The following is a 144,179-nucleotide window of genomic DNA, read 5'->3' on the forward strand; positions in this document are numbered from 1 at the left end:
TGACCACAGAAACAATACCAGGAGCAAGATGAATCCTCCAGGGCTTAGAGAAGCTCATGGCATGGGCACGCATGAGTTTTAAACCCGCTAAGTCACGGTCCTTGGTTCTAAAAAGGGGGAAGGTCACTGACAAGTTCCGCTTCAACTCGGAAAAGGAACAGATCCAGTCTGTCACAGAGAAACCTGTGACCATTGCATCTATGAAGTCCCCATGGCAGCTGTGGAGGGCTTTGAGCGAAAAGGAGAGCAGCTATCTTCGCAAATGGCTGGGCTTACTATGCAGCCTGAGCAGCATTGGGCTGTATGGGAACAGCAATAAGTTCAGGCTTCACGAGAACACATGCAGTACACCGGATCAAGGGACACAAAGGTGTCCGGCACAGGGATTGTGGTGAAAACAGGGAGGAATTAGAGGGCAGCTGATGCTGTCATGCAGGCAGAAACTCGGCTAAAGCACAAGGCACTTCTGGGGAGTGTGGCACAGGGCAGGGCTGGACTCGGGAGAAAGGCATTACCCCAGTACGACACGGCAAGCGGGAAGGAGAGGCAGATCTTGGTGCAGAAAGAGGTGCGCGCTTCAGTGGAGGAAAAGTAGCAATGAGAAAGCAGGGTGCCTGCATGAAGTGGGAACAGGCTATGGAGCGGAATGTCAACTGACAGGACATCTGGAGATGGAATCCGCAAAGGATTAAGTTCTAGATTCAGGGGGTCTACGATGTCCTCCCCAGTCCATCCAACCTGTTCATTTGGGGCAAAGTAGAAACACCCGCATGCCCCCTTTGCTCCAAGACGGGGTCCCTTGAACACATCCTCAGAAGTTGTCAAAAAGCAGTAGGTGGGGGGCGCTTTCGCTGGAGACATGACCAAGTCCATTGCTGAGGCAATCCACAAAGGGATTAACGACTGCAGAAATGCTAACAAAGCGGCTAGGACGATAGTGTTTGTGAAGGGGCGAGAGCGGCCAAGGAAACTTAAGAGCTGCTCTGTTGGTTTGCTTGCCACGGCACGAGACTGGGTGATGACTGTTGACCTGGAGAGGCAGCTAAGAATTCCACCACATATTGCAGAGTCAACGTTGAGACCTGACATCATCTTGGTCTGTGAGGCCACATGACAGCTCTTCTTACTGGAGCTGACTGTGCCCTGGGAGGAGAGGATGGAGGAGGCACTAGAGAGGAAGAGTGCCAAGTAGCAGGCGCTGGTGGAGGACTGCCACAGGAATGGGTGGAGGACCAGGTGTATGCCAGTGGAGGTGGGCAGCCGGGGGTTTGCAGGTCATTCCCTCAGAAAGGCCTACGGAACCCTGGGCATTACAGGAGCACGGAGAAGGAGAGCCATTAAAAACAACATAGAGGTGGCGGAGAGAGCATCCAGATGGCTCTGGCTGAAAAGGGGTGACAAGTGGGGCCAGTAGAATGCCACTCGGACACAGGCCGAGGTCTGATCAACCTCGGTCAGGTCGCCTGGATGAGGGTGTCTGTTGCAAGACTCGAAACACCCAATGACTCCAACACTGATGATGTGTCTGAGTGTTTGCATCGAGAGATGTGTGATAAACTAGTATTTTATGTTTTAACATTTATTAATTGTAATTTCCGCTAATTTAAGTATCTTTTTTACCTGTTCACATATCCTTTATTAGTTTTAAAATACCAGAGCAAAAATAAAGTTGCAGTTTGAAATGCTGTGCTGGCATTCATTCAGTTGCAGCTGACAGTGTGTACATTGTGACTTCTTTCAGCTCTGCCCCCTGCCTAGAGGATAAGAGTAAATACGAACTTTATTGAAAGGCGAGGAATCACTCTGACTTCAGTAATCTCAGTCTTTTCATCCTCACAACTAACTAATATTAACTCTCATTTTGAAAGGGCTCAAAATAATTGCTTGAAGAGTCTGAACTTCCTTCGCCTTAGTGTACAGGCTAAAATCTGCTGGTTATAAGTCCTCTACTGAGTAAAGGATGCCCCCTATCAGCTTCAATAGATTATTCAGATCAAGTTGAAAGTGTGTAATGTATGAAGACGGATCTTATGACCTCAGCATTTTTAGCTGACAAAAACCTCTAGGCCTTTCACACCACACCCTTGACAGTACTGCAGAATTGTATAAGATTGTACAGTAGCTGGAGTAGTGCCTTACACCAAATAATAATACTGGCATTACTATACATTTTTTATTGTTTTTATTAGATATTTATTATAACAAATGCCATGAAAAAAACAAAACTAATTTTGAGTTCTATTTCTTTCCACCTGATGGTAGTAAGTCCAATATTTACTCACCTTTTCTGTTTTGGTCTCCACCAATATCTTGATGCTAAATTCTCCACTGTTTCTGTCTGACATTTTGTGCTAGGCAGGTGGTGAACAGTGGGATTTTACAGCTTTTTAGCTTTGTGCAGCTGGAAATGACAATGATGAGAAAGTCAACAAAAAAAGAAAATAATGAGCTGAAGAAGCTCTGCTGTGAAGAGAGAGGAATTGCAGAGTTGGGTGATTGTTTTCTGTTGGTTTTTTTATTGTATGCACTCAAGAAACTATAATTTCATGTCATGTTCACAGAAGTTATGGATCTTGTCTGCACAATATATGTTGTATGCACAAGTTATTATCTTATGATAGTTAATATCCTCAGTTATTTGTTAATAATTGTGGTTTGTGTCTTTTTGCTTACCTGAAAGCTAAAGGTGATCATACCATTTTCTGTTGTTCTTCCTCCTACTCTGGAAAAGCCTCCTGCAAAGTTTAAGCCAAAATGTGTTAAAATGTATATGTTTTCGGTAGCTTTCTCTTGATTTTATACATTGTTATTTTGTGGATTGTTCACTTAAGTCAGCTTGATTTTATATATCGTCTTCTCTGTCTCTTTTATATCCCGCTTTATCCTCTTGTTCTTCCTGTAAAGCATGTTTCAACTTCTGTTTCAAAGGTTGCTGCATAAATAACGTCTGCTTGCAGTTTGGAACAGCCAGCTCCCCCCCTGTGCTGCAGTCCTTGTTGTTAATAACTTCCACTGTCCTGAGAGGAGTGCAGATGGAGGGAGGCAGACCAACCATGTGCTGCAACAAGGACATGATCCCTTGATGTGGCCAAACCAGAAGCTCCACTGCAGAGGATTGAATTCCGAACCCTTAAACTATCAGTAACTATCTATAACCTTCATCATAGATCAATATCATGGTCTGTTATAAGGCACATCAGTAAAAAAACAAATTTGTCCTGAAAAATGTTTTCCCTCAGGGAGTGGCAGTGATGTTCATTGTGTGAGAGGTAACCAGGAGGCCAAATCAAACCAACCCCCTGCCAACATGTGTCAGGATCATATAATGCATATTGTTATATGAAATCCATGTCTTACATTGTATCAAATTGACAAGGTCTTTACAAAAGTAAGACTTAAGTTACTTCCTGTCTTTCAAAGGCCCTGCGAGCAGGAAGCGCGTGGCACCATCGTGCCGTAGGCAGATCGCTGTACGATATGTTTGTTAGCGTGTTAGCATTCTGATTAAGGGCCAGTTGGTGCCCTGCTTCGAAGGTCTAATCTGGCCTCACGCCTCACTGCACATGCTCAATAGAGTCCGCACCCTGCATCATGACATCATGTCTTTGTGTGAAATCCCGGTGCCATTCACGGGCCCACCGTGGGGCTTAGCATGCAAGCGTCCACTATACCAACACACAACTCTTTAAAGGGAGTCCCCTGGTCCCCCGGCTCAGTGGATACACCCTGATGCCTCCACAGAGTTCTGAACATGGCTTCTATCCTCCGAATCAACAGGCTGGGTCCATGTGCCATCCCATGGGTCGATGGGAGCGAGTATTTGGGTTTTTTGTTGGGGACATTTTTAAGTGAGAAGGTATCACTGCTCCTGGATATATGGAGACTAGTTCTAGCTATCCAATCAGCTAACATACACACTGACGTTCCTGGACGCCATGTCATTCAGAGAAAAACTGTAGCAAATGATTTGGGAACATTTAACACGGCAAGATAGTGCCTCACACTGGTTTTTGCTCTTAGATTACATCATCTATTTGTGAAAAGCTGTGGGATCAGTGAAGCTCAGTGTGGAGGCCAAATCTGCCACTAACCAACAGATCAGAGAGCAGACATCAGAGGTGGACTTTCTAGTTCACCAGGACAGTGATGTCGCCTACGAAAAAGAACACTATTGGTTGAGAGACAGCGAGGGTGGGCTGTAATAAGATGGGCAGACATATCCACAAAAGGAGTGATGACTTCTATTCTATTCAATGATTGTTGAATTTGACCACTGATATATGTTACCCGTGGCCTGTAGTTTGAGGTCACCTCCATTGTCCATCTGAGAAGTTAAATTATACTGAAAAAATGATTACCCTTTGTATCAATACATTTAAAAATGTATTTTTTTCTGTTGTTTAATTATTCCTTTAAAGACTATAATTAATCACACAGATTTCTTAAAACTCAGTGGATGCAGCGGATCATACTGCCTGAATATGGAGCAAATAAAATAAAAAATAGTTCAATTTCTGTCTCTGGAAAGAGAGCTGACATCATGTCCCAAGTTTTCCATTCAGACTAAACAAAAATTCTGAATAAGAACACGATACTTGATAGCACAATTTTACATTTTTATTAAAAGTTCAGACATAAATATGTTCAGACTTCAAACTTATAATAGTTCAAACTTTTTTGATTTGGTCCTGAGGATATGAAACAATCGTGGAACCTGGAAATTAGTTTGTGCAAAGGGAAATGAGTTGTGTATGTGTAAGCAAACTGTCTGTTCCAGACTGCCATGTAATTGTTTTGTTCCTTCCTTTAATTTGATGCATCAGTGGTTTACCGGGAGAACAAGTTTTCAACAGTTTGGATAACAGACAAATAAAAGCATTCTTCAAATAAACTTTTCCAAAAGTCCGAGAGTGGCTTATAATCTAAGAATTAAATGTTAGCACAAAGAAATCACATTGTTGACATACAGCAGGTCTTAGATTGTCACAATCACAAGGTTCTGCATGTCAACACTATGTCGTATTCTAATGTAAGTATCAACATCCCGTTCCCCATTTGCAGAGAGGCTGATGGACCCATATAAAAACATATGAACATTTTTAAAGCCCCTGTCTTCATGTTAAAGCTATCATCAACATTAACTTAAAAATGTGACTGAGCAGAAAGTTTTCAGTCCTATTTTCACAGTTTAACGAACAATCCACGACAACCAGTAATTATATGAAGGTAGAACCTGTTAACCTCCAAAACTCAAACATCTGTCTGATGTATTTTCAGTAGTGGTTTGTTTTCAGTTATGTTGTTGAACAGGTGCACTGCAAGATCTGGAAGCTTAATTTTGACATTTTTTGTAACTTACATGTATATTTACCCATTTAAAGATTTAAAAAAGTTATTTAAAGTATAGTTATTCTTTTTCTTAAATTAAACATACAGAAAACTAAATACAATAAATTACAATTTGAAAAACATTAAGTCATTAAGTAAAATTAAAGTTCCAGAGGTACAAACATAAAACACAAGCAATTGTTTAATGCAACTTTAAAATCTTACTAAAACAACTTATTGAAATTTTCATTGTAATATTCTTTAAATAAATATTTTGTTTAAATTAATACTTTTTATATTGTATATATACATTGATTATATTAGAATAGTTAGTCAATCAATTATAATTGTAATCCCCTGAAAATGGAGTACTACATAATCATCACTGTGCATATGAATAATATTGCTGTGTTTGTGTGTTTCCATATCTTTACACACAAAAAACTATGTATTTAAACTATATATTTAAATGTCAGGTCAAACATGCTGGTGTGACACATCATGGAGCTCCGGCTGTCAGAAATCAGAGGAGAGAGGCTTATTAAGTTATTGATTGAATTTGTGCAGATCTGGAGGATATTTCATAATATGAATTCAAAATATTTAGACAGTGGAAACAATCCTCTTTGAGCTCTGCAGTAGCATTTCCCCTGTTCAAACATCTGTCGAGTGATTCAAAGATCAAAGACTGCCGCTGAATGTTTTTCTCCCCTGAGCCGCAAAAGTTTAACTAACCTCCCTAATAGATATTTCAGCGTGTCCTTTCATTCAGTGGTTCAAATTCTTCACATTCCAGCTAAGGGACACATGATGATACACAATTGCACACACAGAGGTGGACTCAGTTATCAACTACGTAAAAACACATTTGATAACAGCGACCCTAACTGCATTACTTTGGAAAGCATTTATCAGTGAAAAATCACAATAACAAAATGCACAAATAAGCACATACAAACAAAATATATAAATACTATTTTCATATGGAAAAAAAACAAAACAAAATTAAATAAAAGTTAGGGCCTGAATCATACTGTACGTTAAATCTCACCTAATGTTATGCAAGTCTTCCTTTGGCTATTGAGGTTTGTAGATTTAAAATTATTCATGAGGAAAACAGACTATGTGAGCTGTGCATTTTGGGACAAGTGGAGAGTGAGTCCCATTTTCTTCTGTACTGCGCATACTCTAAGGAATGAAAATTTAGCCTGAAATTTCTCAACAAACGCCTGACATTTTCTGATGTCATTGTTGTTTCATTTTCATGTGCTTAAATTTGTTAACTTTGTCTTAAGGGTCTGGACAAGAAGGCGAGATGGACTATTTTATTAGTATTTACTCTGATTTCCCCAGTATTCAGTAAATGTTTTTGTTAGAGATGGGTTTTTTTGTGTGACTTTTTTGTAGTAATGTTTGAAAATGAATGCATGACATTCTGGATCTGGCTTATATGAATCTGTGTTGTCTTGTAAAGCCTGTGCAAAACTGTATGCATGTCACAGTAATAAAACTTAATTTATTACTTAAATAAAATGAAAAAGAACCAACATGAGAGCATTTACCTTATTTAAACCTTTACACATAGTTGAAATTAACCTCCTGCTGCCTGCACTGAATAGCAACAATGTCCAGTGTTAATGCTTGAGGACATAAACTCTCCTTTATCCCTGCCTGAGCTGATAGTTTGTCACTGACCTGCCTTTCTGCTCCAATGTTCAGCATGGCAGTACAGCTGGAGGCACATAAGCTGTTGTTGTTTCATCTACTGTATTTGTGCTTCTACATACAGTATATATGTGTGAGGAAATTGCATGCATGGAGCTGAACTGCTGTTCTGTGGACTCGGTGCCCTGGCTGTACAGTGTCCATGTTGGTGTGGGAGCCTGAGGCCTGCTCCCATACATCCCCGCTCTGGCTCTGTTGATCCTATTGTCTCCTGCGTCACCACACGTCGCCCGGCAAATAAAGGCCGTCTGGCTCCAAGCTTAAATATTGCAGCAAACTAAAAACCAACCATCAGAGCCGATTCATTCACATCTGCTCAGTGGGGCGACAAGGACGGGGCTTTAGGTGGGAAAGAGGGCAGAAAAAAGTTCACTTTTCCCTGCCGGGTGCCAAGAGAACGGGACAGGACTCAACTTTGCCGGAGCCGCAGCTGTGGCAAGTTGCCCATTTGATTACATTTAACCTATATCATACCTTATAGAAAATCAAACTATTTGTTACTTATTGATCTCACTTTATTGATTTTTACACGGGAATTATTGTGTGGAATTTTTTTAAAGAGATGGAGATTTTTTGGTTTGCACCACTGTTAATGTTCAACATAGTTAATTGTGTTTATATTGAGAACAAGCAGCCTTCTAACCGGAAAAATCAATACTTTGCTAAAAGTTTTAATTGAATATTCGACTCATATTGTTTTTTATCTAATTGTAATGAGAATAGAACAGACTCTCAGAAGTTTCAAATTCTTCAAGTTTTTTAATAGAATCATGTGTGGTAGCATGTATTACAGCTTAGGTGTTATTTTTGATCAGTTGGAGTTTTTCTCTTTTACATTTCTTACTTTTGGCACTCTCTATTCCCCTCCCCCTGTCTGTCCTGCCTACCCCACCCTCTCTGTCTGTCTGCACCCTCTGTGTCCCCTTCTACCCCACCCTTCATTCTGCAGTGCTACGGACCGATCATGGGTGACTGGAGCTTTCTGGGTAATATTTTAGAGGAAGTTAACGAGCACTCTACGGTGATCGGCCGGGTGTGGCTCACGGTGCTCTTCATCTTCCGTATCCTCATCCTGGGCACGGCGGCGGAGTTCGTGTGGGGCGATGAGCAGTCTGACTATGTCTGCAATACACAGCAGCCCGGATGTGAGAACGTGTGCTACGACGAGGCCTTCCCCATCTCCCACATCCGCCTGTGGGTGCTGCAGATCATCTTTGTGTCCACACCGTCTCTGGTGTACGTGGGTCACGCTGTGCACCATGTCCACATGGAGGAGAAACGCAAGGAGCGCGAGGAGGCAGAACTTAGCCGACAGCAGGAGCTGAGTGAGGAGCGTCTCCCTCTGGCACCTGACCAGGGAAGTGTCCGCACCACTAAGGAGACCAGCACAAAGGGAAGCAAGAAGTTCAGGCTGGAGGGCACCCTGCTGAGGACCTACATCTGCCACATCATTTTCAAGACACTGTTTGAGGTGGGCTTCGTGGTGGGCCAGTACTTCCTGTATGGCTTCCGCATCCTGCCCCTGTACAAATGCAGCCGATGGCCCTGCCCCAACACGGTGGACTGCTTTGTGTCTCGCCCCACGGAGAAGACCGTCTTCATCATCTTCATGTTGGCTGTGGCCTGTGTCTCACTCTTCCTCAACTTTGTGGAGATCAGTCACCTAGGCCTGAAGAAGATTCGCTTTGTCTTTCGGAAGCCAGCCCCGGCCCCAGCCCAGGGTGAGGGCTCGGCCCCCCTGCCGCTGCAAGGGAAGAGCCTGCCCCCCCTGGCTGTGCCCTCCCTGCAGAGAGTGAAAGGTTACAGGCTGCTGGAGGAGGAGAAAGCTCCCCCCATGACTCACCTCTACCCGCTGGCTGAGGTGGGCATGGAGGCTGGCAGAGGGACCCCACCCTTCCAGGGGCTGGAGGAGAAAGTGGAGGAGCCCATGCTGCCCATGGAGGACATCTCTAAGGTGTATGATGAGACTCTGCCCTCCTATGCCCAAACCACTGAGACAGGGGGGGTGACATTACATGAGGAGGAGCCCGAGGAGGTGCAGCCGGCGGAGGCGGAAGCCGAGAGGGTGGAGGAGGTTGTGGATGAGGATGTGGAGGTAGAGGAGGCGGTGAACGGGGAGGGGGTAACTCCATCAGAGGCAGGGATGGAGGCCACGGATACGATAGAAGACACCAGACCGCTGAGCCGACTGAGCAAAGCCAGCAGCAGGGCCAGGTCAGACGATCTCACTGTATGAACCTGTGAGAGAGAACACATGTACACCTGCACACACCAAATGTTCAACATAAGAGAGAGCACACACACACCTAGCTCAAGACAATGCATACTCTTGAACAGGCAGGTCAAAAACCAATGGATGAAAAACAAATAACAGGGATAGATTAAAACCTTTAAGACACAGGCAATAATTCTATAAGTGACAAAAAATCTGCGTGTTTGTGATAAAAAAAATGAAATATAAAAAGTAGAGGTTAAAGAGGGGAGGAGTAGGTTTTTTATTAAGCGTGTTCTTGTATTTAAATAAAATGTGGAAAGGACACATGCAGGGGGGAAATGTTTTTACTTGATGAAAATCCATGTTCAATTTTCAGAAACATCTTTTTCTATTGAAAGAGTTTTAATCATATACAATGGAGGATTAGACATTTTTACATGGGGTTTGAGTAGATAGGGGAAGGAGAGTTATAATATACTTGTGTGTCTGCAAATCAATAATTTCGCTGTAGTTAGGCACTGACTTTCATTCCCATTCAGACAATGACATACTGCAAATGCAGCATGTTGCTGCACACGGCGCGGGTGAGAGGGCTCTCGCACACACAAACACACACGATGAAGTGCCGGTACATTTACAGGTATACAGCTCTTTGAGAAGAAGAAAAGTCCATTTTCAGGTTGAGAAGAGCATACCTTTTTTTTTGCACATTCAGAGATTTAGACTCTGTGCAAGGCCTTTAACCCTCATAACACCTCATCTATGCATCCATTTACACAGGATTCTTTCAAGTGAAGAGAGATGTGCATCAATTTCAGAGCATTTCTCTCCTTTTCATGTTTATATATCATGTAGCACAGCCAGAGCTGAGTTAGTGAGGAAAAACAACAACAAAAAAAGACCACATGTTGAATGTCTTTTTCAATGTGATTTTGCATCTCTTCATTTTAGATTTGCTTATGTTTTTGTAGCCTTTTAAGTAGATCTGTGTAGTGTGATATCAGTTGTCCATGGAAGAGAGCGGGGCTCATTTTGCCTTATCAGAGAATGAACTATAGTAGCGACCTCAGGCCAAATCCTCTCTTTTCGTGCTGTACAAACAGGCGTCCGGGCGATAAAGATCATGCACCATCAGCACAAAGTATTGTTGGAGGCGAGACAATAAAAGAAACGGCGCTCATCAATGAAAACAAGCATCCTTGACCTGGCTGTGAAAAAATCTCTCTACCTGATTTTATGTGACCACATTAGGTCTTTTCTCCACAAGAAAACAACACAATACCCATGGCATGCTTTCAAACTCGGAGAGAAACAAACACCTAGGGGCAACTCACACTGTACATAATGCCCTAACTCTGTCTGATAATGTACATAATGTGCAGAAAAGCTGTTTTTAGTTATTTCTCTGTCTAGAGGAATCACACAAGTTATCATTGTGATTACAATATTGATTTAATCCCACACACCTACTAGAATAAAGAGAAAATGCCCATGCTGTGGTATCGTACATCAATCTGAGTAAAGATTTCTTTATTAGCAATTACTTTAACACAAAGCGTGTTAAGCCTTAAAGTAAGCCTTAGGTTAATCATAAATCTTCCACTCCCATTCTCTGGCATTGTTTATTCAAACATCTACCACTGTATGACTTCATGTGCCCTATCTGTAAATGTAAATTCACAAATGTTGTAAGATTGTAGCAAGTGCTTATATTGCTCTGGGACCTATGTGAACTCAATGTTTTATTTGCTTTTTCCCCCCTCTTATATTTTAGTTTAATTTCTGTATGCAACCCCTCAACACACACACACACACACACACACACAAACACACGCGTAAAAACATCCTTTATTATGCGTCTTTATTATGCAGCTCAGATAGTTAAAAAACAAGTATTTAACGTATCGACATGATAATTGAATGATGTTAGGAAGATATCGAGGCATAAATTGAGGCATTTTTGCATACATGAATGCACCCACATGTGCCTTTGTGTGCACTCACACACACGCACGCACATTCACACAGACTCCTCACAGCGTTGTTTTTGGGGGTATGATCAAATGGCTCTAGAGAAACTCAGAGAGAAGGCAGCTTTGACCCCTTTGTGACCCCCAGCCATCCCGTCGCCTCCCATAATCCAATGCTGTGGAATCTGAATCAAAGAGAGCCTTCAATGAATCACCAAGTTGTTGAATTTAAGCATTTAACAGTGTTACAGTCAAAAGCATGATGCTGGTACTTGTATACATCGATACAACTGGTAATGTATGATTTTTTGTATTCTGAGACTGTTGCATTGGCCTGTATGTTTGTAAGAAGACGTGATTAATATTTGGAAAGAAAGAAAAAAAATCATTTTTACTAACTTGTAGTCTTCTTTGCTGATAGATGTGTGACAGTATCTTCTTTTGGAATGTGAAGCAACGCAATAAAAAGTCACACGTGGTCAAGAAGTGTTGTGTCAGTGTGTCTCTGAAAAAACGCATGCACGCACGCACAAAACAAGAAGCAAAACTAGCACTGTACTTTATTACACAAGGTAAAAAATGTCATTAAGGTTCGGTTGTATGTTTAGATAACAGACTGACTCTTGAACAGTGACTAAACCTGTGGTGGTAGTAGTATGGAGAAACACTTTCATTTATGCATTTACATACAACTCTGTGGCATTTGATTCAACACACACTTTTGTTTTTTTACACGCACGCACGCACGCACGCACGCACGCCTATTCATAATATCACATATTTATCCACATCAGTAGAAGGTAATGTCTCTGGAAGGTAAAGCTTGCAAATGTACTTTACTAAAGTGTTTTACACTATACACTAACAGAAAACTCGGATCTAAATAAAAGTAGCAAAAACACAGTTTAGAAATACTATGTTACAAGGAACGAAAATTAAAAGAACTCAATATGCAGAAAAATTTATATTATATTACAGGATTTTACTTAGTGATGCATTAAAGTGTAAATAACTTTAATGTTGCAGCTGGTAACGGTGAGGTTTATCTTAACTACTTAGTACTTTTGGATAACTTGTAAATGTACACAGAAGAATCAAAAAAGTCTTAAATGATAATACTATCTATTTGTTGATTATATTTTGTATTATTAATCTGAATCTGCAAAGTAAGAATTAATATTAAATAAATGTAGTGGAGTAGAGAGTACAATATTTCACTATGAAATGTGGAGAAGTACACGTATAAAGTATCAGAAAATGGAAATACTCAAGTAAAGTACAAGCACCTTAAAATTGTACTAAGTATAGTACTTGAATAAATGTATCGGCCATCATGGATTCTACTCAACTAGATTTAAGTTCTCCAAAGATATTGCTATTGGGAGACTTACTTGTGAATATATCGCCACTAAGGGGCAGTATTGTAAAAGGTATTTTCAAAAGGGCTAAGTAAGAGCTAAGCTTCTATTTATTTTAATGGCTGGATCAGTTTGGTATTACTTTACATTTGGAAATTTGGAGAGTATTTCAGCATTCATAAATATTTACAGAAACACTCCAACTTAAAAACCTCTTATTTATAGAAACTTTATAATACTTTACTTGAGTATTTCAAATGAATGCTACTTTATTACTTCTACCAGAGGTGGACAAGTACTCAGACCTAAAGTAAATGTGGCAATTTCACAAGGAAAAGTAATGTATTAAAACTTTTAATTAAGTAAAGGTACAAAAGAATTAGCATAAAAACATACATCAAGTACCAAAAGTCAAAGTAGTCATTATTCATAATGGCCCACTTCAGAATTTTATATATATAACATTACAGGATGGTAATGCATATATCACTTTAATGTAGCAGCTGGCAAAGGAAGGGTTTATCTTATCTACTTTATATACAGCAACAATAACATCCCATCAGAATTTTGTTTCTGGTCATGTGACAAAAGTAAATCCATTAGTCACTGTCCTTTCATCTCAAGTGCAGCTCTTTGCTTATTTAATGTTTAATCAAAATGTAAGTTACAGCAAAACTAATTCTTTGCTGTAATGTGACATCTAATCTCTTGAGTTAAAGGAACTTCATACAGGACCAGTCAAGTTCTGGGTATTGTGAAAGTAAAATAAAAATTGAAACATTTTAAAAATAACCTATTCTGCAAAACTCACAGCACTATCACAGCACCATCTATGGTCTGTTATGTGAGGCCTTTTAGATGCAATGAAGTTTTGGAATTTTAGAGTCACTGCATCTAAAAAGCTAAATTTAGACCATGATGACATCCGTGCCAGAAACTGTTTTGCACACATGCTTGTGATAAAGGGTGGAGCTTTGGTTAGTTTCCTTGATAAAGATACTAATACTTTAACTTGACTGTCATTTTTCCCCCAATTGATGCTCAATTCCATCTTACTTTTGGGAGAATTTTACCTTAACCCCCATGTGTGTCAGATGCAAGTGGACTAACAGCTGATATTATTCGATTGCAGCTAGTTGAAGACAGATTCTGTGGATTCAATCACACTCACCCTTTTATTTCATTTCATTCATTCATTTAGCTGATGCAAAGCAACTTACAATTGCTATATATGTCAGAGGTTGCACGCCGCTGGAGTAACTAGGGGTTAAGTGTCCTGCTCAGGGACACATTGGTGGATGGGTTACTGTGGGGAATTGAACCTGGTATGTAGCTTATCCACCATCCCGCTTTTACTGCTGAATAGGACAGTGTGAGAGCCCCATTAGTGGCAGATGAATCTGAATGGAGACCACCAATTGGTCCAGAGATGATGAGAATGAAATCTGCTCCGACTGAGAAAACTGTGCCAGTGCAGGAATATTGCGATGGCAACAGACAGAGTACAGCCAGTGTTTCTTTTATCTACTCTGAAACACATGTGAAATAGATGAACATGCTAAACATAAACAGGGTTGTGGAAAACAAGGAGTGCTGAGTTTAAAGTACATACACAGTACCCACAACAATTATGTGTGGTTATTGTGTAATTGGGTGTGTCCGCTTGTCCATGTTGTGACTCCAAACACAGCTGTACTGATTCTGTTTAGACTCTGTGTCTGACCGTTTTTCCTATGCCTGCTTAAATATGTGGCAGGCAATTCTAATCAAACACACGTCTTTTTGTCAAATTCAGCAAATATCTCCTCATGATCTGCTAGCTGTCCGTTCAGTGTGTGCGCTGGCTCTGTAAATGTGAAACAATCAGACTGACTCTGACTGAGCCAATAACATTTCCAGTGGCAAAAAAATGATGCAATTCTCAAACTTTTCTTTTTGGTCTCAATTAGCATATGCATAAGGTTTTAACAAAAATCTAAAATTGTAAGAAGATTGTAAGAATGCTGATCTAAGTGAAAATGCAAACTGCCATTTCCATTTCATTATCATATGAGCTGACATATCTCAAAAAAAAAATGCAAAAGCCTCAGTTTGCATTTTCATTGTCAACTGTAACTGTACGAAGATGTGCGGCCCATTTTATATTCACTATCAGGATTATACTTCATAGCACAGTGAAAATGATGTGTCAGTGGATTATTTTGTGCGTTTTCAAACATGAAAATGAAAACACGTAATGTGATCTAAGGCCCCTCACACTCAGCAGGTCATATGGATAAGACAGTACAGGGTCAGCTAAGTTTCTGCAATCCAATGTCTGAGTAAAGGCTCACAACATGCGCTGCAAACTCAAAGTCTCTCTCAAACACACATTAAAGCACTGTACTTATATGGCTACAGACCACAAAAGTCATCTTAACATTCACTTCCTGTATAGCATTTCTGGTGTGTGTGGGGGGCCTAAGAAGGTTTAATCACTTCACATGCATCAGCTACAGTGTCACACACGGAAATCAAGAGTCAATTGTCCTTATATATATATTTTCTCCTTTTTGTTGCCTTAGTAACATTAAATCAAAGTTGCAGTTTAGAGTTGAGGAACTTAGAAGGAGACATAACAGCAGATGCAGATACTCACTACCGGTAAGTACGTGGAGTTACTATATTTATGACACAGTGTTTGGGTTGGGAAAGAATGTGATCTTGTTTATGATTCTCGTTAGCGGTCAAATGTATTATTTTACAGTCACTTGTTTGTTCAACTCGGATCTAGTGAGTGATTCTGTGACAGGAACAATTGTAATCTCAGTGAGGCTTTGTTATTTGGGCAAAATGTCATTACCAATACCCTCTTAACATGCAAACTCTGTTAACCACATTGTATACCCACATACACATCATTTCAGTATCTAGGTGCGATGGAGGATTTTTCTAAACATTCAGGCATCAAAAGGACCTTTTCTCTGATATGCTACATGTTCTGGATTCTCTCACCAGCAGGTAAAAATTTGACAATAAGTATGAGCTAGAGGAATAGTTTGACGCTGTTTATTCGCATTTTGGTCGAGAGTTAGATGAGAAGATCAATGCCACTTGCATCTGTATAGTACATGTGAAGGTGAACTTCAGCTGCATAGTGACATTTTTACAGTTTGGTTGTTGATTAAATAAGCAATATATAAAGGTGTTCATTTGTGATCTTAAGAAGCGTGCGTTGGTGGATTTTGTTACCATCAGATAGAGCCAGATGAGCAGTTTTCTCTCTTTTCCAGTCTTTGTGGTAAGCCAAACTAACTGGCTGCTGGCCGTAGCTTACTATTTAACAGACATGATATGAGAGTGGCATTGAGTTCAACATATACCCAAGCTACTGCTTTAACTGTAGTGTAGTGTTCATTGTGACGATATGGTGAAAATATAATCTAAAATCTTAAATCTATGTTTCCCTCACAGAAGGAAACACCATCTCTAAGTTGGTTGGCAGAAGAGTGACCCTGCACTGTAAGAACACATCAATTAGTACGCTCAGTCAGCTGACATGGAAAATGAACGGGAATCTACTCTTCAGTTTCAGACCAAACTTCACCTTACACACCAGTAATACATCTTCCAAACTGAGCATAAACATGTCTCTGTCAGAGAGCCAACTGTACGCACTGGTCATAGAGAGAGTCCAGAAGTCTCACACAGGAAACTACACCTGTGAGACCAACACTCTGACAGGACTTTGGGAAGAGAAGTGGGAGCTGATAATTACAGGTGTGTTCATCAGTCCTAAACTATAAGATTAGATGAAACATAAGTAATCCCAGTGGCAAAGGCAAAGAAGTTAGAATGCGAAAGATCAGAGTGAATATGGCGTAATTAAAGGTAACAGAGCCAACAATTACTATGATACTGTTGATGCACAGTAGATGCATGAGCAAACAATGGATAATTAATAGAGCAAACACAGCTAAAGCTCACATATATCATCTCATATCCTCTGGACAGACACACAGAGCCCTGGTACTGACTACATACCTGGGAACTGTATATTATAATAATTATAATTTTGGTGTACCAAATAGCTTCTTAAATTTAGAGCTTGGCTATTGAAGTAAAACTGCATGATGCCACACAGTGTCAGTGCTTTGGTTATTTTGAGAGACAACAGGACATGCGAGCACAACCTGGGCTTCCTTTATGAAACAAGACCTTGAGCTCAAAGATGGCGTACGATATTCTGGAGAAATTCATAACCATGACAAATACCCTGATACAGACTTTGAGCAAGTGGATACCCCACCTTTAAGGTAACTGCACATTAGACTTATATCGAGTTTAATTGTACAATTTGTTTTCCACTAGAGGGCGAGGAAGCTGAACATCGAAAAATTATACAGTTTGCTGTGGTAATTGGTGTTCCCTGCGTGAGTTGCCTAATCTTAATAATTGCTGTGATTGTTCTGCGAAGAGTCTACAAACAGCGTGCAGAGTAAGTTGCATTTGCCTCCATTCTTTAACACATGATTATATGTTCATATAAAATGTATGGCTAATGGAATTACACTGCCAGAATATAAACAAAATGTACCTCTCTTTTACAGAAATAACGATCATTCTCCCACTGCAGACATGGTAAATATAAGCTTGTTTTTTGAGTTACAATACAATTAACAACAAAGTGAAGACAATTTCTTGTAGAATATGTTTTGCAAAGAGCTGCAGTGACTGTAATTAAATTTTTATTAAAAGTTCTTTCATTTTCCAGCAGCAGGAGGAGCCAGCTGAAGTTATTTATGATAACTGCCTGAACAATCTTCAACATCCTTGCTACAATCAATCTTACCATTACAAACCCAGGGCTCACTGATATGAAGGGCAGTCCAACAATCTAAAAGGGGAATACCAAAAGGAAGCGAGTACTGGAAGTTGGCAACAATCCATGTTTCTGGAGTAGAAACACATTGTAAACACCTTCTGTAGCAGTGAAGTATTTTTTTTTAAACTTTTTAAAAACTTCTTTCTTAAGTAATGTACTGTATGTAATAAAGAGCATAATATTTGCTCAAAGCTGCAATATTATTATGTTTTTTTTCTCCTTTCTGTGCCTGAGTGCAATATCTGGCTCTTTAGCAGCTAAATGCTACACTACGTTCACCAGCTATTTGCTTACTTGTCTGTGTGGTGTTTGGTGCCGAGCTGGTAGTTTACAGATGGTTTTTAGGGCAAAAATAGGGCAAAATGCTCTGTAGAGCTGAGAGGAAGTGCAGAATCAGGTTATAGTTTTCTGTGTCTGATACACTGTCAGCAGCTAGGGAAAAAATACTGCATGGGTCAATGGAAAGTAGATGTCAATCATTTGTGGTTAGACATGTTAAATGTCGTAGATGCTTGATATTAAAAATATATAAACTAAAACTAACCACATCCCACTCAGGAAAACCACATTTTCATTTAATGAGTAATGTATCTTTTATTAGGTCCCTCCCTAACTCCTGAACGCCCATTTCTTTCAAACACCACAACTCCAGGCTTTTAATAAAAAAAAAATACAGGTACTCTGTGGAGTGGCAGCCATAGTAGCACTATGAGGCAATGATCTTCTGGGTCCACGTTTTGTTTATATTGTACACGTGGGCGATGCAATGCATTTCCTGCCATTGGTTTCCAATATTCTGTTGATAGGCAGCTGGTGGCAGTAATGTGCCATTGAATAAGACTTCTAACAAGTAGGATGGATGCAAACAAAATTTTTAAAAATGAAGAAAGAAATTGGCTTTACAAATGTTTTACGAGGAAGGAAAAGCATTCAATTTGTTAGGCCTCACAGATAAACACAATGCTGAGTAACACTGAATGTAAACATATCTTTTGTTTCTTTATAAAAAAATCAACAAGACTAAGCCAAATATTTTTTAAACTTCTGAAAGGTCTACTGAAGTCAGTGTGCCAATGTTTCGACAGGCTGAGGTCAGTGTACTCCTCGTGATGAGTAAACTGTGCTTCATGTGTTAATTTGGTGGAGTGCCCCTTAAAAGAACAAGTTCAGACTTTTTGTATGCGTTTTGGGAGAGTTATGGGTTGTAATCATTCATCCTGGACATACCTACGTACAGTGGGCTACATACCTCTTTCGGTACAAGGGAGACTTGAAAAAAATCTGAACCTGTTCTTTAAAAGCATGTGTCATGAATGATGTGACACATTCAGCAGCGTGGTGATCAAAAACATGTCTCTAATCACAAGACTTACAGCCAAGCGATAGGATACAGGATATTTTGTTTCCAAGGGTCTGGCCTGTGGCAGCTGCCATTTCCTGCTTTGGTCTGTTCATCAACTTTGTGGATGTATGTTTGTTGAGTCAATAAAAAAGTACGCTGTAGGGCAAGACAATTCTGAATCCCTGAAATGCTGTGTTAGATCCATGGCAAAACTCTTCTGCCACTGTTTAAAACTGGGATAGGCAATTTATTTCAAGAGCATTTTTCTTATATATGTGGAAACTGTTTTTACAGCAATCAATAAACCAAATGCTCTGACACAAAAAAAAAAAAGAAAAAAAAGATCTGGTATCTGTAATAAGCCAATTATTTCATTCCGCTGGCCTACCAGCCTGTCTACCTGCATGCACTCTGCCCGTGCACTCAATGCGCATGAAAATGTGTTCTGGAGGAAGCCTGAAGGGAGGAGGTGACCATTTTTGGATTAGATACTTTCATAAAATTAGCTGTCTCTTGCTAGTTTCTCCAATGTTTTCTACCAAAGCTTCAACTAACCAAAACTGCAGTTTAGTTTAAGTATCAAGGATGGTATGTGTATTGTGGATATTTAGAAATACTTGAGGCATTTTTAATGTTTATCCAGCTTTAATTACAATACAGAAGTCCAAAAACATTTAAAACAAAATATCAAATATTATAGCATAATAAAGCAAACACTCAATGAAATGTGCATGTCAAAAAAGCTAAAACAGTTACTAGTTATAGTTACTCTACTTATTAGTGCACACTACCAAATACATAATACAAAAGATTTCAGAAAATAAAAAAGCTGCCTTTCTGAAACAAAATCAAGAAAATGCCAAACAACAAAGGGCTGCAGATCAGATGCAAACCCAGGGTGCTGCAGTAAGGACTGTTGTGAAGTGTATTGTTTATTTGTTGTTTGTAATGTACGCACGTGATGTGGAGCTTAAACATACTGTACCGAAAAGAAATTCCATCGGCATTGTCGTATGGCTAATAAAACAACCTAATCTAATCACAGCCTTGTACATGCGGCACTCTCTCTAACAGGTGAACTAAACAGTAAGTAAGTAACTTTTTTCTACTATATATATAAAGTATTTAGAGTTCTTTAAGTCATGAAATGTACAACCTAGTTCTAGTGAACAGTCCACATTTGGTCCTAGTTCATCACTCCTAAATATTCTCTAAAATCACATAACGTTACAGCAGCTAATGCTGCCCTTTGCTAAATTAGCCACAAAGCTAATGCCGTGTCTATCAGTGGAGGAGCGCTAACGTTGATGAGCCGCTAAATTATAGTTTCTGACGTATACTAAATATATCTGTGAGCCGCCTGTCTGCAGTTATAGTCTGCGTGTCTGAAATGATGCGGACATGTAAATAAACGTGAGCTGAACAAGAATCTAACACTTCCTGTAGCTCCTCTTTTTGTGATGTTGTAGATGTGAAATGCTGTAACGGCTCTGGTCGTAGTTATAACGTTAGTTAAATGAAATCTCAAAGTTGCAGGTCCTCGTTGTAGAGAGTCATGTATTAGATGCATTCAACAGCAGCTCACTGCATCATAAACAGTGTGATTTATTATTTATATATTTTAGATTATAAGAAATGGTTTCTCGTAGCTTTGGTTAGAATTAAAGAGTGCTGGTAAAGGGATGAACTAGATGTGATATGCGACATTGAAATTATGGCAGATTAGGTGTAAAGTGAATTACACATGCTTATTCTCTCTCACTATCTCTGTTTACAGATGACTGAAAAAGTTGCACATTCCAGCAACAAATATTTAATAATGTGCAACTGTCTACATGTTCACTTTTTGAGACTAATCTATTTTAATAACATAATCCATTTAGTAAAACGTTTTATAGCCCACATACATAGTAGCTTTCAATATCGGCCTGTTCTAAGTGTAGTTTATACATTAAAGGGGTCTGCCATCCAAATAATTCTCAAAATCTAAATATTGTCTCATAAATCGTCTCTTTTTCACTTTAATATCGGCATCGGCCTCCAAAAACCTATATCGGTCGGGCTCTACACAAGTCTCGCTTATGTCCGCCTGAGATTGTACGTCGGCGTTATATTTATAGCTCGGAAACAGCTGCCAACGTGCAGCTAGTCCAGCGGTGTGTTTACAGCTAACAGCTGATGGAGTTAAGCTAATACTGGGTCCTGAGTTGTAGTTTTAAGTTTTCATCAGTCAGGAGGTTTCTACAAGGAGCTGAAATAGGTCTCCTCTTCTCCAAAACACAGTCCAACCGATTACAACAGGTTATAAAGCACGTTAAAAATCACGTTCCTCCAACACTCACACAGACATGAGTGGTGCCAACGGATCTGTATCTCTTGTCGGCTGGAAAAGTTGCTGTCCTTGCTTTGTATGGCGTATGTTAAGGCCTTAGGACGCTGCCTGGAGAGGCACCACAAATAGACTGGACTTAACTCCATTTTACTACATACACAGATGTACTAAAAAACTGATATTGTGCTAATATCATCAGGACAGGTGAAGGGAATACCAGAACTCTCTTCTCCACGGTAAGAAGACTACTCAAACCACCGGAAACTAATATGAACCTTTGAAATGAACAGTGCTCTGCTTTTTTGACATTCAGTCAGTGCAATTCCTGGGGATCTTGCCTCTGTAAACATCATGCAGACCAACCTACAAGTTCATTGTCACTGCCTCCATCCACTATCTTCTGTGACTTCAGCCTTCAAACTGAAAGTCACATTTCTGAAATTATTACCAATTCCACTAACCCCACATCTCATCTATATCCAATCCCCACAACCCTTGTAAAAGCATGCTTTTTAATTATATAATTTCCCTAGTAACATCCATCATCAACTCCCGTCTGTCCATTGGGCCGGTTCCACCATCTCTGAAAGTCCAGTGGTCAAACTTGCGTGAGTAAAGCGAGGCCAATATTAAATTTGCTTTCAGTGTGAACACACGTTTAGACTGCAATGCCAAAAGTTCCGAAACTGGGTCAAGGGTGATGAACAGACAAACGTGGAATTTGCCCGCGAGTTGACCTCTCATATTCAGCGTTGGTGTGCAGCGGAGAAGGTTATTAATTTTGATGATCTTTGTGAAATGATTATATTAGAGCAGTTTAAAAATACTCTCCCACAACGGAGTGCCTTATATATAAGTGTGCAGAGACCATCCACAGCGGTTAAAGCAGCTGAATTGGCTGATGCATAAAGGGAATAGTTCGAATGTTCGTTCTGGAGGGGGGTGGAAAGGTGTACACAACAGCCCTGCTAATGCTCACACGGGGGTAAGTACTAACTCGATTCCGTCCCATAAGCCTGCTAGTGCAGGACGTGCTGGGTTGTGTCATTACTGCCATGATGAAGGACATTGGAAGGACCAATGTCCTTTAAGATCAACAGAGAAACGCAGTTTTCCCCTTCATGCTCCAGTCATGTGCTGTTCTGCTGTTGCCAGGGATATACTGTCAAGTGGGGACCCAGGGGTTGCGCCATGCAGGGGAGTCTGTGTTACCCCAAATAGTAGTTCTGGTTTTGAACAATTCATCTCTGATGCTATGGTATCATTAGTGGGCAGTGACAAGCGTGTTCCAATTAAGGTGTTGCGCGATACAGCGGCTCATTTATTGTTGAGTCCGTACTGCCTTTTTCAGCAGAGACAGACACTGGGGAACTTGTTCTGATGACAGGAATGGAAATGGGGTTGATTCCGTTGCCGCGTCTCAAATTAGAACTGGACTGTGATCTGGTGCAGGTAGTTGTGACTATTGGGGTATGTCCCGCGGTGCCAATTGATGAGGTTCATATGATTTTGGGCAACGACCTAGCTGGTGGTGTCGTATGGGCAAGTGTCCCTTCACCCGTAGTTGTTTCCCAGCCAGTAGGATGTGAGGGGCTGGATGAAAGTGGTTTAATGTTTCCTGATGTTTTTCCAGTTTGCGCGGTGACACGCGCACAGTGTCGTGGGTCGATATAGGTGAATAGCTGGTCCCATTGCCTGATCTCCCTTTTTCTGTCTCAAGGGAGGACTGGGTGAGAAGCCAGAAGGCTGACTCATCTCTGTCTGCGCTATGGGATGAGGTCTTGTCCACTGACGTTGTTAGGGATGTAGCCATGGGGTATTTTGTTCAGGAGGACTTGCTGGTGCGTAAGTGGGTTCCCTGTCTTGGTGACTCTGTGGGGGAGGCAATTTTTCAAGTAGTGGTGCCCAGCTGTTTTCGGGATTATGTATTGAAAATTGCGCATGATAATTGTGGACATCTGGGGATAGGTAAAACCTATGACCGTGTCCTACATTATTTTTTTTGGCCTCGGTTGAAACGTGATGTGGCAAGGTATGTAAAATCATGCCACATGTCTCAACTCACTGGCAAACCTAATCAGGTGATCCAGCCTGCTCCTCTGAGTCCCATCCCGGCTGTTAGCCAGCCATTCCAGCATCTAATTATAGATTGTGTGGGACCCTTGCCTCCATCCAAGTCCGGTTGTGCATATATGTTAACGATATATGTGCATATATGTCCTTCTGTCTCACCGCTCACCTTTTCTGTTGTATTAAATTGCACACTTTTTGCGTTTATGTAACTGCACATGACGACATTGCGTTCGTGATTGCGATTAGATTAATTGTGCAGCCCTATAGGACATCCATTTTCACTGTTATGCTGATGATACACAAGTGTTATGCGTCCACAAACCCCAGCTCCACACTCCCCTCCAGTACACTCACTGCCTGTCTACATGACATACAGACATGGATGACAACTAATTACAAACAGTAGTAAGACTGAGCTACAGCTCACTGGTTCAAAATCTACTCTGCCAAAAACCAACATCAACTCACTCCCCATTAATGGAGCCATCATACTCCACGCAGGTTAAGAGCCTTGGTGTCATACTGGACAGTACCCTCTCTCACTAGAGCCATATCAATAATGTATATCGGTGTGATGGAGAGGCAAGAGCAGTCAACCCACCTGGATTCAAACCTGGATCTACAGGGTACCAAACATGAAACTTGACCGACTTTGGCTCTAGCAAAGAGCCAGGCTCGTTGTAGTCACAGTGCATACTCAACTGTAGTGACTCCCGCCAACCGTACTTCTCCCATCTCAGGGTGCCCCCACCCACTAGTGTTTCACCAATCTGTGCTTCACATACGAGGGACCCCTCTGACAATCTCACGGCAAGCCATCCCACCACTGCCACCCGGATCTGAACCCGGGTCTACAGTTGCAACTTGACCGCAACACCAAAGAGCGTGGTCCGTCACACCCGGACTGCCTTATTCCATCTGTGAAACATCTCCGGACTATGCCTGCTCAAACCTGAACACTCAACTGAAGTTCTAGTAAATGCTTTGGTCACATCACACATGGATTACTGCAATGCAGTCCACAGAACATGTCACTCCTCTGTTGATACAACTACACTGGCTCTCTGTATCAGAAAGGATTAACTTTAAAATATTACTATTAACATTCAAAGCCCTCCACAATCTGTCTCTTACTTACCTCACTAACCTCATTCAGACTTACACTCCATCCTGTTCCCTGCGGTCTTCCACAATAAATCTTTTGGCACTCCCACCCATCAACCTCAATACAATGGGTGCTAGGGCCTTCTCCTACACAGCACCCAAATTCTGGGTGCAGCATGGTTTTAGTAACATATGTCAGCTGGTTAGTTTGCCTAATCTTCGCAGGTCTTCAGACTTCAGTGGAAATGCACACAACTATGGCCTGAGGGAACCTTTTAGTTCCTTGATACGCAATCCTGGGAATAAAAGTCCTGGGTACTTTTGGTGGAAATGCAGCTTATGTGTAAAAGTGAGTGTAAATGAATCTGTGAGAAAGAGAGAGGGGGAGATAAGGCACATTTAATACAGTGTTAATCTTACTTACAGTCCCCTCCAAAAGTACTGGAACGGTAAGGCAAATTCCTTTGTTTTTGTTGTTCACTGAAGACATTTGGGTTTAAGATCAAAAGATGAGTATGAGACAAGAGTTCAGAATTTCAGCTTTTATTTCCTGGTATTCACATCTCTCATATCACCATTTTTATTAGACCACAACATTCTTAGGTGAGCAAGTAATGGAACAAATAATCTTAAAGTAAATAATGTAGCATGGCTAAAACTTAGCTATGAATTTTAATACATTTATGAGAATACCCAATTATGAATTTTAATATTCATAAAAGCTCTCGTTAAAAAGGGCACCACCGGAGTTGTTATTATCCTAGAGTCTCCGGATCTCTAGGTAGCTAATTAATAATTATACAATTATTACAAGTGATCAGATAGTTAATAATCGCTAAATTATCTTAAATCAGTCAGTCAGTCTCATATCTAAAGGGTCAATTCTCTTGGCAGGGACGTGGAGATAGTCAACACACAGTTCCTTGATTACAGTGAATTTATTAACTAACTAAAGCGATATAAAAGGGTGGTTAAATATATCAGGGCAATAAACAATGGCTGAACAATGAGAAATGGAGGTTCGATTGTGGGAAGCATTTGACTCGGCAGAGGAGAACTAATGAAAGTAAGCTATGAGTTTAGGAGTTAAAAGAAAATATTGTGGGACATCCCTGACCACAGAATGTTTTGTTGGTTCTTACTGCTTGCCGACGGCCTGCTTTGGCCTGTTGCACGGGTCCCACGCTAGCTGCCCGATCCTGGCTTTTTTGCTAGGGATTCTCCGGGGTTCTCCGTGTCTGACGAAAACCTCAAGGGTCGGCCGTCCTCCGTCGGCAATTCGGCTGTTTTCAGGTTTCCTTCATTGCCGCTGGTGAGACCACGTGGCTTGGTCTGACCTCGGGGAAGTTGGCTCGACGAAAAAGCTTAAAAGGGAACTTGGTCGTTCCTGAATTAGTCCAGTGTAACTTAACGGACTTAACGGACCACCTTCACCACCAGCCATACCAATGAAACATTTGTGACCTGTGCGCCCTACCCCCACGCTGGGGAACTGCACCCAAAAATCCACTCCACTGCCTCCTTCCTCATCTTCTACATCATACCACTCTTTATTAACGGACTGAAAGAAAGAAAATAAAACAAACTGAGGGGCAGATCGATGTCGCGGCACTTCGCGTGTGTAGCTTCAAGCGAACAAAGGCCTCGTTGCGCTGGTCGAACTCTTAGGGCGTTGCCTGGAAAGGGTGTCGCGCTTTTGTTGTCTGGGGCGTGGTTCCCCAGAGGGCGTTTCAGGGTTCCTGAGGGACTGCCTTTCTAAACTTTAATGTCTAAAAGAAAAGAAATCTATTTGCGCGTATTATAATCAAATATTTTCCACAATCAAACCTCAGTGGTCAAACAGTTGTACCGTTCTAAGTTAAGCATTTGGTAACAGGAAACAATTGTCACATGTAATACTTATTTCGTCCACTTGGGGGAGCTCAGGTTACATGAGGAAAGCTTAGATTAACCCAAAACAATTTTTCTTTAGGAACTGGGGAATTCAGCCTTAAATTCATGCTGGATAATTCATAGAGTTTAGGAATTGTGTGAGAAAGTATTGTGAACAATCATTGGTTACACATAAGATGACGGAGTGTCCTTAATCTTGCTGAAAATAAAAACACTGCAAAAGTAATTTATTTAGATTCTTTTCAGCACTAATATCAACAACAGATAGCAGTTAATGCATTGGGTCTTTGGAGACTGCAGTCTTTGTTTATTTATAGTTTGGCTGTCCTGGATTATGTAACACTTAGGCATAAAAAGGGGGTATCCCTTTGATGGGGTAATGAAACACAGAGCAAGGTCAGTTGCCACGGTTACGCGTGTGTGTGTGGGAGGGGGGGCCGTTTTGATGTTCAGGGAAATGCTAATCGCTGGTTAGTGTCCCTTTTGTCAGTTTAACAGTCAGGCACCGCGTTATCAGCTTCGGAATCAAAAAGGTGCCAGTATTATGATCAGGCTGCTCAGGAATAGCACTTAGAGAAAGCAACCTTTCCCCTTCCATTGGGGTCTCTTCAGCAGTCTGTTGAAAGTTGATCTTAAACCCTCCCTGCTCCTCTCTGGGAGAGGAAAAGAGGAATTTGGAGTAGCTAATATAAAATGCACAAATCCACACTGTTGTCCTACTACAATAACATTTACTATTTGGTGGCATAACCCTTGCTTGCAGTAACTGCCTCAAGCCTGCGACCCATCGACATCACCAAACTGTTGCATTCCTTCTTTCAGTTGGTTTGTTTCGGGTGTTTCTCCCTTCAGTCTCCTCTTAGAGCCCCCCTCCAGTGTATTTTGACATTTCTATGATATTTCATATGAGTAATTTCCTTACAATGTTGATTACCCACATAGTTCACCAAATATTTTTTGACAAATAGCTTAATTTTGTGCTCAAAGTTGCAAAAGTTGCTTAGTTGTTAAAACGGTGTGGTGACGTATGACTATAGTAATTCCATAAGTCATACGTCATTCTCCAAACTGTCATGCATCATTAAAAAACTGTCACACCGTCACGCCTCGTTAAGTCAGAGCATCAAACTGATAAACATCAATGTGAGCTAGCTAACCAATTTATCATGTAAGTTACTTACAATAGGTATGTCTCTCTGTGTCTGATGGTCGGTTTGTCTTTGTAGTTTAGTTAACGTTAGCTAAGTTAACTAAGTTTTAATTAGTCAGGTGTAGTTAGCTAGCATAGTTATTGTAGAAAATTAGCTAACAGAGGGTCTTTTATTTTTTTATTTCCTCCTCTTGGTTTAGTGTGCTGTTTATTTTCATTATGGCATTTGTGCGTGTGGTGTTGGAGGACAGATGACCTGCCACGGTCTTATATACAGTCTGCAACATGTATTTTACTGACGGCCGTTTTACCAATGCTTCGGTGGAGGCAATGGTACCAGAAGACTTTACATACAGTTAAGTTCAATTTTAATCCACACTTTTACGTTACATTTTTTATATCCTTTTATTTCACTTAAGTTTTTAACCAAAGTTTTATGTGAGTAAAGGATTTTAGTCATCCGACAGGGATTTTAAGCTAGATGACCGTAAAAACGCTATCAATGCTACTGATCACAACAAAGCTCCGGCGACTATCATTATACTAGCCGCAGTGTTGAAGCAGATTCTGCTCAGTCCTGCTCTGGAACCCCACAACCGGCATCTCCTCGTCCTCTTTTCTCCCCAACCACACTAATAATTGGTGACTCCATAACCAGAAACCTCCGTTTCTTTAATGCTACCACTCACTGCTTCCCCGGTGCCACCACAGCTGACATTTAAAAAACACTCCAGGACCTAATGCCATCGCTCCCGTCCTCCATCACAAGAGTGATAGTCCATGTGGGAACAAATGACACAGCTCTTCAGCAGTCTGAGCTGAAATCAGCAAGCAAAATCAGATTTTAACCGTCTTTTTAACTTTTTAAAGCAGTGTGGTCTGTTTTTATCTCTGGTCCCATTCCCACAGTTGGTCGCGGTGCTGGCCACTTCAGCAGACTCCTTGGCCTCCATGAATGGCTCCAGTCCGCCTGCAGGGCTCACCGTGTGTGTTATGTTGATAACTTTAATATTTTTCTTTTTTAAGACAGACGGACTTCACCCAAACAAACGGGGCTCAGAAATGTTAGCTGCTCACATACAGCATGTGGTGCAGTCCTCCACACATGACTTATGTGAATGACTAATCATTCATGCAGCACACCTGGACACACCACCGCTCACTGAAAGATCTCTGCCTCACTGCCACAAACAACTGTCTCCACCTGCTGGCATGTAAAGTCGTCTGCTCCCAGCGCTGTTCCAAAGACTTCTATTCCTGTCATCACATATAGACCAGTAAACCAAAATGTGCACATCCCACACAGAAATAATAGTAATCTCTTAAGGATTAGGACAACTATACCAACTCCAGCACCCAGAACAAACTCATTTAAAATGGCTCTCTTCAATGTGAGATCACTTTCAAGTAAGACTTTTATCTTAAATGATTTTATCTTGTCTGCAAATCTAGATTTTATGTTTTTAACTGAATCATGGTTGCAAATGAATGACTATAGCCAGCTAGCTGAACTGTGTCCGCCTCAATATGATTGTTTGAGTCAACCGAGGGTCAGTGGTCGTGGTGGTGGGCTAGTAAGCGTGTATAGGAAAAATTTAAAATGTCATCAAGTACGCTGTGATGAATTTAACTCCTTTGAAGTTCTCACTCTTAAACTTGGAGGGCTGCAACCTATCGTATTTGTTAGAATTTATCGCCCCCCAAAACCGCCTGGAGGATTTTTATCAGAACTTCCTGAATTTTTATCTACTCTGGTTTTAAATTATGACAGAATTGTTCTTTGTGGTGATTTTATTATTCATGTTGATGACCCCACCAATGTTAATGCAACTGACTTTTTAAATATGGCCACTTCTTTTACCTTCAAACAACATGTCAAAGGGCAAACCCATAACCGTGGTCATACACTGGACTTGGTTTTTACCCTGGGTGTCAGCATTTCCTCTGTGGAATTAGTGGACATGACCATATCTGACCACAGATGTATTGTTTTTAACTGCGATTCGCCTGTTACTCATGCCGCCTCACCAAGCTCCGTGTGTTCTCGCATTTTTAATGAACAAAGCGTTTCAAAGTTTTGCACATTCTTTCAGAGCCAAAGCCAACACATGTCTGATTCCAACACCAACAATCTGGTTGATCACTTCAATCATATCTGCTTGTTGTCACTAAATATTACTGCTCCTCTAAAGGTTAGGCCTACGTCTAAAGCTAGTAAGCAACCCTGGATAAATGACAGCATTCGCAGCCTAAAAAGGGAATGCAGGAAAGCAGAGCGCAGATGGGAAAGAAATCCATTCTCCAAGTCCATTACCTCAGTCTGATGGATTTATTAACTAACTACAACAACATGGTTAAGGATGCGAGAACACACTATTTTTCTGAACTTACTACACATAAACACAATCCCAGGTTTCTGTTTAAGACTGTGGATCAGCTGGTAAACCCAACCCCTCCTTGTGCCTCAGCTGGAAGTAATGATGACTATGAATTGGTTTTATCTTATTTTACCAATAAGGTGGTGTCAATCAGAGCCTCTATGACCCCCATGGCCTCTCACTCAGAGGTCCCTCACCAGCAGCAAGAGAGTTTTAACCAGTTTTATCCCATCGACTTGTCTGAGCTTTTAAAAACAGTATCACAAATGATTGTCCTCCAGCCCACTTGATGTAATACCTACAAAGTTTTTACTGAAAGTAATGGATTCTGTTGGGCCCCATTTAATCTCTGTTTTCAACAGCTCCCTATCAACTGGTTGTGTCCCTGATTATTTAAAAAACGGCTTGCGTGAACCCACTTTTAAAGAAACCTGGTTTAGATCCCTCCCTCCCACAAAATTTTTGACCAATTTCAAAACTGCCTTTTATTGCAAAGATTCTAGAAAGAATTGTGTCCAAACAATTGCTCAGTATTGGAAAATAACAAAATATTTGAAAAGTTTCAATCTGGTTTCAGGAAGTACCACAGCACTGAGATTGCCCTTCTTAAAGTCACCAATGACCTTTTAATGTCTGCTGATGAAGGTATGTGCTCAGTCCTGGTACTCCTGGATCTTAGCGCTGCTTTTGACACCACTGATCACAACATCATGTTAGACAGACTGAGGCACTGGGTGGGGATCTCTGGTACTGCCCTAGAATGGTTTTCATCCTACCTGTCAAATAGGAAGTTTTGCGTGTCTGTAAACAACTATGTCTCCTCGTTCTGTCCAGTTAAATACGGTGTGCCTCAGGGGTCGGTCTTAGGACCCATTTTGTTTTCCTTGTATCCCCTTGGACATATTATCCATAAACATGGTATTTCTTTTCATATTTATGCTGAAGACACACAAATGTACTTGCCCGTCAGATCCACAGACCCTGGAATGCTGAGTTCACTTAACAACTACCTTTGTGATGTTAAACATTAGATGTCAAATTATTTCTCCAGCTGAACTCTGACAAAACAGAAATCCTGGTCATTGGGTCCCAGCAGATGGCAAAACAAATACTGCCATCTGCTGGTTCCCTAGTAAATCACATTAAGCCTGTGGCAAAGAACCTTGGTGTTTGGTTTGATAGTAATTAAAATTTTGAGCAGCACACCACAAAGCTTGTTCAATCATGTTTTTATCAACTTAGAAATATAGCAAAAATTCGATCTATGTTAACTTTTAAGGACACCGAGACCATTTTACACGCCTTCATCTCATCACGCCTGGATTATTGCAACAGCCTTTTCACTTGTTTAACCGAAAAATCTACTGATCGACTCCAGACTGTCCAGAACTCAGCTGCCAGGCTTTTAACCAGAACAGAGAAATATGACCACTGTTTTAGCTTCATTACATTGGCTCCCAGTATGCTTTAGAATTGACTAACATTTTATTGATCACTTTTAAAGCTCTTCATGGCCTCTCGCCTTGTTATATTTTCGACCTTTTAGTCCCATACACACCAGCACATACCTTGAGATCCTCGGGCAGAGGTCTGCTGTCTGTTCCAGAGTCTCGACTGAAAGGGGACAGAGCGTTTGCAGTCAGGGCCCCGAGGCTCTGGAACAGCCTGCCCGAGGAAATCAGGTCGGTTGAGTCAGTGAACTCTTTTAAGTCCCTTCTTAAAACATACTTTTATAGGAGAGCCTTTCCCGATCTTTTTTGACTTTATTTTATCCCTGTTTATTTTTATTCTATTTTACTTATTTTATATTTATCTTAAACGTGTATTTTAGTCTTTTCAATGTTTTCTTGCTTTTATCTTGTATTGTTTTTGTATTATTGTCTTTACACTTGTTAAAGCACTTTGTAACTTGTTTTTGAAAAGTGCTCTACAAATAAAGATTATTATTATTAGTTTCTATCATGGGTAAGTAATAGCTACTCCTGCCAGACAGTAAAATGTACTAAACTTTACAGTGTAGTGATGTTAACACAGCATATCGTTAGTGAACACTCCAGCCGGTCAGTTTTTGGTTGTCATGGTAATGTATTATGTCCGACTATTAACCACACTCCCATTCTCTGTTTGAGAAAGAACGTTAACCAAAAACGGCAGTTAAAACTGGCTGGAGGGGGGCTTTAAGGAGGTGAAATGCATGCTCTGTTGGGTTAAGGTCGGGTGATTGACTTGGCCAGTCTAAAACTTTCCACTTTTTTCAACTGATGAAGTCCTTTATTTTGTTGGCAGTGTGCTTTGGGTCATTGTCCTGCTGCATGATAATCTTCCTACCGACTAGTTTCAACACATTTCTCCGTAGATTGGCAGACAAAATGTTTCTGTCCACTTCTGAATTCATTCTGCTGCTACCATCAACAGTTACATCATCAATAAATATTAATGAGCCTGTTCCAGAAGCAGCCATGCACACCCAAGCCATGACATTACCTCCACCATGCTTCACAGATGGGCTTGTATGGTTCGGATCATAAGCAGTTCCTTTCTTTCTCCACACTTTGGCCTTTCCATCACTTTGGTAGAGATTAATCTTGGTCTCATCAGTCCATAAGATTGTGGTCCAGAACCTTTGCGGCTCATCTCTGTAGTTCTTTGCAAATTTACTTACTCAGCTTACTGCTGATGAGTGGTTTGCATCTTGTGGTGTGGCCTCTATATTTCTGCTCTCTGAGTCTTCTTCAAACAGTGGATTCTGATACCTTCACCCCTGCACTGGGGAGGTCGTTGGTGATGTCACTTACTGATGTTTTCTTCACAACTCTCACGATATTTCTGTCATCAACTACTGTTGTTTTCCTTGGCGTCTGTTGCTCAGTACACCAGTAGTTTCTTTCTTTTTCAGGACAACCCAAATTGTTGTGCTTGCTATGCCCAATGTTTGTCCAATGGCTCTGGTCGATTTTCCGTCTTTTCTCAGCTTGACAATGGCATGCGTTTCTCCCATAAACAGCTCTCTGGTCTTCATGTTGGTTTATCCTCTTTAACAGGAAATGCAGTCTTTATAGGTTTGAACCAAGGATGAAAACTTAGACTAGTCATGCAGAGCTATTTAATGTTTGGACAATCAACCTAAAAGGCAACTTCTGGGCAACAAGAAACATCTGTCAGCCACATGTTCCAATAGTTCTCCTCACTTGAAAAATGGGTGGGTTCAAACAAAGGCTGGTATTTCCTGACATCTAGATGTGAATACCACAAAATGAAAGCTGGAATTCTGAACTCTTGTCTCATACTCATCTTTTGATCTTAAACCCAAATGTCTTCAGTGAACAACAAAAACAAAGGAATTTGCCTTACCGTTCCAATACTTTTGGAGGGGACTGTATATGTGCGGTAGGATTTAAAATTTTGACCAGAAGAAGTGCTACGGTGCTGTGTTTTGATACATTTTATTAGGAAAATTGGGAAAAGGGATTTCATATCTACTACCTGCTTTAGTTTTATGGGTACAGTTGTGAGTATAACAGTTACAACTGAAACATAGGAGTATGATGAAGCGAACCTGAGAGACTGAGTTTGTTGCTTTTAAGTTTGACTTAACTGTCTTTAAATACGATTATTTCAGGAGTATCAGTAATTTACTTGTTACCAATAACCTGAAGTGGAAGGGAGAGCACTATACAAAGATTTGTGGTTTACAGTTGCAAACACACATCTATATACAAATGTAATTAAGGCTATGAAAGATTAATTTGACTAAATCGGACTAAAACTGGACTTTTAAACTCAGGACTAAGATTAAATCTAAAAACAGATCTTGGAAAATTGGATTAATTTGTCCACCACTTGGTGGTTGGATTGCCATGAAATTTTGTACACACATTCCTGTTCCCCAGGGGATGAACGCCAGTGATCCTTGGATTTTCCTCGAGCTCCCACATTTCTAGTTTTGTGTGGAATGTCTCAACAACTATTCATAGTTCTCACGTGATGTCACATTCCAAGAAAAACACTCCCTTGGAGGGTAAAAAGACGTTATTTTCCGCTGTCTGCCAGTCAGGAAGCAAGTGATACACTGTTACGTTGAGTTTATTACTTTTTGCGATTTGATTTTTAAAATTTGACTGCTTTTGCCACGTCTCTACGGAGGAGTTGCGGTGTGAGCCGCTATGTTGGTCTGTTGTTTTGCCCTCCAGATCACCGCACATGTCACGAGACTGAAAACTTAGATGGATTGCAATAAAAATCATTCAAGGTCCCCACAGGATGAGTCCTAATAACTTTTCATTTTTTGCAGCCAGCAAGTCTCGAGTTTCAACAGTGCAGTGAAATATAATTACATCTGCTGCAAGGATCAACATATATTTTGGTGTATTCATTTACATTCCCCAGATGATGTATCTTACTAACATTAAAGAGGTCAAATTATGCTCTTTTTCAGGTTCATAAATATATTTAGGGGCTGTTCCAGAATAAGTTTACGTGGTTTCATTTTCAAAAAACACCATATTTACATAGTAGCTAGGTAAGGACTACTAGCCAATCAGAAGCAGCGTTGATTCCATATTTTTATTAAAATATTTTGTACAGCGTAAATAACATACACTTGTACTGTGCATGTCGCCGTATTTACAACTTCCAGTCTGTTTTCCGCTGCCACAGCCTCTTTAAACTCCTGCGTTACTTTCAGCAACAGTCCCAGCTCGTTATTGGTCCATGCAAAAAAAAAAAAAAAAAAAAAAATCTGGTTTGGTTCTTTGTCTGCAATCCTTTATTCTTTCGCCAAATCTTCTGTAACTACAGAATACATCATCTGTTTCACGTTTACACCGGTGCGCATGCCCAGTGTACGTGAACAGCCACTAGATGTGTGTTTTCAGTTGGTATAGTATAGACAGAGATCAACTCTGATACGCAGCTAAAACACTGGTGTGGACAGAGATCATATTCGCATTAAAACTCTGTTTTTAAACAAAATCGGAGTAGTGTGGACGGGGTTCTGTATCTAATCTAAGAATGAGCCAAAGTAACCATAAGCAACTTTTTACATTAGAGTAAACTTTTTCTGAAGTTTTTGTAACATAGAACTTCATTTTTGACCTTAATTTCACAAACTTCATCAAATCCTATTTTAGCTCATTTTAGAGTTCAGTCTGTCTTCAGCAGTTTACCCATTACTGAAGAGCTCAAAACACTGATGTTGGAGAAATAAAAGCCTTTGCACTTTACTGATACTGTTATTTCAAGACATAACAACTAAAACAAGAAACCATATGTGACAAGTGATTAAGCACATTCACTGCTGTGGAAAGAATTTCTTTTTTGACTTCCGACATTAAGTTTTAGGCATTTCTGGCTTAATATGATAGGATGCCGAAGATAGCAGCAGGAGAATTGAGCAAAGAGATTGTGCACAGTATTCAGCACAGTGAAATAAACTTGAATAAATAAAGACATAAGAAAAGTGCTGTTGACATTTAATTTGGGGGCATCTGTTGTAGCCTCTCAACTGTGACATCATTATCATCGTTGTGAAATTTTGCATGGTACTTTCTTTCTGTTTTAGCTATTTTGATTTTGTTTTCTGTATTTGCAGAAACGTGACATTGTATTGCCGAATATGTTTCTTAATTTATACGTTTTGTCTATTGGCATGTGTTCTTTTTTAGGTGCACTGTGATGAGCCTCCGCCACCACAAGCTTCTCAAGTTTTCATTCCATACTCTCAAGTTTTCCAGTCAAACTCTCATGAATCATTTCTTGGCCACCAGTTTGTTGACATGCACTTAGGTAATCAAGTTACAGTCAGTTTTCTGCAGTAATCTGATAAGGTCATGATAAGTTTAAAGTCTAAATAAAAGGGAAACAATTTGAAAAATTCTGACACATTGTAAGGAAGTCCAAATTCTCTGATAACACACAAAACATAAGGCAGCATTTTGCATCACTTATACACTTATGAGGTTAAGAAACATGGGGAAGGGAAGAAACTTAATTACTAACCTGTTGCTTGTATATGCTGATTGGAACTACATTACTACAGCACAAAACGTGTTGACTGACCTGTTTTCTCAGACGAACCTGTTCTTTTGTGTCCATGTAAAATGCTACATAATCATCTGCTATTGTTAGCAGTTAATGCTGTTGTTGTGAATACATGTGCAGAACTATATTATCATGACAGTTAGAGCCTATGCTGATAAAGCCCAGTAGGCAGTTAAAACCACACAATAACAGTTAGCTGTGGCAGTCAGTTAAACAGACTTTCCCTTTGAATACAAATTCTTTTCTGCTTCCGTTGGTGCTTGAAAGCTCCTCATATAGTTTGCACTCTTCATTCCTGGTCTGTTGGATATTTGGTATATTACTGCACTGCTGCATCTGTTCACTAACCAGTCATGTTAGGGGCCGAGTCTGTAAACTGCCTGCAGTCCAACTACGATCTTGTTGCTTCCACAGGTTCCTAAGGCAGACAATATAAAACATTTTATTTATTTTGGAACGAACATTTAAGACACTAAACATAAGTAAACAAACATTGTAGGAAACTAGATCTACCGCTCCCCGTGGTTGTATGCCTCCAGCAAGCAGTTAAACTGTTGTTTACATCCGTCCAGACTACATATATTATTGTATGTAGTGAATACTTGGAAGGAACTGAATAAAAGGTATAAAGTGTTTTTTGGCTAGATAAAAGTTGTCACTAAATTGATGGTGGATATGTTTGATTTCAGTGAATATACATTGCTGAACTGATTAATGAAGAATTATCAAAGATGTATTGGCTACACAGGTACACATGTACCTGATAACTATGTAAAGATGGATTCTTATGTGAGTACAGCACAAAACACAAAATGTGCTGCTTTTGTTTTCTTCTGCCATTTTTAGATGCAGAGCCTCTCTATGAGCTGCAGGTGAAACTCACTCACAGGATCATCATTACAAAGTGAAAGACAGAATGGACAACATGGAGGAAAGCCTTTACTGTGCTAGTTATTGTATTGTGTCAACATGTGAAATCTGAGATTGCCCACTTCATTCTTAAATTGTGGTTAAAAACTTAACACGAGGTCACAATGACCTCAAAAGTGTAACCTGACCAACTGTGAAATATGGTCACAATCTCCCCTTCTGTTCCTGAGTTATGGTGTTGAATAATGGCCAAAAAGTGTTTTTTCCCCCACGACATTATGATGTCACAGTGAAGTTAACCTTTGACCTTTTGGGTTAAAAAAGATTTGGCTCCATTCTTGAGCCAAGGATGGATCTGTTTAGCATAGGACCTCCTTCAGCACAGTAGATGGCCCTGCCCATTAAACATGTACACTGAACATCCTGCTCTATGTCTATGTAGTGCATTACTTGTGGCTAAAGCTACAGTAACCACTAGAGCTTATGCTTACTGATCTTTACACATCTGTGTGATATAAATTAATGATCTTAGTTGAATTGTCCAGTTGTTTCCAGGAAAACACATTATGTGTACTACTACACTGTATGTTGTACTACTACATAACTAAAGCGCAAAATACAGTATATCTTTGATAACTGCTAACATAGTAATTGTGCTTTATATTAAGTCACTGATGGAAACATTTGAGGGTCACAGTTTTAACTTTGAGGAAAATAAGAAATAGCCACTACGGGCTGTAACAAATAAAATATTATACATTACCTCTTCCTCTGCATGTGTTCTCATTTCTGCTAGTGCTGCGGCTTCCACTCCTCCTGCTCCTTCTCTCGCTGAAGTGACAGGTGACTCTGTTGTTGGGACACGTTGCCCCCTCTCTCTCCTGGATAATGGACCACCAATTAATATACATCAAAATATTTACATAGTACATACAGTATATGCTTATATACTTAGCAGTTGTACATTCCACTTAAGTGTATGCAGTACAAGTGTACTTGACACCTTGAAAATACCTGAATTTATAGAAATACAACACTGCAGCAGCAGCTACAATCAGGATAAGTATAAGAACAAATAAGGTCCAACAAGTAGGGCAGGCTGCTGTAGAGACAAAAGAAAGGAGGATACAGTTAAAGGAAACACTGATACAGTATATTACAGACATTTTGCTTTCCATTAACAAATGTGTAATAATTTAAATTACATTTCTTTGGGGTGTTTTTTTCACTTAACTACAGCTTTTCAGTTTTAATGTCATTAGTTATACATTTCCTGCTCTGTCATGCTGTAAAAAACATGCAATTTAATTTTCTTTCTGAAAGCAGGTTCTCTGCGTTTGTGTTTTCCTTCTTTTGTCTATACTGTAAGATGTTGTGCCAACATGCACAGGTGTTTCTTGTATTTCATGTTTAATGCATTTAGGTTTATATTACGCACATTACTTTAAGTTGACTAACGTTACAGTCAAACACCATGCAGCTAACACTGGCTAAAGGGTTTTTTTTTTACTGACAAGCCTTCTTCTCCTGGTAGGTCCTGTGTCAGAAAAAAGCAACTGCGACATGAAATTCCCATGATCAGGATACAGAACATTTTACAAGACAGGAAATGCTTGAACTTTTATGTAGTTGTACAAATTAGATTCACTCTTTCCACTTCCAAGGGAATAAATAACTATCAATTGTGTTTTGACTCTGAACGGCTTTTCCATTCACTTGGACATGACTGGGATACATCCACAATGAAGAGTTGAGGAGGAGACCTGATCAAATACATGCAGTGATTCTACTCCAAATCTAGATTTCCGTACTTTTCATCATGTCCATAGGTATAACTTACAGAAATTCATTCTTTTTCTCTTTATTTTAAATTAAGAGACACCAAAAGTGAATAAAGAGTCACGCATCATCCACAACAGACTCAAACACACAGAGCAGGAAAAAAATGCAACAAACACCAACGCATTTGAACGCCCCACCCCCACCCTCACCTGAAGGCACATCAGATACATAGAGGTAACCATGTCTTCTTCCATAAGGGTTAGATGCTTCACACTGGTAGAGGCCATTCACCTCAGAGCTCACGCTCAGAAACTGTAGAGTTGCACCCACAACTCTGACAGCCGATGGAAGCAGTGACTGGTCAGATCTGAAACACACAAAAGGTTCAGCGTGCAATGTACAGCAAATTACAGACTTACAGCAATAGGACAGAAAAATGATGCAAATAGTAGAGTTGTGCCAAAAGTTAAATGAATTTCAAGTATTAGTTCTTAATTCATATTAAAGGATAGGTTTGCTGGTTTTCCTGCCTCAGACCTCATCAAATGTTGCTTCCCTTAAAAGGTGACAAAATACACGTACCAGCACCTCTAAAGCTCACTTATTAGCACGTTAAATCTCGATTGTTTAATCCACATAATAACTGAAGTGTAACAATGATGATTTGCTCTTTAACAGGGAGTTATGTGCTGGACTATTTCTTGGTTTTGAGCAGAGTCAATCTAACTGTTTCTCTGTCTCCTGTCTTTAAACTAAGCTAACTGGCTGCTGGCTGTAGCTTCGTATTTAACAGACAGATTCGGAGGCAGTATCGGTCTTCTCTTATTTCACAAAACAATTTCAGCAATTGAGATTTTGTTTTCCAACCTTAAAAGTAGCATTAGTAGTAGGTTTCAGTGCAAAGAACCGACACAAACTGCAGCAGAAACCAAAATCTGACTCACAAAACACTAGTGATGTGTCGGTCGTGAATGAGTCAGGTCTATGAGCCGACTCAGTTAAGTGAATAATGGGAGTCGGCTTTTGCGCCATTATCTGTCTTCGTTTCTCAGGAAATCACCACTGGGAGAGTAAATTGTTATTTTGGCCAGGATGTATCATTACTGAGGGAGTTATTTTTCCCATCAAAGTCACAATTTTACATATACACATTTTTTGCTTCTTTTGATAATTCAGTGTGTTGTCTTTAGTCTTTGTTGTTCCATTGTTTTATTACACATATACACATACATATATACACGTATACACACATATACATACATACATACACACACATTATGTAGGAGCCATTTCAATGTTTATGTCCAGGTTTGGCCATTAGGTGGCACTAGGGTTATGGCATAGTGATTGGGGCTTATCTACTTAGGCTAGCTGTAATCAAGGACAGGTGTTGCTAGAGGGAAAAGGGCAAACTAGTTTTTGACCGCCACGCCACGCGACGGAGGCTGTGGTTGAATGCATGTTAAGTGACTGTTGGTGAAGATGGAATATTGTTCTGTTATGGAAAAGGAAATCCTTGTGTAAATCCAATAAACATCTCTCACAACAGAGAAGAAAAGATAACTTTAAGCTTTGTTGTATCATTGCTCAATCAAGCCAAAGCGACCACGGTAAGCGCGTCAACTATAGCCCACTTTAACCCTCGGCATAACCCTCGGCTGTTTTAAGCTTAGCGGTTACACATTATATATATATATTACACACACACACACACACACACATACACACCCGTTCAAAAGTTTGGGGTCACCAAGACAATTTCATGTTTTCCATGAAAACTCACTTTTATTCATCAAATGAGTTGCAAAATTAATATAAAATATAGTGAAGACATTGAAAAATAGATCCAAAGAATCCTCCATTTTCAGCAATTACAGCTTTGCAGACCAGGCGATCTAGCTGTCAATTTGTTGAGGTAATCTGAAGAAATTTCACCCTACGCTTCCTGAAGCACCTCCCACAAGTTGGATTGGCTTGATGGGCACTTCTTACGTACCATACGGTCAAGCTGCTCACACAACAGGTCAGTAGGGTTGAGATCTGGTGACTGTGCTGGCCACTCCATTACAGACAGAATACCAGCTGACTGCTTCTTCCCTAAATAGTTCATGCATAGTTTGGAGGTTCGGGTCATTGTCCTGTTGTAGGAGGAAATTGGCTCCAATGAAGTGCTGGCCACAGGGCATGGCATGGTGTTGCAAAATGGAGTGATAGCCTTCCTTATTCAAAATCCCTTTTACCTTGTACAAATCTCCCACTTTAACAGCACCAAAGCAGCCCCAGACCATCACATTACCTCCACCATGCTTGACAGATGGCATCAGGCATTCCTCCAGCATCTGTTCACTTGTTCTGCATTTCACAAATGTTCTTCTGTGTGATCCAAACACCTCAAACTTAGATTCATCTGTCCATAACACTTTTTTCCCCATCTTCCTCTGTCCAACGTCTGTAATCTTTTGCCCATCTTAATCTTTTCCTTTTATTGGCCAGTCTCAGATATGGCTTTTTCTTTGCCATTCTGCCTAGAAAGCCAGCATCCCGGAGTCGCCTCTTCACTGTGGACGTCGGGACTGGCGTTTTGCAGGTACCATTTAATGAAGCTGCCCGTTGAGGACCGGTGAGGCGTCTATTTCTCAAACTAGAGACTCTAATGTACTTGTCCTCTTGCTTAGTTGTGCACCCGGGCCTACCACTTTTTGTGCTGTTCTCTGAAGGGAGTAGTACACACCGTTGTAGGAAATCTCCAGTGTCTTGGCAATTTCTTGCATGGAATATCCTTCATTTCTCAGAACAAGAACAGACTGTCCAGTTTCAGAAGAAATTTCTCTTTCTGGCCATTTTGAGAGTATAATCGAACCCACAAATGCTGATGCTCCAGATACTCAACTAGCAAAATAAGGCCAGTTTTATAGCTTCTCTAATCAGCACAACAGTTTTCAGCTGTGCTAACATAATTGCACAATGGTTTTGTAATCAACACAATTAGCTAACACAACATACCATTAGAACACAGGAGTGATGGTTGCTGGAAATGGGCCTCTGTACACCTATGTAGATATTCCATTAAAAATCAGCCGTTTCCAGCTAGAATAGTCATTTATAACAATGTCAAGACTGTATTTCTGATTAATTTAATGTTAATTTCATTGAAGAAAACAGTGCTTTCCTTTCAAAAATAAGTAATAATAATTTCTAAGTGACCCCAAACGGAAGTGGAAACAAGTGTATAAAATATACTGGATTTGTTATGTCTGAGATTGATGATACCCCGCTCTATATTAAGATTAGGACTACTATATATATTTTTTTCACATAGACATATGAACATATTTGTGTCATATTTAACTGATATCCTATGAAACTTTCATTGTCGTATTCGTAAAGTCACAATTTATTAGCACTAATAATAACAAAAAATATATATGATTATCAGACAGGTTGTCAAAATGTTCAAAAATAAAAAGAAGGTTGCAGTCCATGCTTCCTGTTTTGGTTGTATACATATCGTTGGTGTTAGTAACATCTGCACTGTAAGTGAATTAGTAAAACCTCATCAGAGGCAGGGTGACATTCTTTTATTGGTAGACCACATGGTGCATGTCTGACTACACTGTGAGCCTACCTTTTTTATTTTTTTTTTAACACTACAGCACTATTGTCTCTTTGCAGACAAGGCTTTTGATGAAGAAATGATTGCATTAGTTATAAACTACTGAAAACATTTTATTAGAATTTTACACATTTTATTTGTAACGGACCTTATCCAATATTCAACATAAATGTCACCTTTGATGTATTGCACCTGTGTTAGCTTACAGCAACTTTTCATTTTCAGCCCCTGGGCAGGTCACAATTAAAACATCCACACAGTGATAGAACAGCACTAAAGAAACTAAACAAGACACACAATGCAAAGTTACACACAGTAGTACATCTCACACACACCAGCAGTTGTATGTCAGACAAATTAAAAGCAAGGAATCAAAAGCAGAGTCAGTGGTTTCAGAGTTTAGTAGCTTTAGCAGTCGTTTTCAATTTGACTTTAAGGATACTGATGTTGTCTGGTAGGGCGTTCCACTTTGTTTAGTGTAGTTTTCACAGAGAAAGCTGAATGCCAAATACAGTGTGATGAAAGTTGTAAAGCGTGGACTGGATATTTACAAAAACCTGAACATGTACGTTCAGACATTCGCCCAAGTTGCCCAGCCAGCTAATGATTAAATACTGACTTCTTCTGGTTGATGACTGTCCAGTGGGCTGCTAATGGGCTAAGTTATCACACTAAGCTTAATAATTATGAGTTTCAAAATTTCATCAGAGTAACATCAGATCACTTACGGTGGTTTATTGCAGCTACAACTATAATCCAAAATAAAATTTCAGAACATACAATTTAAATCATTCAGTTTAACTTGGCTAATGACCCAACTCTTCACCATAGTACAAAGCTTGTGAGGACGACAAACCAAACAACGCTTCAAGGTAAAAAATTAATATAGGTTTAGTTTGGATTAGAATTTCATTTTAAATACTGTACCTGCTCCAGGTAATGTTTGCATTTGGGTTGGCTTCAGTCACACATTCAAACAAGCCTTTGGATCTTTCAATAATATTCACTTCGATGGGTGGAACTGCAAGAAACAGGGAAAGTATGAGCTGTAACTGAGAAAATAACAATTACATAATCATAGTGAACACCAACGTTTTGTCCACATCATCCCATTTGTCCCGAAACAGGGTTATCTTGCTTTCCAAGACACTTTAAGGACTTTTGGATTACAGAACTTGATTTGAAAAACTGCATCTAGACACTGCTCAGTATTGGACATTACTGAGGTTTTATTTGTTACTCCTGGTCTTGTTAAAACATGATAAACTCAGATTTCTTAACCGTAATGCATTTGGATGCTTCTAAAAAACTATAGACTGTACATCCACAATCCATTCATTTAAAAAGGAAAAACTTTTAAAAGCATTCACTTCTCAAATATCACAATTCACACAGATCTTAACATTACAGCTGGCAAAAGCTGAACGTATTGACACACAGCAAGGTTACAATAGCTGACAGATAGTTGAAATAGTATCTGGGATTCTTTCACTTCAGACAATAATGTCATTGAATCAGCTTCATGTTAAGTCTCACAGAAAAGTTGGGTGGAACAATGGATGACTGGTGTATAGAGTGAGCTGCTGGGGGAGCACAAACAACAGTTCATGATCTACTTGTACATAATCAATCTACTTGTACATAATCAATCTATAGCACAAAACTAAGGCTCCATTCTGAAAATGGTGTGCTCTTTTGCTATGGTTTCAGGGCTGAACATGTTTCCTCAAAACAGTGAGCAACAGGCTCAAAATGATTAGCTCATACAGATCGTAACACAGCGTTGATGGTAAGAAGTGGAGTCCTTCTCCTGAAATGATGTCATTCTAAAATGCAAGACAAATATTTGTCCACTGTAATTAGAAACCAGTTTCCATATACCACTCCCTCGATTGGAATGTTCTGCTATTGTGGAGGGCAGAGGAAGTGACTCTTAACACGGAGCATATTTTCTAGTATTAAACGCGTAGCCTTTTTAAACCAAATTCATCAGGCTCCAAAAAATCTTCAAAAAAGAAAGCAAAGAATGGCCTTCTCAGCTGGGTGTTCAAGGCACCACCATTTCTGTTATAAATAAATGTTTTGTTTGTTTTTGTTGGGCTGAACTCACTAATGTTCCCACGTCTCTCATCAGCCCTGCAGTCACGTGACCTTCTGCTCATTCACATCATCTGTTCTCACTGTGTCATTCGCTACACAACACTAGATCCTTTGTTACCTTACCGTTTGTCCTAGTTGCCATGTTCCTGTCTGACCTTGTGTTTTTGCTTTCAAGCTTCTGTCACCCAAATCCAGACTTTAACTTTATCCTGGACTTGCCTGTACAGGTAGGCACCTAAGCACTATTTTTGGTAACTGAACCATGAAAGTCATCCTGCTGCCTCCTCTGTCTGCATTTGGGTCGTTCCCATATTGCCAACTCTTCTGCACCCTATGCCACACTCCCAGGCATGGTTTATCAACATTTATATAATTAAAGACTGTTGCAATTGTGATTTAGATTGCGTACTGGGCAAAAAGACAAAAAAGACAAAGAAGTAGTAGAAGAAACACAACATCTGGACTCAAGGATATAAAGTGGCTCCTGGCTCAACATGCCAAAAGACACAGAAAAACTAACAATCACGCCCCTTGAACAAAGTCTGCTACTGTGTATGAAAGGAATGTCTCCCCATCTGGCAGGCAAGAGAATTTGCCCTTGAGGAAACAAAGCCTGCTTGAGGAAACATGAAGCTACAGTGAGCGAACGAGACGAGAGGGCATAAAAGCAGGGATAATTTCAAAACCTGTTGACAAAGGAAATCCACAACTACAGTTGTTAAGTAGCCTTAATAGCAGTCAAAAGCAAAGCAAGTGATGATTTTGCAATGTCAGAAGCACATCACATGTTATCAAGATCACATGCAAATCTATGGGGAAAGGCAGTCAGAGTTCACAGACTCCCCCACATCACACAAATCTCTGACCTGATGAAGACTCAGTTGAAATTAAAACCATTGGAAGAACATTTTCGAATTCTTCTCTCAACTCTCTTAACCTCCCTTAATTTTTTCTTTGAGGCTTGCTCGTACAAGTTTTCTAAGTAGGATTCTGTCTTACACAAACTAGGTGCCACCTGTTCATGAGATCAGATTACTGTAAAGACCACAGCAGCACAAAGTGGAACAGAATGAGATTGTATGCGTGTCACAGTGATACATTTTGTGCATCAATCATCATCTCATATGCAATAACAAGGAAACCTGTGAAAGAGTCAATTTTTACTGTTGAGATGAGATAGTCTATAAAAACCTTTTTGCCTCACATCTGGAGGTAAAAAGGTGTCCATCAGAGCAATACTGATCAAAATGAGAATCCTAACTTCAAATCTTTTCAGTTCTCTCTCTCCTAGGTCTCTAGTGGATTCACTATGATATGCTAGACAATCATCACTCTCCTGATGACAGTCATTCTTTAAGGCCTTACCTGCAAAAAGGGAGGAACTGATGAAGAACTTGTATACTCACAGTAGACCTGTATTGTGAAGGGCAGGATTTCCTCTTTGGACAGGGCTGAGCTGCTGACGACACACTGGACAATTTGTTGATTGAGTTCTCTGGTAGGTACTCCAAACAGTGAGCTGACTGTGGTCGTTGTATCGTTGGCATGCTTGATGGAGTTGGTTATGACCCTCACTTTTTCTACCAGAGTGCCAGTGACCCACTTCACCTCTGCAGGAGGCTTGGAAGCAGCAGCCGTACAGGTAACGAGGGAAACTCGTTCATTACCCAAAGTAGGGAGATCATCAGTCAGGTTTATGACTGGAGGCACTAGGAGAGTTACAGCACACACAAAACGTCAACATGCAAGCAAAAGGGTAAAACTGTAAATCAATCTCTCCACCACTTTCTCTCTTTCTTTCTCTCTCTCTCTCTCTCTCACACACACACTCCAAAGCGTTTTAAATACAAGCCATTATACCAAGCAAGGTCAGAGGTATTTCCGTCTTGTGATTTCCGCTGGGGAACAAAGTGAAGATGCACGTGTAGGTTCCTTCATCGATCAATGTGACCCTCGATAACTGGAGAGATCCGTTGTTGTTTTTAACGTCCCCAATAAATTTAAATCGATCATCCTGTCCATTGACAAACTGTGGTCCATTTGAATACACGATTGTGAAGAAATTGTCATTCTGAGGTTTTCCTCTGGTCTTCCTCTGCCATGAAATCTGCGTGAGAAGCTCCGTGGTGTCAATGAGAGTACACGGTAAGATTGCAGTCCCACCTTGCACCACGGTCGCGCTTCCTCCAATCACCTGCAGAGCTGTAAAGTGCATAAAATCTAATCAGCTTTTCAGATCACAACTCAGAAAGCACAAACACATTAATAAACACACGTGGATGGAAGCATTCACGCTGGGCCTGGGCAGAGGATCTGGAAGCTGGTGTCCTCCTTGCAGAAACACAACAACTACATCTTTTTCTCTCCGCCCACACAAGGCCCGTCTTTAACTCACTGAAATAATGGATTATTAATGGATAATTTTAAGATGCCGGCTTGGTATTTAGTAAAGATGGGGAAAATTACCATGATCCTGCTAAGTCATGAAACAAGGGTCTTCTGCATAATTTTGAGGGGAAACACATCAGTGATCTCCTGTTGGTTATATTACAACACTGAAGTTTTGAGGTGAGGGGAAAGTGATAGATCATTTGACTGGCTGCCACATGGCCACTGCCTTTAATATTAGATAATTAACATGATAGAAATAAATGAAATGTTGCTGTTACTCTTTGCTTTTGCATTAGGCTACCGTATATTGTCTGCTACGTAGCAGAAGGAAATTACAAACATAAATTTAACTTTACAACCTATATGTGTGTAATTGAGACAAACAAACCTACCTTATAGTCATTTAAGGGTGGCTGACTAAAAAGGTGCGTCTCAGAGACGTTTTTCTCATTTACCCAGTGTAATACTACAAGTCAGCATAGGTTTGCATTGACATTGAATCTATTGAACTCAAATCTAATATGAATTAGTTTTATAATTACTATATTACTAAAATTCAGCACTGGTTGACAGTCCCTGGGTCATGTAACAAGGAAGCTATTGAGAAAAAGACTGATTTTACCATAAAAATTATATATAAAATAGAGGAAGCACGCAAACCTAATATGAAGGTGTCTTGTTTGTGCAATACATTACTACAATTCAGGATAGGTTTGGAGTCTCTGTGTCACAGTGACATGAAATCTACTGAAAAAAGTGCTTATTTTTCCATAACATTTATAATTTCTTGAAGGTCATAAGCCCATCGGAGATGAGTTAACCGGCTTTATACTGCTAACACAGGGTAAATGCCGAATATCCAACTTAAAAGGAAGATCTCCGCGGCCCATTACGTTACACTGAAATACCAAAAACATAAAAAAACAAACTAAGTGTTGTGGGAATAACCAACAGGAGACTACTGATGTGTGATGTGATTTGGGTGACAGAAGTAAAGTGAAGTTAACTTACAGAACAGGCCTAACGTTACTTTTAACATCATCCCCCAACTAAAATCGGCGTTGCACCTTTTAGACTGACGTTAATGTAACATTACATACACCAGCGCACTCGTCTCGTCGCTCGCATTTAGTGATGCCAAGTTCGAGTCTTTTGACTGACTCGTTCATTCAAATCTCGTTCATTAAAATAAACTAATCTTTTGTTGACTCATTTCGTTCATTTGAACTTGGCTGGTTATTGCGGCACTGCAGCCCTCTAGTGGCTGTGAACACAGGAAATCTCGCGAGACTTCAGAATAAGCATGTCGAACGATACGCAGGAAGAAATTGCGACGTTGAACAAACATTCGTGCTGTTGCCACAAATCCACAAGCTGATCCTCCATCTCTGCTGTCCACATTAATTTCACCTTGTGCTCCGCCATGACTGTGTTTCTTATGCTTCCGTCTTCTATCATCTCGCTTTATGATTGGATATTGTTTCGTTTCATGTGATAATCTCCAGAACGTGCGCGCGTTTTTCCTCGGGGATCCCCCCCCCACATCAGGATTCGCGATCGGGACGTTCTTCCGATCAGGTTCGGACACTCTTAACACACCTCACACCAGGGAGAATCTGATAAGATAATCTGTAGAACCATCAAGATAATCGGGACATAGCCAGGATTGTCGGAAGCGGGGAAATCGGCCCAAAATCTTTCAATCCAAACGAAAAAATGGTGGTTTTCTCGTTTATTGGTTCAAATGAAAAAACAAACTATCAAAACGTACAGGGACCCTACAGATACCCGATCCATTAGTATAACGTTACTACCACGACCATCTTTTGTTACTATCAAACTAATGATACACGTGCTAAGTTAAGTACATAAAAAGTATTTCGCCTACAAACCTTGTACAACTGTGCTCAGGGTCAACGTCGACACCAGTAACGTTATAACCATAACGTTAGTGGTGCTCCTGAAGAAGCACATTATCCATTTAATATAGCATAGCTTTAAAGTCCTTTGTTTAACTAACGTTACGGCCTTTCTCTGGCTTTTGCATTCTTCTTCTTCTTCTTCTTCTTCTTCTTCTTCTTCTTCTTCTTACTTAATGGCGGATTGCAAACAACTTTGAAGTGCATACCGCCACCTACTGTACTGGAGTGTGTAACATCATATCACTCCGCTATCAACCTCAATAAGGTGCTCTCATATTCTGTTCACCAACCCAGTGTCTTTAAGAAATTTAAATAATTCCTTCCTGGTGATTCTTATACCCTTTTCTTCTCCTTCTGTTCCCAGTACCCATCAGATTCCATTCCCTCCCTGCTTCCTGAACCCTATCTTGAAATATCTGTCTTTCCAACTCAAACAATATGCAGTGCAAAATGATATGTTCAACATTTTCTTTAACCCCACAGTTTTCACACTTTTCACTCTTCCTTTTCCCCAATAAAAACAAGGTGCCATTCAGTCCTGTGTGATCTACTCTTAGTCTTGTCATTATAATTTCCTCCCGCCTGCTCCTTTCGCTATAATTTTTATTACTGAAAGACTTTTGTATTTTAAAGTAACTACTTCCTTTCCTGTCTTCCTCCCACCATTTCTGCCATATTTCAGTACCTTTCTTCTTAATGGCTGTTTTTCCTTCCCCTTTTCCTAGAGGTATTTGAACTGTTATTTCCTTTTGTAATGCCTCTTTTGCTAGTTTGTCTGCAATCTCATTTCCATTTACTCCCTCATGAGCTGGCACCCTGCAAAACTGAACACCTATCCCTCCCCGATGTAATCTTAGTAAGCTGTGAAACATTTCTATCAGTAGGTCTTCTCTTCCAGATGTCATTGACTGAATGCTTTTAATAACTGCTAAGGAGTCTGTGCATAATATCACCCTATCAGGTCTGACCATTTCTGGCTCATTCCTGGCTCATGTCTGACCACTATTTCTGCTGTATATACAGATAGCCTATCTGATAATCGTTTTGAGATATTTATTTTGAATTCTGGTATATGTATTCCAATTCCCACACATTCCTGTTTGTTTTTAGATCCATCTGTATAGATTTTTAGATAATTATGGAAACTGTTTCTCAGATAGCTGCTTGTCCGTATTCCCACTTCCTCTATTCCCCATCCTCTTTTCTTTTCCAGTATACTAAAATCTGTTTTTACGTCTGGATAGAGCCAAGGTTGAATGTTACTGACTGGATTGGGTGTGGTGAAATCTAATGCTTCCATTCCGTATTCCCTGACTCTTTTTTCCCCCGTCCATCCAAACCCATGCCCCCAAAACTTGAAATATTCCCAACAATCCTTTGTTATCTCCTTTGCAGGGTTTTCTTTCCCACTTCCTTTCAATCTGACCCAATATGCTAGCGCTAGTTTCTCTCTTCTTAACTCCAGTGGTGTCTCTCCAGCTTCTATGAGTATTGTGTTAATGGGAGTTGTCTTAATGGCTCTAATGCATATCCGTAAGGCTCTGTATTGTAATTTATTAATTTTTCCAATGTTGTTTTTGCTGCTGCATCATATACTATGCAACCATAATCTATCGATGACCTCATGCATGCTCTATATATGTCAATTAGTGACTGTTTATCTGCACCCCAGTCGCATCCCACCACCGCTCTTAGTAAATTAATAACTTGTTTGCATTTAGTTTCCAATTGCTTTATGTGTGTTTTCCATGTGTACTTACTATCAAACCACAATCCCAAATACTTAAATTCATTTACTTTTTCCATTGGCTGCTGATATAGAAAAAGCTTTTGTACATGACACTTTCGCTTGTTTGTGAACACCATATAACAGGATTTGCTTGTTGATATTTTAAATCCCCACTTGAATGACCACTTCTCTACTTTCCCTATTGCTTTCCTAATGTTCTCTAACACATATGTCTCATTTCTTCCTCTCATCCATATGGCCCCATCATCTGCATATAACGCTGATTTGATGTGTCCATCTAAATCTGAAAATATATCATTAATCATAATGTTGAATAATATAGGTCTAATTGCCCTCCCCTGGGGAATGCCATTATTTACCTTAAACTCTGGAGAAATTTCTGATCCAACCTTTACTCTAATTTTCCTATCTGTTAAAAAGTCTAGTATCCAGTTATAAATCGTTCCTTCAAACCCCATTCTATTTAGTTTAATAAGTAGTCCTTCCCTCCACATAGTATCATATGCCTTCTCAATGTCAAAATACACTATTATCATCAGCTCTTTCATTTTCAGTGCCTTTTCTACCTCATTACTTACTCTAACGAGAGCATCTGTTGTGGAGCGCCCTTTCCGAAATCCATTTTGTATATTACTCAGTAGTCCTCTCTGTTCCATTACATGTGATAACCTACGAACTATTATCCTCTCCATCCATTTGCATAAGTGAGATGTCAGAGCTATGGGTCTATAATTACCAGGATTGGTTGGGTCTTTACCCGGTTTGCTAAACGGTAGTATAACTGCACTTTTCCAACTTCTCGGTATTATTCCATCCTTCCATATTTTATTGAACAGTCTTAACACTAGCTTAATTGACCCTACTGGCAGCTGTCGGAACATGGCATAACATAACTGGTCTTGTGCTGGGGCTGTATATCCCGTGCCAAGCAGAGCTATATTGAGTTCTGTTATTGTAAAATCCACATCTAAAGTGGTTGTACCATCCTCCCTCTTCAGCTTCACGTCCTTATTTTCTCTGAGTGCCAGGTCTTTCTGTTGCTTATGAATATCTATAAGGTGATCACCACTATGCACAGCCGCAAAAGCCCTACCCAACATCTCTGTCTTTTCTTTGTCTGACACCACCGTCTTTCCTCCATCTATCAAAGCTGGGATTTTAATCGCTTTCTTTTTCCCACTCATTCTTTTAAACATAGACCATATATCCCCTAACTCTACACCTCTACCTATGGTGGAACAGAACTCTCTCCAATTTTTCTTTTTGGTTAACTTAATTGTCCTACGTGCCACTGTCCTTTTCCTTTGAAAATCCAAAACTCCAAAAATTCTTCTTTAATGTTTTAAAGGCTTTGTTTCGTTCTTTTACTGCTCTGCTACACTCCTCATTCCACCAGGGGACCACTTTCTTCCTGCCCTTTGTTGTTCTGTTTGTAATACTTAAATGTGCTGCATTTACGTTCTGTAATTTGCTTTGTGCCTTCCTCTACATCACCTTCTAACGTCACAAGGTTTGCTGACTTCGTACAACATAACCTAAATTTTTCCCAGTCTGCTTTCTCAAAGCACCAGCTGTTAATTGTACTTCCTTCTTGGAAACATACATTTGTGTTAATAATAGTGAGAACTGGAAAATGGTCACTTCCTATGGTAGAATCATTCATAACAAACCACTCACATGCGTTTACCAAATTATCTGATACCAGTGTGATATCTAAACATGATGTTTTACCCCTATTCACATCCATACGTGTTCCCTGTCCATTATTAATGCAGACCAGTGATCTTTCTTCCATCATTTCTTCAATTATGTCCCCATTATTATCTGTGTGATTGCTGCCCCATAAGCTGTTGTGTGCATTGAAGTCCCCACACCATATTTCTTTCCTGTATACAGTCCCTGCCATTTCATTCAGTTTATTGATATCTAAGTTTTTGCATGGGTTATAGAAATTAATCAATTTAATGTTTCCCTCTTTCCTTGGGCTATAGATTTCAACTATTATACATTCTGAATCTTCTGAGCATGGGGATTCCCTGTAGGCCAACCCATCCTTGATAAAGGTGATGCACCCTCCACCAGTTCGGTTGTTAGGTCTATCGTACCTTATAGAGCTAATCCCTGGTATCACATAATCTAGTCTGTCTCGTAACCAAGTTTCTTGTACACATATTGCATCTGGAACAACATCTAATTCATGAATGTACTTCTTGAAGTCTTGACCATTAGTTATAAGACTTCGTGCGTTCCACTGTAGTATGTGAAGAACCATTATAAGTGTCCAAACCCTCAGTTTGTGTATTTCCATTTTCAATTACCGTCAACAATGCATGTATTTGATCTGCTTTGATATCTTTCATATCAAGAAGTTTTCCTGCTGCTTCTACAATAGCCTTATTGTAGAAGCAGCAGCAAATGCAGCACTATGCTCTCCTCCACAGTTACAACATTTAATCTTTGCATCCTTTTCACATTTCCCATACTCGTGCTGGCCCCCACATCTAGCACACCTTAGCTTTCCTTTGCACTGCTGAGCTGTGTGCCCCATCCTTTGACATTTATAGCATCTGATAGGGGGAGGGATGTATTCTCTCACGCTGTAATTTATGTATCCCATTTGGACTGACTTAGGGAGGGTTTTCTCAGATTGCACAACCACAAATAGTGTGTCTTTTAATGATCCATCTCATTTGCCTTTTAGTCTAGTAGCCTCAACAGCTTTGCCTCCCAGAATCTCATTTTTAACATCTTCCATTGACATATTCAACGGGACTCCTGATATAACTCCTCTAACCTTTGCTGTTGCTCCTGGGATGTGGGCCTTCATCCTTTCCCCTTGAAGTGTGGGCATACTAAGAATCTTTTCTTGTTCTTGTTTGCTGCTTGCATGTATCAGTATTCGTTTATTGTTCAAAAATCTTGCAAATTTGATTTTGCCAATCTCCTTCTCAATCGCCTTGGTAAGTTTAATTGGGTGATAGTGTCCACCATCCTAGTTGAACTCAATTATAACTTTCCAATCGTTTCCTTGCACTTTCTCCGTATTCTCAGGCTTCTGTTTCTCACTCTGGCTAGATCTCAGTTTCTTGTTATTACTTCCCTCGCCGGTCTCGCTATGTTCTGACCAACTTTTCCCTCTCTCTCTTTCTCTCAAGTCCCTTTTCGATCTTACAGATCTGGACATCATCCACTCCATCTCATCCCCATCTGAACTATTTGACATGATGTTACATTCACAGTACAGTTTATGCAGATAGCTATGTTTTCCGGCCACTGTTCGTTCACTCTCTCCACGTAGCTCCAAACTTCCGCGCCTTCCCGCCTGCTTCTTCTTCTTCTGCTCTGGGTTTTATGGCGGGTCGCAACCAACTTGTTCAGGTGCATACCGCCACCTACTGTACCGGAGTGTGTAATATCAAGGTTTTAGTACTTCAGGTTACAGGTTCAGTGAACCAAAAGGTAAATAAATAAATAGAAAACAAAACAAAATTAAATCAACCAAACAAACAACAACAACAACAAAAAAAGACTATATGTTATCATCTAATCCTGTAGATTTGAGAAAATTCCCTTGTTTCCTCACTCATCCCTAAAATCCCTTCTAAATTCCATCCCCGTCCTAATTCATATATCTTGTCACGTAAGATGTTTCTCTCAGAATTATATTTACTACACTTCATGATGACATGCTCGACATTTTCAGGAACATTGCAAACCTCACATTTATCAGATATATATTATGCCATTAAATAAAGCGTTGATTTTAACCCAGTATGTCCAAGCCTTAATCTTGAAAAAAACACTTCATCTCTTCTACATTTCCCTTTGAAACCCTTCACCTTAATTGATTTCTGTATGCTGTAATAGTGTCTCCCTTTAGTGTCTGTGTCCCACTTCTTCTGCCATACGTCACTCACTGCTTTTCTAATGAATGATTTGGCCTCTCCTTTTTTACAGGGAACTTGCATTATTTCATCATCTTTTAATTTCAACACTGTCTTTGCAATTTCATCTGCTTTCCTCATTCCCATCAACACCAACATGAGCAGGGACCCAAACAAATTGCACATCAACTCCAGCTCTTTGTATTCTCAGCATTATTGCACATATTTCAATCAATAGATCATCTCTTACTGTCTTTTTGGAATTCAAACTATACAGGGCTGCAGTGGAGTCTGAACAAATGACAACTCTCTCAGGCCTCACCTCTTCTATCCAAGTTTATGTATTTCGTCTAAATGGCTATGTACACTTGCAAACTTCTTACCTAGTAGCTCAGCTTTCTCCTTATTTGTAATTGCCAGGTGTTCCACATATATCAGCACTGGGATTTTTACTGATTTTCTTTTCCCACTCATCTTTTTGATCATTGTCCAAATGCCCACCCAATTTAACTTCTCTACCAATGGAGGAGCAGAATTGCCTCCATGCATTCTTCTTAGATGACTTAATTATTTTCCGTGCCATAGCCCTCTTTCTTTGATAGTCAACCAGGTTATCTTGGCTCAAATGCTTTTTTAAAATTCTGAATGCATGATTTCTTTCTTTTATAGCATTTTTACATTCATCGTTCCACCATGGAACTATTTTCTTTTTCTCATTCACTGTGCTCTTAGGGATGCAGGTTATTGCAGCACTAATAATCATGGAAGTCACTGCTACTGCGCAGCTATTTACATCACCATCCATCGATATTCTTTCACTATACTCAGTACAAAGTTCTCTGAATTTTTCCCAGTTAGCTTTATGAAAACACCATCTCTCTATTACATAACCTTCCTGAACATACATATCAAAGTTCATGTAGCACAATATTGGAAAGTGATCACTCCCTATGTTGGTATCATTCTTTACATTACATTCACATAAATTACTCATATTAACAGAGACTAAAGTAAGATCTATACAAGAAACTGAATTTATTGTAACATTAACCCTGTTACTTCTTCCATCATTAAGGCAAGAAAGTGATCTCTCCTCAATTAGTTCTTCAACTACTTCTCCATTAGTGTCTGTATGGTCACTTCCCCACAGAGTATTGTGAGCATTGAAGTCTCTATACCGTATTTCTCTACTATCAACACTTTCTGATATCTCATGGAATGTTTGCATTGATAATTTTTTGCACAGATTATAAAAACTGACTACTTTGATATTTCCTCTGGGACTACACATTTCTACTACTACACATTCATACTCATTTGGAACAGTTACCCTTCTATATGCTAAAGTCTCCTTAATAAATGTTACACATCCTCCACCTTGTTTTCCAATTCTGTCACATCTAACCGAGTTGTAGGCTGGTAGGACAAAATCCAAATGTGGTCTTAACCAAGTTTCTTGTATACACATAACATCAGGTCTAACTTCCAGATCAGTTACAACCTTCTTGAACTCTTGTCCATTTGCAATTAAATTTCTGGCATTCCAGTGGAGGATATGAAATACCATAATGAGGCTAACCACCTTGAGATACTCCATCATAATTAGTCGGGTTCAACATCTCATGAATCAGTTCAGCTGTAACTTCCGTGATCCCCAGTATCTCTATGGCTGCCTCTACAATTGTCTTTATTCTATCACTTTTTTTCTTCTGCTGTATTGCCACATTTACAGTCTTACAGATGAAAGCAACAAAGTTGGTTTTACCCACAATCAGCGTATCTTCATTAATATCCTTTATCCATGGATTTATTTCTGTTTGCCTCTGACTTGTTGTTGGAGACGAAACCTCAATTTCTCGTCTGTTCTCAGACTCTTGATCTCTATTTACTACTTGTGTAACACTGGATCTGAATAGTTCACTTTCCTTCACTTTTTTTGCTTCATCAGCATAAGATACCTGATTAGTTACTTTATATTTCAGTACCTCTCTAGCTTGCCTTTGAACAGGGCATCCTCCAAAAGCAGCGCTATGCTCACCGCCGCAATTACAGCATTTCACTTTTGTATTCTGGCCACATTTTCCATATTCATGTTCACCTGCACACCGAGCACATCTTTGTTTTCCTTTACATTGTCCAACAGTGTGTCCCATTCTTTGATACTTGAAACATCTAAGTGGTGCTGGGATAAACTCTCTTACATCATAGCTCAGATATCCCATTCTTACTCTCTTTGGCATAACCTTTTCAAACTCCAGGACTACTGACAGGCTATCAGTTTTCACCCCTTTTCTTTGTGTTTGCAGTCTTGTGGCTTTCACCACTTTCCCTCCTATCACTTTCTGAATTATCTCCTCCATTGTCATTGCCAAAGGAACATCATAAATAACACCTCTAAGCTTTGCTGCATTCCCGGGGATATGAGTACTGATCCTTTCCCCATTAAGTGTTTCTGCTCTGAGAAACCTCTCTCTTTGCAGTTGGTCTGTAGCAAAGACCAGCAGCCTCCTATTACTCAAATATTTGGCAAACTTGATCTTACCCATTTCTTTCTCAATTGCTTTTGTTAGTTTTAGTTTAGTGCCCCCCTTAATTTTTTCTTTTAGTTCCACTCTTCCCAATGTTATATTTATATCTGTCTCTAACTTATTTAAGCTTGATTTTGCTAAAAAAGTCTGCTACTTCATTTCCTTCAACCCCAGCATGTCCAGGGACCCAGCAGAACAAAACATTGCTACCAATCCTTGTAACTCTAAATAGTACGGCTAGAATTTCACTTACGATATCAGGACAAGATTTTGCTTTACCGCTTTTCAAGGCCATCAAGGCAGCTGCAGAATCACAGCAGATTAAGGCTTCTCTTATTTTCACATCCTCAATCCACCACAGAGCCCAAAGAATTGCCAGTAGCTCTGTTGTAAAGACAGAACTTCCATCTGTAATTCTCTTGCTAATCCTCAGGTCCAGTTGAGCTATATACACCCCAAAACCTGCTCTCCCACTCTCTGGTTCCCTAGCACCATCTGTAAAAATGTTTGGATATGATCCCTTCCCACTATTCAGATATTGTTCCAATTTTAGAGAATAGGTAGATGAATTGTGTAAAGTGCCATGTCTCCTTGCATCATTCTCAATTCTCTTGTCCACTGATTTATGTATTCAAAAAATGATTTGTTTCTTACCTTTCCGCCGTCCTGATTTCTTCTTATTATTATTATTTCCGGCAGACTAGGTGCATCTATGGTGTATTGCTCCTCTGTTCGTTATTCACATTTAATGGTGATTGCCTATTTCGTCTTGTTTAGTCCCGTTTGATGTAGATACTTAATCAGTTTCTTCATTTTGTTCAAACTATCCAAATTAAGTAGAGTTGGTATGCTAAAAATAGTTTCTCCAATTGCTCCCAGGTCTCTAAACAATTTCCTCCTTTGACAGGAGTACTTTCTACAATGAACTAATACATGCTTTACTGATTCCTTCTCTCCACATTCCCATTTTCCTTCAGGATGTTTACCAATCAGAGCCAGCCCACTACTCAGCCCACAATTCCCAAACCTCAATCTGGATAGAACTACTGCTCTTCTCTTACATCTAAAAGCACATTTTCCTTTCTCTACAATTCTTTGTACTGAGTAATATTTCCTCCCTTTCCTTTCATTTTATATTTTCATATTTGTGCCACATTTCTTTCACTGATCTATTTATTATTTCTGTGTAATCTGGTGACCCATACTGTAAATTAATTTGAACTCTTTCCTCCTGCATCGCCTTCTTTGCCACCCCATCTGCCTCCTCATTACCCTCCACACCCATGTGGGCCGGAATCCACAGAAACCCCACCTCATACCCTGCTTTGTAAATTCTATACAACACCTGCATAATTTCCACAAGTAAATCAGGTCTTGACTTTATTTTAGTATCTTTAATTGTAATTAGAGTTGCTGTGAGTCACTAAATATGACTGAATGCCCCTGTTTGTTATCTTCAACCCACCTTAATGCCCATAGCACTGCCACCAGCTCTGCTGTGAAGACCGACATGTGGTCTGGAATCCTACACCCTTTTTTATAACCAATTTCTGGTATGCTAACACCAATAGCCACTTTACCGCTCTCAGGATCCTTTGACCCATCAGTATAGATTTGTAGATAGCCTCCCCATATTTGACACATCTGGGCTTTTATCTTCTTCACTACAGCCTCTGACATATTTCTTTTGCTTGTTTCCATAAAATATAAGTCAACAATGGGATCTGGGATCAACCATGATGGTATATCCGAAACAACATATTGGTGGACATACATTCAAATTGACAATACCAATTTCATCTGCCATAGATTTTTGTTTCTCTGTAAAGTTTATTTTGACCCTTCTCACTGTTCCCATAAACTCCCAATGCTGACTCAACAGGTTTTTTGTTGGTAGTTTTCCGTTCTGTCCTTTTAGTTTCATAAAATACCTCAAACCAACTTTACGTCTTCTTATTTCTAATGGCATCTCCCCTGTTACTATTAATAGTGCTGGTATTGGAGTTGTACAAAATGCCCCTGTACACACTCTAAGGGCTTTTACTTGGACTCTATCAAGTTGGCTAATTACTGAAGGGGCTGCTGATCCATATACCACACAGCCATAATCCATAGTTGATCTTATCATTGCTCTGTATATCATCATTGAAGATTCACTATCACCCCCCAATCAGACACAGCCACACACCTTAGGACATTAATTATTTCCCCACACTTTAACGAAAGCATCTCAATATGCTTCTTCCATGTCATCCTTTCATCTAACCACATTTCTAAAAATTTAAAAAAAAAGTTCTTCACTCTTTCTTCCTATTGTATATTTGTAACACCTGTGTTGGCATTTTCTTCTTATGTCCAAATATCATGTATTTCATTTTTTCTGTAGATATTTTAAAGCCCCAGTCATTAGCCCATTCAGTGACTTTCTCCAATGCAGCTTGCATTTGGCCATAAATATAGATGTTTCTCCCTCGCTTCCAGATGGCCCCATCACCTGCAAACAATGAAAACCTAAATTCTTTCCCCACTCTACTAAACATACCATTGACTAGTATATTAAAAAGCACTGGACTTATTACACTACCTTGAGGGGTTCCATTCTCTACCTCATGCTCCTCTGATAATTCACTTCCCACTCTCACCTGAATTGTCCTGTTACATAGAAAATTCTTAATCCAGTTGAACATTCTTCCTCTGATTCCAGCATCATAAAATGCAATTAGTAACCCCTCCTTCCAAAGCATGTCATAGGCTTTTTCAATGTCCAGAAACACTGCTACAACTGCTTCTTTATTTGCAATGGCTTTTTTAATGTCACTATCTAAGTCTAAAACAGCATCCATTGTTGATCGACCTTGTCTAAATCAACTCTGATATTCCACAAAAAAAACGCTTTTCTCCATTTTATCCACAAGTCTATCTGTTATCATGCGCTCCATTATTTTGCATAAAACAGAGGTTAACGCAATCGGTCTGTAAGAACTAGGGTTATCTGGTTGTTTTCCAGGTTTCACAATTGGAATGATTACTGCATGTTTCCATTTTTTAGGAAGACCTCCACTCCTCCATACATTATTCATTAGGGCAAGAGCTTCTTCTTCTATCATTTCTCCAGAATTTTTAAATAATTGATATCCCAGTCCATCCCTCCCTGGTGAGGTATCTTTCCCCTGATTTATAGCTTTTTTTAAACTCTTCCATTGAGAAAAACACATTAATACCATCAGAATTGTCACAATTTATTTGTAATTTAGTCATATTATTTCTTGTTATTTGACATCTCCTTCTACTGTTTACTTCGCTTACATTGTTGGAACTATGAACGTTTTGAAATTGCTTGACCAACAAATTTGCTTTTTCTTTATTATTTACAGCTTCATCACAGTGGAGGACTGGGATTGCTGTCTGCCTAAAAACTCCTGTCATTCTCTGTACTAGATTCCAAATCTTTTTTAAAGGTGTATCCTAATTTACTACAGAAATTCCTTCAACTTTGTTTCTTTGCTTCCTTAACTACACGTCTTGCCTTAGGTCTAAGCCTCTTATGTTCAAAAGCATAGTTCTACAATAAGTGTTGCCTTAAGTTTTTATATGCCCTATTCCTAGCTCGCACTGCAGCATTACATTCTTGAGTCTACCATGGTACCATTGATCCTCATACTGGCACTTTTTTCTTTGGAATATTCTTAACTGCAGCTGACCACATTACTTTGCTTAGAGAACTATTCCACTCATCTATTCCTTTTTCACTATCTATTCTTGTTAATCCTATATTTACTTGATCCTCAAACTTTATCCAATTAGGTCTTTTATAATTAAGCCTCAGGGGCCAATTAACTGGCTCCTCGATTAGACACCTACCAGATTTACAAATTATTGGCACATGATCACTTCCCACTGTATAAAGATCCATTGTTTTCCACCTACTGATTGATGCTAAATCTGCTGACTCAATTGTAATATCTATGACAGATGACATTGATCGACTTGTACTAAACCAAGTAGGACAACCATCATTTAACACAACTAGATTATTCTTGTCCATAAAATCTTCTATAATTTGACCATTTCTGTCTCTCTTCTTACTTCCCCACAATTCATTATGAGCATTATAATCCCCCTGGTGAACAACCTGTAGTGTTTGAGAGCGATGTGCTCATGTGTGTTTCTCTGTCTGCAGAATCAGGACCTGATGTGGCCCATTCTGCGTCCAGACCTGCCAAACTGCTGCGTTTATATAATGTGTTAATAATTCTTTGTTCCTCTCTCTGTGCTGGAGTTCTTTAAGAACTTGGTGGCTTGATCCAGATTATTATTAAATTGGTTGAATTTTAATAAGAGTGTGTTTATTCATATAGTGTATCAAGCTTATTACTTCAATATATTTACTGCAAATCTGATATTAATATTTTACTCATGATAGGGACGTTAGGCTACTGTATGAATGAGCACTTCAGAGATAATGCAGGCTCTAGCCTGCTAGAGCCAAAAGAATTTAGTATTGTGGTCTTTGGAAATTCATGGATTTCCTGTACCCGATTTGTGATCCAAATTAAAAACGCACCCCTTTTGGAACAGAAATCCACCTTATCATTTGAAAAAACCCTTATGACAGTTCTCTGCCAAGAAGCTAATAGTGACACTGTGTCAATTTGACAATTCCCTGGTTTGGGAGAAACACAGATATAAAATCATAACCACAACCCATTACAAAAATGTGGAAAAAAACAATCTTGAGTCAGGATGAAAACAGGAATGCTTAAATGTGCATTTGCTGAATCAATCACAGAAAATCAACATGGGCTGTTAGACCCCATGACATTAGCTTTACCACATAAGGTAATTTATTTATTCCCTTAGATCTTGAAAAACTTACCACCCACCTTGTCTCTACAGGCAGAATGGAGGAGTTGCATGGTATCAGAAGAACATTTCACAACTGGCATTTTCATTTCTTTTTTTCCCCCTAAAAAATAAATGTGTGTAAAATATCTGTGTCTACATGTAAATAGGTTTGATGGCTGTTTCAAAATGTGACAGGAATGAAAACTATATGTTCTAGGAGCATTATGGAGCACTTTAGATTTGATCAATGAGCCTTCTGCTCCTGAAATCAGACTAGGGTCTTTACAGTGGGTACGGAAAGTGTTCAGACCCCTTTAAATTTTTCACTCTTTGTTTCATTGCAGCCATTTTCCAAAAATCAAAAAAGTTCATTTTATTTCTCAGTAATGTACACTCAGCACCCCATCTTGACAGAAAAAAACAGAAATGTAGAAATTTTTGCAAATTTATTAAAAAAGAAAAACTGAAATATCACATGGTCATAAGTATTCAGACCCTTTGCCGTGACACTCATATTTAAGTCAGGTGCTGTCTATTTCTTCTGATCATCCTTGAGATGGTTCTACACCTTCATTTGAGTCCAGCTGTGTTTGATTATACTGATTGGACTTGATTAGGAAAGCCACACACCTGTCTATATAAGACCTTACAGCTCACAGTGCATGTCAGAGCAAATGAGAATCATGAGGTCAAAGGAACTGCCTGAAGAGCTCAGAGACAGAATTGTGGCAAGGCACAGATCCGGCCAAGGTTACAAAAAAATTTCTGCTGCACTTAAGGTTCCTAAGAGCACAGTGGCCTCCATAATCCTCAAATGGAAGACGTTTGGGACGACCAGAACCCTTCCTAGAGCTGGCCGTCCGGCCAAACTGAGCTATCGGGGGAGAAGAGCCTTGGTGAGAGAGGTAAAGAACGTTTACCATCCAACCTGACAGAACTGGAGAGGATCTGCAAGGAGGAATGGCAGAGGATACCCAAATCCAGATGTGAAAAACTTGTTGCATCTTTCCCAACACGACTCATGGCTGTATTAGATCAAAAGGGTGCTTCTACTAAATACTGAGCAAAGGGTCTGAATACTTATGACCATCTGATATTTCAGTTTTTCTTTTTTAATAAATTTGCAAAAATTTCTACATTTCTGTTTTTTTCTGTCAAGATGGGGTGCTGAGTGTACATTACTGAGAAATAAAATGAACTTTTTTGATTTTTGGAAAATGGCTGCAATGAAACAAAGAGTGAAAAATTTAAAGGGGTCTGAATACTTTCCGTACCCACTGTATGTAAATACTGGTTTATCCCTCTCATCAGTGGTGTACTTGTGAATATGCTGCTCCCTGCTCTGACCTTTCTCCACTACATTCTATGTCTTTTGCTGACTGGAAACCCTGGAGACTGGACAGTGAGGCTCCAGGTGATGTGTGACCAGAATTCCTCTGGACTTTGTTCTTCTTGTTGGCTGAACTCACGGGTGGGACACAGTCGTGATATGTGCCCATAACCTCCACATCTTTATTCTGTGTCGATTTGCGTTGTTGTGTCTGGGGTGTGTTCTCCAGCTTTTCTTCCCTCTGTTGCCGCGTTCTCCATTATCATTTGACTGTTCCAGTGGTGTGACCCATTTCTCACCATCAGTCTTTGTATTGGGTAGTTCTTCTCCAAACAGTTCTGAGTCCCAGTAGGCGTGTTCCTGCCCTCCGTCGGTCTGGGCTGGGATTTGGAGGTGTCACTGTCAGCAGTAGGTGTGCGTTTCTTCCTTCACCGTTTCTCCTGAGACAGGAAGAGGCTGCTGATTGAAATAAAAACTTCTTGGGAAAGTTAATTTGAGTCTTTTCCCATTTTGTCCTTTCCCAGCAACTGGTGTGTGAAATGGGCAAACAGTCCTCAGGTCATGACACAATGCATGTTCTCTCCCCCGTCTGTCAGTTCTTTCCTGGAGTTTCTCAGTCAAAAGGGCAGTACTTGTGTCTCTAATGACAAAAGGATTAGTGGCTTGGAGACAACGTATGGAGGTGGCAACATCTGATCTGGCCTTTTGTGTGTCTCTTTCTTATCATTTAAAACTGCCTCTCTTATCTGTTGTTTTACCATTTACCCTGCCACTGATTTTGCTTATCTCAAATGTGCTTATTTTTCCCATTTCTCAAAAGCTTGCCAATCAATCTTTTTCTTACCTACTGTCTTTGCTTTCTCTGTCAACATAATTCTACGTCTCCCTAAACAATCTGTACTCAGTGTGCCTAGGATAAGAAAAATGCCTTCAGTTACATCATGCCAAAAAGGAACATCAACAACCACACTGTTCCCCCATTGAGTTTTTTCCCCGATTTGTTCCCCATGTTTTTCTACTGACTCAGACTCACTGAACAAATTTGCTTTTACTTGCAATGGGTTTTATCATTCACACAATCACTCTGATCTTCCCATATGGTCTGATCTTGTCAAACACACACTAACTCTGGATAAACTCTCTCAGCTGTATGGCACTTGCATGATGGTGCACTCGTTTTCGTTTACAATTGTGTGCTAGACACTGAAATGAGTTTATCACAGAGTTTTCTATATTTTCATCTCATGCACACCCAGATATTTTCCCTCCTTAGTGGAACATAATGTTCGAAACAAACACTTATCACATCATATAAACGCTTTAAAACTCTAAATGGGAAACATCTGGAATGTTTTTCTATGATGTTATTTATAGTATAACGAAACTACGGCAATTATGTTCATGCAAACACACAGCTATGGGCCAGAGTTTGACCCAGGCCGCTGCAGCAAGAATGGAATTCTTTTTTTTTCTCTGTTATTTAAATTTATTTTTTCCCAAAATCACTCAGGATTTTGGAAAATAGGCCGTTCCTTAAATCACTCAAAATGCGACCTTTAAATGGTGTTACCTGCTAGTCTATATAAACTCCTAGGTAGGTTATCACTAGAGATGCTACCATAATGGGATTATGCACATATCACTCCTGGCCTGTTGTTTTTTCTCTGTTTCCCCCGAATAGACCCTTTATCACCACCCCCGATGATTAACTATATTTATAGTTCTATTAACCCCAACTGGGCGAACGTTTTCCGGAATAGGTGTCTGACTCGACAGAACACCTGGCTACCACGAAGGTTTTACGCCGAATTCTGATGAACATCTCCAACACATGCCCAATGTCAGGGAAAATAATTCCTTCCCAAAGAATACGGAGTCAAATAGATGTGTTGAATCATTTCTTTATGTTACGTGGCCATGGAGAGAACTCCATGGCCTGAACTCAGCATTTCTTCTTCTTAAATACAGAACAAGTACAGCAATAGTAAACTGCCAAGACAAGGGAAAACAAATGGCAGAGTTTTAGCACACACTCAAAAGCTTCTTCCTGGGCTGATAAGAATGCAATTGTATGTGGCATCAAAGTTGTGTTCCTACTTCTTGATTAGTCTATGTTAAAACTCCCACCTACATGTCAGCAGATGTTCATTGTAAGTCAGACAACCCTTTGATTAGAAATAAAAACCCTGTGACCAATGCTAATTTCTCACAAGTTAATTACAGTGAAATCCTAAAAATCAGCAACTTATAATGTATTTCTCACAGTGTGAAACAGTGAGAAACCTGTTACTGGACTTGGTTCAACAGTTCTCTTAACTAGACCAGTGTATGTCAATAGAGCCTTGTATACATCACCCTTTTTACTGTACAGTGTTCTCGGATCCCCTTACATGGGCTTGTAGTCAGTCAGCTGACTCTGAGTGTGAATCCACCTCCCCAGATCCCTCCATCTCCAATCAGCAGGCTTAGCCAACGCCACATGCGGGCAAAATTCTCCTTGGAACAACTGAGATTGAGCAGAAGAGAGAGACACAGAAACAGCAGCAGCCCGGCCTGAGTACAGTGTTGATTTACGAATATTCTCAGTTGTGGTACCACAGCAGACACACTAGATGGCACCAAAGCCCACTCATAAACAAAGTTCAATGCCTCTGGACTGTATTTCACCATTTGAAGTGGAAATTTCAGTCTGGTCACTTTCAACCCCTCGGGATGTGAGGTTAAAACAATACCAAAATGAATCATGAGATCACGTCCCATTAGGTTAATGGGACAATTCTCTGACAACAAAAATTAGTGTTTGGTTATGGCGTCATCCAGCGAACATGACAGTGGTGTAGTGTATGGTTCTGAAATAGGGATTCCTCCTGGCCCTACAGTTTTGCAAAACCGCCCACTTCTCCTTGGTGGAGCTGGTATGGCCCCGGAGTCGACTAAAAACACCACAGAGTGTCCTGCTATGTTTAAAACTAACTCGGGCAGCTTCCTGAATCCCTCATTTCCATCTATGTACATTTCAAAAGTCAAACGGTCAAGTTTATCAGTGTCTTTCTTAGTTTCAATGTATGTTATTGCCATCATTATTTTGTCATAGTCTGTTATAGTTTGAGACTCACCCATTGATGCGTGTGTGGCAGGCCGGTCCGTCCCCAGTGTCCACTCCGCCTCCACTCCCTCATTTCAGTCCGATTTCACATAACCCCTCTTTTTTTCTTTTTTGCATTCATCTTGCCAATGTCCAGTTTCCCCACAGTTCCAACAAAAAATCCGGGTCGCTGACACTTTGCTGGTCATTCTTGCAACCTCTCCCCCGGCCCCCTCTTTCCCGCAACGGGAGGACTCTTTCTTTTGTCTTGTGGTGTCGATGGAGTTAAACATAGACAACTGTGCGTCCACTAGCTTCTTCTGCTGCTCTTTCCCTCTGCTCTCTTCTCGCTCCCTAAGCTCTCCCTCCGCGTGGCCAGCGTAGTCTAATATCATTGACTGTTTTCCAAAAGACGCATCTTCATCTTACTGCTGCAGCGATTTCTGGCCTCAACCGGGTCATGAAATGCTGTATGAGCTGCAGCCCCCATCTGGCCCCCTGTCATTCCAATGTGAAGATCGAAGGCCACTGTCAGACGGGCTAGGTAAGCCTGACAGGTCTCCGTCAGCTGCTGCAATTGATGTAGACTAAAGCTCCCCATTGCTGGGAACCCAAATTCAACCCACTTATCAAATTGTCCCATTGAGTTTGCATGTCCTCCATTTCAGGAGTTACTTAGTGAAAATCCTATAGTGACGGTGCCTGCCCCCCGACCATCGAAATTATTTAAAAAGGTAAACAGAAGAGGAGCTGTGCATACAAACCTCATAAAAATTAAAACCACAAGAGCAATAGTGCAAACGAATAGGAGAGTTAAATGTGGACTCTTAAACATCAGATCTCTCTCTTCTAAAGCTGTACTAGTAAATGAACTAAAATCAGATTATGATATTGATTTATTTTGTCTTACTGAAACCTGGCTGGGTGATGGAGAATATGTTAGCCTAAATGAATCCACCCCTCCCAGTCATATTAATATTCACATTCCTCGAGGCACAGGCCGAGGAGGTGGAGTTGCAGCTATCTTTGACTCTAACCTACTAATCAGCTCTAAACCTAAACTAAACTATAGCTCATTTGAAAGCCTTGTTCTTAGTCTTTCACACCCTAGTTGGAAATCACTGCAACCAATTCTCTTCGTTATAGTGTACCGAGCACCTGGCCCATATTCTGAATTTTTATCTGAATTTGCAGAGTTTTTGTCAACTTTTGTCCTTAAAACGGACAAAGTTATTATTGTAGGGGATTTTAATATTCATGTGGACGTTGAGAATGACAGCTTCAGTACTGCGTTTATCTCTCTCTTAGATTCCATTGGCTTCTCTCAGAGTGTTCATGAACCGACTCACTGTTTTAACCACACCCTCGACCTTGTTTTGGTGTATGGTATTGAAATTGAACATTTAATAGTGTTCCCACAGAATCCCTCTTTGTCCGACCACTGTTTGATAACTTTTGAGTTTGTATTGCTGAACTACACGCCATTGGGCAAAAATTTCTATACAAGATGTCTGTCTGATAGTGCTGTAGCTAAATTTAAGGATGCGATTCCATCAGCTCTAAATTCATTATCAAGTCATAAAGTAACAGAGGACTCCTATGCTAGTTTCAGTCCCTCCCAAATCAATCATCTTGTTGATAGTGCTGCAGGCTCGCTGCGAATGACACTCGACTCTGTAGCCCCTCTAAAAAAGAAAATACTAAAACAAAGACAGTTAGCTCCATGGTATAATACTGAAACTCGCAAATTAAAGCAAAAATCGCGGAAACTTGAGAGGAATTGGCGTTCCACCAAAGTGGAAAATTCTCGTTTAATTTGGCAAGATAGTCTTAAAACTTATAGGAAGGCCCTCCGTAATGCCAGAGCAGCGTACTACTCGTCATTAATAGAGGAAAATAGGAACAACCTCAGGTTTCTTTTCAGCACTGTAGCCAGGCTGACAGAGAGTCACAGCTCTATTGAGCCAAGTATTCCCATAGCTCTCAGTAGTTACGACTTCATGAGCTTCTTTAATGATAAAATTCTAGCTATTGGAGACAAAATTCACCAAGACCTTCCCTCAACTGGCATCAGCTTATCTCTTAACTCAGGAACCTTAGAAACAGCTGTAGAACCAGATATATGTTTTGACTGCTTTGCTTCCCTCAATCTTTACCAACTAACTTCAATAATTTCTTCATCTAAACCATCAACCTGCCTCTTAGACCCCATCCCGACTAGGTTGCTTAAAGATGTTTTACCCTTAGTCAGCACTTCTATACTAGATATGATCAATATATCTCTATCAACAGGCTATGTACCACAGTACTTTAAAGTAGCTGTAATTAAACCTCTTCTGAAAAAGCCCAAACTTGATCCGGATGTTTTAGCCAACTATAGACCTATATCTAACCTTCCATTTCTCTCTAAGGTTCTGGAGAAAGCAGTTGCTAAACAGCTGTGTGACTTTCTACAGAGCAATAGATTATTTGAGGATTTTCATTCAGGATTTAGAGCTCATCATAGCACAGAGACAGCACTGGTGAAAATTACTAACGACCTCCTTATTGCATCAGACAAAGGACTTGTCTCTGTACTGGTTTTATTAGATCTTAGTGCTGCATTTGATACCATTGACCATCAGATCCTATTGCAGAGACTGGAACATTTCATTGGCATTAAAGGAACCGCTCTAAGCTGGTTTAAGTCCTATTTATCAGATCGATTTCAGTTTGTACATGTTAAAGATGAGTCCTCCATGCACACCAAAGTTAGTCATGGAGTTCCACAAGGATCTGTCCTTGGACCAATCCTCTTCACTTTATATATGCTTCCCTTAGGCAATATTATCAGGAAATATTCCATAAACTTTCATTGTTATGCAGATGATACTCAGTTATATCTATCGATCAAGCCAGATGAAACTCATCAGTTAGCTAAACTTCAAATGTGCCTTCAGGATGTTAAAACCTGGATGACCTGTAATTTTCTAATGTTAAACTCAGATAAAACTGAAGTTGTTGTTCGGGGCCCAGGCACCTCCATCACACATTATCTAAAGATATAGTTTCCCTTGATGGGATCGCCCTGGCCTCCAGCACCACTGTGAGGAATCTTGGAGTTATCTTTGATCAGGACATGTCGTTTAAGTCTCACATTAAGCAAATTTCAAGGACCGCCTTTTTTCACCTACGTAATATTGCGAAAATCAGGAACATCCTGTCTAAAAATGATGCAGAAAAACTAGTCCATGCATTTGTTACTTCTAGGCTGGATTACTGCAATTCTTTATTATCAGGCTGCTCGAAAAAGTCCGTTAAGACTCTTCAGCTGATCCAGAATGCTGCAGCACGTGTTCTGACAGGAACCAGGAAAAGAGATCACATTTCTCCTGTCTTAGCTTCTTTGCATTGGCTTCTAGTAAAATCTAGAGTAGAATTTAAAATCATTCTTCTTACCTTCAAAGCTCTTAATGGTCAGGCACCATCTTATCTTAAAGAACTCATAGTACCTTACTACCCCACCAGAGCACTGCGCTCCCAGAATGCAGGGTTACTTGTGGTTCCTAGAGTCTCCAAAAGTAGACTAGGAGCCAGAGCGTTCAGCTATCAAGCTCCTCTCCTGTGGAACCAGGTTCCAGTTTGGGTTCAGGAGGCAGACACCATCTCCACATTTAAGAGTAGGCTTAAGACTTTCCTCTTTGATAAAGCTTATAGGCTCAGGTTAGTCCTGAACCATCCCTTAGTTATGCCGCTATAGGCCTAGACTGCCGGGGGATTTCCTATGATGCACTGAGCTCCTCTCTCCTCTACTTTCTCTCCCTCTGTATGCAACCTCATCCCATTAATGCATGTTAACTCGACTTCTTTCATCTCTTCAGGACCTGTACACCTCCAGGACTTTGAGATGAGCGGGAAAAATTGCAGCCGATCTTCTGATTAGTGGGCAACCCGCCCTGTGCTACCTTATGGCTTAGGCTACCAAAACTACTAGTAGTAGAGAAATTCTGTCAACTTTAGGTTCTTTACTAAAAGTCAAAATCAACGTCTCTGTACAGTGTTTTTATTCATGTAAATGGAGGGGGGACTCTTCAATGATAACCACACAGCAAAGGAAGCAGTAGCCTATCTGAAGTCTGTCTTACAACTTTTTCTATCTTTAAGTTTATTTGCACATGATAGGCACTCTGTCAGCACAAGCATATGCATTTAACTTGACTTTCATTCAGCGAGCTTCTGCCCTTTAAAACAATAAGCTGTTAGTATCCTTCGATTAGCAATATTAAGCTTTAGTTATTAAAGCCTAATATTGCTGATACATTTGGAGCACTTAATGATGATCCTGACCCCCTGAAAAATTTGTTGAAATGCAATGACTTTCTTGCCCTACATCCCTAATGTGATGCTGATAAGTTAAAAACAAAATCTGTTATATTGAAGGCACTTATTTTATTGTATTAATGGTAGACTCCCAAAATGACATCACCACGTTCCAAAGAAGGGGAATAGATAAAAGACCTTGTTGTCTTTTCTCTCACTCTATTGAAACTAAAAGTCTTGTACTCTCTTGAATCCTCTCGTAATTACGCTTTCGTGAAATTCCGATCTTTTTTTCTTTTCATACTTTAAAACTTCCTTCAGACGACCTGAGAAAGCTCTATGTTTTGAATCCCCATTTTTCTTAGCGGGAGATTTGATTTTGACTTTTGTTTGGAGCAAATCCACCGGTTTGAACGCAACTCGAGATGCGGCTGGGGTGCCAACCCAGCCTGGCCAGACAACAACAACGAGCCTAACCGGCAGTGAGTCTTTGCTATGGGGAATTACGACAAAAGTAAGGCAAAACAAACCACACTCTGTGTCCTCTAGTTGGCCCTCATCTATAGTTAAGAAACCCATAGTTTATTTAAACTAAATTTGCAACATAATTTCCGACCATTCGTTCCCTCATTCTTGTAGAATATTCTCCCTTTATAATATCAAACTGAAATTCCATCGAGCCTAGTGTCCTGATCTTGGCTTATTACTTATTCTGTTCATTACCTTCTGGTTTGTTTCATGTTGACTGTTATTCCTGTAATATTCCCACATTTACTCCCACTGTTGTACTCCCTTTAGTTATTCAATAAATTTCACCTTGATCATAGTGATTTGTGTGTGTGTGTATTGTTTAAGCGTCCGGGGTCCCTGTACAGAGGATTCCCTCTCAGATTTGAGACTGACTGATTGATTTAAGATAATTGAGCGATTATTAACTAACTGATCACTAGTGAATAATTGTATAATTATTAAAAGCTACCCAGAGGTCCAGAGACTCTAGGTTAATTACAACTCAGGTGGTGCCCCGCGAGAGATTTATGGATTAATATTTTCTGAATATTAAAATTCATAATTGGGTATTAATTCTCATAAATTTACTAAAAATCATACATAGCTTTAGACCTGCTACCTAAACCTCTATCTGATTTAACACAGATTATATCCTGTCCTCCACTCAAAACCTTGTGACTTGTGAAGTCACAAACTGTGTGAGTTGACGAGTCACAAGAATGTAAGAATGCTGCTATTATCTAATTGAAAATGCAAACTTCCATTTCCATTTCATTTTCTTATGAGCTGACATATCTCAAAAGAAAATGCAAAAGCCTCAGTTTGCATTGTCAACTGTAACTTTACAAAGATGCATGGCCTATTTTACATACATTTGCAACAAACATGAAAAAGAAAATGAAAACACGTAATGTGATCTAAGGCCTCTCACACTCAGCAGGTCATATGGATAAGACAGTACAGGGTCAGCTAAGTTTCTGCAATACAATGTCTGAGTAAAGGCTCACACACACACACACACACACACACACACTGTACTTATATGGCTATAGACCACAAAAGTCATCTTAACATTCACTTCCTTTTCTGGTGTGTGGGGGGGGCCTAAGAAGGTTTAATCACTTCACATGCATCAGCTACAGTGTCACACACGGAAATCAAGAGTCAATTGTCCTTATATATATATATATATATATATATATATATATATATATATATATATATATATATATATCTCCTTTTTGTTGCCTTAGTAACATTAAATCAAAGTTGCAGTTTAGAGTTGAGGAACTTAGAAGGAGACATAACAGCAGATGCAGATACTCACTACCGGTAAGTACGTGGAGTTACTATATTTATGACACAGTGTTTGGGTTGGGAAAGAATGTGATCTTCTTTATGATTCTCGTTAGCGGTCAAATGTATTATTTTACAGTCACTTGTTTGTTCAACTCGGATCTAGTGAGTGATTCTGTGACAGGAACAATTGTAATCTCAGTGAGGCTTTGTTATTTGGGCAAAATGTCATTACCAATACCCTCTTAACATGCAAACTCTGTTAACCACATTGTATACCCACATACACATCATTTCAGTATCTAGGTGCGATGGAGGATTTTTCTAAACATTCAGGCATCAAAAGGACCTTTTCTCTGATATGCTACATGTTCTGGATTCTCTCACCAGCAGGTAAAAATTTGACAATAAGTATGAGCTAGAAGAATAGTTTGACGCTTTGGGAAATACGTTTATTAGCATTTTGGTCGAGAGTTAGATGACAAGATCAATGCCACTCACGTCTGTATAGTACATGTGAAGGTGAACTTCAACTGCATAATGATATTTTTACACTTTGGATGTTGATTAAATTAGTGATCTTAATCTGTGTGTGATTTTTTTTACCTTGAGCCAGGATAGTTTCCTCTCTTTTGCAGTCTTTGTGGTAACCCAAACTAACTGGCTGCAGTTTATTTTTAATGTTTATATTTAACAGACATGATATGAGAGTTGCATTGAGTTAAACACATACCCAAGCTACTGCTTTAAATGTAGTGTAGTGTTCATTGTGGCAACAGGGTTAGATTGAAAATGTAATCTTAAATCTATGTTTCCCTCATAGAAGGAAACACCATCTCTGAGTTGGTTGGCAGAAGAGTGACCCTGCACTGTAAGAACACATCAATTAGTACGCTCAGTCAGCTGACATGGAAAATGAACGGGAATCTACTCTTCAGTTTCAGACCAAACTTCACCTTACACACCAGTAATACATCTTCCAAACTGAGCATAAACATGTCTCTGTCAGAGAGCCAACTGTACGCACTGGTCATAGAGAGAGTCCAGAAGTCTCACACAGGAAACTACACCTGTGAGACCAACACTCTGACAGGACTTTGGGAAGAGAAGTGGGAGCTGATAATTACAGGTGTGTTCATCAGTCCTAAAATATAAGATTAGATGAAACATAAATAATCCCAGTGGCAAAGGCAAAGAAGTTCGAATGCGAAAGATCAGATTGAATGTGGTGTAATTAAAGGTAACAGAGCCAACAATTACTATGATACTGTTGATGCACAGTAGATGCATGAGCAAACAATGGATAATTAATAGAGCAAACACAGCTAAAGCTCACATATATCCGCTCATATCCTCTGGACAGACACACAGAGCCCTGGTACTGACTACATACCTGGGAACTGTATATTATAATGTTGGTGTACCAAATAGCTTCTTAAATTTAGAGCTTGGCTATTGAAGTAAAACTGCATGATGCCACACAGTGTCAGTGCTTTGGTTATTTTGAGAGACAACAGGACATGCGAGCACAACCTGGGCTTCCTTTACAAAAAAAGACCTTGAGCTCAAATGTGACGTATGATATTCTGGAGAAAACCATTACCATGACAAATACCCTGATACAGAGCAAACAACCACACAGCAAGTGGATACCCCACCTTTAACGTAACTGCACATTAGACTTATATCAAGTTTAATTGTACAATTTGTTTTCCACTAGAGGACGAGGAAGCTGAACATCGAAAAATTATACAGTTTGCTGTGGTAATTGGTGTTCCCTGCGTGAGTTGCTTAATCTTAATAATTGCTGTGATTGTTCTGCGAAGAGTCTACAAACAGCGTGCAGAGTAAGTTGCATTTGCCTCCATTCTTTAACACATGATTATATGTTCATATAAAATGTATGGCTAATGGAATTACACTGCCAGAATATAAACAAAATGTACCTCTCTTTTACAGAAATAGCAAATATTCCCCCACTGCAGATATGGTAAATATAAGCTTGTCATTTCAATTAATTTCTTGTAGAATATGTTTTGCAAAGAGCTGCAGTGACTGTAATAAAATTTAAATTTTCCAGCAGCAGGAGGAGCCAACTGAAGTTATTTATGATAACTGCCTGAACAATCTTCAACATCCTGGCTACAATCAATCTTACCATTACAAACCCAGGGCTCACTGATATGAAGGGCAACAATCTAAAAGGGGAATACCAAAAGGAAGCGAGTACTGGAAGTTGGCAACAATCCATGTTTCTGGAGTAGAAACACATTGTAAACACCTTCTGTAGCAGTGAAGTATTTTTGGTGTGTGGTGTTTGGTGCCGAGCTGGTAGTTTACAGATGCTTTTTAAAGATATTTTTGTTGTTGCTGAAAACAGATGTCTGCTACAGCTTTAAACAAGGATAGTCAGAGGGGCGTTGCAGGTTACAGATTGAAAACAATTGGGAAATAATTAATAAATAATAATAATAATAAATAAAATGCTCTGTAGAGCTGAGAGGAAGTGTAGAATCAGGTGATCGTTTTCTGTGGCTAGGGTTAGAGTTACACACTGTCAGCAGCTTGAAAAGATGCATGCATGGGTCAATGGAAAGTAGATGTCAATCATTCGTGGTTAGACAAGTTAAATGTCAAAAATATCTGAACAAATGAAATAAAACTAACCACATCCCACACAGGAAAACCACATTTTCTGTCATTTAATGAGTAATATATCTTTTATTAGACCCTCCCTGACTCCTGAACGCCCATTTCTTTCAAACAACACGACTCCAGGCTTTTAATTTAAAATATTACATTGTGGAGTGGAAGCATTAGTAGCACTACGAGGCAATGATCTTCTGGGTCCGCGTTTTTTTTGTCTTATGCACGTGGGCAACGTAATAAATTTCCTGCCATTCGTTTCCAATATTCTGTTGATAGACAGCTGGTGGCAGTAATGTGCCATTGAATAAGACTTCCAGCAAGTAAACATGGATGTAAAAAAATTTTTTAAAAATGAAGAAAAAAAAATGGCTTTGCAAATGTTTTACGAGGAAGGAAATGCATTAAGTTTGTCAGGCCTCATAAACACAATGCTGAGTAACATTGAATGTAAACTTATCTTTTGTTTCTTTATAATAAATTCCACTTGAGGCTGCTTTTAGTCTTAAGACCAAGCCAAAACCTTGACAACAATCAATTTTTTAAACTTTTAAACTAAACCTTTTAAACTGAAAGAGAGTGCCCCTTAAAAGAACAGGTTCAGATTTTTTGTATGCGTTTCGGGAGAGTTATGGGTTGTGTTATCTGAACCTGTTCTTTAGAAGTATGTGTCATGAATGATGTGACACATTCAGCAGTGTGGTGATCAAAAACATGTCTCTAATCACAAGACTTACAGCCAAGCGAAGATATTTCCTCACATAAAAGGATATTTTGTTTTCCAAGGGTCTGGCCTGTGGCAGCTGCCATTTCCTGCTATGATCTGTTCTTCAACTTTGTGGATGTATGTTTGTTGAGTCAATAAAAAAGTATGTTTTAGGGCAAGACAATTCTGAATCCCTGAAATACTGTGTGAGATCCAGGGCAAAACTCTTCTGCCACTGTTTAAAACTGGGAATGGCAATTTATTTCAGACTTTGTCTTATATTTGTGGAAATTGTTTTTACAGCAATCAATAAACCAAATGCTCTGATAAACAAAAAAATTTAATCTGGTATCTGTAATAAGCCAATTATTTAATTCGGCCGGCCTACCAGCCTGTCTACCTGCATGCACTCTGCCCGTGCACTCAATGCACATGAAAATGTGTTCTGGAGGAAGCTTGAAGGGAGGAGGTGACCATTTTTTGATTAGATACTTTCATAAAATTAGCTGTCTCTTGCTAGTTTCTCCAGTGTTTTCTACCAAAGCTTCAACTAACCAAAACTGCAGTTTAAGTATCAAGGATGGTATGTGTATTGTGGATATTTAGAAATACTTGAGGCATTTTTAATGTTTATCCAGCTTTAATTAGAATACAGAAGTCCAAAAACATTTAAAACAAAAAATATCAAATATTACAGCATAATAAAGCAAACACAAAATGAAATGTGCATGACAAAAAAGCTAAAACAGTTACTAGTTAGTTACTCTACTTATTAGTGCACACTACCAAATACATAATACAAAAGATTTCAGAAAGTAAAATAGCTGCCTTTATGAAACAAAATCAAAAAATGCAAGTTCTTGAAAATACTTTGAGGAGCAGCCTCATGTTGCAAACTCTCACTGGGTTTTTTACTACTTTGGAAGCATTTCTTCAACTATATACAAACTACAACTGGGTGATATAGTGACTATTTACTTTTTATGTGAGAAAGGAGTATTTTTTGGGGTAATTTCTCAGCTTTAATGGACAGGACAGTGGATAGTGCTAGGAAACAAGGGAGAGTGAGATGGGGGTGTGACATGCATCAAAGGACAGGCACACTGACAAAGGTCAGATTCAAACCCAAGCTGCTACAGTAAGGACTCAGCCTTGTAGATGCAGCACGCTCTCCAGGTGACCAGGTGAGCTAAACAGCTCCCCTTCTTGTGACTTTTTTATACTGTTTAAAGTATTTAGAGTTCTTTAAGTTATGAAATGTGCAATCTTAATAAATTGGCTTGACTTGCTTTGCCAAGGTGAAAAGAAGCCAGCTGTTGACCTAGCTGTTGCGACTCTACTAGTTGTGTGTTTAGCCGCATTTCCACTGCAGGGACCAGGGTCTAAATTAAGTTCTGTGGTCTTTATTTTACCTTTTGCCTTAGATAGCACAAGTTGCGCTGATGTCTGCCTGAGGTTGTACATTGGCTTTATATTTATAGCTTGGAAATAGCAGCCAATGTGCAGGTACTCCTGCGGTGTGTTTACAGTTAACAGCTGATGGATTTAAGCTAATACTGGGTCCAAGTTACAGTTTAAAGTTTTCATCAGTCAGGAGGTTTCCAAAAGGACCCGAAGTTGGTCTCTTCTCCAAAACAAACTGACCAGCTGATTACAGTAGATAATAAAGCGCGTACAACAGGTAAATCACAGAGCTCCACCCTCCTCCTTGTCACATGCACCAATACATAATAACCCAGAGGTTCTCAGTTAAATTCAGATCTGGGGAATGTGAGGGCCAGTTAATGGCATCATGAACTGTCTAAACACTCTGGCCACATGAGGCTGGGTATTGTCCTGCACCAGGAGGAACCCAGTGCCCACTGCACCAGCGTAAGGTCTGGCAATGCCTCTGAAGATATTATCCTGGTACCTAACAGCAGTCAGGGTACCACTGGTCAGCCCGTAGAGGTCTGTCATGCTGGATGATGTTGCAGGCAGCATAACGTTTACCACGGTGTCTCCAGACTCTTTCATGTCTGTAACATGTGCTCAGTGTGAACCTGTTCTCATCTGTGAAAAGAACAGGGCGCTAATGGCGGACCTGCCCATTTTGGTGTTCTCTGGCAAATGCCAATCGAGCTGCACAGTGCTGGGCTTTGAGCACATTCGGCCCTCGTGCCACCCTCATGGAGTCGGTTTCTGAGTTTGGTCAGAAACAAGCACACCAGTAGCCTGCTGGAGGTCATTTTGTAGGGCTCTGGCAGTACTCCTCCTGTTCCTCCTTGCACAAACGAGTAGATTCCGATACTGCTGCTGGGTTGATGCCCTTCTACGCCCCCTTTCCTGGTATCTCCTCCATGCTCTTGAAACTGTACTAAGAGACACAGCAAACCTTGTGACGGCATGTAAGGATGTGCCATCCTGGAGGAGCTGGATGACCTGTGCAACCGGAGGGGCTGCAGATAACGCCTCATGCTACCAGTTGTAACAAGGACACTAGCAAAATGCAAAACTAGAAAACAATCAGTCAGGAAGGATAAGGAGAGAGCGGCTGTCTTTGGACACCACCTGCAAAACCCATTTCCTTCTTGGGGGTTGTCTTGTTGTCTCTCCAGTGCACCTGTTGCTTTTATTGGCAGAGCAGGCAGCTACTTTTTCGACGCAAAACATTTCACATTTCGACCCGATGTAAGCCTGTTGACTTACTTGGGTTTTTTTCTGTACAGCAATCTAAGAATGAGCCATGATCTAAACATGCTTAAGCGTGTTTTTTCTCAGATCAGTCAGTAAAGTAACCATAAGCAACTTTTTACAATAGAGTACATACCTTTTTGTTTTTGTAACGTAGAACTTCATTTTGACCTTCATTTGTTGAACTTGAACATGTCATCAAATGCTATTTTTAGCTGACTTTAGAGTTCAGTCTGTCTTCAGCATGTTTAACCTTAATTGAACAGCTCAAAACACTGATGTTGGACAAATAAAAGCCTTCACACTTTACTGATATGGTTATTTCAAGACATGACAACTAAAACAAGAAACCACATGTGACAAGTAATTAAGCACATACACTGCTGTGGAAAGAATTTCTAAATAGAGCATTCTAGAGCAGACTTCTGACTTTTAGTTTTAGGCATTTTTGGCTTTTAGGCATTTTTGGCTTAATATGATAGGATGCCGAAGATAGCAGCAGTAGAATATTTCAAGCTTTAGGATTTCAGAAGTTCAGCAGCTCACAGTCCATCGTGACATTTAATTTGGGGGCTTCTGTTGTAGCCTCTCAACTGTGACATTATCATCATCAATGTAAAATTTTGCATGACATCAGTGCAATAATGTATAAGCTAACTTGCATCATCTTGGAGGCTCTTCAGGCAGCAGCAAAGATTTGTCTGCCAGCTCTGTGTTTATATATGTATAATAAAAAAAAAATTATATTTTTTGTCTATTTGTATGCATCCTTTTATGTGCACTGTGATGAGCCTCCGCCACCACAAGCTTCTCAGGTTTTCATTCCATACTCTCAAGTTTTCCAGTCAAATTTCTCATGAATCATTTCTTGGCCATCAGTGCGCTGACATGCACTTCGGTAATCAAGTTACGTCCAGTTTTCTGCAGTAATCTGATTAGGTCATGTTAAGTTTAAAGTCTGACTAAAAGGGAAAATGAAATTAAAAAGCATCTATGAGTCAACAAGTACAAGTATAATTCTGACATTGTAAGGGAGTCCAAATTCTCTGATAACACACACACACACACACAACACATTTTCACATCACTTATACACTTATGAGGTTAAGCAACACAGGGAAGGGAAGAAACTTGGACCAACCTGTGGCCTGCGCTACGAAGCGAGGTAACTGGCTTATCCAGGTAACTTCAGGAGTAACTTTGTGACTTCGGGTGTAACTTCCTGATTCACCCGTACTACGAAATGTGGATAGGTGTTACCCGAGGTCTGTTGCCATGGCAATTTATGCTGCATCTCTAAACTGCTTTACCCAGTGTTAATGATGAGAAGTTGGATATTAATACCACATGATGATATTCCACTGCGGTTGCAGCTGAAATTAGGAAACACATCAGCATTATGTTCATACAGCAAGCCCTGGAGCCTGGGTGATTTTAGGGAAGTCTAAATTAATTAGTAAAGGGACAGTTTCTTAGATGTAGCCCATCTGTAGGCTATAGTTGAATTATGTATTCACATATTTCGATTGACTATTTTACATGTCCAAAAAATACGGAGACAGGGTGGGGGTTAATAAACTCAGAAAAAAAATCCTAGATGAAAGTGTCAAATTTACAAGAACAAAAATCGGACAATTCCCTGAAATTAATGTCACAAAAAATTGTGTTTTCTTCTAAATACGCCCAATCCACGGCAAAGTCTCTAAGGTGCATGATAATATAGTGATTGTGGGTTAAACTTACCTATTTCCTCACTGCTAAATCTGATTGTGAAGTCTAATATAATTTCCCACTGCATGCATATCAGGCCTACATGGCAGACGTGTGTGTGATGCTGCAGCATTTACGTGTTCTAATTGTGTGACTTTAATGTCATAGAATATTCAAGTTTTTTACTTGTAGATTAATCTTGGAAATTAAATTTTGTCTCGGATTATTATCCCTCTCCGCTGGCTCCTTTTTTTCTATTACAATGTGCAGTTGTACCTTTACATCTTACTCATATTACACATAAAATACATCATAGAGATTTGAACTACAATAAGAACACTGTGAAGATAATTAGGCTACAAATTTAATCAATGCGATGCCAACAAGCCTCCCTGGCTTTGTTGGCTGCCACGATATTAGATTTAGCCGTTAACGTGTCTTTAAACTCTTAATTTCCTCACATAATCAACATGTATTCTTTTGGGGGAAATACGGAGCATGTGCCGTTGCAAAAAATCTCTGCCTACACGGCCGAACACGCCCCTTTTATGCAAACGCGCACCAACTCCAATTAAGTTAACACTGGGTTCACACCGACTCAACTAACGACATCTTATTCACTATCGTAGTACCGTTTAATTCCAGTGTAGGCGGAGTTTGTCAACCCTGAGTTTGCCTGATAACCCCGAGTTAACTCTGAGTAGGTTGAACTCCCTTCATAGTACAGGCCACTGTTCTTTGTGTGCATGTAAACATGTTACATAATCATCTGCTATTGTCTTGAATACAAATTCTTTTACGCTTCCTTATAGTTTGCACTCTTCATTCCTGGTTTGTTGCTTCTGTTGAACAGATCTTGATAGATTTGTTGACAAATAAACCAGCTATTATTCTTGTATTGTAACACCATTTGACAACAGTAAAACAGAAACTTCCACAATGAGAAGCATTTAAAACCAGGAAAGCTGACAGGAATGGATATATGGGAACTGCACTGCTGCATCTGTTCACTAAACCAGTCATGTTAGGGGCCGAATCTATAAACTGCCTGCAGTCCAACTATGATCTTGTTGCTTCCACAGCTGTCAAACAGGTTCCTAAGGCAGACAATAGAAAACATTTTATTCATTTTGGAACAAACATTTAAACAAGACACTAATCACAAGTAAACATTGTAGGAAACTAGATCTACCGCTCCCCACGGTTGTATGCCTCCAGCAACCAGTTAAACTGTTGTTTACATCCATGTCTGTCCAGAATCATAATATATGTAGTGAATACTTGGAAGGAACTGAATAAAAGGTATAAAGTGTTTTTTGGCTACATAAAAGTTGTCACTAAATTGACGGTAGATACGTTTGATTTCAGTGAATATACATTGCTGAACTAATTAATGAAGAATTATCAGGATGTATTGGCTACACAGGTACACATGTACCTGATAACTATGTAAAGATGGATTCTTATGTGAGTACAGCACAGAACACTGTAGTGATAAGCCAGTGTGGATTTGTTCATTTTATATCAAATAATAAAATCTTTTTCTCTCCCTGAGTGAAAGAGGAGGGGGGTTGAGATATCAACCCTCAACAGACAGCTGAAAAAACCCCAAAGGAGGGGATGAAAGGTTTGCTTTCCCTAAGTGCTGTTTTGGGCAGTTCGATCGTAAAACTGGCCACCTCTGGTGAAGCTGAGATAAGACTCGGTGCCTGACTGTTAAAATGACAAATACTAACACTAACCAGAAAATAACTTTCTCCTGAACAGCCTATCAGAGGGCAGGAAACCCTAAACTGCCCCCCCCCCCCACACACACACACGTAACCATGGTACCTGACCTGCCTCTTTGTTTAATTACCTCACATCAAAGGATATTCTCCTCTTCACACCCAGATGTGAATTGGTGAGAACAGCTCACATTCTTGTGGGGACAAGAATTGTGTCTCCTGATAAACTTGGATTACCTTGTTTAATTAAATAATCTTTGTTAAGTTACTAAACAGGTCTCTCCACTCCATTAGAGTAGTTACATTACTGTGTTGTGGCTATTGAAAAGAAGAATCCATATAAGTTAATTTCGCAGTCTTTTAATCTTCAGCAATGATCCCTGACGCTCTTTTAAGTGATGTTGTAACTAATGCATTATTTTCAGCTCCTTCTGACTTCTTATACTTAGAAATGATATATATATAACCAAAATGTTATCCTATGTTAAATAATTAATTTCCCCAGCTCCTGAGCAAATGATTGATTAAATAATCATTTGCTATCTTCAGTCTCCTCATGGAACCAGAGTTCCCCCAAGAGGACAAAATAAGTATTACGTCATTGTCTGTCTTCTGCTGTAATCTTCTGTTCCGTATAACTTGCTTATATATATTTAAGTAAGAATGTTTAACAGCCAATATTATCCAGGAAGCTAGTTAAGTTTCTTAATCTGACGTGATCTCTACGAAATGTTAACCCTTTTAAGATTTAACTACTGACAATTGTTTTCCTTTTATCAAATGCTTAAAACCAAGAACGGTATAACCGTTTGACAATTAAGGTTTGATTGTGGGAAGGTATTTGATTAAAATACGCACAAACAGACTTTTAAAATAGACATTAGAGTTAAAGGACCAGAAGCCCACCCCCTCAAAGGAAACAAGCCCTCGAGGGAACAAAGCCAAGCCCCTGGGGACACGCCCCAAGGGACCAGACAAACAAAACAGCGGAGCTCTTTGTTGCTCGCTCTCTTCTCGCTCTTCCCTTGTACTTCGGCTCTCCAGCAACGCCCTAAGATGTCCGGCCCGGCTTGCCGCGAACATTCCTTTGTTCTTGTCAAGCCACACGCGCGAAGCGCCGCAACCTTGGCTTTTCCCTCGTTTCCAGCAACTTACTTGCTTTATATTTTCTTTTGTTTTATTTGTTAAAAGTTATCAGACCGTTAAGTCGCGCAATTTTAATTCAAGAACAACCAAGTTCTTTTTAGCTTTATTGTAGTCTAGTGAATTTATACTGCTCCCACCGAAGTTCGGACCCAGCCACGTGCGTCCGTTACGCAAGCAGTAACAAAGGACAATCAAACCGACAACCCGAGCCAAGGTTAGCAGCCTATCCCTGCAAGTTTTCTTCAAAAAGCCAAATGAGGACAGATCTTTGGAGCAATTCCCTGGCAGAGAAAGCGAGAAAGCGTCCAAAGACCCTGGGCGAACTGAATTTCCGCTGGTGCCCTTTTCGAGGTTTATGAGTTAATATTTCCTGAATATTATTGTTCATAATTTGTATTATTACAAAAGTAGTTATGCTACAACACAAAATGAGCTGCCTTTGTTTTGTTCTGCCATTTTTAGATGCATAGCGTCTCTATGAGCTGCAGGTGAAACTCACTCACAGGATCATCATTACAAAGTGAAAGACAGAATGGACGACATGGTGGAAAGCCTGTACTGTGCCAGTTGTGCTACATGTGAAATCTGGGATTGCCCAATTCATTCTTGGTGTTGAATAATGGCCAAAAAAGTGTCCCCCTGCCCCCCCAGGACATTATGATGTCACAGTGACGTTAACCTTTGACCTTTTGGGTAAAAACAAAAATCACTTCATAGTTGTCCTATTAAATTTCCCATTTCATGTCTTTTGAACGTAAATGTGTGTTTTTCATGTGTCTACAGAACCCCAAACAATGAGAAAAACATTCTCTCTTTTTTTCTCCTGCTTGATCTTACAGTAAACATGTGTGCAAACACGCCGTTTAGATTTGGCTCCATTCATGAGCCAAGGAAGGATCTGTTTAGCATAGGACCTCCTCCAGCCCTTCAGCACAGTAGATGGCCCTGCCCACTAAAGATGTACACCTGCTCTCAGCCTCACCATCCAACACAACACCAAGCCGTCATTCTTTCACTGAGTTAGAGCTGGAGGTTGTCCAGTATGTCTCACAGAAAGTGCATTACTTGTGGCTAAAGCTACAGTAACCGCTAGCTTATGCTTACTGACCTTTAGACATATGTGTGATCTTAGTGTCTAACTGTCCAGTTGTTTCCAGGAAAAACACATAGTATGAAACACTGTATGTTGTACTACTACATAACTAAAGCGCAAAATACAGTATATCTTTGAACTGCTAACATAGTTATTGTGCTTTATATTAAGTCACTGATGGAAACATTTGAGGGTCACAGTTTTAACTTTGAGGAAAATAAAAAATAGCCACTACGGGCTGTAAGAAATAAAATATTATACATTACCTCTTCCTCTGCATGTGTTCTCACTTCTGCTAGTGCTGCGGCTTCTACTTCTCTGCTCCTTCTCTCGCTGAAGTGACAGGTGACTCTGTTGTTGGGACACGTTGCCCCCTCTCTCTCCTGGATAATGGACCACCAATTAATATACAACAAAATATTTACATAGTACATACAGTATATGCTTATATACTTAGCAGTTGTACATTCCACTTAAGTGTATGCAGTACAAGTGTACTTGGCACCTTGAAAATACCTGAATTTATAGAAATACAACACTGCAGCAGCAGCTACAATCAGGATAAGTATAAGAACAAATAAGGTCCAACAAGTAGGGCAGGCTGCTGTAGAGACAAAAGAAAGGAGGATACAGTTAAAGGAAACACTGATACAGTATATTACAGACATTTTGCTTTCCATTAACAAATGTGTAATAATTAAAATTACATTTCTTTGGGGTGTTTTTTTCACTTAACTACAGCTTTTCAGTTTTAATGTCATTAGTTATACATTTCCTGCTCTGTCATGCTGTGAAAAACATACAATTTAATTTTCTTTCTGAAAGCAGGTTCTCTGCGTTTGTGTTTTCCTTCTTTTGTCTATACTGTAAAATGTTGTGCCAACATGCACAGGTGTTTCTTGTATTTCATGTTTAATGCATTTAGGTTTATATTACGCACATTACTTTAAGTTGACTAACGTTACAGTCAAACACCATGCAGCTAACACTGGCTAAAGGGTTTTTTTTTACTGACAAGCCTTCTTCTCCTGGTAGGTCCTGTGTCAGAAAAAAGCAACTGCGACATGAAATTCCCATGATCAGGATACAGAACATTTCACAAGACAGGAAATGCTTGAACGTTTATGTAGTTGTACAAATTTGATTCACTCTTTCCACTTCCAAGGGAATAAATAACTATCAATTGTGTTTTGACTCTGAACGGCTTTTCCATTCACTTGGACATGACTGGGATACATCCACAATGAAGAGTTGAGGAGGAGACCTGATCAAATACATGCAGTGATTCTACTCCAAATCTAGATTATCGTACTTTTCATCATGTCCATAGGTATAACTTACAGAAAATCATTCTTTTTCTTTATTTTAAATTAAGAGACACCAAAAGTGAATAAAGAGTCACGCATCATCCACAACAGACTCAAACACACAGAGCAGGAAAAAAATGCAAAAAACACCAACGCATTTGAACGCCCCACCCCCACCCTCACCTGAAGGCACATCAGATACATAGAGGTAACCATGTCTTCTTCCATAAGGGTTAGATGCTTCACACTGGTAGAGGCCATTCACCTCAGAGCTCACGCTCAGAAACTGTAGAGCTGCACCCACAACTCTGACAGCCGATGGAAGCAGTGACTGGTCAGATCTGAAACACACAAAAGGTTCAGCGTGCAATGTACAGCAAATTACAGACTTACAGCAATAGGACAGAAAAATTATGCAAATAGTAGAGTTGTGCCAAAAGTTAAATGAATTTCAAGTATTAGTTCTTAATTCATATTAAAGGATAGGTTTGCTGGTTTTCCTGCCTCAGACCTCATCAAAATGTTGCTTCCCTTAAAAGGTGACAAAATACACCTACCAGCACCTCTAAAGCTCACTTATTAGCACGTTAAATCTCGATTGTTTAATCCACATAATAACTGAAGTGTAACAATGATGATTTGCTCTTTAACAGGGAGTTATGTGCTGGACTATTTCTTGGTTTTGAGCAGAGTCAATCTAACTGTTTCTCTGTCTCCTGTCTTTAAACTAAGCTAACTGGCTGCTGGCTGTAGCTTCGTATTTAACAGACAGATTCGGAGGCAGTATCGGTCTTCTCTTATTTCACAAAACAATTTCAGCAATTGAGATTTTGTTTTCCAACCTTAAAAGTAGCATTAGTAGTAGGTTTCAGTGCAAAGACCGACAGAAGCTGCAGCAGAAACCAAAATCCGACCCACAAAACACTAGTGATGTGTTGGTCGTGAATGAGTCAGGTCTATGAGCCGACTCAGTTAAGTGAATAATGGGAGTCGGCTTTTGCACCATTATCTGTCTTCGTTTCTCAGGAAATCACCACTGGGAGAGAAAATTGTTATTTTGGCCAGGATGTATCATTACTGAGGGAGTTATTTTTCCCATCAAAGTCACAATTTTACATATACACATTTTTTGCTTCTTTTGATAATTCAGTGTGTTGTCTTTAGTCTTGTTCCATTGTTTTATTACACATATACACATGTATACACACATATACATACATACACACACATTATATATATACACATGTATACACACATATACATACATACACACACATTATATATATACATACATACACACATATATATATATATATATATATATATATATATATATATATATATATATATATATATATATATATATATATATATATACACATATACACACACACACACACACACCCGTTCAAAAGTTTGGGGTCACCAAGACAATTTCATGTTTTCCATGAAAACTCACTTTTATTCATCAAATGAGTTGCAAAATTAATATAAAATATAGTGAAGACATTGAAAAATAGATCCAAAGAATCCTCCATTTTCAGCAATTACAGCTTTGCAGACCAGGCGATCTAGCTGTCAATTTGTTGAGGTAATCTGAAGAAATTTCACCCTACGCTTCCTGAAGCACCTCCCACAAGTTCGATTGGCTTGATGGGCACTTCTTACGTACCATACGGTCAAGCTGCTCACACAACAGGTCAGTAGGGTTGAGATCTGGTGACTGTGCTGGCCACTCCATTACAGACAGAATACCAGCTGACTGCTTCTTCCCTAAATAGTTCATGCATAGTTTGGAGGTTCGGGTCATTGTCCTGTTGTAGGAGGAAATTGGCTCCAATGAAGTGCTGGCCACAGGGCATGGCATGGTGTTGCAAAATGGAGTGATAGCCTTCCTTATTCAAAATCCCTTTTACCTTGTACAAATCTCCCACTTTAACAGCACCAAAGCAGCCCCAGACCATCACATTACCTCCACCATGCTTGACAGATGGCATCAGGCATTCCTTCAGCATCTGTTCACTTGTTCTGCGTCTCACAAATGTTCTTCTGTGTGATCCAAACACCTCAAACTTAGATTCATCTGTCCATAACACTTTTTTCCAATCTTCCTCTGTCCAACGTCTGTAATCTTTTGCCCATCTTAATCTTTTCCTTTTATTGGCCAGTCTCAGATATGGCTTTTTCTTTGCCATTCTGCCTAGAAAGCCAGCATCCCGGAGTCGCCTCTTCACTGTGGACGTCGGGACTGGCGTTTTGCAGGTACCATTTAATGAAGCTGCCCGTTGAGGACCGGTGAGGCGTCTATTTCTCAAACTAGAGACTCTAATGTACTTGTCCTCTTGCTTAGTTGTGCACCCGGGCCTACCACTTTTTGTGCTGTTCTCTGAAGGGAGTAGTACACACCGTTGTAGGAAATCTCCAGTGTCTTGGCAATTTCTTGCATGGAATATCCTTCATTTCTCAGAACAAGAACAGACTGTCCAGTTTCAGAAGAAATTTCTCTTTCTGGCCATTTTGAAAGTATAATCGAACCCACAAATGCTGATGCTCCAGATACTCAACTAGCAAAATAAGGCCAGTTTTATAGCTTCTCTAATCAGCACAACAGTTTTCAGCTGTGCTAACATAATTGCACAATGGTTTTGTAATCAACACAATTAGCTAACACAACATACCATTAGAACACAGGAGTGATGGTTGCTGGAAATGGGCCTCTGTACACCTATGTAGATATTCCATTAAAAATCAGCCGTTTCCAGCTAGAATAGTCATTTACAACAATGTCAAGACTGTATTTCTGATTAATTTAATGTTATCTTCATTGAAGAAAACAGTGCTTTCCTTTCAAAAATAAGTGATAATAATTTCTAAGTGACCCCAAACGGAAGTGGAAACAAGTGTATAAAATATACTGGATTTGTTATGTCTGAGATTGATGATACCCCGCTCTATATTAAGATTAGGACTACTATATATATTTTTTTTCACATAGACATATGAACATATTTGTGTCATATTTAACTGATATCCTATGAAACTTTCATTGTCGTATTCGTAAAGTCACAATTTATTAGCACCAATAATAACAAAAAAATATATATGATTATCAGACAGGTTGTCAAAATGTTCAAAAATAAAAAGAAGGTTGCAGTCCATGCTTCCTGTTTTGGTTGTATACATATCGTTGGTGTTAGTAACATCTGCACTGTAAGTGAATTAGTAAAACCTCATCAGAGGCAGGGTGACATTCTTTTATTGGTAGACCACATGGTGCATGTCTGACTACACTGTGAGCCTACCTTTTTTATTTTTTTTTTAACACTACAGCACTATTGTCTCTTTGCAGACAAGGCTTTTGATGAAGAAATGATTGCATTAGTTATAAACTACTGAAAACATTTTATTAGAATTTTACACATTTTATTTGTAACGGACCTTATCCAATATTCAACATAAATGTCACCTTTGATGTATTGCACCTGTGTTAGCTTACAGCAACTTTTCATTTTCAGCCCCTGGGCAGGTCACAATTAAAACATCCACACAGTGATAGAACAGCACTAAAGAAACTAAACAAGACACACAATGCAAAGTTACACACAGTAGTACATCTCACACACACCAGCAGTTGTATGTCAGACAAATTAAAAGCAAGGAATCAAAAGCAGAGTCAGTGGTTTCAGAGTTTAGTAGCTTTAGCAGTCGTTTTCAATTTGACTTTAAGGATACTGATGTTGTCTGGTAGGGCGTTCCACTTTGTTTAGTGTAGTTTTCACAGAGAAAGCTGAATGCCAAATACAGTGTGATGAAAGTTGTAAAGCGTGGACTGGATATTTACAAAAACCTGAACATGTACGTTCAGACATTCGCCCAAGTTGCCCAGCCAGCTAATGATTAAATACTGACTTCTTCTGGTTGATGACTGTCCAGTGGGCTGCTAATGGGCTAAGTTATCACACTAAGCTTAATAATTATGATTTTCAAAATTTCATCAGAGTAACATAAGATCACTTACGGTGGTTTATTGCAGCTACAACTATAATCCAAAATAAAATTTCAGAACATACAATTTAAATCATTCAGTTTAACTTGGCTAATGACCCAACTCTTCACCATAGTACAAAGCTTGTGAGGACGACAAACCAAACAACGCTTCAAGGTAAAAAATTAATATAGGTTTAGTTTGGATTAGAATTTCATTTTAAATACTGTACCTGCTCCAGGTAATGTTTGCATTTGGGTTGGCTTCAGTCACACATTCAAACAAGCCTTTGGATCTTTCAATAATATTCACTTCGATGGGTGGAACTGCAAGAAACAGGGAAAGTATGAGCTGTAACTGAGAAAATAACAATTACATAATCATAGTGAACACCAACGTTTTGTCCACATCATCCCATTTGTCCCGAAACAGGGACACTTGTATTTAAGGACTTTTGGATTACAGAACTTGATTTGAAAAACTGCATCTCGACACTGCTCAGTATTGGACATTACTGAGGTTTTATTTGTTACTCCTGGTCTTGTTAAAACATGATAAACTCAGATTTCTTAACCGTAATGCATTTGGATGCTTCTAAAAAACTATAGACTGTACATCCACAATCCATTCATTTAAAAAGGAAAAACTTTTAAAAGCATTCACTTCTCAAATATCACAATTCACACAGATCTTAACATTACAGCTGGCAAAAGCTGAACGTATTGACACACAGCAAGGTTACAATAGCTGACAGATAGTTGAAATAGTATCTGGGATTCTTTCACTTCAGACAATAATGTCATTGAATCAGCTTCATATTAAGTCTCACAGAAAAGTTGGGTGGAACAATGGATGACTGGTGTATAGAGTGAGCTGCTGGGGAAGTTCCAGCACAAACAACAGTTCATGATCTACTTGTACATAATCAATCTACTTGTACATAATCAATCTATAGCACAAAACTAAGGCTCCATTCTGAAAATGGTGTGCTCTTTTGCTATGGTTTCAGGGCTGAACATGTTTCCTCAGTGAGCAACAGGCTCAAAATGATTAGCTCATACAGATCGTAACACAGCGTTGATGGTAAGAAGTGGAGTCCTTCTCCTGAAATGTTGTCATTCTGAAATGAAAGACAAATATTTGTCCACTGTAATTAGAAAGCACAGTTTCCATATACCACTCACTCGATTGGAATGTTCTGCTATTGTGGAGGGCAGAGGAAGTGACTCTTAACACGGAGCATATTTTCTAGTATTAAACGCGTAGCCTTTTTAAACCAAATTCATCAGGCTCCAAAAAATCTTCAAAAAAGAAAGCAAAGAATGGCCTTCTCAGCTGGGTGTTCAAGGCACCACCATTTCTGTTATAAATAAATGTTTTGTTTGTTTTTGTTGGGCTGAACTCACTAATGTTCCCACGTCTCTCATCAGCCCTGCAGTCACGTGACCTTCTGCTCATTCACATCATCTGTTCTCACTGTGTCATTCGCTACACAACACTAGATCCTTTGTTACCTTACCGTTTGTCCTAGTTGCCATGTTCCTGTCTGACCTTGTGTTTTTGCTTTCAAGCTTCTGTCACCCAAATCCAGACTTTAACTTTATCCTGGACTTGCCTGTACAGGTAGGCACCTAAGCGCTATTTTTGGTAACTGAACCATGAAAGTCATCCTGCTGCCTCCTTTGTCTGCATTTGGGTCGTTCCCATATTGCCAACTCTTCTGCACCCTATGCCACACTCCCAGGCATGGTTTATCAACATTTATATAATTAAAGACTGTTGCAATTGTGATTTAGATTGCGTACTGGGCAAAAAGACAAAAAAGACAAAGAAGTAGTAGAAGAAACACAACATCTGGACTCAAGGATATAAAGTGGCTCCTGGCTCAACATGCCAAAAGACACAGAAAAACTAACAATCACGCCCCTGGAACAAAGTCTGCTACTGTGTATGAAAGGAATGTCTCCCCATCTGGCAGGCAAGAGAATTTGCCCTTGAGGAAACAAAGCCTGCTTGAGGAAACATGAAGCTACAGTAAGCGAACGAGACGAGAGGGCATAAAAGCAGGGATAATTTCAAAACCTGTTGACAGGGAAAGGAAATCCACAACTACAGTTGTTAAGTAGCCTTAATAGCAGTCAAAAGCAAAGCAAGTGATGATTTTGCAATGTCAGAAGCACATCACATGTTATCAAGATCACATGCAAATCTATGGGGAAACGCAGTCAGAGTTCACAGACTCCCCCACATCACACAAATCTCTGACCTGATGAAGACTCAGTTGAAATTAAAACCATTGGAAGAACATTTTCGAATTCTTCTCTCAACTCTCTTAACCTCCCTTAATTTTTTCTTTGAGGCTTGCTCGTACAAGTTTTCTAAGTAGGATTCTGTCTTACACAAACTAGGTGCCACCTGTTCATGAGATCAGATTACTGTAAAGACCACAGCAGCACAAAGTGGAACAGAATGAGATTGTATGCGTGTCACAGTGATAAATTTTGTGCATCAATCATCATCTCATATGCAATAACAAGAAACCTGTGAAAGAGTCAATTTTTACTGTTGAGATGAGATAGTCTATAAAAACCTTTTTGCCTCACATCTGGAGGTAAAAAGGTGTCCATCAGAGCAATACTGATCAAAATGAGAATCCTAACTTCAAATCTTTTCAGTTCTCTCTCTCCTAGGTCTCTAGTGGATTCACTATGATATGCTAGACAACCATCACTCTCCTGATGACAGTCATTCTTTAAGGCCTTACCTGCAAAAAGGGAGGAACTGATGAAGAACTTGTATACTCACAGTAGACCTGTATTGTGAAGGGCAGGATTTCCTCTTTGGACAGGGCTGAGCTGCTGACGACACACTGGACAATTTGTTGATTGAGTTCTCTGGTAGGTACTCCAAACAGTGAGCTGACTGTGGTCGTCGTATCGTTGGCATGCTTGGTGGAGTTGGTTATGACCCTCACTTTTTCTACCAGAGTGCCAGTGACCCACTTCACCTCTGCTGGAGGCTTGGAAGCAGCAGCCGTACAGGTAACGAGGGAAACTCGTTCATTACCCAAAGTAGGGAGATCATCAGTCAGGTTTATGACTGGAGGCACTAGGAGAGTTACAGCACACACAAAACGTCAACATGCAAGCAAAAGGGTAAAACTGTAAATCAATCTCTCCACCACTTTCTCTCTTTCTTTCTCTCTCTCTCTCTCTCTCTCTCACACACACACACTCCAAAGCGTTTTAAATACAAGCCATTATACCAAGCAAGGTCAGAGGTATTTCCGTCTTGTGATTTCCGCTGGGGAACAAAGTGAAGATGCACGTGTAGGTTCCTTCATCGATCAATGTGACCCTCGATAACTGGAGAGATCCGTTGTTGTTTTTAACGTCCCCAATAAATTTAAATCGATCATCCTGTCCATTGACAAACTGTGGTCCATTTGAATACACGATTGTGAAGAAATTGTCATTCTGAGGTTTTCCTCTGGTCTTCCTCTGCCATGAAATCTGCGTGAGAAGCTCCGTGGTGTCAATGAGAGTACACGGTAAGATTGCAGTCCCACCTTGCACCACGGTCGCGCTTCCTCCAATCACATGCAGAGCTGTAAAGTGCATAAAATCTAATCAGCTTTTCAGATCACAACTCAGAAAGCACAAACACATTAATAAACACACGTGGATGGAAGCATTCACGCTGGGCCTGGGCAGAGGATCTGGAAGCTGGTGTCCTCCTTGCAGAAACACAACAACTACATCTTTTTCTCTCCGCCCACACAAGGCCCGTCTTTAACTCACTGAAATAATGGATTATTAATGGATAATTTTAAGATGCCGGCTTGGTATTTAGTAAAGATGGGAAAAATTGATCTTCAGTTTATCTCATGGTCGCTACATGGCCACTGCCTTTAATATTAGATAAATAAAATAATAATAGTAAACAAATAAAATATTGCTGTTTCTCTCTGGTACCTCCACAAGACTAACAAGGTACAAGTTAAATTTATTTGGCATACAACATGCTACAAAGCAAACAATAAATAAAAAAATTATAAAATTCTATACAGAATAAATAAACTATCTTGCATGGTGCAGTGCTGAGGGTAAATTTGAATTTAAGAGTATCACAGCCTAGGCGAAGAAACTGCTCTGAAGTCTGGTGGTGTGAAAGGAAATACATCTGTTTCTCTTGTCAGATGGCAGCAGGGTGATAAGGTGGTTGCTGGGTGGGTATTGTCTTTTAGTATAATTTGGGCTCTGAGGCCTCACCTCCGAGATATCACTGATGCTCAGTAAATGGGTACCAATAATCTTTTGGGCGGTTTTTAATCACACGCTGCAGTGCCCTTCAGTCATGGGCTGTGCACATCCTATGCCATTTGAGCTCTGTCTGCTCTTGTGCTAAATAATACGTGTGGGCCTCCATTTGTCCAAATTTCTCTTCTTTTCTTACTTCTAATAAACCAGACGACTACTACTACTAATGTTACTTGCTGTTCTTCATTTACTTCGTACGTATTCAACTGTAGCTAACCTAAAATTTAGTTATGCAATTTAATATATTTATGAGAATTGTGAATTATGATTTTTTAAGATTCATAAAATCAAACCAGATTCCCCGTTAAGGGCACCACATATATATACATATGTATGTATGTATGTATATATACATACACACACACACACACACACACACCTCTAGGTAGTTTTAATAATTATACAATTATTACTAGTGATCAGTTAGTTAATGATCACTCAATTATCTTAAATCAGTCAGTCAGTCTCATATCTAAAGGGTCATTTCTCTTGGCATGGACGTAGAAATAGGCAACACACACAGCTCTTGATTATATTACAGTGAATTTATTCTCTAACTAATGTGATAAAAAGATGGTTGGATACAGGGAACATAAACAATTGCTGAACGATTTGCCTGGAGGTTCGATTGCGGGAGGCATTTGACTCATACGGCATAGAAGAGCTAATGAAAGTAAACTAATGCTATGATTTTAGGAGTTAAAAGGGAAATATCTGATCACAGAACGTGTGTTAAGTATTACTGCTTGTCGACAGCCTGCTTTTGGCCTGTTGCACGGGTCCCACTAGCTGCCGATCCTGGCTTTTTGCTAGGGATTCTCCGGGGTTCTCCGTGTCTGATTGAAAACGCCTCCTCTGTTTGGCAATTCAGCTGTTTTCAGGTTTCCTTCATTGTAGCTGGCAAGACCACGTGGCTTGGTCTGACCTCAGTGAAGTTGGCTCGATGAAAAAGGCTTAAAATGGAACTTGGTCGTTCTTGAATTAGTCCAGTGTAACGGACTGATAACTTTAACAAACAAAAGAATTACAGAAAATAAAACAAACTGAAGGCAGATCGATGTCGCGGCACTTCAGGTGTGTAGCTTCAGGCGAACAAAAGGGCGGTTTCGCTGGCCGAGTCTGAGGGCGCTGCCTGGCGAGGCACGCCGCACGCGTGCCGAAGCGTCCAGCGAGCAGAACAGAGTGGAAGAGAGCCAACAGCGAAGAGAAGAGCCCTTACCGAGGTCGCGTGTCGCTCTTTTGTTGCCTGGGGCGTGGTTCCCCAGGGGGCGTCTCAGGTTTCCCATGGGACTGCCTTTCTAAACTTAATGTCTAAAAAGAAATCTATTTGCACGTCTTATAATCAAATATTTCCCACAATCGAACCTCAATGGTCAAACGGTTTTACTGTTCTAAGCATTTGCCAATGGCTGGTTCGTGTCCCTTTGTCAGTTTAACAGTCAGGCCCCGCGTTATCAGCTTCGGAATCAAAAAGGTGCCAGTTTTATGGTCGGGCTAGCACTTAGAGAAAACAACTTTGACCCCTCCCCTTCTTCTCTGGGGAGGAGAAAGGAATTTAGAGTAGCTCCAAATTTATTCAATATAAAAATGCACAAATCCACACCGTTGTTCACTACACAACAGTGATAACATGCTCTGTAGAGCTGTTTGTCCTTTTAGGCTACTGTAGCAACGTGGTGGTGCAATAAAAATAAAAACCTAACGGTTCATTATGTAAGGTCTTTATACACCACTGAAAACATAGTTCTGCGTATTATGTTGCATTTCTGCCAATAGGTCCTCCCACACAGTACACACTGAACCTTTAAGAAATATATCCGTTTCTCTGGCTTTATTCACTAGCATGGAGATTTTCTGTGCACCACTCTGCAAGAATATCGATTTCCTCCTGATATGAAGTCTCATCGTTGTTTGAATTCCAGCCAATGATGGTTTTGTTGTCCGCAAACTTCTCAACAGTTGTGTCCATCACTGGGGATGCAGTCGTGGATGTACAGCAGGGGTTGGCAAAGAAGTCTGACATCGGGCCAACTTTTTTTCAAGCCGTTACATGGCGGGCCAGAACATTATTTCAGTCAAATTATTTCAAACCCTTGGACAAACCTCCTCATGTGCACGTTTAGCTCAGTCGGTAGAGTACGGGACTCCTGTTGGAGGAGTTGTATGATCGACCCCAAAGTCCACCAGACTTTTTTTTTCTCCCTTCACAGATTGATTAGCCTATAAAGACACTTTTTCACATGATCGCAATAAAGCATACGTGCTGCAGTGTGTGTGCGTCCCGGCGTTTGATGCGCATTCATAAACCTATGTACATTAATTTTCATTTCCCTGAGGAAATTCAGGGGAATCCAATTACATGTTTACTGACAGCTTTTACAGAGGTGTGTCAGAAAACAGACTGTGAGTCAAAGTAAACAGCAACATGCACAGTACAAGTGTAGGCAGATAAGTGTTATTTGCACAGTACTGAATATTTTAAGAAAAATACCATGTCAAAAACTCTGTCAGTAGCTCCTGTGTCTGCTTTGCATGATTTAAAAGAACCAATCAGAGAGCCAAGCTGAGCGTATGTGTCATAGTTTCTAAAGTCGTCCGTTTCTGCCCGTCTTCACTAAAACGCCCTCCAAAGTTTTAAAACGAAAAATGATGTCAGCTGCGTTTTCAAACCTCTCTGTCTTAGGTCGGTGTTTTCGCCGTTTTAGTTTGGACGGGAGGTACAAACGTTAGCAAAAGGTCTCAGTTTTAAAACCAAAATGCAGAGGTGTGGGTGGGACCTCAGTTTCATGGGGGAGATTATGGGTTTTTCTAATGTAGGTGTAGTGGAGATTAATCCTCTCTGAATGTTGGTTCTGAAAGCAAACTTGTGAGGGTCCAGGGTGGCTGGGATGTTGTTCTTTATATGCTAAAGAATCTCTTTCTCAAAGCACTTTATCAGGTACATTTTAGATACAAACATTTTGGCCATAAGAAAACAAAACATCACAATCTAACCTCTGTCCAGCATCATACCATACACAAAGACTTAACTAACATACTCATTTTGACACCCCAAAGTGAGTACTGACCTCAGCCTCGCCACATCTATGAAAACTGAATTGAGTTTTGATGCCTCTTCTCTTAATGTATGTGATTCAATGTTTTTATCCAAGAGAAATACACCATACAAAACCTCATAGGTCTACATTTGCACCAGTTTAACCAAAATCACTTATACTTTATACCAATGTAACTTGGAATCTTTGATGCAAACAGAACTGTACAGCCGAAAGTGATTGTATACCTTCTCACTTATTAGTCATAAAAAAACAAATGGAACATCACAAATAATTTCCAAAAAATATTTTTTACTTTTAGGGACTGTGAATTTGGTACACTTTATGTAAAAAGACCTTAAATGAAAAAGTGATGTGATTTGGGGGACAGTACACTGTATGAGAGTGAAGTTATTGAAAAGGCCTACTTTTAACGTTATCCTCCTAAAATATAATTACTAAAACCGTTGTGACACTAAAGCCTGTGAGCCATCAGATGTGTTGCCCCTTCTATGCGGCCCTTAGCACTCATGTAATGATCTTTGTCCAGATCTTCTTTTTCGAGAATAAAGTTGTAGTTAGTTGTCTGCTTTACTATAAGACAACCCCACCACCACCCCAGCTTTGCTTAGCCTACTTCCATGAGATTCTATTGTGACTATAAATTAGACGCAATACAAGTGTTCTCCTAACGTTAGCCTATAGGCCAAATAAATTTAAAACAAATAAAGAATTTCACCTTGTACAACAGTGCTCTGGATCAGCGTCGACACAAAAACAAGCACGACGTTAGTGGTACTCCTGGAGAAACATATTGTCCATAAAATACGCAGCTTTTCTCTTAAGTCCATTGTTTACCTTTTTATAGTCCAACAGTCTACAGTTTAACTAAGCTTGCTGCTTCCTCTCCCTACCCTCTCTTATGGCAAGCCATTAGTGCCAAAAAACGTCACTCTTGTAGCATGTTTTGCTAACAAAACGGCGTTTAAAATGGAGTTTTGTTTATAAAAACACCGCGAAAAACGCCGTTTTATTTTGACACGCCGTAAAAAGCGGCATTTAGCGTAAAAACCGGAGTTTTCTAAAATGATAATGAGCTCCGCCTGTGGATTTTACAGCCACTAAATTTGAACTGTTGTCACCCAATCAGTACAGAAGAAGAACAGACCACACTAATTCAGCACTGATCTACTTTACTGTGATCGTAGCCACCCAAAGGCAGAAAGTAACCACAGACAAGCATGAAAAACTCAACACAAAAGTCCCAGACTGATCAAGTAAATTGACTACATTTACTAAAAAGTTTTAGCTACTCTAGGTTATAGCTTGTAACATCTATTGATTGATGATTTGAGATCAAATTTGACATAAATAATTAATTTGCATTTTATTTATCATCACTGTCAGATTAAAGTATCTCCTAAAATAGAACATACAAACACAAAGAAAGTAAGAAATCACCGTAAGTGGAACAACTATCTTTACATGGTCATCAGTGAACAGTTTAAGCCTCAATTGTCTTTTTATGACCCCTTCAGTCGGTGTAGTATTGATAGCGAGCCTACCCTTGTTTCTACAAAGCTTTGTTTTACCATGTCATCCTAAATCCAGGCCAAAGGCAACCTGACATAAACGTGTGTTTCAGTCAATTCAGGGAAAACACAGCTTGTCATTTGTTCCCTGGCTGGAAACTTTTTATTTATTTATCCAAAGCTATCCTTCCGGACTCCTGCGATAATATTTATGTTACCCGAAAACACTACACTATACAAGTTGCTACAAAAACTTACCTTATTCCATATTTATATATTTCCACATTTATTTATGTTGACTGTATGTTTGTCTACATGTAGCACCTTATCACCACAGCAAATTCCTCGTATGTGTAAAACACTACTTGACAATAAAGCTCCTTCTGATTCTGAAAAGGCATCTGCAGGCTATTAAGATACTTGGTTTAAAAAAACGCTGCACTGCTTTCCTCCGAAATGGACATATTTGAGAAAGGTTACCTGAACTCTTTGTGAAAGCATACCTTCTGATGATACCTAAGCTAAATAATAAGATGCATGTTTTGAAATCATGTTAATCATCAATAAGCTAATCAATAAGATAATCAATAAGTATAATAATCTTTACATTGTGAATAATATTGGCTGATAATGACAAAATGAAATCGGTTTAATCAGTAAAGGTTGAAATTTATTTTACTGTGTAAACCACACAACATTCAAAATTTCATCCCAAAGTTCATCCCAAATTATATAAAATTTTATTATAACATAATTATGAACAACCAGGATAAAGAATCTGTCAGACTATTTGTGAGAGACAATTGATTGGAGTCTTTACTACTACTAGATATTTGACTTAATACTTTGAACAATTAGGAATTATATTAAAACCATTAAAACCAGTAAAAGGTATTAAAAATAATGCAAAAATATAATATAAATATTATAATTACTCATTTTAATGAACAACTGTAACCAATATAGCCTATGTACATCAGTGTGTGTGCGTCTGCGTGAGGCTCCAGCTGGTGATGGGCATCACTTGTGGTCCAGTCCATCTGTCAGGATGAGTAGAAGTTCTTGGGGCTGTTTGAACTTCAGCTCTTCAACTGGCTGGCTGGATGTGCACAGTGGGGCTGCTGTGGTGATACTCTTCTTTTAAGAGATGGGGACAGATAGGCTTCCCAGTCATCTGAGTGGTTCCATCCACGTTGTATGTGTGGATGGAATAATTTAAAAGGGAAAATAGGGACAGAAGTTTAATAGATTACAAAGTATGTCTTTCACAGTGGTGGAAAAAGTAGTCAGAACTTTAACTTAGGTAAATGTTCCAACACCACACTGTAGAGATATTCTGTATGTCAAAAGTCCTACATTCAAATTTTAAGATGAAAAGTAAAGCTAATTCTAACTACTTTATATTTTGCTGTGTGGCTTTATCTGTGAAAATACATCATACTCTAGTTTCTGAATATGTTTTTAATATATAATCTGCAGAGTAACTAGTCACTAAAGCCATCAAAATAAATGTAGTGGAGTAGTAATTGGGCACATGTACTTGGGTACATTTCACAACTGATTTCTATTGACATAGAAGGCAATATTTGTGCAAGAATGTATATGTCTGATAAAATACCTGATTGTTTGGAGGTCATGCAAGGTTGGATCCCCAGCTTTTCCCCAGTTCCCCATCTGGCTGAAGTCCTTGAAGATACGTACCTCACACGGTATGGCCTGGAATTGGAGTGAGCGCCAACAAGGTCTTCTCATCTGCATCTACTTTGTCCTTCTGCTTCGCAGCCTTTGTGTCCCATGAAGCTGCTTCGATGTTTCCAGGCTTGAATGAACAGTAGGCATCGCACTGGTCTTTCTTTAAGTGAAAGGGAGATATATTTAAGTCACTGAAAATGTTTGACAAAACTTACATTAACAGAGGCTGTTTGCAAGAGGGCTTATACTCAGTGTGCAGGTGACTGATGGACTTGAATACAAGCTCCAGGTACACCTTTCGATGAAGAGGACCTACAGAAGTGCCATTGAACTTTCCAAAGGTCCAGAAGGAAGATCTTACGGACGGAAAGCACTGTGGCCTCACAGCAAGAAGGTCTCCTTTTCTAACCCGTCATCCCAGGCCTTTCTGTGTGGAGAATGCATGTTCTCCCTGTGTCTGTGTGGTTTTCCTCCTTCCTGTGTGGGCACTCCAGTTTTCCACACCATCAAAAACATCTTAGATTAGGTTCTTGAGGCAATGAGTGTTAAATGCAGAGAATTCATTTCACGTGTATGTGACAATAAAGTACCTTTTCCTTCCGTTCTTGTCCTCAGTCTTCTCATGACTTTCTCCTCTTCTTCCTGCCCACTTAAAAAAACACCACTGCTTTATGCCTAATGTTGACAGGAACAAGCGTTGGCACGCTCAGATTCTTCTCCAATCCACTACAAGGTGACAAATAATGGATGCTGACCTCCTGGATTCATCTGCTTCTGTCCGCTGCCGCTTTACACTGCTCCCCTCCACCACAGACTTCACAATCATTTCTCCAGTCCAAATTCCCCCAGAAATACTTAGAAATCTTGTTCTTATGATGTGTCTTCTGCTTTTCTGCAGTAGAGTTTAGTGAACCTTTGGCAGGTTGCAGACTGGCATGGTATCCCCATTTGTCTTGCCTCCTTCAATCCAGGCTCCTCATTCTCCTACTTTTCTGGACGTTCACGTTCCAGGTCTCTGGATTTCCCCGTCTTCCATGACCTTCCTGGACGAGCCTCATCGGTTGAAGAGTCCTCCTCAATTCCTTCTCCTTGTGAATAAAAGAAAACAACAGAAATTCTGTAAATGTTGTCCTCATAGTGTGTCTTAGTGTGGTGTTGTGTCTGTCTGTGCAAAAAGAGTTTGTGCTAAACAGTAGCAAGCAAACTAGAAAACATGCAGCATTCACTGCATTAAATACATCTTACACACACTTCTACGTGTGCATCAGTTTGTCTGTGTTGAAAGGTTTTACTACTTCTCACATTATTCTGATCTGATCTGAGCTACATTTGTTTGTGTGAAAAGGTTTTATACAATATGTTTTCAGTTGTTTGTATAGTTGTCATTGGTATAAAACCTCCAGAGGGGCCAAGTGTGTGCACAACCAGTCAAAAGTACTCAAGTGAAAGACAAAAAATATCACTGCAGGACACAAAGGACAAAGCTCTGCACACCGTCTCAACAACTCCAAATAAAACTATTATAGGCAATGTTTTGAGATCAGATCAAGCCATTGCTTTCACAAAGAGTTATTATTTGGAGTCCAATGGTGTGCAGACATTTTTCCTGAATTATTTTAATGCCTACATTCAGTTACATTTTTTGAAAAAAGATTTTATCATAATTGTTTTGGAAGTTCTACCTGAGATCTGTTAATTGACCACTGTTTGGCAGGTTCTTGTCATGTACTGACCATAAAGAAAAGTTTAAAACCAAAATAAACTATATGTTTTTTTTCAACTTTCAATCAGAAGCAAAGGTCAGCTTTTAAACTTGATAGAAATAAGAATTTGACATTTTTCATGATAATTATTGATGCTGAAATATATTAGACTTTTTTTAAATTATAACATTTTTGGCCCTAGCTGATTCTTTCTGAAATACGGAAGAAATAAAATCAAACCTAAAAGTCTTAAACATCTGTTTTTGATTGAGGAAACCAAATATAGATCTTTGAAGCACGGTGGACTGTCCAATCATATTTTACATTGATCCACAAATCTTTCAAACCCTATACTTGCTACATCAGCATTGAGTTGTAAAGAACAAGTTTACGGACAGACGAGAATGACTCTGAACTAGTACAAACTTGATAAAGTTGTCAAACAATCATCTTAAAACTATACTTTACCTTAGCAACGGTATCTTCCACGGCGAAAGCTATTTGCTGTTGCTTCTGCTATTCTTTTATTGGCGGTTGGCAAGCCAGCTTATATGTCTTACAGGCCCCAGGCACAGGGCATGTGGAAAGGTAATAAACCTGTAAAACAGGAGAAATGATGAAGCAGAGGAAACAAAGTCTCTTTTTGCACATCACTCAGAAATAGTCAACTAAGTAACCAAATTACATAAAGTGAATAAAATTTATCTAGCACACACATCAATTCATACACAAACATGACAATCATTTTCCTCATTAAAAGGGAATTTAAAACTCTCCTAGCCTACAGGGAATGTAAACCTTCGATATATTAACAAAAGAATATAATACTTAAATATATTAACAGGGAATTTAAACCTTTTATATTAACAGGGATAAACCTCTCATAGTTCTTACTGACAGAACCGTTCACTGTCCTCAATTTGATAAACGTTCCTGGCAAGATAGTGACATTTTCTAGCATTTAATTGGTATGGATGACCTCAAACCAACACGAAACATATTTTTCTAAACAAAATACAAATAATATACTTCATATGTGCCCAGCAGCCGTAAACATTAATGGTGGACATTGAGGATCGGGAGTGCTACCTAACGTCTATGTTTTGTCCTTAAACATGGCACAGTGTAAGAAACCTATGAACAAACTGCAAAGTTAATACTAAAAACTACTTAAACAAAAGAGATAACGATTGCTATGCTTATTTATCTGTGTTGTGCTTTTGTACACCGTACTGACCTGTAAAACAGGAGGACTGATGAAGCTACAGTTGCTCTCGACGGTCTTGCCAGAATGGCCAGATATCGACTGCATCAAAACAGTCATCAACCCCTACTGTCTGCAGTGGAGTACATATTTTTCAATGTAAAAGCCTTATAGGACTTGGTCGACTCAACATTACATTTACATGCACAGTGCTACAAAACAGATAGTGTTAAATTAAACCAAAAATGTGACCATACATTTTGTGTTAATTTAATTTATTTATCTATCTCTTATTCCACAATATATCTTGCATGCTGTTTTCCCCATTATCATCCCCCATCCCAATTCACTCAAATAAAAATAATAAATCATAATGTACAAAATTAATTCTGGCTGTTAAGGAGAACTAACCATTTGTGAGACCTATGTAATCTTGACTTCAGCTATGTGACTATACCCATATGGATAGACTCACAAAGTGGGGGTGCTGTCAAATATGGTCAAACTTGATTTTCATCCATTTAACAATTAGATATTTAATATTGTATTACACAAATGTGAGCACCTGTGTGCACTCAGTACAGTATTTGCAACCAATTATATGAAATACAATAATATTTCTGAAACTACAATTCCTTCTAGCAGCGCCATGCAGCTTGATACAAATTAGCATCATATTGGTAGTTCTTTTGGTTTGAATAGTATGGCTGTGAATAGGGTCATAAAAATATTGAATATATTAAATATCTTGTACAGCCGTACACGTACTTAAACTATATCAACATGGTCTATGTTAAGAAAACTGTCAGCACACACTTATAGTTCTTCTCGTTTGCAAAAACAGGGTTGGGAAACCACATATCAACACAATATATAAAGCTTTTACTGCAGGTGAAGCATAAATTACACTACATTAAGGTGGTTTATTTGAAATAAGCATACATGTGCTGATATATTAGGGCTATATTTCATCAAATACACTGAACAAAATTATAAAGGCAACACTTTTGTTTTTGCTAAGACTTTCTCTACGTACACAAAAGGCCTATTTCTCTCAAATATTGTTCACAAATCTGTCAAAATCTGTGTTGGTAAGCACTTCTCCTTTGCTGAGATAATCCATCCACCTCACAGGTGTGGCATATCAAGATGTTGATAAGGCAGCATGGGGACTGCACAGGTGTGCCTTAGGCTGGCCACAACAAAAGGCCACTTACAGTCAGTGACATACAACCTTAAATTTAAACAGCTAGCCTTATTATTAAACTGAAGCCATCTGTCAATCTTTCGTTGTCTCTGTGTTAATAAGCAGCTAGCAATCTGTAATACTGAAACAGACAAAGAAAGATACAGTCTTTAAAAACAGACAAAACATAATAACACTGTAATCACAAACAGTTGTACTAGCTCATAACTAATGAGGTCATTACAGTCAAATGGCCTTATGCAGTTGACTAAACTATAAAGTATTGAGCTCTGTTGAGATTTATGCCACTTTAATTGAATAGGGCTCAAAATTTGATAGCTAATTTCTGTGGAACACTCAAAAAGTTTAGGAACCATACAGTTGTGTCATGACGTTATTGACGTCATGACGTTTGGTGGGTGGGTCTTATTTCTGCCTCAGCAAAGCTGAATCAGCCATCTTGAATTTGACTTCATGCAGTGAAGTTATCATGGAAGTTTTGGAAAGCCCCGCAGTTTAATTTGTTTTTATTTGTTTGCAATGCGCACTTTTATCCCCTCGCTTCAAACCACCACCTCAGTTTTTTTCATCATCATTATTGGCCGGCCTTTTTTTCAGCGCCGTCTTATTATCAGCCCTGATTTGGTAAGTAACTCTAACGTTTTTGTTTTGTTGTTTTTTTAATTGAATTTCGATAAATATTCTTACATTTGGAACTGGGAATACATGTGTACAATGTGCACAGTGAATATTTGTTGTAAATAGTTTACAAATCCAAGTAATTGTAACTTTAGAAGTTGTTGAATCTGACTTACAACAGTGTAAAGTTATCAGCAGGTTTCCTGGAAGAACTACATTTCCCATAATGCATGTTTTCCCGGGAGATGATGTGGGGGAACGACCATGAGTTTGAACTGTCTCGTGGAGTCCGAACCGTTCTTTATGTCTATGGTCCGAAAGCATAACGTTAACTTATCCCTGCTTCCCGGTTTCTGCCGGTTGTTGTTTTCGCTGTTCGCTGGTAATGCATGTGAGTAACGTTATACTTATTTCAATAAGTGTCCGCGTTACATAGTCAGTATTTTAAGTTGTCGAGCTGTGTCTTTGTGTGCAGCGTGAATCTAACAATGCTAAACAACATAATGTGAGTGTGTTATCATGATGCTAACAAGGTCTATGTGTGTATTTTATTGTAGGCTCAAATGTGTGGTTGTGAGATCATCACCTAGAAATCCTTTTTAAAAGTTCAGGTAGGATGTATTATGAAATAGTGTTATTAACAATTGGTTTTATTTTATGTGTCATTTCTTTAAATGTTTTCATCTCAACTGTGGGGTCCACAGTTGATCACTTGAACCCTTTATTAATACTTTGTTAAAAAAAACAAAAAAACATCAACAACAGAAATAGCATAAGCACACAACTTTGATGTTGTGCTTGTTAATAACTAACTTGCTCATCTTTTAACCTTTTCATTTTACTATAATTACTGTAGCCTACAATTAATGTTTTTCATAGATTTGGAAACTTTTTTTTATCTGTAAATTCACTTTTTAAAATTTAATTTATCATTATGTATTATTTTAAAAATGTTTTTTTTGAACATTAACTAATCATCTTTGTGTGCATGTTGTGTATAGATATTGGACTTCAAAGAGTGCTACAGAGAGTCAGCGTTTCACCATCAGACAGTTGCCAATAGGTGAGTTTTGTAAATTGTTTACTTTGTTAACTTTACATGATTCAGAAACAGATTATTTATAGATTATATTCAGACAACTATAAGAAACCATAGTGTGAATTGCCTGGACTGTGCCCTGAGGTTAAGTGATTATTCCATGAACAACATTGTCATCTCATCAGAGATTGACATCTTGACAAGATGTATTCTATCAGAAAGAGGTACCTTTAAAAGATACTTTCAGATTCAATTTGAAGATGTCCAAATAAATATTGTTTTCGTGAAATTTTATTAATTTTTTTCCTTTGTGTGTTATTAAAGTTTAAATGGCTCCACATTCTAATAGTTTATTGCTGTTGAGGATGGATAATACTTAGAATCTTATATAATTTTATCATGAATCCCTTGTGAGTTTTTATCATAATGTTTACTGAAAAAATGTGAGACGGAGACCCAAAATACTGAATCTACCCTCTGTAGCAATGACCACTATCAGAATATAGAACTATTAACACTTATTTCCTTTTATTTTAATTCATGACAAGCACTTTGTGACTGATCTCCTTTGATTCTCGTGCCTTTTAAAAAGCACATTGTTGAATAAAAAAAGTTGCTAAATTGTCACTGTGGTGTCACTTTCATCTTTTCTGACATTAGCTGATTATAATTGTGTGTAGAATAAATTAAGTGCATATCCCACTTTGAGTAGAAAATTATAGGAAATTTAGTGCATTTCCTACATTATGAGTTTAAGAATATGAAATTTTTTGAGTCCATTTCCAACATTTTATGATTTGAAGACTATTGATATTTTTAAGTGAATTACTCACTCATTTTAAGTTGAGGAATATCAATATTTATAAGATAACATTGAGATAATTTAAGGCAACAGTAAATATAATTTTTAATTTAAGTAAACTTAAAACTTTTAAAAATATCACTTAAATATTTTTGTGTAATCTGTTACAAAATAATTTTTGAGTTCTGTGAACTTATTCGGGTTTACAGTGAAGGCATTATTTTCTCAAGGAACAACAAGTAGACACAAACGTGGTCGTTTTTTGTTTTATTTGTTCATTTTTTAGTAAAATATCTGAAAGCCCCAGAGCTGCAGGTGATGCTAATTCTAATGTCTTAAAACTGCAAAGGGAAATAAAATGTATACACCTCTGCAGATTTGTTTTGGAAGTGTTTTGTTTTGACACAGATGGGGTAACAGTCGATTGTGAAAGGTGAGAGATTTTAACAGTAATAGTGCTACTGAAAGAGTAGCTAGAGGGCAGGTGAACATCATATGGCTTCAAACTCAGTGATTAGCTAGTACTAGCCTAACTTACTCTTTGATCTGAACACCAGTCCGAGCCATAATGCATCTGAAGGGGGTAGAGTGACCTCTACTGGTTAAGCTCCCACATAGCAAGAATAAATGTGTTACAAAACAAAAAGATTACAAAATAATAACAGCAATATATAAATGCTACCCTAAGCTTCAAGTCACACCAGTTAACTCATCTAAAGTTACAGGTCTTACAAATGGTTAGTTCTCCCTAACAGCCAGAGTAATTTCTGTATTTTTCATTAGTTATTTTTATTTCAGTTAAGGGGGGATGGGGTTGATAATGGGGGAAACAGCAAGCAAGAAATATTGTGGCATAAGAGTTAGATAAATAAATTAAGTTTATATTCATTTGTAAAAAAACATCCATACTCCAGTTTAGTTTGGTTTAATTTAACATACGATTCAAAAGTTTTATTACATTATGTATTGAACAAGTATCTCCACTGGATTTGAAGTGTCCGTCAAACCATGTATCTCCCACTACAGAATGTATGCACCTCCCTCCCTTTGTTTGAGATGGCGTCAACAGAATCTCTACAGTGTGTTGGAACATTTACCTAAGTTAAAGGTCTGACTACTTTTTCCACCACTGTGGAAGACATATTTTGTAATCTATTAAAATTCTGTCCCTCTTTTCCCTTTTAAATTCTTCCATCCACATGCATGTAAATGTAATGTTGAGTCGACCAAGTCCTATAAGGCTTTTACATTGAAAAATATGTACTCCACTGCAGACAGTAGGGGTTGATGACTGTTTTGATGCAGTCGATATCTGGCCATTCTGGCAAGACCGTCGAGAGCAACTGTAGCTTCATCAGTCCTCCTGTTTTACAGGTCAGTACGGTGTACAAAATCACAACACAGATAAATAAGCATAGCAATCGTTATCTCTTGTGTTTAAGTTGTTTTGTTCATAGGTTTCTTACACTGTACTATGTTAAAGGACAAAACATAGACGTTAGGTAGCACTCCCGATCCACGGTCAATGTCCACCACTAATGTTTAGGGCTGCTGGGCGCTTAGTTTCACATATGAAGTATATTATTTGTATTTTGTTTAGAAAAATATGTTTCGTGTTGGTTTGAGGTCATCCATACCAATTAAATGCTAGAAAATGTCACTATCTTGCCAGGAACGTTTATCAAATTGAGGACAGTGAACGGTTCTGTCAGTAAGAACTATGAGAGGTTTATCCCTGTTAATATAAAAGGTTTAAATTCCCTGTTAATATATTTAAGTATTATATTCTTTTGTTAATATATCGAAGGTTTACATTCCCTGTAGGCTAGGAGAGTTTTAAATTCCCTTTTAATGAGGAAAATGATTGTCATGTTTGTGTATGAATTGATGTGTGTGCTAGATAAATTTTATTCACTTTATAGACAAAGGTGGGAGGGTTTTGAAGATGGTGGCAGTCCCTGTGAGCTGTGAAACACTGCTGCAGTTTAACAACAAATATCTGGTATTACAGATGTCTGCAGGTCTGTTTTTTGCCAGATTTATTGCAGTTATAATATTATTGTTGTTTCACATGCTAAACTACTCTGTTTGGACAGCTCACAAACGTCAACACTGGCACTCTTTAACAACTAGCGCTAACGTCAAAGCTCAACGTGAATCCGGCGAAAAGCCTTTACTACACCAGCTGAATTGGGTGCTTCGCTGTGTTGTTGCTGCGGTGTGCCTGTGTGGCATAACAACTGTCTCTGGTGATGTCTAAGGCCCTGGCCATCGTGTGTGCTTCGGTAGAGCGGCTGAGCCTGAGTTGGGGTGCTTGGCCTGGAAATGTGGCCGCGGCGGTGAGAAGTACCAGACCTGGGAGTTTGCTGGCCCGGTGCACAAGGTCTTGCGGTCATGGTATTGCGTGTCCAGGGCCGTGTCAGATGTGCTCCGTCCTGCTGCTTCTATGGATGGCGGGGGATCTGCGATCGGTCCAGACGGGTTTGGGTGTATGCCCAGTTATCAACACCTAGGAGTCGTGTCTGGAGAGCCGTTTGGCCAGCCTTGCATTGCTCCAGCTCTGCGGAACCCTTCCATGTATATTGGATCGGAGGATCATACAAGTTTTCCCCCTCCTGTTAACATCATTTCTCAGTTTGAACGGACAATCATCTCTACCCGCGTTATCATCTTCCACTGGTGGGTAAATTACTTTAATTTTAAACCTATAGGCACAAGAGACGCTACGGTAAATAAGCGCCGACAGTCCTTATCAAGACTCTTGCTCTCTGCTCTTTTAATGATTGGAAATATTGAACTTAACCCTGGTCCTGAAAAAATTACCTTTATGTCCACTTTTCTATATTTCCTGGGATTTTATACTCATGTTTTAAATAACACTCTGGGCCTGGGTTTACATGCAGGTGTCCCTCACATGGACCTATCTCAATTGCTGTGTATTCCGACAACAACCTATTGACACAACGACAATACCTCAGTTGCTATTTAAATCTCCTCCTGTTATTCCAGTCTCTAATTCTAAACCTGTTAAAGCACAAAAAAGACCCTCGTGTCTAAGGAAAAGTCCAGTTACTTTATGCCAGCTTGGTAGAATCAGAGGTTTTAAAATCTGTCATTTAAACATGAGAAGCCTCGTTCCAAAATTGGATGAATTTAAAATCATGCTTGCTCAAACGGCTCATGTTATGGCAATATCTGAATCATGGCTGTCCCCTACTATATCTGATTCCTTTCTCTCGATTGAAGATTATTCATTGTATCGCAGAGACATGACTGATAGAATTGGTGGCGGTGTTGCTCTTTATGTAAATAATAAATATGCAAATTCTGTAGTAAAACTTTCAACAATTTCTGAGTCACTTCAATTAGTTGTTCACTTTACAAATCAACTCTCAGTTACTATTATTGTCACATACAAGCCTCCAAATGTCTGTCCAACTGCATATTTACTGCAGCTTTCTGACTTAATACAATCTGTAAAAACTAAGGAGCTTGTTATTCTAGGTGACATTAATTTGAATTGGATCGATAATTCATCTAAACTTTTGAAAGCAACTGCCATAAAACAAGGTCTTCTTCAATTAATCAAAGATCCCACCAGATTTGGCAAAACACGAAATTCTATTTTGGACCTCATCTTCACTAATCAACCTTCTAAGTATAGTATATCTGGAGTGATAAATACAGCAGTTTCAGATCATTCACTAATATATGCCATTAGAAAATGTCTTAAACAGCCAAAATCTCATAAAAATAGTTACATTAAAAAAGTACCAAATTCAAAATTGTCCCAGTTTAATGCTGAATTTGCTGATGCTGATTGGAGTAATGAGATGTCTTTGCAAGATCCTGATCATGTTTTGTCAAATTTCCATAAAAGAGTGGAGACAATACGTCAAAAATGTACTACTACTTGTAAAATATATATCAGGCAAAATACAATACCTTGGGTAACTCCTGACATTATGCAGCTTTTAAAAAAGAAGGCCACCTATTTGAAAGCATACAGATCATTAAAAACACCTGAGGCTAAGCTTATTTTCACACAGTTCAGAAATAAGTGCAATTTTGAATTATTCAAAGCAAAACAGCTATATTTTGAAAATCAAATAAACCGAACTGTTTCCAACCCAAGAACATTATGGAAAACAATTAAATCTATAACTGGTGAAAATAAATTAAAAAATAATGACAGTTTACAACTATCCATAAATGGTACTCTTCTCACCGATCATGATAAAATTGCTAATTCTTTAAACGAGTATTTTGTTGCATCTGTTCAGGAGTTATCTTCTGGATTTATTGTTCCTCAGTTTCTCCCATCAGTACCAGCGGCATCTCAGCAATTCTCCTTTTCTGAAATTGCACAAAACGATATAACTAACATTTTGGGTTCTTTGAATGCTTCTCATGCTTGTGATACAAATAATTTAAATATGATTTTTCTTAAAACTCACGCTAGTACACTTATTCCGCTTTTCCATCATTTAGTTAATCTGTGTATCAGGCAATCAGTATTTCCTGCCATGTGGAAAACAGCCCAAATCACCCCGATTCTTAAGTCTGATGATCCAACTAATATCTCCAATTACCGCCCAATTGCAATTCTCCCAACTGTTTCTAAGTTACTTGAAAAAACATTATATAATCAATTAATTAATCACCTTGAATACAATAACCTGCTCAGTGATTGTCAGCATGGCTTTCAACCATTGCGGTCAACTATGTCGGCTTTGCTGCTTTTTACTGAGCAGATACGGGCGTCTTTAAATAAAGGTCAGGTTACTGGAGTCATATACATAGACTTTCAAAAAGCTTTCGATACAGTTAACCATCAAATTTTGTTAAATAAACTTCTTTCTTTTCATCTGTCCTCTTCTGCAATAGATATGTTTAAATCATATTTAAGTGACAGATCTCAGACTGTAAGAATCGGCTCAGTAACATCACAGTCATGAGTGTGTTCTATGGGAGTTCCACAGGGCAGCATCTTAGGTCCTTTACTTTTCCTTATGTACATTAATGATCTTCCTAATGTGTTTGCTGTTTCTAGTACTTTGTTATATGCTGATGACACTGTCATTTTTTTGTCTGGCTCAGATATTGATACAATTAATTACAAACTTAACTCAGACCTACAGCATTTACATGATTGGCTCCAGGATAACCATTTAACACTTAATACTAAGAAAACAGAATGTATGTATTTTTATTCATCTAGGAAACAACTGTCTATATAAAATTTCATCACCTTTTCTAATCAAAAACTTTCAATTGTATCCACGTATAAGTATTTGGGAGTCTCTCTTGACTCACATCTTACTTATCGTGACCATGTCCAAATTTTAACCAGAAAGTTAAACCAAAAGTTATTTGTTTATAGTAAAATTAGACCATATTTACTGCATTCTATTTCTAAAACATATCTTCATGCCATTATATTGTCCACTCTGTCATATTGTTTACCTGTTTGGTCACTCACAACAAATGAGATCTTGAAACCTATAGCGAGACTCTACAATAGAGCCTATAAGATTCACAACAGGCTTCCAGGCTGGACTCACCACTGTGTTGCACTATCTTTGAGTAATGCCTTGACATTTCAGAACTATAGAATAAGCCATGGTTTGAAACTTTTTTATCAGATCTTAAATGGACACACTACTGCAGGATTGACTGCGCTGGCTCCAAAACTCAGCTCAAGGCCCGAATGCACTACGAGATCTGTTGCAAATGGACTTCTCCCTATACCAGCTTTTAGAAACTGCTATGGACAGAAATCTTTCTTTAATTTGCTCACTAGAGCCTGGAATGAGACTCCACAGCACATCAGATCTATAACATCAATAAGACTATTTAAACAAACTTTTGCTCGCCATCTGATGGACAGGTATATCTGTGAACACTGAGATAGCTTTATGGCCTCCTGCTGAAGCTTGTTTTACTATCGTAGTTTGTGTGCTTGTTGCTGTGTGTTTGTTATTGTATGGTCTTGGAGTTTTGTTGTGTTTGAGGTATTCATGTTCTGCAGAACAGGAACCTGCTGAAAATCAGTTTTATACTGAGTCAGGCCTGATTGCTCTTAATCTTTTCCTGTTTAAATAAATAAATAAAATAAAATAAAAATAAAAATGTAATTTGGTTACTTAGTTGACTATTTCTGAGTGATGTGCAAAAAGAGACTTTGTTTCCTCTGCTTCATCATTTCTCCTGTTTTACAGGTTTATTACCTTTCCACATGCCCTGTGCCTGGGGCCTGTAAGACATATAAGCTGGCTTGCCAACCGCCAATAAAAGAATAGCAGGAGCAACAGCAAATAGCTTTCGCCGTGGAAGATACCATTGCTAAGGTAAAGTATAGCTTTAAGATGATTGTTTGACAACTTTATCAAGTTTGTACTAGTTCAGAGTCATTCTCGTCTGTTATTTTGTAGATTGGCTAACGTAAACTTGTTCTTTACAACTCAATGCTGATGTAGCAAGTATAGGGTTTGAAAGATTTGTGATTCAATGTAAAATATGATTGGACAGTCCACCGTGCTTCAAAGATCTATATTTGGTTTCCTCAATCAAAAACAGATGTTTAAGACTTTTAGGTTTGATTTTATTTCTTCGGTATTTCAGATATGTAGGCATTAAAATAATTCAGGAAAAATGTCTGCACACCATTGGACTCCAAATAATAACTCTTTGTGAAAGCAATGGCTTGATCTGATCTCAAAACATTGCCTATAATAGTTTTATTTGGAGTTGTTGAGACGGTGTGCAGAGCTTTGTCCTTTGTGTCCTGCAGTGATATTTTTTGTCTTTCACTTGAGTACTTTTGACTGGTTGTGCACACACTTGGCCCCTCTGGAGGTTTTATACCAATGACAACCATACAAACAACTGAAAACATATTGTATAAAACCTTTTCACACAAACAAATGTAGCTCAGATCAGATCAGAATAATGTGAGAAGTAGTAAAACCTTTCAACACAGACAAACTGATGCACACGTAGAAGTGTGTGTAAGATGTATTTAATGCAGTGAATGCTGCATGTTTTCTAGTTTGCTTGCTACTGTTTAGCACAAACTCTTTTTGCACAGACAGACACAACACCACACTAAGACACACTATGAGGACAACATTTACAGAATTTCTGTTGTTTTCTTTTATTCACAAGGAGAAGGAATTGAGGAGGACTCTTCAACCGATGAGGCTCGTCCAGGAAGGTCATGGAAGACGGGGAAATCCAGAGACCTGGAACGTGAACGTCCAGAAAAGTAGGAGAATGAGGAGCCTGGATTGAAGGAGGCAAGACAAATGGGGATACCATGCCAGTCTGCAACCTGCCAAAGGTTCACTAAACTCTACTGCAGAAAAGCAGAAGACACATCATAAGAACAAGATTTCTAAGTATTTCTGGGGGAATTTGGACTGGAGAAATGATTGTGAAGTCTGTGGACAGAAGCAGATGAATCCAGGAGGTCAGCATCCATTATTTGTCACCTTGTAGTGGATTGGAGAAGAATCTGAGCGTGCCAACGCTTGTTCCTGTCAACATTAGGCATAAAGCAGTGGTGTTTTTTTAAGTGGGCAGGAAGAAGAGGAGAAAGTCATGAGAAGACTGAGGACAAGAACGGAAGGAAAAGGTACTTTATTGTCACATACACGTGAAATGAATTCTCTGCATTTAACACTCATTGCCTCAAGAACCTAATCTAAGATGTTTTTGATGGTGTGGAAAACTGGAGTGCCCACACAGGAAGGAGGAAACCCACACAGACACAGGGAGAACATGCATTCTCCACACAGAAAGGCCTGGGATGACGGGTTAGAAAAGGAGACCTTCTTGCTGTGAGGCCACAGTGCTTTCCGTCCGTAAGATCTTCCTTCTGGACCTTTGGAAAGTTCAATGACACTTCTGTAGGTCCTCTTCAACGAAAGGTGTACCTGGAGCTTGTATTCAAGTCCATCAGTCACCTGCACACTGAGTATAAGCCCTCTTGCAAACAGCCTCTGTTAATGTAAGTTTTGTCAAACATTTTCAGTGACTTAAATATATCTCCCTTTCACTTAAAGAAAGACCAGTGCGATGCCTACTGTTCATTCAAGCCTGGAAACATCGAAGCAGCTTCATGGGACACAAAGGCTGCGAAGCAGAAGGACAAAGTAGATGCAGATGAGAAGACCTTGTTGGCGCTCACTCCAATTCCAGGCCATACCGTGTGAGGTACGTATCTTCAAGGACTTCAGCCAGATGGGGAACTGGGGAAAAGCTGGGGATCCAACCTTGCATGACCTCCAAACAATCAGGTATTTTATCAGACATATACATTCTTGCACAAATATTGCCTTCTATGTCAATAGAAATCAGTTGTGAAAAGTACGCAAGTACATGTGCCCAATTACTACTCCACTACATTTATTTTGATGGCTTTAGTGACTAGTTACTCTGCAGATTATATATTAAAAACATATTCAGAAACTAGAGTATGATGTATTTTCACAGATAAAGCCACACAGCAAAATATAAAGTAGTTAGAATTAGCTTTACTTTTCATCTTAAAATTTGAATGTAGGACTTTTGACATACAGAATATCTCTACAGTGTGGTGTTGGAACATTTACCTAAGTTAAAGTTCTGACTACTTTTTCCACCACTGTGAAAGACATACTTTGTAATCTATTAAACTTCTGTCCCTATTTTCCCTTTTAAATTATTCCATCCACACATACAACGTGGATGGAACCACTCAGATGACTGGGAAGCCTATCTGTCCCCATCTCTTAAAAGAAGAGTATCACCACAGCAGCCCCACTGTGCACATCCAGCCAGCCAGTTGAAGAGCTGAAGTTCAAACAGCCCCAAGAACTTCTACTCATCCTGACAGATGGACTGGACCACAAGTGATGCCCATCACCAGCTGGAGCCTCACGCAGACGCACACACACTGATGTACATAGGCTATATTGGTTACAGTTGTTCATTAAAATGAGTAATTATAATATTTATATTATATTTTTGCATTATTTTTAATACCTTTTACTGGTTTTAATGGTTTTAATATAATTCCTAATTGTTCAAAGTATTAAGTCAAATATCTAGTAGTAGTAAAGACTCAATCAATTGATCTCTCACAAATAGTCTGACAGATTCTTTATCCTGGTTGTTCATAATTATGTTATAATAAAATTTTATATAATTTGGGATGAACTTTGGGATGAAATTTTGAATGTTGTGTGGTTTACACAGTAAAATAAATTTCAACCTTTACTGATTAAACCGATTTCATTTTGTCATTATCAGCCAATATTATTCACAATGTAAAGATTATTATACTTATTGATTATCTTATTGATTAGCTTATTGATGATTAACATGATTTCAAAACATGCATCTTATTATTTAGCTTAGGTATCATCAGAAGGTATGCTTTCACATAGAGTTCAGGTAACCTTTCTCAAATATGTCCATTTCGGAGGAAAGCAGTGCAGCATTTTTTTTAAACCAAGTATCTTAATAGCCTGCAGATGCCTTTTCAGAATCAGAAGGAGCTTTATTGTCAAGTAGTGTTTTACACATACGAGGAATTTGGTTGTGGTGATAAGGTGCTACATGTAGACAAACATACAGTCAACATAAATAAATGTGGAAATATATAAATATGGAATAAGGTAAGTTTTTGTAGCAACTTGTATAGTGTAGTGTTTTCGGGTAACATAAATATTATCGCAGGAGTCCGGAAGGATAGCTTTGGATAAATAAATAAAAAGTTTCCAGCCAGGGAATAAATGACAAGCTGTGTTTTCCCTGAATTGACTGAAACACACGTTTATGTCAGGTTGCCTTTGGCCTGGATTTAGGATGACATGGTAAAACAAAGCTTTGTAGAAACAAGGGTAGGCTCGCTATCAATACTACACCGACTGAAGGGGTCATAAAAAGACAATTGAGGCTTAAACTGTTCACTGATGACCATGTAAAGATAGTTGTTCCACTTACGGTGATTTCTTACTTTCTTTGTGTTTGTATGTTCTATTTTAGGAGATACTTTAATCTGACAGTGATGATAAATAAAATGCAAATTAATTATTTATGTCAAATTTGATCTCAAATCATCAATCAATAGATGTTACAAGCTATAACCTAGAGTAGCTAAAACTTTTTAGTAAATGTAGTCAATTTACTTGATCAGTCTGGGACTTTTGTGTTGAGTTTTTCATGCTTGTCTGTGGTTACTTTCTGCCTTTGGGTGGCTACGATCACAGTAAAGTAGATCAGTGCTGAATTAGTGTGGTCTGTTCTTCTTCTGTACTGATTGGGTGACAACAGTTCAAATTTAGTGGCTGTAAAATCCACAGGCGGAGCTCATTATCATTTTAGAAAACGCCAGTTTTTAAACGGCGTGTCGAAATAAAACGGCGTTTTTCGCGGCGTTTTTATAAACAAAACTCCATTTTAAACGCCGTTTTGTTAGCAAAACATGCTACAAGAGTGACGTTTTTTGGCACTAATGGCTTGCCATATAATTTCCGTTCATGCGGAGGTTCCGCCACATCGACTGCCATCTGAAACCAATGAGGGCGGAGTGGTAGTGAGTTGTTAAACCCTCCAGTGTCGAGTGAGCACCAGTTATCCCCGATAGAAAGTGTTTCCCCTGCCGCGGGAGCGCGTCTACATTCACCAGTGAAGGCGGACCTTCGACTTCATGAATTGTTATGATAATAATTTACCCTTTAAGGAGGGGGACATTTTCCAGCAATATCCAAAGGCCATGCAATGGAAACATGGATTACAAGGACAAAATATTGTCTACAATGCTGCATTCAGTTTAATGTACATTTCGAGTCAAGGAGATGTATTGAGGCGAGCAAAGTGTTAAACTGATTACAGTGATGTTGATACAGTATCTATGGCGTATGTAGGAGCAGCTTACTTGAAAAGTCTGTCTGAATCTAGCTTCTAAACAGTAACATGGATTGACGAGTGAAACTAAATGCGCGTCTTGTGTAGACATTCTCAATTGAGTGCAATGAATAATACGAAGTTCGATAACACATAACGTAAGCCTATAAAAACGTTTATAGGTGCTAGCTTGCTCTACACAAACCTCGTTAATAAAACAGTACTAAATCGACAGATTAAACAGTCCACATGGGTTTTTCATTCACTTTGATGAAGGTCTTCACCTCTGATTGCACGCGCGCTCCCGCGGCAGTGGAGACACTTTCTGTCAGGGATAACTAGTTGAAACTTCCGACTTCCGACCTCAAAGTGTTCCAGGTGCATGGTGGTGCATGACGCCGAAAGTGAACGAAAACCATGGCTGACCGTGACACAGTGTACACTCAGTTGCACCCTCAGCAGTGTTTAGGTGTTACTTCAAATGATGTCAGTTTAACTGCAACAACTGACATAAATAGCCTATAAGTTACTAGTTAACTGTGTACCTTTAGCTACATCAGTTGGTAACCCTCAAGTCAGTCAATGTAGATTACACTTCCTAATTGTTAAGAATATTTCTTAGGTGTCTTAATTGATGTAACAGGGAAAGGTAAGACAGGTCTAGCGTAGAGTAATGTAGCTGACCCCATAAGTGTTTGACATTTTAGCTTTAGGTATTTCTCACATGTACTTGTCCTCATCAGGAAGACAACAATAGACTGATTAGTTAGAGACAGTAGCTCAGACGTCAGGCTAGCAGATATCAGTGTTCTCTGGGAATCTTACAAGGTTGAGTCTTACAAGAATGTTTACAAGAATTCACTGCTTAAAACGATATAATATTCTTTGTATGGTTCATCAACAGTGATAATCCGAAAGTCCCGCGAGGTGCGGACAACTCTGTATTACACCAGTGAAGCCGGTGCTCCGTCTCTTCAACAAGTGTTCCTCCACTGTTGAAGAGACAGTATCTTCAGTATCTTCAACCAAGTCCAGTTGCCCTTCACTTGGATAACTATGATCTGGATGACTGAGAATCTTCACAGACATCTTCCTCCACTGCTACGCTACGCCTACACATGCGCACTGATGCCCCAGGGTTAGAGTTACAATTTTGAATTTATTCAAGCACTTTAAAAACATTTATTGGAAGTTTTTTATATGTTTATTTACAGCATTAAAGGTTGAAATGTATATTGTAATAGGCTGCAAAGCTTCAACTGCAAGATTGACAGTAGAATTAGGCTCCGCCCATTGAAGTATCGAATCTTCGACTATTTGGGGTCAGCCCTAGAGGCCTCACAGCAAGAAGGTCCCATTTTCGAACCCCGTTCATCCCAGGCATTTCTGTGTGGAGAATGCATGTTCTCCCTGTGTCTGTGTAGGTTTCCTCCTTCCTGTGTGGGCACTCCAGTTTCCCCCATCATCAAAAACATCTTAGTTTAGGTTCTTGAGGCAAAGAGGGTTAAATACAGAGAACGAATTTCACAATGTGTATGTGGATGTGCGTTGCCCACTCAGATTCTTCTCCCATCTACTGCAAGGTGACAAAAAATGGATGCTGACCACCTGGATTCATCAGCTGCTGTCCGCCACCACTGTACACTGCTCCCCTCCACCACAGACTTCACAATAAATTCTCCAGTCCAGATTCCCCCAGAAATACTTTTCTTCTTTGTTCTTATGAGTGTCTTCTGCTTTTCTGCAGTCGAGTTTAGTGAACCTTTGGCACCTTTGATTCTCCTACTTTTCTGGACATTCACATTTCAGGTCTCATGGTCTTCCATGACCTTACTGGATGAGCCTCATCAGTTGAAGAGTCCTCCTCAACTCCTTCTCCTTGTGATTAAAAGAAAACAAAAACAGAAATTCTGTAAATGTTGTCCTCACAGTGTGTCTTACCGTGTTGTTGTTTCTGTCTGTGCAAAAAAGAGTGTGTTCTGTTGACCATAAACAGTAGCATGCCAACTAGCAAACATGCGGCATTCACTGCATTAAATACATCTTACCCCCACATCTTACCCAACAAATGCACACTGATGCACACCATATGTGTGCATCAGTGTGCATTTGTTGAAAGGTTTTACTACTTCTCACATTATTGTGATCTGTGATTTGATCTGAGCTACATTTGTTTGTGTGAAAAGGTTTTATACAAAATGTTTACAATTGTTTGTATGGTTGTCATTGGTATAAAACCTCCAGAGGGGCCAATTGTGTGCACATACAGTCAAAAGTATTCAAGTGAAAGACAAAACATATCACTGCAGGACACAAAGGAAAAAGTTCTGCACACCGTCCCAACGACTCCAAATAAAATTGTATTGAAGGCAATGTTTTGATCTATGAGATCAGATCAAACCATTGCTTTGAAAACATCTCAGTCAGTAACAAGTTAACAGTTACACTGTCACAACCAATTTAAAGCTTTGGATTGGCATCACATGATGTGAGAATGACAGCATTAGTAAAGTTAAGGTGAATTAGATGCTGTATAACTCTGCCAGGTATCCACGCTGTAAAACGTGCTTACAAAAATGATAACGTTAACGTAAAATAATGTTACTGTAACATTGTGAGCTGTGAAGAACAAGTTTACGTTAGCCAATCTACAAAATGACAGACGAGAATGACTCTGAACTAATACAAACTTGGATAAAGATGTCAAACAATAATCTTAAAGCTATACTTTACCTTAGCGATGGTATCTTCCATGGCAAAAGTTAGGAGTAGCTTGTTACTGCTGCTGTTGTTTCTTCCATTCGTTTATTGGCGGTTGGCAAGCCAGCTTATTTGTTTTATAGGCCCCAGGCACAGGGCATGTGGACAGATAATAATGATGAAGCAGAAGAAACTTGCTGCCGTTGGTCTAGATGGTCTTGCCAGTAATATTTAATTAATACAGTTTTAGTCATTACATGAAGTTTCTTTATGCACATCAGTCAGACATCTTCAACTAAGTAACCAAATTACATAAAGTAAAAAACATTTTTAACATATCAATTCATACACACAATTAATACACATAGTCACTGGATTTCATTTGACTCATTAAAAGGGAATTTAAAACTCTCATAGCCTACAGGGAATGTAAACCTTCGATAGCCTACAAGGAATAAAAAACTTTAATATATAAACAGGGAATTTAAACCTTTTATATTGACAGGGATAAATCTCTCATCACATTGGTTCTAACTGACAGAACCATTCACTGTCATCAGTCTTTTTAGCATTTAGTTGATATGGATGACCTCAAACCAACACAAAACATATTTTTGTAAACAAAATACAAATAAAACACTTCAAATGTGAAACTAAGCGTCCAGCAGCCGTAAACTTATTGCGGTAACGTGAGCCATCGAATGCGAAACCTTGGTCAAGCCAGTCGCTGTCCGATTTCTGTTGCGCTTAAAGCGGTGTTATTATAGAAAGGATGAGGCACGAGTGAGCCGAAGGTCCTGAAAGATACATATTAGTTTTTTTGTGATGATCTTAGTAATTAAATTAAGCACAAAGACTGATACAATAATGATAATGAAGTAAAATTTATTATTATTTGTTATTAATGCAAATACAAAATGTACCTTTTCTTTGTTATTTTGTGAACATAATTTACATGAAATTTGACCTTTCACCAAAGTAATTTCTCAGCAGTTAGTTCAGCGATGTCATGCCTTTTCCTTTAGTGTCCTCTACTATCACTGGTACAAATATCATGTTTTACTGTACCACCTATGAGATACTGCACTCTAAAAATCCCTCTAACAGTGAAAATTAAACAGACAGTTATCATTTCTGTGAACTTTGACCAAAACAGTTCCTTCCCAGGGGGAAGGCTTTGTTTCCCCCGAGACTTCTGTGTCTTAACTTTAATATGTTCTTAAAGTCTATTTGCGTGTTTTTAATCAAATACCTTTCCACAATCACCTCTTATAAAGTTCTTATTTTAAAGCATTTGATAAATGGAAAAGGAAAAGTTATTGTAAATGTCCATAACAATTATGATAGTTACCAGTTTAAAAAAAACCATTTCATAGTAATCACAGCAGATGAAGGAGCATCTTAACTACACTTAACTTTCAGGGGAATACTGTTTGTTAAACATCCTTACTTAGAAAATATATAAGAAAGTTATAAGAACATGGCATCAGATTACAAACAATAAAACACAGGAGAGGCAGTCAACAATGGCATGCAATACTTCTTTTGTCCTCTGGGGGGGGGGGGAATTCAATTCAATTCATCCATCCATCCATCCATCCATCGTCATCCGCTTATCCTGTGTACAGGGTCGCGGGGGGGCTGGAGCCAATCCCAGCTGACATCAGGCGCAAGGCGGGGTACACTCTGGACAGGTCTCCAGTGGAACCAGTGTCCATGAGAGGACCTGGAGGACTCCTATGCTAATTTGCGACCTGCGAATCCTTTGACTATCTACTTATAGTTAACTCAATCCTTGGGTCAGGAGCTAGGAAAGTTGGTTATTTAACACATGACAATATTTCTGTACCATATCATTTATAAAGAAAGTATTTAAAGGTGCTTGGAACAACATTAGTTACAACATAAATTAAATGCCGGAATGTCGGCGAGCATTGATGAAGATTAAAAGCACTGCAAAATTAACTTATTTCTAACTAATAACATGGTAATAAACTACTCAAATTGAAGTGGAAAACTACTAAATAACTGTTAAAGATTATTTAGCTAAACAGAGTAATGAGGCAAGTTTATAAGGAGACAATATTCTTGTTCAACAAAAGAATTTGGGGTTGTCCTTCCTTGGTGTCTGGCTATTCTCACCAGTTTCACAACTGGGTGTGAAAAGGGAGAGGGCATGTTAAGAGTCCAAATTAATGGCTCTTTGGTGGGGTAGAGAATCAAGACTGAAGAAAGGGGGTTCTTTGATGTCTGAGGTAATCTGAAAGAGGAACGTCGTTACCATGGTTACCCTCCCCTGTCTTGGGGAGTATCTGTGTGTGGGGGGTTCCAACACATTCTCATCTCAATGCGTCATAACTGACGCTTTCAGATAGTGATGGCAAGTTTGAGTCTTTTGTCAGACTAGTTCATTCAAATCTCGTTCATAAAAATGAACTAATCTTTTTTTGAGTCATTTCGTTCATTTGAACTAGGCTGGTTATTGCGGCGCTGCAGCCCTCTAGTGGGCGATTAAAAAACAGCGCCGTTCTCAAACACGGAAGGCTGCCTGGCTTGCTTTATTTGTCAAAGTATAATGCACAAATTCACCTCTTGATTACTATATATCATCATTATATAACCCCCCCCCCCCGGGCCCACAACCAAATTCAAACCATGTAAAAACCACAGAAATATGTTGTCAATATGTAATCACCACTACTCTGGCTAAATCCTTCCATTTTCACAGTCTTTCCCGAATATACAACCAGACCAGCCATATAAAGGCTTATGTATATAATTTATGAATGATTTTATTTGGTAAATTTACAATGAAATAACCAAAAAAGGAGTAGGCTGAAGCCAAGGCTTATATTTGCCTACCCTATTTAACCATATACCTGAAGAATCAGCATTATAAATTATAAAAACAGTATACATTATTATACAATAGTGCTATAGTGGGACAACAGTGTGGATTTGTGCATTTTATATTAAATAAATTTGGAGCTACTCCAAATTCCTCTTTTCCTCTCCCAGAGAGGAGCAGGGGGGTTAAAGATCAACTTTCAACAGACTGCTGAAGAGACCCCAACGGAAGGAGGGTGGAAAGGTTGCTTTCTCTAAGTGCTATTCCTATACCATACCATACCAACTTTATTTGTTAAGCACTTTACAACAACCAAAGTTGACCAAAGTGCTGTACAGAAAAATAAACATAAACATATGTAAGATTAATAACCATACAATAAAAAACATTCAAAGTAACAAATAAAATCAAGTAAATGAAGTCGACATCTTACTAGGTGTCAAAAGCCAAATAGAAAAAATGGGTTTTAAGAAGGGTTTTAAAAACAGATAAAGAAGAGGCCTGCTTTACATGCAAAGGCAGATCATTGCATAGTTTAGGGGCAGACACAGCAAAGGCACGGCCCCCTCTGAGCTTACGCTTAGTTTTAGGCACAGTCAGGAGCAGCTGATCATCTGACCTGAGAGCGTGGACGGGTTTATAAGAGTGTAGAAGCTCAGAGAGGTATGGCGAGGCAAGACCATTTATTGATTTAAAAGCAAATAACAGAATTTTAAAATGGATCCTAAATTGAATAGGCAGCCAGTGTAATGAGGCTAAAATAGGGGAAATGTGCTCATGTTTATGTGTGCCCGTTAAAAGACGTGCTGCTGCATTTTGTATCATCTGGAGACGGGTGATGGAGGACCCACTAACCCCCACATATAGTGAATTACAGTAGTCCAGCCGTGTAGTTATAAAGGCGTGGATTGCAGTTTCAAAATGTTGTCTTGACAGAATTGGCTTTATTTTGGCCAGCTGCCTCAAATGAAATAAGCTTGATTTGACAACATCTTTGATTTGACTTTAAAATTTAAGCTCAGGGTCCACTTTAACTCCTAGGTTTGTAATGCTAGGTTTAATATGGGGTGCCAAGGAGCCCAGATCTACAGGCGGGGTCCCAGTGGTGCCTCCAAAAACCATCACTTCTGTTTTTTTATCATTAAAATTTTAAAAGTTCAGAGCCATCCAGGCCTTGATGTCGTCGAGACAATTGAGTAGTTGTCCAACAGAGTTATCATTTTGCTTTTTAAGAGGTACATAAATCTGACTGTCATCTGCATAACAGTGGAATGAAATGCCGTACTTTCTAAGTATGGAACCAAGTGGAAGCAAATACAAAGAGAAAAATAGAAGGCTGAGGACTGAGCCCTGTGGGACCCCACACAAGAGAGGTGCAGAGGAGGATACAAATTCACCTACGCTAACACAAAAAGTTAGAGCCACTAAGTATGACCTAAACCACTCCAGTGCTATGCCACTGATGCCCACCCACTGCCTTAAACATGAAATCAATATTTCATGATCCACTGTGTCAAATGCAGCAGTTAAATCTAAAAGCACAAGGATAACACAGTCGCCAGAGTCAGTCACTAAAAAGATATCATTAAAAACTCTTAAAAGAGCGGTTTCGGTGCTGTGCAAGGTTTTAAAGCCGGACTGGAAAACCTCAAGTATTTTATGTTCTTCCAAAAAGGCCAATAATTGACTGTGCACAATCTTCTCTAAGATTTTTGAAAGGAAGGGCAATTTGGAAATAGGCCTGAAATTAGCAAGAACTGATGGATCTAGTGCAGGTTTTTTAATCAGAGGTTGAACTACTGCATGTTTTAAAATTTCAGGGACCACACCCGAGGTCAGACTGCCCCCACCCCACACATGTAACCGTGGCAACTGACCTTGCTGTGTTTCATTACCCCATCAAAGGGATACCCCCTTTTACGCCTAAGTGTGACATAATCCAGGACAGCCGAACTTTAAATAAACAAAGACTGCAGTCTCCAAAGACCCAATGCATTAACTGCTATCTGTTGTTGATATTATTGCTGAAAAGAATCTAAATAAGTTACTTTTGCAGTGTTTTTATTTTCAGCAAGATTAAGGACACTCAGTCATCTTATGTGTAACCAATGCTTGTTCACAATACTTTCTCACACAATTCCTTTAGAAATGATGATAAAGAAATGTCTTACTATACTCTATTAATTGCCGGCTTGAATTTAAGGCTGAATTCCCCAGTTCCTAAGGAAATATTGTTTTGGGTTAATCTAAGCTTTCCTCATGTAACCTGAGCTCCCCCAAGTGGACGAAATAAGTATTACATACCATCATCGGAAATGCCGTTAATGTATAAATGTCACCCACTTATCCTGACCAATAATGTGACAATTGTTTTCCTGTTACCAAATGCTTAACTTAGAACGGTACAACTATTTGACCATTGAGGTTTGATTGTGGAAAATATTTGATTATAATACGCACAAATAGATTTTCTTTTCTTTTAGACATTAAAGTTTTGAAACGCCCCCTGGGGAACCACGCCCCAGGCAACAAAAGAGCGACACATGACGTCGTTCCCTCTCTTCTCGGCTACTCTTCTCCTCATGCTCTGGTCTTCCGCTCTGCTCTCTGGACACTTCGGCACGCGTCCGGCGTGCCTCTCCCGGCGATGCCCTAAGAGTTCGACCAGCGCAACGAAGCCTTTGTTTCGCTTGAAGCTACACACGCGAAGTACCACGACATCGATTTTCCCTCGTTTAACAGCAACTTTACTTGTTTATTTTCTCTTTCTTTCTTTTGTTTTGTTAAAGTTATCAGTCCGTTAAGTTACACTGGTCTAATTCAGGAACGACCAAGTTCCCCTTTTAAGCTTTTTCGTCGAGCTAAGCCCACGGAGGTCGGATGACGCCACGTGGCCCGCCAGCAACCACAAAGGACGACTTAAACCTGACTCGAGACAGAGTCGGGAAGGCCCCACTGCAAGTTTCTTCCATAAGCCTTCCAGAGATGGACCCCCGGAGAAACTCCCTGGCAGAGAAAGCGACTGGCCGACAGCTTTAAGTTGTCCTAACCGAGAACGCACGGACCAGTGTGAGGCCGTTTCGCAGCAACCCGGTGGAAGAAACACAAGCAGTAAGACCAAACAACCATTCTGTGGTCAGGGATGTCCCATAATGCTAATATTGTCTTTTAACTCCTAAACTCATAGCTTACTTTCATTAGTTCTCCTCTGCCGTATGAGTCAAATGCTTCCCACAATCGAACCTCCATTTCTCATTGTTCAGCCATTGTTTATTTTCCCTGTATTTAACCACCCTTTTATATTGCTTTAGTTAGTTAATAAATTCACTGTAATCAAGGAACTGTGTGTGTTGACTATTTCCACATCCCTGCCAAGAGAATTGACCCTTTAGATATGAGACTGACTGATTTATTTAAGATAATTTAGCGATTATTAACTAACTGATCACTGGTGAATAATTGTATAATTATTAAAAGCTTCCTAGAGGTCCGGAGACTCTAGGATAATAACAACTCCAGTGGTGCCCCGAAACGAGAGATTTTTGATATTTTATGAATATTAAAATTCATAATCGGGTATTCATTCTAATAAATTTATAAAATTTCATAGCTAAGTTTTAGCCATGCTACAGTGCACATACATTTTTTACATAGTATTAACAAGATTTACATACTAACTGAATAATCATTAACAATTTTCTTTTTTAAAGATCCTTTAAAGCTAAACAGAGAAGTACATAATTTCAAATCATCTTTTAGTGAATTCCATAATTTCACACCCATAACTGAAACACATCTAGATTTTACATTAGTTCTTTCTTTTCCACATTCAAACATAAACAGGCCTCTTAGGTTATATCTACCCTCTCTTAACTTAAATAATTTCTGAATACGAGATGGAAGACTTTTGTTAAATGCTCTGTACATTATTTCCAATATTTTTATATATACAATATCTGTGAATTTTAAGGTATTACTTTGAATAAAGAGTTTGTTGGTTGGTTCACGATATCCTACTTTATTAATAAGTCTTAATAGCTTTTTTTTGTAACTTAATTAACACATCTATGTTTGTTTTATTTGCCTTTCCCCATATTTCTGAACAGTATGACAGATAAGGCATAACTAAGGAGGAATATATAAAACTCAAGCCTTTTTTATTTATTAGATCTTTTGTGTTCCGACTGATTTTGCTACCTTGCTTCTAATGTATTCAATATGTGGTTTCCAACTAAATTTATTATCTAGGATCACACCTAAGAATTTGGTTTCATAGACTCTTTCAATTTCAACTCCATTTAACTGTAACTTTGCATTACTGTGAGTCCTATTACCAGAAAATATCATAAATTTAGTTTTATTTTCATTTAAAGATAACTTATTGTAGTCAAACCACTTCTTTAACACGGTTAATTCTTTTTCTACCGATTGCAATAATTCATCCATATTTTTTCCAGAACAGAAAATATTTGTGTCATCAGCAAACGTTATAAATTTCAACATTGTGGATACTATAAAGATGTTGTTTAAATAGAGAATAAATAATTTTGGTCCCAAAACTGAACCTTGAGGAAGGCCGCATATTACTGTTTCTAATTGTGACTCTTTAACCACTGATGTGTGACCCCTCGCATATTGTTCACATTTTTTCAGCAATAAAGCATGGTCAATAGTGTCAAATGCTTTACGCAAATCAATAAACACTCCCACTGTGTTGAGTTTTTGGTCAACTGCAGCTGCAACATGTTCAAAAAGCTCCATCACAGCTAAGGATGTGGAGCAGTTGTTCCTAAATCCATATTGGTGCTCACTTAGTACATCGTATTTATTAAGAAAGGAGTCCAACCTGTTTATAAACAATTTTTCAAGTATTTTTGAAAACTGGGGTAACAGTGATATAGGTCTATAGTTAGATAGTGTTTGCTTATCTCCACTTTTATAAACTGGAAACACCTTTGCTATTTTCATTTCATCAGGAAAAGTTCCAATTAAGAAAGATCTATTACAAATGTAGGTGAAGGGTTTAATAATACAGTGGATGACTTCTTTGATAAGGGCCATATCAACATTATTGCAGTCAGTAGACTTTTTATTTTTAAACTTTCTACTACTTCTAAAACATCACTGTCACATACTCCTCCAAGAAACATTGTATTAATATTATTAAATTTAGGGCTGATATATTCCTTATTAAACTTTGGTCGCTCATTAGCCAAATTTGGACCAATATTAACAAAATACTGGTTAAAGGCATCAACAATAGCCTCTTTATTTTGTATTGTTGTGTTATTATGTTTGATACACAATGGGAAGTCTCTGTCTTTATGATTTTTCATTACGTTATTGACAATCCTCCAAGTACCCTTCATATCATGTCTGTATTTTTGCAATAGCTGGTCATAGTAATCCTTTTTTTGCTTTCTTAGTACTGATGTTAGTCTATTTTTATATTTTTTATACTGTTCCTCTTTTTCCTTGGTTGGACACTTAATAAAATCCATATATAGCTTTTTCTTCTTTTTACATGACTTTTCTAAACTCTTTGTCATCCAAGATGACAACCTATTTTTTTGTTTCTGTTTACATTTTTTCAAAGGACAATGATTATCATAAATTCGTGTAAATATTTCCAAGAATGCATTATATGAATCATTAACATCTTTAACATAAACATTTTGCCAGTTATAATTTAATAATTCTATTTTCATAGCTTCCATCGCTCCAGGTAATTTTAATCTAACTAAATAAAACTCTCTTTAGTTATTCGAGTTGGTTTTAATATTAATGGATAGAAACCTAAACTAAACATAGTATTAACAAATTCTGATGTTTTAGTATGCTCATTAGATTTTAATAAATCAATGTTGAAATCTCCACAAAGGTAAACTTTTCATTATGCTTCTCGAGCATAATCTCACTAGTCTCACTAAACTTATCTATACAGGAACCTGGGGTCCGATAAACACAACTAATCAACATATTTTAAAATCTATTGCCCTCAATTTCAACAGATAAACATTCCATCAAATTATCAATAGAAAATGTCATGTTAACAATAACTTTACATTTTAAACCAGACCTTACAAACAGTGCAACACCACCTCCCCTTTTATTGTACCTATTCTGGGCAAACATTTGATATCCATCTAAACCATCCAACAGTTCTTTCTCTTCACTGATCCAAGTTTCGGAAATCGCTACCACACTAAATTTCTCCTTGAAGGTTTGCAAGTAACTTTTAATTTTAAAAAAATTACTTTGCATGCTCCTGCTGTTGAAGTGAATCAGTGAAAAAAAAACCATCCCCACATTGAAACTTTCATCAGAGTAATACTCACAGTCCTGTTGAAAATTATGGCAGAAATGGGTCTCTGGGTCTATATCATTTTCTACATCATAAAGTTTGTGATCATCAAAATCAAAATACTTAAGGTGTCTGTCACTCATGTCTGTACAATCTGTCACCCATCTTCATCTTCAGCATTTTTTTGGGATACAAAATTGGAATACATTGTCTTTCCCCCGTACCCCATATGCATCAGTTTGTTCATTTTCATCTATATTTATCCAGCTCAGAGACATTATTGATGGTTAGAACTTTAGCCTGGATCATTAGGTTTTATCATTATTTTACAGTTCCTAGTCCATGTAGCCTGTATTTTTTTCTCCTTCTTCAGAATCCTTCAGGTAATTCAGTAGGCCTTTTGCTGGTTACCCAAGCACATGTTGTAAAAAAGTGCTTAGAAGGTAGAAAACCGCAGAAATAATACTGCAAGTTCAAGCATTACTTGAACATCATTGTGCAGATCATGAACACTTGGATGTCAAGTTGTCTATGAAATATTCAATAGATTGCAGAGCTGAACTGCACAGCCCTCCTAACCAGTAGCCATCTTGCCCCTATTATAATTACTATCATTATCTCTGAAGTGCTCATTCATACAGCAGGCTTATGTCCCCGTACATGAGTAAAATATTAATATCAGATTTGCGGTAAATATATTGAAGTAATAAGCTTGATACACTATATGAATAAACACACTCTTATTAAAATTCAACCAATTTAATAATAATCTGGATCAAGCCACCAAGTTGTTAAAGAACTCCAGCACAGAGAGAGGAACAAAGAAATAAACGCAGCAGTTTGGCAGGTCTGGATGCAGAATGGGCCACATCAGGTCTGGATTCTGCAGACAGAGAAACACACATGAGCATATCGCTCTCAAACACTGCAGGTTGTTCACCAGTCACGAGCTGTGAAACAACAGCACGGCTCTGTTGGTAAATAAAAAGTAAAAGTTACGTTGCGTTCTCTGGCGGACCTGGATCAGCTGTTAACTGACTACAGAGCAAACGCTAACATTGCTACGTGGCTGTGTTTTAATGTTTTAATTACCGGGTCTGTTTGTTTTGGAGAGGAGACGACCTCTGGGGTAATTCGGCTCCAGGTAGAACCCTGTCAGGGCTCTGAAGTGGACCCAGAACAACTCTCATCAGCTGTTAGCTGTAATGTTAAACACTAGCAGGACTAAAGTTACGGTGCAGCCGTGTTAAAACTATAACTTAGCACAACATCACTGCGCTGTAATAACGTTATGTATATAAATTGTCACATAATTAACAAAATAGCTATATAATGTCAGTCCAGTGGCTGTTAGCTGACAGCCGACCTGCCTCTCATTCTCTGGCGCTGGCAGTCACTCAGCCTGCAGAGTGAACGAAAGACTGAGGAGGACCCATGTGAGCGGTGAACGAGTCCTTCATTCCTGATCCACAGTAGCCTGCTGTCACGTGACAAATGAACGAGTCAGACCTAGAGACCCACAGAGAGTCGTGAACTAATCAATTCTGTTTCCTGTGCTGACGGAGCCCATGCAGCTGCCGTGTGACGAGTGAACATAAGAGTCCAAGATCCTTCACGCATGCCCGTTCCTCCCGAGTCATATACACAATTAGGTCTTATGAACAAAACGTTCTTTGAACGACACAACACTACTTTCAGACAGTGTGACAAAGCGTAAGGATTTTACGCTAAAGGTAGCCTTCAGCGTCCGAATGAAATGCCCCCTGTATCTACATTGCAGCAACACAATGGAGCCTAACCCTACCTGTTAGGCCGATGTGCACAGCGGTAAGGTTAGCCGGTCGACATGCATAAAGTCAGTGACTTTGGTTTAGGTTCTAACTGATGGTTGTGGTAAAGGTCGGGGCTTCGGGGAACTGTCAACACCTTTATCACGAACGTAGCTAGCTACCTAGCTACTGCTAGCTAACTAGCACTTCCGGTCTCTACGGGATGCCCCGGTGCGTCTCACACGGGGGTCAAACCAAATTAACCAAATTAAACCAACACTGGCTGGTTCACTACAATAGTAAGCAGAAAATATGAAAAGGGTGACGTCATCTATTAAGGGATTGTTTTGGTCAAAGGTCAAACTTCACAGAAATATGAACGGTCTGATTTTTGCTGTTGAAAGGGCTTTTTAGAGTGCAGTATCTCATAATTGGTACAGTAAAATGTTATAATATTTGTAACAGTGATAGTAGTTGACACTATGAAAGAGATGATAAGAAAACGATGATGTCACCTTGGAATTGTTTTGATCAAAGGTCAAAGTTCACAGAAATGTTAACTGTCTGTTTATTTTCACTGATGGAAGGTTTTTAGAGTATAATTACTCCATGTTGCTACAGTAAAATGTTATGATATATGTACCTGTGATAGTAGATGACACTAGGAAGGAGAATCTATGAAATAGGTGGTGTCACCTATTAAGGAACTATTTTGGTCAAAGGTTAAAGTTCACAGAAATGTAAAAAACTGTATTTGGTTTTTTTTTGTGTAATTTCTCCAAGTTAGTACAGTAAAATGTTATGATACATGTACCAGTGATAGTAAAGGACACTAGGAAGGCGAAGCCATGACACCGCTGCTGAGGAATTACGCTGGTGAAAGGTCAAATTTCATAGGGACATACAGAATAATTCTACAGTTTGGTGTTCGAACATTTACCTAAGTTAAAGGTCTGACTACTTTTTCCAACACTGTGGAAGACATAATTTGTAATCTATTAAAATTCGGTCTCTCTTTTCCCTTTTAAATTCTTCCATCCAATTATCTACTAGATACAACGTGGATGGCACCACTGAAATGACTTGGAAACCTATTTGTCCCCATCTCTTAAAAGAAGAGTATCACCACAGCAACCCCACATCCAGCCAGCCAATTAAAGAGCTGAAATTCAAATAGCCCCAAGAACTGAAGGTTTTGCCCAAGGACTTCCACTCATCCTATGATGGACTGGACCACGCGTGATGCCCGTCACCAGCTGGAGCCTCATGCAGACGCACGTGCGCGCACACACACATACACACACAGATGTACATGGCTATATTGGTTACAGTTGTTCATTAAAATGAGCGTAAATATATTTTTGCATTACTTTTTTAATACCTTTACTGGTTTTAATTATGTTACACACATGTTAGTGTCAGGTTCCCATTGGCCTGGATCATGCTGAATTTAGGATGACATGGTAAATCAAAGCTTTGTAGAAACAAGGGTAGGCTTGCTATCAATACTTCACCGACTGAAGGGGTCATAAAAAGACAATTGAGGCTTAAACTGTAAAGATAGTTGTTCCACTTATGGTGATTAATTACATTCTTTGTGTTTGTATGTACTATTTTAGGAGATACTTTCATCTAACAGTGACAATAAATAAAATGCAAATGAATCATTTATGTCCAATTTGATCTCAAATCATCAATCAATAGATCTTACAAGCTATACTTAGAATAGCCAAACTTTTGGTCAATGTAGCCAATTTACTTGATCAGTCTGGGACATTGGTGTTGAGTTTTCATGCTTGTCTGTAGTTAATTCCTGCCATTGGGTGGCTACGATCACAGCAAAGTAGATCAGTGCTGAATTAGTGTGGTCTGTTCTTCTTCTGTACTTAATGGGTGATAACGGTTAAAATTTAGTGGCTGTAAAATCCACAGGGCGGAGCTCATTATCATTTTAGACAACGCCGTGCTTTTACGCCGTCCTTTGTGAGATATGAACGCCGTTTTTAACTGCATTTTTTTTAACAAAACGCCGCTTTTCAGCTGGCAAAAATTGCACCAATATACAGTAGGAGAGATGATCCCAGGCGGGAAGTGAGCATCTGTAAGATGCATTAGTGACAGGTGTCGTGTAAAAAATTCAAGACTTAGGCCAGATAAAAAATCTTGAACTTTTACCGACATGTTTATTATCAACAAGCACACACATCGATGCAAAATAGAGTCCCATTCTGTTACCAGAACAGAGACCCGAGTTGACATGAAGCCATGTAACAACTGACTTTCAACTTCTTCTGGACCTCCTTATATAGCTGTTTCTAGGCGTTACATCTCTTGGCTCATTCCTGCTGCACCTGGATCTGGGGAAATTCCCAGATATTTGGGTGTCTCTCTTCTCTCATTATTTTCTGACCTTTCAGCATTTAGTGGATTCTTATTTCACTGACTGTTTTGTATGTCTCTCTTCTCTCATTGTTTTCTAACCTTTCAGTATTTGGTGGATCTTTATTTCCCTGGAAAGTCCCAGATATTCTTGTTTCTTTCAGCATTCTTGGCCTGGCTGCACTGCTCCCCCTCTCTCTGTGTCCTTGGCATGCTTACTGCTGATCATAATATTTCAACCATAACCTGACTTTGTGTAATAAGCAGGTGTCTTTTGTGCTGTGTGCTAGAAGAAGCAAGTGTGGTTTAAGGACATAGAACTACAGCAGAAACACCATAATTGAGTTAGCTGCACCAACAAAAAGTCTCTTGGCTCAGTGTGTTTGTCTGACTCCTGACTGGTCTGGATCGTGACTGTTTAATCAGCCCACCTACAAGACTCACCTGCCGAACACCAACGCAGCCTCGCTGTTGACCCAACAGATTTTTTAGATTCACAGAGAGTTTATATTTTCAGCAATATGGTTACATCTCTCATGTGCAACGGGATGCTACAGGGTTTTACGTCATTTTTGGGCCTACATGGAACCTTCCATGCAGGCTTTGGTCAGGTTCACTGGCCAAATCCCAACCCCCCCCAAACTCTAAGCCCTGAAGCTCACAGACTTTACTAATGTCACTGGGGCCCAGTGTGCTGGTAGTCTTCTCCATCCCTGTCTTGACAGGTAACAGAAAAAGCATGGTAAATGCTCAAGTTCAAGTTTGTGTGAATATGTTAAGAAACAGGAAGCACTCAACATATCCTACAAATTTAGTATTAATTCCTCATTAGCCGCAGCCTGTCGAAAAAAGTGGGCACACTTTGGACTTAGTCATCTCCAGGGGTCTGGACATTTCCACGGTTGTGGTGACTGATGTTGCTGAAATCCTCCTCATGCTGCCTTGATATTCTGCCAACAGGTTTTTTCAAAAATGTTTCTAAATGCATGGCCTCAGATCTACTACTAATTGTCAACATGTCTCTCCTCTCGGGTTTCTTCCCCACAGGCCCTGAAAACTGCAGTCATTAAGCCACTCTTAAAAAAGAGCAATCTGGACAGTTCACTAATGAGCAGTTATAGGCCCATATCAAATCTCCCATTTTTAAGTAAAATCATTGAAAAGGCTGTTTTTTCAACAGCTTAGTGCTTTCTTGGTACTAAACTGTTTTGATGTCTTCCAGTCAGGTTTTCGACCACACCACAGCACTGAGACGGCTCTTGTTAAGGTCTTCAATGACATCCATTTAAACACTGACAGTGTTTCAGTCTTAGTATTATTGGATCTCAGTGCTGCATTCGACACGGTTGACCACAACATATTACTAGACAGACTTGAAAACTGGGTTGGACTTTCTGGCACACTAAAATGGTTATGGTACTAAAATGGTTTGAATCCTACTTAAAGGACAGGGACTACTTTGTGTCTATAGGTAATTACACATCTGAGCTGACAAAAATGACATGTGGAGTTCTCCAAGGCTCCATTCTGGGACCTCTTTTGATTAACATTTACATGCTTCCACTGGCTCAGATTATGAAAGCAAACAACAAACAAACAAACACACAGATTTACATAACCATTTCACCAGGGGACTATGATCCCATACGGGTGCTGAGTAACTGTACTGAGCAGGTCAATGACTGGATGTGCCAGAATTTTCTCCAATTGAACAAAGATAAAACTGAAGTTACTGTTTTTGGAGCCAGGGAGGAACGATTGAAAGTCAGTGCTAGACTTCAATCTGTAATGTTAAGAACCACAAATGAAGCCATAAATCTTGGTGTAGTCATGGACTCAGACCTGAATCTGAGGAGCCACATTAAGACAATTACAAAGTCAGCCTACTATCACCTGAAGAATATATCACGGATTAAAGGACTTATGTCTTAGCAAGACCAAAATCCTGCTGTTAGTTTATAAAGCACTAAATGGTTTAGGGCCAAAATACACTTCCGATCTTCTGCTTCATTACGAACCATCCAGACCTCTCAGGTTGTCCGGGGCAGGTCTGCTTTCTGTCCCCAGAGTCAAATCTAAACAAGGAGAAGCAGCATTCAGTTATTATGCTCCATATATATGGACTCCCAGATAACTGCAAGTCTGCTGAAACTGTCAGTTCTTTTTAAATTAAGACTGAAGACTTTTCTTTTTACCATTGCTTTTAATTAAATATTTAAGATTTTTCTTTTTACCACTGCCTTTTACTAGTAGATTGATAACTTACACTGCACTGTAACTTTTACTGTCCAGTTTTCTTTTTCTTTGTTTTTAGCTTTTTACCATTGCTTTTAATTAAATATTTACACAGTGAGAAATGAGTAGGTAATTGAGTGAAAAGATAATGAGAGTGAGATTGAACAGAGTGAAGGAAGTGGTCTTAAATCTCACGCCTGAGTGATTTGCAGGAACCTCTGTCCACCTGTAAACGCGCAGGTGGGTCCAGAGTATAACTGGATCAAAGTGGCCAGCGGACAGATATGTCCTGGTTTCTCTGTAGTGTCCGAGGGTTTTTGGAGTTTCAGTGGACCCAAAGATTGCTATGGGCCTGAGTACAGACTAACTAGGTTCATAGGTAGCTTTATTGTCACACATGCACAAGTACACAGTGAAATTTGTTTCTATTGGAGCAAGCCTCCGGGCCGCAGCTATATTCAGCGCTGCCACTCGCTTTCCAGAAAAGAATTAATGCAGACAGCAACATAGTATACATGACATAACAATACATAATAATACACAAGACAACACACACATTACATGCGGTCATGACATGAGATGACATGTGAGGAAGAGAAATAAAGAGGGCAGTTTTGAGGCAGACCTTTCGGGGGGGGGGGGGGGGGGGGGGTGTATGGTGAAGTATGAGGCTTCAGACTGACTATGTTGTTAAAAAGAAAGCTAGAGAGAGTAGATTAAGTGTACTTCTGTTTATTCTCTTTTCAAAATAATTGTAACTCAATTATTTGCTCAACCTCTCAGCCTGTTTTTATTTTTCATTTAACTCTTGATTGTACCCCTGATTGTACACTGCACTGTAACTTTTATTATTTATTTAATGTGTATTATTTCAATTTCATTATTTCCCTATGTTGCTTTTAAACTTTTTTATATTTCCCTGTTGTTGAAATGTGCTATACAAATAAACTTGCCTTGCCTTACGTTGATGATGCAGAAACATGTTGCGCAGTTGTTGTTTTATTTTTTTGCCTGATTTTTAAGTATTGTAGGCTCTTGCCCTACAGAGTGGATGAGAGGTAAATATCAATCTACATTTGTCAATAATCAATGCACTATTGTTGTGTCAGGGAAAATAATGCCTTCCCAAAGAATACGGAGTCAAATAGATGTGTTGAATCATTTCTTTACGTAACGTGGCCACGGAGAGAACGCACGGTTACTCTCCCGAACTCAGCATTTCCTCTCCTTAAGTACAGAACAAGTACAAAGCAAACAGCAGCCAACAAATGGTAGATGAAGGATAAACAAATGGCAGAGTATTTAGCATACACTCAAAAACTCTTCCTGAGCTAAGAAAGGAAATGCAAATGAATGTGGCATCAGATGTTTCTCTGTCTCTTGATTGGTCTATGTTAAATCTCTCACCTACATGCCAGCAGACGTTTATCGTAAATCAGACAACCCTTTGTTTAGGAATAAAAACCCTGTGACCAATGCTAATTTCTCACAAGTTAATTAGAGTGAAATCCTAAAAATCAGCATCTTATAAATGTATTTCTCACAGTTGGTCGAAAAGTAAGTAAGTAAGATAACAAAATTGACAACAAACATTGTAAAAGTGGAGGTAGAGAGTAGAGAACAGTTACAAAGCCTTGAACAGAAAACTTTTCTGGAAAGTAAACTAGAATCTGTTATGGTAGAAACCAAATCTACCTCATCTTCAAATCAGGTTAACCGTTCCTACATTTGGAGCGGTTAATGATGATCCTGACCCCCTCAATCTTTGGTTGAAATGCCACGACTTGCCTTATTTGATAAGCTAAAAACCAAATCTGTTCAATTGAAGGCACCGGTTTTATTGTATTAATCGTTCCTCTGATTGCCTTCCCTTGAAGCACCTGCTTTGACATTGAAAAATCTAAGATGAAATACTTTTCAACTCAATAGAGACCATAGACTGAATTGAGCCTCTCCATGTACTGACTCCTCTGCTCGTTATTTGTTCTACTGTCTGTGCCATCTTGCGTTTGAGGGAGGACCACCTATAGAGATAAAAGTGAAAATAAAGTTCAGTGCTTTTTCTGAGAAAGAAGATAAAAACACAAATTAAATGGTGTCATAGATTACAAAGTTCCTCTGACCTCTCCTTCTGACTGAAGATGAAACTGGTCCTGGACTGGGTTCTGGTATGGTGTCCTGAACCCATGTTTTCTGCAGAAATAAAGACAAGTAATGACACCCTACTTCATAGCGCCTTCCAGGTTGTTCAGGTCTTTTATTGTAAGATACTAGGTGATATGGGCACATGGGAATAAATAAGAGAACGACCCCAAAAATCCACCGACTCTGGCTACGGCGCTGTGCAGAGGTAATCACGGCCATTACAGTCAATGCTTTTGAGTCCACCAGATGCGGCCGCAGTGTGTCCCTGAAGCATCCCAGAAGCATCCACCTAAGCAGCTATTCTCTGCAGAGCGGCTCTCCGCTCCGCTCAGCAGAGAATAGGTAGCAGGTCTATTTTTGCCGCTAGCCGCGTCAAGCAGCACAGAGCAGATTGAACCAGGGACGAAATCAAACACAGAACGGCATAGAGCAAAGGTCGGCAAATAAGTCTGGCATCGGGCCAAAATGTTTTCAAGCCATTACATGGTGGGACAGAATAAAGTCAAATTATTTCAAATCCTAGTGCATGTTTAGCTCAGTCGGTTCTGTGCGGGACTCTTGTTAGGGAGATTGTAAGATCGATTCCAATTCTCCCTTTTTAAACAAATTGACGTCCAGACGTCTTTAGCAGGTCCCACAGACCCAGGTCAAACAGGCAGCCTCAGCCGGTACGAGCACATGACACAAATGACCCAGCAGATTGGCCCTCAGTCTTATCAGACTTCATAAGGACTGAGTTAGTGCGCAGATGTCTGTTCAAACCAGCTCTGGACTTTTGTAGAAAAGGTTTCTATTCAGGCTTCTTAAAGAGGGAGGATTGTAGTGAGAGCATTGTGGTGTCAGGTGTGACTGCGCAGCAGCTCTGTTTTGTCACAGCCAGTCTGTCTTGTGAGAAGGGTACATGATGCTCTCTGAGTATCTTATGTAACTTGTGTTGCAATACTTAGTTTGTGAGGCTTAGATAAGAGGAAGTTGTGTTGACACAAACACATACATTGTGATTCAATCATCCACACCCAATCACAAGCACACACATCCATATCACTAATCACACAGACACACCACTCTGGGTACAGTTACCTCTATAAATTGTCAGGCTGCATAGGAAGAGACAGACTCCTCTGCTTACTGCTTCAGAGTAGACTCTGTGTTGGTGTGAGGAGTCTCCAGATATATATCTGCAATTGCTTTTGGTTTGGTAATAAAGGTCTCGAAACGTAAGGCACTGTCTCATCTGATCTCTTCTCATCAACGGACCCGGTGAAGTCGGCGTACTTCAACAATTTGTCGTAACATAGCTGGTAGAGTTTTGCAATATAAACATCTAAAAACTGAAGCCAACCATGCTCTGTTTGGGACTGTGAGCTGCACTTTATGAGATGTGCTGAAGTTAATGTGTGGATTTTTGGTGAGATTGTGAATTGAGAAGTGTTTTAGTTAGTTTTGGTTTCCTCCTCCTTGTCTCAGTTTTACATACCCAAGTCCCAAATGGGGTTCTATGTCTGTCAGATGGTCTGAAAGGGATACAACCACAACAGCAGAGCAATAACACAGACTTATCCTACTTGTCTTCTTGCGATTTTGGATCTGGTCCTGTATGCATTTCTTATATTACCATAACATTTGTCCAGCTCTCTATTGTCTTGAGTGCCACACTTGACATATTGTTCAAATCCAGGAAGGGACAGTTCCAATTTACAATGGTAAAAATCTCCAAGAATAAAGACTGAGGCTCACAAATGTGACAAATTTGATTTTGGCATGTCCTGAATAAAATGAACTTAACAGTTTGACGTCTGCGTGTATTGGCTGGGTTTTAAGGAGTGGATGGACCTTATTTCCATATATTTGTCTGAAAAAGTAGTTTTTTATGTCCAGCTGATGCGGGATTCTCAAACAGATCACTATTTCCACATGATTACATCATTCATTTGTTTATTTTATTAGCACTACAATTCCTACAATAAACTCTCGTTAGATAGGCTATGTGTTTGTCATAGTTACATGTTACTTACTAACATAAATAGGCCTTCTGCCCATCAACATCTTGTAAACAGCTGTGTTAAACGGCAGGTTGGTTGTGAAGGGAACAAGTAAAATACCGACATGGTCTTGATCTGCGGTCTCCCGTTTTAAAGAGTGATGGCTGGCTGTTTGCTCAAGAAGCTGTTTTGTGGTATGCAGAAAGAGGAACGATAGGTAGACAGTATGGTCCGTGTAAGTTTTCATAGTTTGACATTTCTGAGGTGAGTTTGTTGTCAGAGCTGTTGAGAAGCTGACAGCAGTGTTAGAACCAGGTTATAACAGAAGGGCATGCAGGTTTAACTCTGGGCTGAGGGTGAATGATGAAGATGATAACTAGGCTGCAAATAAGACATAAAGATACAAACCAAATGAAATGAACAACAATAAATACATCTGTGTCAGTAACCTGGATTCAAAACAGTTAATACAGACACAGTACAGGCCTTCATTTAAATCCTGCCACCTGCTGGTAGAAAGGGGAAACAGCTTGGTTCATTACGGTGGAAACCACATTAAATATTTATTTAATATTAAAAAACATAGCGCTGACAGTAACAACTCTGCACACACAATAATTTCTTAGGTTAACCTATATTAGCCTACCAACTGTACTGCACCAAACAATGTGCTTTAAAAACGTGACTCCTGACTGCTGCTTAGGCCTACAAGAATAAATGCACAGTATTATAGTGCATGTAATCATACTGTTGCTAACGTATTTCTCTCGGTCCAGGTTTATTTATTTTCATCTAACATCACCCTGGTATAACGTTAGTGCTACATAATTTTACAGATCTGGCCGTTCTACAAGCTTGGCTTTTATTTTAATAGGTTTACCATTACTTCCGGGTCACCTGGCCCACCTGTCTTTCTTTTCTTTATCTGTAAACGGAAAATGAAAATAGGAATTACATAAAACCAAAATCGGTCCATTATTTGAATTTAGTTTAGTAGTTTTTCATTTTTGGATTTAGAAACCAAAAACGGGAGAACGGGTCTGGTCTGGGTATCTCTGGATAATCCGTAATTCGTTTGTAATACAACAACGAAAATACCGTTTATCTGTTTTTTGTTTAAAAACGAAAAAACAAATAACCGTTTTTGGTGTCAGAATCAAAAAATGAAAAACAAATTAAAAACGGACCGTTTTTCGTTTTTGGCCATTCATTTTATTGTTATTTCTTTTTGAACAAAGAATGAAGAGAGTCTGTGAACTTCAGCCAACTCGTTTCTCGTTATAAACCAAAAACGGAAGTCACGTGGTCTTTTCCTTTTATGGAAGCGAAAGTAACCGGTAAAACCTTCAAAATAAAAGTAGCCCATGTACCATGTAGTTAAAGAGGTGATTTTAGACTAAAACTAAAAAAACGTTTTTTTAGTAAAACTAAAGTAGCACTGGGTGTGAAAAAAAACACTTGAGTTAACTGAAATAAAATAAAAAATAAACTTTGCTATTACTTGTAGTTCTCATAAGTTATGTAGGCCTACTTATGTGTGAAACCTGGTGAGCATTACTGAGAGTCAAAAATAATCTCCAGCTCTGGGGCTTTCAGATCTTTTAATGCTTTTTTGGGTTTAATTCTGTTTGATGAACCACCAGGGAAAGGCCGTGCTCTGTTCTGTTCGTACTTGTGTAAAGTAAAATAAAAGTGAAGTTGATTTCATTTAGTTTTTCTCCCTGGTACTCATCTCAGGACCTCCCAGATTTTCCCCAATACCTGGAGGATGTGAGCCTGTGCAGTATCAAGGCTGGCCCCATCACCTGCTGACACCCTCTTCAAATTAACACTGGACTGGCAGGACAAAGCAGAACACCACTCCTTCCTCCAGCACCATAAATAACACTTTCAGATTTATGGTAACCACACCTTGTAATTATGGCACTGTTTTTGTGGATTTGGATGATGTCAACTTATGTCTTAATACACATTTATACAATATACAGTAGGCTTTTGTGTACAACAGTACAGTGAAGCAGGGCTCTGCAGTGCAACTCTTTCACTCACATATGCCCAGAAATGATTTACAAGCACAGTGGGTTAGTGAAGACTAAAACCTACTGTAAATAATGTTAAGGTTATATTATACCAATAGTCATTTATACTAGTTCCTCCTCCAGGTTGTGGTTAGAGCCTCTGCAGTGGACAAATGTAGATTTAGTTAAGTCCACAACATTTTCAGGCCCATGTTGAGCATTCAGAGCCAGTAGTCTTCACATCATAAAACGGTCATTGCACACAAGGAGAAGGAGCTCAGGCATATTATAAATATGTAAAATAATTTTTTATAAGTTAATTCTGTGCTACTTGAACATTTTTGGACTACTGTCCTCCTTAAGAGAAAGGTTAGCATAGCACTACAAGCAAATAAGCAAGTCTGGGAACAGATCCATGATATAATTTTATCCCATGGGATTTATTTATTTAACACAGCACTTCTTTCCAAGAGAGACATGTGTTTCAACTGGAAAGGTGATTTATGAATCATCGAAATTTAAAGATCAGGTTTTGGGCAATTTTATTAACTACACAAGCTCAAACAATAAACCAACAAGATATTAAGGCCAATGCTGCAGAGATACTAAAGGATAAAAGCAAACTGTTACCAAAGCACAATTCCAACCAGGATGCCCTGACACCACCACCCACAGGTGTGCACCACCACCTAAAGACAGCAAGTCATACACATGAAACACCACACAATAAGGCTCAGTTAGAGGTTTGCACACAGCTATCATATACACACACCACAACATGCAGTAAAGGGCAGAGGGGCTCCCATAGTCCACCACCCTGTCAGTCTGGCAGAACACTCGAAAAAGAGGGAGAAGGGCTGAGGGAAGCAGCCCAAAAACAAGTCAACTGCCCCACCCTTAGCAGAACCTAGCAGTTGGCAAAAACATTCACAGGGCCCGTTCACTTATAACAGAGTCTCATAAAAAGAATCCCCATTTAAAATCAGGACACAAAAATCCACAGTTGATCAGGCAGGCAAAACAGCAGTGGCTATATAACCCACAACTAATGCAGTAAATCATCCACCCAGCTCTGACTCCACCTCATTCAAGGAGCAGACGTTTAAGGAAACTCAGTGAATCAACCTCCACGGCTATCTCTGTGGTGAACTCTAGCAGAACAGGCCATGCAGTCTACAGGGTCTTGGCGACAGGTGGTTTAAAATGCCTATAATAAAAACAATTTTAAAAGTTTTCATAAAAGTCAGATGGCATACCATCCAAAATCCTAACCTGCTCCTTGGACCACACTACAACACAATGCATCAAGAGAGATCCTGAGTGCTCCCTGAACGTCAACTCTCAATGAGGTAATTGTCTCCGGGTGTGTGCCCACTACTGGAGAGGCAGGGTGGAGCTTACCTGAGAGGGTGAAACTAGATAGTGGCATTACTAGGCCGAAAGCCATCACAACAAGAAAATGGATAACCACACAGGCTAACTAATTAACTGATATACAAGCTTACATTTAAACAGCTAGCCTTGTTATCAAACTCGAACCATCGCTTAATATTTAGTTTTATCAGTGTTAGCAGCTAGCTAGCAATACACAAACACAGTAGGTTTTTTTGTTTGTCTTTTTACTAAAGGGGATTGGGGCCAAACTCCCCTAAACACATGAGAAAGTCTGAGCACATTGTTCAATCTTCTCCAGAGCAGCCTTTACTGCCAGTTAACAATCTGAGGGGTCATCAGTCAGATGAACACCAAGCTTTATGTGGACATTAAGCCATTCATTCACAAACACCTCAGAAGAAAGACCTTCTGGATATTCCCTCTGTCACGTCACAGAATACCAACAGCAACTTCTAATGACATTTTCTCACATCTGATACAAATCAGCAGACTCAGAGCAGGACTGAGTTCTCTTCCTCTTAACATATCAAGCATGTCCCACAAAACAAGCAACACACAATTGAATCAATCTGTCCACACACATCCCTCACACTGTCTTAATGTTGCAACATGTCTGCAAGGATAAAGATAGAACCATATTGACAGTGCTGTACATACTTTTGAAAAAAAATTGCAACAAACACATAACCCACCAAATGATTGGGAACATTAACTCGATCCAGTTATCATCGCATATTACACTCAGCCTCCAAGAAACAGATAGGATGACCAAGTAAACGGCAGATTTCCCCCCAATACTCAAGTTTTGTCTCCAATTCCTTTAAATTCATCCAATACAACACAAAATGAGACTTTTAAATGCTTTAGAAGCAATTATTCTCTTCTAACGTTGAAAGCCTCAAGTACTAGGCTACAAATGTGAGATGTTGTCTGTAAAGAGGGTGTAGGTGATTGGTATTAAAGGTGGGTGACCCAGGTAGGGTCGACAGGTTGGAGCTGTGTCTAGTACAGGTCACCCATTTATTTCAATTTCCTTATGCACAAAAACAGTGCCACAATTACAAGGTGTGGTTACCATAAATCATGATGTAAATATCTGAAAGTGACAACAGGGCCCTTTTCTGGTGCTGGAGACAGGAGTGGTGTTCTGCTTTGTCCTGCCAGTCCAGCATTTATTTGAACAGAGAGTGATGGTAGGTGATGGGACCAGCCTTGATACTATCATCAGTCCTCAAACCCTGCTCTTGCTCACATCACCTGTCTTGGGACTCAATTTCACTTTTATTTTACTTTACACAGGTTTGAACAGTGCATAGCTTTCCCTGGTGGCTCATCAAACAGAATTAAACCCAAGAAAGGCAGTAAAAGACTTGAAAGCCCCAGAGCTGGAG

General features: G+C 39.2%; 5 protein-coding genes, 2 long non-coding RNA genes and 1 pseudogene across 13 annotated transcripts in view; 4 read left to right on the forward strand and 4 right to left on the reverse strand.

Annotated features, from left to right (window-relative positions):
• LOC119903680 overlaps positions 1–1,414 on the forward strand; it is a 2,698-nt pseudogene extending 1,284 nt beyond the window's left edge.
• Positions 1,415–7,735: 6,321 nt separating this feature from the next.
• On the forward strand, positions 7,736–9,947 carry gja8b (gap junction protein alpha 8 paralog b). The gene has a single exon (XM_038720680.1). The coding sequence runs from the start codon at positions 8,018–8,020 to the stop codon at positions 9,287–9,289; it is 1,272 nt and encodes a 423-aa protein (XP_038576608.1). The 5' UTR covers positions 7,736–8,017; the 3' UTR covers positions 9,290–9,947.
• A 4,925-nt stretch (positions 9,948–14,872) lies between these two features.
• LOC119904199 lies at positions 14,873–17,655 on the forward strand. Its single transcript, XM_038720681.1, has 6 exons — positions 14,873–15,239; positions 15,503–15,596; positions 16,050–16,355; positions 16,947–17,073; positions 17,186–17,216; positions 17,350–17,655. Exons 2-6 carry the CDS (start codon positions 15,515–15,517, stop codon positions 17,449–17,451), a joined length of 648 nt encoding a protein of 215 aa, XP_038576609.1. The 5' UTR covers positions 14,873–15,239; positions 15,503–15,514; the 3' UTR covers positions 17,452–17,655.
• A 15,504-nt stretch (positions 17,656–33,159) lies between these two features.
• On the reverse strand, positions 33,160–97,235 carry si:ch211-214p13.3 (nectin-1). 6 transcript variants are annotated; one of them, XM_038720682.1, is made up of 8 exons: positions 97,063–97,233; positions 45,997–46,338; positions 45,543–45,845; positions 42,964–43,057; positions 38,633–38,790; positions 37,656–37,743; positions 37,405–37,522; positions 33,160–36,189 (listed from the first exon to the last, which is right to left on the reverse strand). In XM_038720682.1, exons 1-8 carry the CDS (start codon positions 97,172–97,174, stop codon positions 36,163–36,165), a joined length of 1,242 nt encoding a protein of 413 aa, XP_038576610.1. In that variant the 5' UTR covers positions 97,175–97,233; the 3' UTR covers positions 33,160–36,162. The 6 variants fall into 6 exon arrangements, with proteins under 6 accessions (XP_038576610.1, XP_038576611.1, XP_038576614.1 ...); XM_038720683.1 differs by lacking the exon at positions 97,063–97,233 and adding an exon at positions 48,420–48,600; XM_038720686.1 differs by lacking the exons at positions 33,160–36,189; positions 37,405–37,522; positions 37,656–37,743; ... (2 more) ...; positions 45,543–45,845; positions 45,997–46,338 and adding exons at positions 75,949–77,679; positions 83,944–84,060; positions 84,194–84,281; ... (2 more) ...; positions 91,775–92,077; positions 92,235–92,576 and having other exon boundaries at positions 97,063–97,234.
• LOC119904203 lies at positions 64,672–66,431 on the reverse strand. Its single transcript, XR_005444663.1, has 2 exons — positions 65,903–66,431; positions 64,672–65,292 (listed from the first exon to the last, which is right to left on the reverse strand). It is a non-coding gene; the product is annotated as an uncharacterized LOC119904203 (long non-coding RNA).
• LOC119904202 lies at positions 71,682–75,510 on the forward strand. Of its 2 annotated transcripts, none has more exons than XM_038720688.1 (6): positions 71,682–72,012; positions 72,276–72,369; positions 72,800–73,105; positions 73,697–73,823; positions 73,936–73,966; positions 74,057–75,510. In XM_038720688.1, exons 2-6 carry the CDS (start codon positions 72,288–72,290, stop codon positions 74,156–74,158), a joined length of 648 nt encoding a protein of 215 aa, XP_038576616.1. In that variant the 5' UTR covers positions 71,682–72,012; positions 72,276–72,287; the 3' UTR covers positions 74,159–75,510. The 2 variants fall into 2 exon arrangements, with proteins under 2 accessions (XP_038576616.1, XP_038576617.1); XM_038720689.1 differs by having other exon boundaries at positions 74,060–75,510.
• A 1,268-nt stretch (positions 97,236–98,503) lies between the features above and the next one.
• LOC119903598 lies at positions 98,504–100,321 on the reverse strand. Its single transcript, XR_005444546.1, has 3 exons — positions 99,796–100,321; positions 99,474–99,707; positions 98,504–99,029 (listed from the first exon to the last, which is right to left on the reverse strand). It is a non-coding gene; the product is annotated as an uncharacterized LOC119903598 (long non-coding RNA).
• A 35,805-nt stretch (positions 100,322–136,126) lies between these two features.
• The window catches only part of LOC119903597, an 11,003-nt gene continuing 2,950 nt past the window's right edge, over positions 136,127–144,179 (reverse strand). The window contains exons 4-5 of the mRNA XM_038719840.1: positions 137,372–137,441; positions 136,127–137,272 (exon numbers count right to left, since the gene is read on the reverse strand). Of these exons, the coding sequence (XP_038575768.1) occupies positions 137,171–137,272; positions 137,372–137,441 (172 nt within the window). The 3' untranslated portion in view covers positions 136,127–137,170. The remainder of the gene's footprint in view (positions 137,273–137,371; positions 137,442–144,179) is intronic.

This window comes from Micropterus salmoides, unplaced genomic scaffold (genome assembly GCF_014851395.1).
Source record: "Micropterus salmoides isolate LMB-PRFRI ecotype aquatic unplaced genomic scaffold, ASM1485139v1 Ms_hic_scaffold_15, whole genome shotgun sequence".
Lineage (NCBI taxonomy): Eukaryota > Metazoa > Chordata > Actinopteri > Centrarchiformes > Centrarchidae > Micropterus > Micropterus salmoides.

What these genes read in the sequence shown, in the direction of transcription:
- LOC119904199 (XM_038720681.1), top strand. Translation starts at nt 15,515, where the DNA reads ATGGAGGATTTTTCTAAACATTCAGGCATCAAAAGGACCTTTTCTCTG. An exon ending in CTGGATTCTCTCACCAGCAG is followed by an intron (nt 15,597 to 16,049) that starts GTAAAAATTTGA and finishes TTTCCCTCACAG; the next exon opens with AAGGAAACACCATCTCTAAG. An exon ending in GTCTACAAACAGCGTGCAGA is followed by an intron (nt 17,074 to 17,185) that starts GTAAGTTGCATT and finishes TCTCTTTTACAG; the next exon opens with AAATAACGATCATTCTCCCA.
- si:ch211-214p13.3 (XM_038720682.1), bottom strand. Translation starts at nt 97,174, where the DNA reads ATGGACTTAAGAGAAAAGCTGCGTATTTTATGGACAATATGTTTCTCC. An exon ending in AATACCTCTGACCTTGCTTG is followed by an intron (nt 45,846 to 45,996) that starts GTATAATGGCTT and finishes TAACTCTCCTAG; the next exon opens with TGCCTCCAGTCATAAACCTG. An exon ending in GCAAACATTACCTGGAGCAG is followed by an intron (nt 38,791 to 42,963) that starts GTACAGTATTTA and finishes TGTGTGTTTCAG; the next exon opens with ATCTGACCAGTCACTGCTTC.
- LOC119904202 (XM_038720688.1), top strand. Translation starts at nt 72,288, where the DNA reads ATGGAGGATTTTTCTAAACATTCAGGCATCAAAAGGACCTTTTCTCTG. An exon ending in GTCTACAAACAGCGTGCAGA is followed by an intron (nt 73,824 to 73,935) that starts GTAAGTTGCATT and finishes TCTCTTTTACAG; the next exon opens with AAATAGCAAATATTCCCCCA. An exon ending in ATTCCCCCACTGCAGATATG is followed by an intron (nt 73,967 to 74,056) that starts GTAAATATAAGC and finishes TAAATTTTCCAG; the next exon opens with CAGCAGGAGGAGCCAACTGA.
- gja8b (XM_038720680.1), top strand. Translation starts at nt 8,018, where the DNA reads ATGGGTGACTGGAGCTTTCTGGGTAATATTTTAGAGGAAGTTAACGAG.